General features: G+C 41.6%; 2 protein-coding genes across 2 annotated transcripts; one reads left to right on the top strand and one right to left on the bottom strand.

The window, feature by feature from the left end:
- Window positions 1-84,854: 84,854 nt before the first annotated feature.
- Window positions 84,855-85,768, bottom strand: LOC115472484 (the record flags this gene model as incomplete). The annotated part of the gene is made up of 2 exons (XM_030206775.1): window positions 84,855-85,444; window positions 85,639-85,768. Coding segments are annotated over 2 exons (720 nt in total), but the record flags the coding sequence as incomplete, so codon positions are not given.
- Window positions 85,769-95,798: 10,030 nt separating this feature from the next.
- On the top strand, window positions 95,799-138,399 carry LOC115472483 (extracellular matrix protein 2-like). Its single transcript, XM_030206773.1, has 10 exons — window positions 95,799-95,829; window positions 98,086-98,310; window positions 117,679-117,864; window positions 120,311-121,021; window positions 127,763-127,878; window positions 131,392-131,527; window positions 134,027-134,184; window positions 135,028-135,167; window positions 137,151-137,477; window positions 137,892-138,399. The coding sequence occupies exons 1-10, from the start codon at window positions 95,799-95,801 to the stop codon at window positions 138,055-138,057; spliced, it is 2,196 nt and encodes a 731-aa protein (XP_030062633.1). The 3' UTR covers window positions 138,058-138,399.
- The last annotated feature ends 5,780 nt before the right edge of the window (window positions 138,400-144,179 follow it).

The raw sequence follows: 144,179 nt of genomic DNA, 5'->3' as shown, positions 1-144,179 counted from the left end.
CACGTGGACAGAGGTTCTATCATCTCTTTTTAAGGAGATTCATATCGCTTCTTCCTTTCCCCAAGTCCCTGTCATTTCAGTTGCTGCGATATCATTTCTCACATACAGAGCTACTCCTCCACCTTTAAGACCATCTCTATCCTTCCTAAATAGATTATTGCCTGGTATGTTTGCATCCCATTCATGGGAACCATTGAGCCATGTCTCCATGATTGCAACAACGTCTAAGTCTGCTGCTTATCCCAGGAATAAGTGGTGGATTTTCCCAAGTCCATCTTAATATTAGCATATAGACTTTCTTTTAGGAACTTCCCCAAAACATTTTTTAAAACCCTGCTAAGCCAACTGCTTTTAATATTTTCGCTGGCAATGAATTCCAGAGCTTAATTTTATGAATTTCACTGTGTGCCCCTTAGTCCTTGTATATTTGGAAACAGTAAACAAGTGATTCACATCTACCTGTTCTACCCCTCGCAGGCAGTGCAGTAGCGAGGGTGGCTGACACCCAGGGCGGGTTGCCGCTGCGCCCCCCCCCGGGTGCAGCACGGCGCCCCCCCTCGGCGCGAACCCTCCCCCCCGGAGCGCATTGTTACTACTAGAAGCGAGGGGCGGAAGGTCCAATCCGCCCACGAGTCCACGTCGCTGGGAGCTGCGTCGGCTCCATTGATTCCTTGCTCTCTCTGCCCCGGAACAGGAAGTAACCTGTTCCGGGGCAGAGGGAGCAAGGAACCAATGGAGACGACACCCCCCCAGCGGCGTGCACCCGGGGCGGACCGCCCCACCGCCCCCCCTTCCTACGTCACTGCTCGCAGGATTTTATAGACATCTATCATATCTCCCCTTAACTGTCTCTTCTCTAAGCTGAAGAGCTCACAAGCCTCCATCCCCTTTATCATTTTTGTTGCCCTTTTCTGTATTTTTGTTGCCCTTTCTAATTCTGCTATATCTTTTTTGAGATGCAGTGGCCAGAATTGAATACAATATTTGAGGTGTATAATTATTTGGCAGCCCAGGCCTGAGACTTTGGTTCAGGATCTAAAGTGATATAATAATAAGCTTTGGGTAAGTAAGAATAAACTAATAATCTTTAGAACTATATCTCTCCTTCTCTTTATTAATATCTGTTAATAATCCCTTGGTTTGGTTAAAGAATAAGTGCACTATTCTATCCAGTGATGGAGTCAGTTTTGGGATGCAATCAGCCTTCTTGAGGTTCTCTCTGGTACTAGACAGCTGAACTACAGTACCAGGCAGAAACTAGGGAACAATTAAACCCCAAATTAATTCAGAAGGTGAGGTCACACCATGAAGTGATATGAAGGCACTATTATCTCAGTTTTGTTCTAATAATTCCTAATATCCAATTTGCTTTCTTAGCCGCTGTTGTACACTGAGCAGAGGGCTTCAACGTATCAACAATGACATCTAAATTTTTTTCGTAGGTGATGACTAATGTGGAAACCTGAATCATGTATAAGTTGGGTTTCTGAGAAGCTCCGAGAGAAGAGGATATTTCTCTGGCAGTTATTTTCTGTACCTTGGCTGCTGGAGAGGTAGCACATCCAGCGACCTCAATTAAGTGTTAATTAAGGTGTGGGGAAGTAGAACACTTGCATAGGTTGCTGAGTCAGCTTTAAAGAGCCTGTTAAAAAAAGGCCCCTTAGATTCAAAACTATATAAAGAGGAAAGGTCCCACTGAACTTTCTTTCTGAGAAGCTCCGAGAGAAGAGGACATTTCTCCGGTAAGTGAACACTATTTTGCTTTGTGCTTTGGGAACTTAGGGTTTAAAGGAGGAATTGTAGGCTAGTGATAGGCAAAATAAAAATATAAAAAGCAAATTTTTTTTGTTACATTTGTACCCCGCGCTTTCCCACTCATGGCAGGCTCAATGCGGCTTACATATACAGGTACTTATTTGTACCTGGGGCAATGGAGGGTTAAGTGACTTGCCCAGAGTCACAAGGAGCTGCCTGTGCCTGAAGTGGGAATCAAACTCAGTTCCCCAGTTCCAGAGTCCACCACCCTAACCACTAGGCCACTCCTCCACCTCAAATAATCTCATTAGTCTTTTCCACTGAGTTTTAAAAACTCTGTGCCACAGCATTAACAGATAGAATCTAGCAGGCACTGCAGGATCTGGTTTAGTCTTCCTGCCCACCCCTAGGACAACTCTTCATTTATGGAGGAGGAGTGGCCTAGTGGTTAGGGTAGCGGACTTTGGTCCTGGGGAACTGAGGAACTGAGTTCAATTCCCACTTGAGGCACAGGCAGCTCCTTGTGACTCTGGGCAAGTCACTTAACCCTCCATTGCCCCATGTAAGCCGCATTGAGCCTGCCATGAGTGGGAAAGTGCGGGGTACAAATGTAATAAAAAAAAAATATATATCAGTTATTGTAATTAGGGTAACAAGCAAGGAGTGCTATTACAGAGTTATAAATACATTTCATTACCATCTAAGAAGGAAACACTAAATAAATCATACAATATACTATATAAACTAAAAGACACTTTTATATTAGGCTAATATCCTTAATACTGTAGCAAGCTTTAAATTACTGAAAAACTCAAAAACACTAAGATGGAGTCAGCAGTCCAGTAGTGAGACGGGTGCTATTCAATCTTTTGCATTGAATGTCAGATGTATGATTATCTCCCAGTTCGTGAGATGTCATATGTGTATGCCCGATGCAAAGAGCTCCAAGCTCTCCGAGAATGTGTCCGTTCTCTTGAGGCTAGAGTAGCAGACTTGGTGGAGCTGAGGGAGATAGAGAGGTACATAGAGGAGACTTACAGGGATGTTGTAGAGAAGTCCCACCTCCAGTCTGGTAGCCCCTGTACTACCTTGGAGGAGGGAGGTCTCCTAGAAGGAGAGCATCACCCTGGTGAAGTAGGAAGTACTCCTGTAGCCAGGACCTGCCCACCAGGGGATGTACTAGCCTCTCGCACCGAGGATATGTCTCCAAGTGCTGCCCGGGAGGGAAGGGTTAGGACAGCTGTTGTAGTTGGTGATTCGATCATTAGGCATATAGATAGCTGGGTGGCTGGTGGACGTGAGGATCGCCTGGTGACTTGCCTGCCTGGTGCGAAGGTGGCAGACCTCACGTGTCACCTAGAGTCGGCTGTCTTGGTACATGTGGATACCAATGGAAAATGTGGGAGAGAGGTTCTGAAAGCCAAATTAGCCTAAATTTGGCTCTTAGGTAGAAAGCTCAAATCCAGATCCTCTACGGTAGCATTTTCTGAAATGCTACGTTCCAAGCGCAGGGTCCAAGAAACAGGCAGAGTTCTGGAGTTTCAATGCATGGATGAGACGATGGTGCAGGGAGGAGGGTTTTAGATATGTTAGGAACTGGGGAACATTCTGGGGAAGGGGGAGCCTATTCTGAAAGGATGGGCTCCACCTTAATAAGGGTGGGACCAGGCTGCTGGCATCGGCATTTAAAAAAGAGATAGAGAAGCTTTTGAACTACAAACTGAGGGAAGGCCGACAGTCGCTCAAAAGCGCATGGTTCTGGATAAGGTATCCTTCAAAGATAACACCAAAACAGGGAAGATAGGGTATAGTGATAGTGAGGTTGCAAAAGAGACCGTAGTAGAGCAGGTGTCCTTAAACAAAAAGACAAAAGATTGCAAATTAATACTGTCAAGTACTAAGCATGATGTAAATAGGAACAACAAACATAGTTTGAAATGTCTATATGCGAATGCAAGGAGCTTAAGAAATAAGATGGGAGAGTTAGAATATATTGCACTAAATGAAAAATTAGATATAATAGGCATCTCTGAGACCTGGTGGAAGGAGGATAATCAGTGGGACACTGTCATACCGGGGTACAAATTATATCGTAGTGATAGGGTGGATCGAATTGGTGGAGGGGTAGCATTGTATATTAACGAGAGCCTTGAATCAAATAGATTGATAATTCTGCAGGTAACAAAACACTGCTTGGAATCACTGTGGATTGAAATTCCATGTGTAAAGGGGAAAAGGATAGTGACAGGAGTGTACTACCATTCGCCTGGCCAGGATGAACAGACGGATGTAGAAATGTTAAAGGAAATTAGGGACGCAAACAAACTGGGCAACACAATAATAATGGGTGATTTCAATTGCCCTGATATTGACTGGGTAAATGTAACATCGGGGCTCATAAGGAGGTAAAATTCCTTGATGAAATCAAGGACAGCTTTATGGAGCAGCTGGTACAGGAACCGACGAGAGAAGGAAAAATTCTAGACCTAGTCCTTAGTGGAGCGCATGATCTGGTGCGGGAGGTAATGGAGCTGGGGCCGCTTGATAACAGTGATCATAATATGATTGGATTTGATATTAGCTTTGAAGTATACATAGGAAATCAAATATGTTAGCATTTAACTTTAAAAAAGGAGACTATGATAAAATGAGAAGAACGGTGAAAAACAAACTTAGAGGAGCGGCTGCGAGGTCAAAAATTTACATCAGGCATGGATGCTGTTCAAAAACACCATCCTGGAAGCCCAGGCCAAATATATTCCGCGTATTAAAAAAGGAGGACGGAAGACCAAATGACGGCCGGCGTGGTTAAAAAGTGAGGTGAAGGAAGCTATAGAGCTATAAGAAAATTCTTCAGAAAATGGAAGAAGGAATTGACTGAAAATAGTAAGAAACAACATAAGGGATGTCAAGTCAAATGCAAAGCGCTGATACGGGAGGCTAAGAGGGACTTTGAAAAATGGATTGCATTGGAGGCAAAAACACATACTAAATTTTTTTTAGGTATATTAAAAGCAGGAAGCCAGCAAAAGAATTGGTTGGACCGCTAGATGACCGAGGAATAAAAGGGGCGATAAGGGAAGACAAAGCCATAGCGGAGAGATTAAATGAATTCTTTGCTTTGGACTTCATCGAGGAAGATTTGGGTGGGAAACCGGTGCCAGAAATGGTATTCGAAGCTGACGAGTCGGAGAAACTTAATGAATTCTCTGTAAACCTGGAGGATGTAATGGGGCAGTTCTACAAACTGAAGAGTAGCAAATCTCTTGGACCGGATGGTATTCATTCCAAAGTACTGATAGAACTGAAAAATGAGCTTGCGGAGCTATTGTTAGTAACAAGTAATTTAGCCTTAAAATCGAGCATGGTACCGGAAGATTGGAGGGTGGCCAATGTAATGCCGATTTTTTAAAAAGGTTCCAGAGGAGATCCGGGAAATTATAGACCGGTGAGTCTGACGTCGGTGCCGGGCAAAATGGTAGAGACTATTATTAAGAACAAAATTACAGAGCATATTCAAAAGCATGGATTAATGAGACAAAGCCAACATGGATTTAGTGAAGGGAAATCTTGCCTGACCAATCTACTACATTTTTTGAAGGGGTGAACAAACATGTGGATAAAGGTGAGCCGGTTGATATTGTGTATCTGGAATTTCAGAAGGCGTTTCACAAAGTACCTCATGAAGGACTACAGAGGAAATTGGAGAGTCATGAGATAGGAGGTAGTGTTCTATTGTGGATTAAAAACTGGCTAAAAGATAGAAAACAGAGAGTAGGGATAAATGGTCAGTATTCTCAATGGAGAAGGGTAGTTAGTGGGGTTCCCCAGAGCTCTGTGCTGGGACTGCTGCTTTTTAACATATTTATAAATGACCTAGAGATGGGAGTAACTAGTGAGGTAATTAAATTTGCTGATGACACAGTTATTCAAAGTCGTTATATTGTGGGAGGATTGTGAAAAATTACAAGAGGACCTTATGAGACTGGGCGTCTAAATGGTACATGACATTTAATGTGAGCAAGTGCAAAGTGATGCATGTGGAAAAGAGGAACCCGAATTATAGCTACGTCTTACAAGGTTCCACATTAGGAGTCACAGACCAAGAAAGGGATCTAGGTGTCGTCGTTGATGATACGTTGTAACCTTCTGCTCAGTGTGCTGCTGCGGCTAAGAAAGCAAATAGAATGTTAGGTATTATTAGGAAAGAAATGGAAAACAAAAATGAGGATGTTATAATGCCTTTGTATCGCTCCATGGTGTGACCGCACCTCGGATATTGTGTTCAATTCTGGTCGTCGTATCTTAAAAAAAGATATAGTGGAATTAGAAAAGGGCAACGAAAATGATAAAGGGGATGGGACGACTTCCCTATGAGGAAAGGCTAAAGCGGCTAGGGCTCTTCAGCTTGGAGAAAAGGCGGCTGAGTGGAGTTGAATGGGTAGATGTGAAGCGTCTGTTTACGTTTTCCAAAAATACTAGGACAAGTGGGCACACGATGAAGCTACAATGTAATAAATTTAAAACGAATTGGAGAAAATATTTCTTCACTCAACGTGTAATTAAAATCTGGAATTCGTTGTCAAAGAATGTAGTAAAGGCGGTTAGCTTAGCGGAGTTTAAAAACGGTTTGGACGGCTTCCTAAAGGAAAAGTCCATAGACCGTTTTTAAATGGACTTGGGGAAAATCCACTATTTCTGGGATAAGCAGTATAAAATGTTTTGTACTTTTCTGGGATCTTGACAGGTATTTGTGACCTGGATTGGCCACTGTTGGAAACAGGATCCTGGGCTTGATGGACCTTTGGTCTTTCCCAGTATGGCAATTCTTATGTATTTATGGGTTCTTCTTCCCTAAATGTATCACTTTGCACTTGCTCATCTTAAATGTCATCTGCCATTTGGATGCTTTGTCTGTCAGTCTGTCAGTCCTCTTGTGATTTAATAACTTTGAACAACTTTGTGTCATCACCTCACTTGTTATTCCTGTTTCCAGATCATTTTTAAATTTATTTTGCCAGCCTCAAATGTCATACCCAGCTCCATGACAGCAGGTCCCTGGAGCAGTTTTAGTGGGTGCAGTGCACTTCAGGCAGGCGGACCCAGGCCCATCTCCCCCACCTGTTACACTTGTGTTGGTAAATGTGAGCCCATCAAAACCCACCCGAAACCCACTGTACCCACATGTAGGTGCCCCCCTTCACCCCTTAGGGCTATGGTAGTGGTGTACAGTTGTGGGGAGTGGGTTTTGGTGGGGGGTTGGGGGCTCAGCACCGAAGGTAAGGGAGCTATGCACCTGGAAGCAATTTGTGAAGTCTACTGCAGTGCCCCCTAGAGTGCTCGGTTGGTGTCCTGGCATGTGAAGGGGACCAGTGCACTACGAATGCTGGCTCCTCCCACAACCAAATGCCTTGGATTTGGTCCATTATCGCCGAAAACTGGGGACAACCATCTCTAAGGTCGACCATCTCAACATTTAGGTCGACCATCTCTAAGGTCGACCTAAATGTTGAGATTTGGGCGTCCCCGACCGTATTATTGAAATGAAAGATGGACGCCCATCTTGTTTCGATAATACGGGTTTCCCCGCCCCTTTGCCGGGATATCCTTAGAGAAGGGCGTCCTTAGAGATGGTCGTCCCCGTTCAATTATGCCCCTCTATGTCTCCTAGAACCTTTTGGATGTCTATAAAATAAACTATAATTGGTTGACAAAACAAGTCTTGAGGGACTTGGCTACATGGAAAGACCTGACTGACTTGGTGAGGCTGAGTAGCCACACTCCAGATGATGATCAGACCAAGAATTCTGCTTTTATTTTCTCACCTACTTACTGCTAGTCCTCTGAAACAATTTTGGAAGTGGGATGGAATGGCAGAAGGCCTAAAGTTCTGCTGCTTAAAAGATGACTAATAAAGAACAAGAGGGAACTGGCTTGCCTAATCTTTGAAATTACTACACAGCAGTAGTGCTGAGAAGACTTAAAGAACAATATGGAGAAAGGGTGGAGACCCGTTGGGTTTGGGTGGAAAAAGCGGTACTGTTCCCATACTCTGTATTTGAGAGGAAGGAAGTGCTATAAGGGGGATACAGAGTGTAATCAGGGGTTTTAGAAAGAGAATATCTTTCTAACTCCACTATTTAAAGTACAGGAGTAGACAAACCAGGTTCTCAGAATAGAAGGGCACTTATTCCCTATGACTCGGACCAGAGATCACACAGCAAGATCCACGCCATCTTTTAAAGAGCTCAGAGAAAAATTAAGTAAGATTGGCCTGGGGTGTTGCAGAAATCTGTTTCATCAAGGGATATTTCTATCACAAGCTTCTTTGAAGAAAATTATTAATTTAAAGATACCTTTTTATCAATACTTCAAATATGATATCTTTTGTCAGGAATGGATAAGTCCCAACATTTTAGGGATTGTCATTCAGTAGAAGTGGTGCTTTGTAAGTTGGTTACCTAATAGAAAACTGATGACCCGTTTTTATAAGGGATAAGGAACGTAGGGCTACAAGTTTGGGGAGCATACATTGGGAAATGCAAAGAGTGGATAGGGCAGGAACTAGGAAAAGAGAGGTGGCTATGTATTTATAATTACATCTATTCATGCTCCTCAGTAACAAATTATAACCAGCTTCAATTTAACTTGGTATTACAGGTATACTGGACTCCTATAAAGGGGGAATGGGCAAGATAAGACGTGTTGGAGATTTTGTGGGGGTAGATGCACCTTAGAACATACTGTATGTGGTGGGAATGCCCAGTAGTACAGAGATTTTGGAACTACGCTGGGCGATTGGGGGGAAGTATGGGTTTGGACTGGTGGGAAATCCAGTTTCCTGGGACACTTCTAGGGGAGGGAAAATGAAAAATCTGGCTGTCCTATTAGTTTTGGCAGTTAAAATGACCATTGCTTAACAGCAGGACAATCAGAGCCCAGCAGTACAGAATTTGTTGAGAATACGTTAGGGACTTCAGAGATACAGTATGTTAAGATTTCTCTAAAGTGGCAAGGTCTGGGAAAGGACTATCAGAAAATGTGGGATAAGATAACATTTGCTAATTTAAGGGGGTGGGGCATCAAAGAGATTCTGAATGATATAAGTGTATTTTTCCAATACCACATTAAGTAGAGGAACTAAAACCAGGTCTGGTAGTTAGTTTCTAGTTAGTTAGGAGTGGCCTAGTGGTTAGAGTGGTGGACTTTGGTCTTGGGGAACTGAGGAACTGAGTTCAATTCCCACTTCAGGCACAGGTAGCTCCTTGTGACTCTGGGCAAGTCACTTAACCCTCCATTGCCCCGTGTAAGCTGCACTGAGCCTGCCATGAGTGGGAAAGCGCGGGGTACAAATGTAACAAAAAAAAAAATGGGTGCCTTCAGAATTTGAATTTGGTGGTTGGGGGGGGGGGGGGGGGGGAGTAGAAGCAACAGCACATAGGAGGAGATCCTAGGGGCAAAAAGGGCCATGGGTAGTGAAGAAAGGCTACCTCAGTCGGTTAAGCTAGAAATAATGTATAGATGGGCCAAGAGGCTGAAGTTCTGGGGATGACTGATGTACTTAACATAAGAATAGCCATACTGGGTCAGACCAAAGGTCCATCTAGCACAGTATCCTGCTTCCAACAGTGGCTAATCCAGGCCACAAGTACCAGGCTACCAATTCATGCTACCAATTCCGGGGTAAGCAGTGGCTTCCCCCATGTCCATCTTAATAATAGATTATGGACATTTCCTCCAGGAATTTGTCCAAACCTTTTTAAAACCCAGATACGCTAACCGTTGTTACTATATCCTCTGGCAACGAGTTCCAGAGCTTAACTATTTTTTGAGTGAAAAAATATTTCCTCTTATTTGTTATAAAAGTATTTTCATGTAATTTCATTGAGTATCCCCTGGTCTTTGTACTTTTTTGAAAGAGTGAAAAATCAATTCATTTTTACCCGTTCTACACCACTCAGGAATTTGAAGACCTTAATCATAACCCCCCCACCCCCAAAGCTGTCTCTTTTCCAAGCTGAACAGCCCTAACCTCTTTAGCATTTCTTCATATGAGAGGAGTTCCATCCTTTTGAGTTTCTGAGGTTGTCAGGGATTACTGTTTTGTCTTGTCTTGACTGTGGCTGCTTTTTGTTGCCTCCATGAAACTGTCGCCCTAGGCAAGCACCTGGTATACTGAAAGGTTAAGCCAGTCCTGCTTAAAGCACAAAGGAGCAAGAGGAAATATCCTCTTATTTTCTTTCCTATGTTTTGTTTTATTTCTCTTTATTATCAAATAGAAAAAAAATCCCAAAAGGAAAAACAAGGACATCTATTGATCATTCTATATCAGAAATGGTCTTTTCTGACTTGTGTAACTCATTGATAACTGGTTTGTTAGAAGGCAGATTTTGTCACAACTGGATTTAACTGAGGGGAGGACTTTTGAAGTCTTTAAAACTAACATTTTTAAACATTTGTTAGCTTCGGAGAGGCTGTAGAATTTTTTTGTAACATTATTTTGGGCATGATAACGTGCTACATCCTTGACATCTGTGTTGACAGATCTAGTTTGAATGTTGACAAGGAAAAAAGGCTGGTGACAATCTCCTACAAATAAAAGTACTGAACTGCAGTACAAAATCAAAGCCAGTTTAACACGACCAAAATAGTGTACACTACCCTTGCCCTGGGCCACCAGACACACAGCTGGGATTTAAAGAGCAAGTGTGGTTTACCCCTGCTTTCTCCCAGCAGTTAGCTTGTGTTTTAGAGGACACATATGAATAGATCATCTCCTTGTATTCTGGAACAATTTTCTTTGTACAAAAAGATTTATAAACAAATTAAAGGCAGAAGAAGGGGATTCATGCTGGTTTTAAAAAAGATTTTAAAAAAATCTTAGTTCTCTGATCTATGGGACATCTCTTCTGCCTCTTCTTTCACAAAACAAACCAAAGAGAAAGGATTTATAGACTATTATCTGAAAGTAGTAATTTATCAGACGATTTACCACAGCAAAAAAACACAAAATTTTCAAAAATTATTTTGTAAGATAGATGCTATTTGCAAAGCTGTTATAAAACACATCAAGAGAGTGATTTTATAAAGGTATTTAAATGCATAAATTACAATGCGCATAAAAGTGGGTGGAGCACAGGTGGAACTGCAATTTATGCAGATAATTTACATACAAATGTTTATACCTGGCTCCAAGCAATATAAATATCTGTGGCTTTATTTTATCTGTGATTTCTGCACAATTTGTGATGCCATTTATTTATTTAGATTTGGCTCCCATCTTTTCAAAAGTAGCTCAAGGTGAGTTACATTCAGGTACAACAGGTATTTCCCTGTTCCCAGAGGGCTTACAATCTAATTTTAGATGTGAGGTAATGGAGGGTTAAGGGCCCCTTATACCAAGCTGCGTCAAAAGGGGGCCGGTGCTGGCGTTGGCTCGTGTTTTAAACGTGCACCGAGGCCCCCTTTTCCCACAGCTGGTAAAAAGGAAGTCTCGCTTTCCGACAGGAAATGGCCGGGCGGCAAGTAAAGCACTTGTCATGCAGCTATTTCAGGGGGAGCCCTTACCACCACCCATTGAGGTGGTGGTAAGGGCTCCAGCATTAACCCAGCAGTAACCTTACAGCGCACGGCACTGCCTGATTACTGTCGGGTACACTCCGGTGCTACAAAAATAAAATTTTGTAGCGCCAGAAATGATGGTGTGCTAGGGGAGGGAAGTATCGCTGGACTGCTGTGGTAGCCCGGTGGTACATCCTGTATAGCGAGTGGTAAGCCTGCATTGGGCTTTCCGCTACTTAGTAAAAGGAGCCCTAAGGGGGTCTTTACTAAAACTTAGCTTGAGTTATCTACAGCAGGGCCCATAGGAATAAAGTGGGCCCTGCTGCAGTTAACTCGAACTAAGCTTTAGTAAAAGATCACCTAATTGACTTGCCCAAGAGAACAAGGAGCAGCAGCAGGATTGAATCTGGCTTTGCTGGTTGTCAGTCAGTTTCTCTGCTCACTAGGCTACTCCTCTACTCTTTATAAACTACACATCTTGCCCTCTCAATCTTGGCAATATGAAGGTGTTAAAGCAAGGAAGAAAAAGAACTCAGTGAAAAAAAATGGATTGCTCCTCCCACAGCTCACCAATGGACCAGCAGGGGGGCCTACAGCAGGTCCCGGAGGGGGAGTGTTCTCTTTACAGTAGAGCAAGTGAGCGAGTGGGAGTTTCCAGTTTTGGGGAGGGGGGATGGAGGCAGAGCCAGCTGTGACAGAACACCTCGGCCAAGGGAATGCCGGATGCCATGGGGGAGACAGGGAAGGAAGGAGAGAGGGGATTACTGGTACTTGAATATAAACAACCAGTTTACATTCAAGTTAACATTCCTCTCCCCCCCCCTTTTTTTAGGGGAGAATGTTATCTTGGTTTATATTTGGATGGGATAATATTCGAGCATATAAGTGTCAAAGTAAAGTAAGCATGTGCGCACTAGCTTAGCTGATTATTCAGTGCTGCAAGGCAAAGCAATCCTTTATGTTTTCGAGCATGGCAGCCGTAAGTGAAAATGTCAAATTATCCTGCCAAAATACGAAAAAATGAAAGCATAAAATGATAGCAACTGGAAACGAAATGTAACACAAATTAAACATGCACAGGGAGAGGAATTTGTGAACAGAAAAGGACAGACAATACCACAGCACTCTACTGGCCTTGACTGTGGTTGCAAGCTCTGCCGTACGGATGGTTTAAATGACCTAAATTAGCAAAAAATCTTTTCAGTTTTCAACAAAAAGTGAGTGGCCTTAACAGGTTCTTGCATAAATGAGTTGTGTCAAATACTACTTTGCAATGTGCAAAAACAGGACACAGATGTACAATTTTTAATATTCTTATACCGTGTGGTGTTTCACTCTTGAAGAAAGGTAAACAACCCTTGAACTCAACCACTCCTGCGTATTCTGGACCCATTCCACTAAAGGTGGCAAAGGTGAAACGTGCATTTATAGAGACGTCTACCATCAGATTGTAGCTAAAGACAGTTCAACATTTATTTATTTATTTATTTACGCATTCTTATATGCCACTATTATCCAAAAACAAGTTTTGGTTCAAAGTGGCTAACAATTTATATTTTGGTGGAGTTACAATAATTTAATTTATTCAGAACATTTATATCCCGCTTTATACCACTTAAAGCAGCCTCAAAGCGGCTTACAATGAACTGAGGAAACAATTACAATGACAGTAGAGAGGGTAGAAGGATCAGAGGAAGAAGGGAAGGGAAGGGAAGGGAAGGGAAGGGAAAATGCGCTGAAAGGCTTTGGCCAGATCAGAGGAGATACAAGTACAATGAAATTAGAAACTGATTAGATAGAAACAAAGAAACAGAGAAAAATAGACAATAAGGAAAGGTGAAAAAAAATGTTGTGCAATGTGGAGAGAGCATCTATAGAACAGAATAGGATTGTGAATACATTTAGGAAATAAACTGTGCTTCTTTTATTAGCAACTTTTGCATTATTAATTGGATATTAATAATTAGACAGAAGTTTTAACATTATTTTTGTTATTCTGAAATTGCTTTGATGACATGTAACAAAGTTAAACATAATATAACCTGTGAATGATGGCTTTCACAGGAAAAAAAAACTACTTTTGTCAAAAAATTGATTTTTGAGACATCAGGCTTTTATGCAATGCCATTCAATTTGCATCACAGCACTTCATTAATGGAAAATTTAAATATCCATCGGAAGTGAACTTTATATGAAAGTATTACTGCAAAGTGAACTATTGTTAAGTAATTTCAAGCAATGCAAAACACATCCAGCGACTGGGTGACTGCATCAATTTTTGCATAGAGACGGTTGAATTTAGTGACAAGGGCACTCACAACCACACCTGTCACCTCCTTTACCATTGCACCTCGAAATTACTACTACTACTACTTATCACTTCTATAGCGCTACAAGGCATACGCAGCACTGTACACCATACATGAAAAGACAGTCCCTGCTCAAAGAGCTCACAATCTAAATAGGACAGACAAACAGACAGAACAACTAAGAGGTAAGGGAATTAAAGAGGTGGGGATAAAAGGGTACAGGGCAAGTGAGTAGTGGTTAGGAGTGAAAAGCAGCGTTAAAGAGGTGGGCTTTTAGCCTGGATTTGAAAACGGCCAAAGACGGGGCTAGACATACAAGCTTGGGAAGTCTATTCCAGGCGTGAGGTGCAGCGAGATAAAAGGAACGGAGTCTGGAATTAGGAACATTAGGAGGGCTGCTGTTTAATTATCTTAGGCTATGAAGGTTTGGTCCTGTCCCTCTCCTTTTTCAGGATTTTTTGCTGCCATCTACACTGCAAATCTCATAATTCCTCTCTGCAGTGAACCACAATCATATTTCTTAAATAACTGAGAAGTCCCAACTTATCACGCTCACCACATCAGGTGATCTCTTTACTAACTGGTATTTAAACCTATTAGACAGGTTTATAATTTTAAAAAAAGCCACTTAAAAAGGTAGAATTCTAGGTCTCAGAATTAAGAATGTTTTCTTTTTTTGTGCTGCCTTTACTACATTTGGAGAAGCAGGTATTTTACAGTTTAGAAGTACACCAAAAATGCATACAGTGGATCACACTACAAATGTGAAATATATTATATATAATGGTCATATAACCACACAGTTCTTATAATGTTTATTAAGTGTCCTTTTATTTAATTTCTTTGTTTTTTTTATTTTTTCTTTTGTATTTCTTAAAAAAGGAGGGAAAAAGACCTCAGTTGGCTGTGACTCTCTGACATAACCAAAAACGTTTTGGCATAGGAATTAGAAGTGCCTGTATTTCTTGAAAACTTAATTACAAGTCCTGTGGGGGTTATTCATGAACTAAAATCAAAATATTAATAAATGCTGGGTCTGTTGCATACAAGTATTTTATTTTAATAAAATACATTCAGGTGAAGACCAGACATGTAACATAGTAAGTGACGGAAGATAAAGACCTGAACGGTCCATACAGTCTACCCAAAAGTCACACTCATTAACAATTCATAATTAAATCAACAATGAATGTGATATTATATACTTTATCATGAGTCTTTCTTTAGCGTTTCTGGGACATTAACTGTAAAAGTCAACCCAGTTCTACCCTTATGTTCTACCTGCTGGAGTTGCCAACAAAGCCCACTCCAGCCAATCCAAATCTGTCTTGTCATTTGTGGGAACCAGACCATAAAAGTCTGCCCAGCATTGTCCTCGGTTGCAGCTACTGAAGCCCTTTTCAGCTTACCATAAACCGAATTGCCATATACAGACAGACCTACAAAGCTAGACTGGCACCGGACTTAGTTCTTTACAGCTGGAGTAGCCGTCCAAGCGTCACAAACACATCCACCCCCTGCAGCCATTTAAGGTTTTTTTTTAACTTACTTTTGTTTACACCATCTATTTTCTAAATAGATTTCCTCTGTGTTCAGTCCACGTCTTTTTGAATTCCGTCACTGTTTTTGTCTCTACCACCTCCCTTGGGAGGGAATTCCAGGCATCGACCACCCTCTCCGTGAAAAAAAATTTCCTGACATTATCCTAAGTCTACCACCCCGCAACCCCAGCTCATGTCCTCTAGTTTTATCAGTTCCTCTTCTCTGGAAGAGATTTGTTTCTATATTAATAAGTTTCAAGTATTTAAACGTCTGCACCATATCTGCCCATCCCTTCTTTCCTCTTGGCTATTCATATTCAGGTCTTCCAGTCTCTATTCATATGTCTCATGGCGCAAGCCTTCCTCTGGACCGCTTCTAATCTTTTTACATCCTTAGCAAGATACTGCCTCCAAAACTGAACACAATATTCCAGGTGGGGCCTCACCAGTGACTTGTACAGGGGCATTAACACCTCCTTTCTTCTGCTGGTTACTCCTCTCTCGATGCAGCCTAGCATCCTTCTGGCTATGGCCACTGCTTTGTCACACTGTTTTTTCACTTTTAAGATCCTCAGACACTATCACCTCAAGTTCCCTCTATCCGTCTATGCATATCTGCCTCTCACCTCCTAGGACATACAGCTCCCTTGGGTTTCTACTCCCAAAATGCATCACGTTGCACTTTTTTGCATTAAATTTAAATTGCCAAATATTAGACCATTCTTCTAACTTTTGCAGATCCATTTTCATGTTTTCCACTCCCTCCGGGGTGTCCACTCTGTTACAAATCTTGGTATCATCCACAAAAAGGCATACCTTACCTTTTAGTCTTTCGGCACTGAACAGAATTGGACCCAGTACCGATCTCTGCGGCACTTGCACTCCTCTCCTTTCCTTCCTCCGAGTGAATTCCATAGACCACCACCCTCTGGCGTCTGTCTGTCAGCCAGTTTCTAATCCAATTCACCACTTTTGGTCCTAACTCCAGCCTTTCAAGTTTATTCAAGAACCTTCTATAAGGGACCGTGTCATAAGCCTTGTTGAAATCCAAGTAGATAACATCTAGCGCACGTCCTCGATCCAATTCTCTGGTTGCCCTGTCAATGAATTCAATGAAATTCTTTGGCAACCATGTTGCCTCGGATCTTGTAACTCATTGGATTCCAGGAAATTCACTATCTTTCCTTTAGCAACGCTTCCCTTACTTATCTAATAACCAAAGTGAGGCTTATCGGCCTGTAGTTTCCCACTTCTTCTCTGTCGCCATTTTTGTGAAGAGGGACCACACCCGCTCTTCTCCAATCCCGCGGAACCTCTCACGTCTCCAAGGATTTATTAAACAAATCTTTAAGAGGACCCGCCAGAATCTTTCGAAGCTCCCTCAATATCATGGGATGGATCCCATCTGGTCCCATGGCTTTGTCCACTTTCAATTTTTCAAGTTGTTGATAAACACTTTCTTCTGTGAGATAGACTTGTTAAAAGAATTCTTGCTAGGACAGGGCAGGGTTGGGCCAATCATTAGCTAAGACTAAGCGGTTGTCTAGGGCAGCAACTTTTTGAGTGAGCAACAAGCAGCTGCAAAGCAAAACAATAGGTCCTGACAGCTACACACACTCAAAGAACCATCAGCACATGTTTAACCTGCATTTTTATAGGATGTTTGTATGCTGATCATGATTTTTTTAGTTTAATATCAAATCTTAAAGGGGTTGCATAGTAAAGGCCTGAAAGTTGATTGAAAGCAGTGTAAAGTTCAGGGTTCACCCAGGGCACCCACAATCTCTGCACTGGCTTTGGGCCTGGGAAGCAAGAAAAAGAACCTCTCCATATAAAAATGTGAATTACAACATAAATGCAGATAAACACCTGGGAATGTTTTAAAACAACATCACTGTTGCTATGCTGAACCTCAGAGAACATGTTGAGATTTATCCACATTCCATGAAGAGATCAGAAACCCTGGCAGAGTAAATGTTCAAGTATTTCAAAACCTGAAAAGTATCAGGCATAATTGTATATACTACAAATGTCAGACGTTTCTTGAGGGATATATGTTTTGAGAGGCAAACCACATATAACAAGAACTCTATGCATTTCAGTATACACTGATCCTTCTATGCTATTTTTTTAATTGAAATTTTAACAAAATTCACAAGCAATAATCACACTTGCTACAGAAAAGAGAACATTGGTGAAGAAAAAATACAGAAAAATATCTTTAGTTGTGGCTCCAGCAGTAGATACAACCCCAAACTGGGTTTCAGTTAGCTTAGCAGCAACAAATGCAGATAGCTGTTGAGGTTCAAAAAACACATAACGTGCATCCAGATGCTTAATAAAGCATTTACATGGATAACGTAAAAAGAAAAGAGCTCCCAACTTCAACACCGCAGGTTTCAAAAGAAGAACTGTCTCCTCCTCCGCTGAGTGTCTTTAGACACATCTGGGAAGAGCTGGACTTTTGCATTTGTAAAAGTAGTATCTTTAGACTGGAAAAACATCTGGAGTAGCCAGTCCCTATCTGGATCGAACACACAAGTCACTAAGAACGTGGCAACTACAGGGTCAGAGTCTGATCTTTGTACAAAATCTGTTAAATACAAACAATTCAATTCTAAGGAGGGAATTTTCCCAGTTCTCTTCTTCCTCTTCGCCTGTGGGAGATAACAATTCTGAAAACTGGTGGAACGGATTCTACAGACACTTTCAAAACTGTTTGTAACAAATTTTTATACCTCTCAAGAGCAGATACAGAAGAGACTTGGAGAAAGTTTATAAATCTTAGGTTCCGCCTTCTGCTTGCATTATCCAATGCCTCCAACTTATGATGTATAACAGAATATCTTTAATTATTACTATTTCTTTTTGCTGAATCTGCTGGAGATTTTTTTTGTTTTCAGTAACACACTGATTTAATCCATTTAATAACTGCTATAGCAATGCTCTGTTGTGAAACCAAAGTATCAAATGTTTCCACCTGTCCCACAAAGGTCTTTTTAAATTTCAAGATGCTTTCCCATAACGTCTCCAAAGTAAATATCTTAGGTCTTACCGGTGTGATAGTGGACAGTTCAATAGTACCTAGTGCCATTTTGACCAAAGGTAAGTCTGCACCATGATATCCCTTCTCTACTGAAACCCCAGGCTGCTGCTCTACTTGCTGCACATCCCCACCCGCCGGCATGTTCTCAATCTCCACAGCATCTACTCCAGCTGTGGATTGCTTCAGGGCCCCTCTGCCATCAATAAATCTCGATCGGCTGCTTGGGACTTCCCTGTGGCAAAGGTGGGAGGAGCCGCAATTCTGGGGATGGAAAAACTTCAAGCTCAGGGGAAGTCAATGGCATACCTTCCACCACTAACAATCCCAGCAAGCCACCTGGAATTACTCCTGCTGTCTCAGGTCGATGCACAAAACTGTCCATCAGCCCGGATGGTGCTAAGGCTGAGACTACCGGCAAAAGATGCTGCACACCATTACGCTTCTTCCCCATCTAGAAGGAAGAATAAGGAAAAGAGTTCTCTAGAAGAAAAGAACACTGTGGCAGAGCTCAGCACCAGATGTCAGCCATCTTGGAATGCCCTAAATCACATGGACCTTCTATGCTATTTCTCGTACTGATATTTCATGTTAAAAAGTAGAAATTGTCAAATAATAACTCTATATTACTCTACACACTTTCTTCCTTGAGGCTTACAAGCTTGCCCATGTCACCTGTCCTACACGGGGGAAACTAAGGGGCTCCATATGAACATCTCAAAATGGCAAAAAACCCCAAACAAACCCCATCCATCTGCCCCAAACTTCCAAATTGCGAGTTTGGAACAGAAGAATTTGGACATCCTACACTGTATTCATCCAAATAGCAAGGGGGCATTTTGTGGGCAGCACTAGGGAGGGCCCAAACTTAGGACATCCAACAGCGATAATTAAATGGGAAGAAGAATCCAAGTCTAAAAAGAAGGATGTTTTTATTTAGACCTGTTTCAGTCATGTCCAGGTTACAGACATAACATACAAAGTAGATGACAGCAGATAAAGACCTACACAGTCCATCCAGACTGTCCAACAAGATAAACTCATTGTATGTGATACTTTATATATATATATATACCTGTCCTTGCCATTTTCAGGGCACAGACCATAGAAGTTTGCCCAGCACTGGCTTTGCTTCCCAATTACCAGTGTTGCCACCCAATCTCCGTTAAGCTTCTGTGGATCCATTCCTTCTAAAATGGATTCTTTTGTCTTTATCCTACACATTTTTTAATTCTGTTACCGGTTTCATCTCTACCACCTCCCGTGGGAGAGTATTCCAAGTATCCACCACCTTCTCTGTGAAAAAATACTTCCTGACATTATTCCCGAGTCTGCCCCCTTCAACCACATCCTCTAGTTCTACCGCCTTCCCGTCTACGGAAAAGGTTTGCTTGCAGATTAATACCTTTCAAATATTTAAACATCTGTATCATATCACTCCTGTTTCTCCTTTCCTCCAGGGTATACATGTACAGGTCAGTAAGTATCTCCTTATACATCTTGTAATGCAAATCTCATACCATTTTTGTAGCTTTTCTTTGCACCGCTTCAAGTCTTCTTACATCCTTAGCAAAATACGTCCTCCAAAACTGAACATAATACTCAAAGCAGGGCCTCACTAATGACATGTAGAAGGGTATCAACATCTCCTTTCTTCTACTGGTTATAAGAACATAAGAATACAAGAGTAGCAATACTGGGTCAGACCAGTGGTCCATCTAGCCCAGTATCCTGTTTTCCAAACATTGGCCAAGCCAGGTCACAAGTACCTGATAGAAGCAGTTGCTTCCCATGTCTGTCTGAATAGCAAACTATGGACTTTTCCTCCAGGAATTTGTCCAAACCTTTTTAAAACCCAGATATGCTAACTGCTGTTACCACATCCTATGGCAAAGAATTCCAGAGCTTAACTATTCGCTGAGTGAAAAAATATTTCCTCCTATTTTTAAAAAATATATATTTCCATGTAACTTCCTTGAATGTCCCCTAGTCTTTGTACTTTTGGAACGAGTAAAAAAATCAATTTACTTCACTCGTTCTACACCACTCAGGATTTTGTAGACCTCAATCATAACTCTCCTCATCCGTCTCTTTTCCAAGTTGAAGAGCCCTAACCTCTTTAGCCTTTCCTCATACCCCTATGCAGCCTAGCATCCTTCTGGCCACGGCCACCGCCTTTACTAATCTCTCCCCTCCTATCCGGTACTGTATATCTCCTTTGGGTTTCTGCTTCCCAAGTGCATCACTCTGCACTTCTTGGTATTAAATTTTAACTGCCAGACCCTTGACCAGTCTTCTAACACTAGGAAATCCCTTCTCATGGTTCCCTCTCCTTCCAGGGTATCCACTCGATTGGCTATCTTCGTGTCAACCGCATAAAGGCAAACCTTTCCTTCTAACCATTCAGCAATATCTCTCACAAATATAATATAAAGAATTGGCACCAGCATCGACCTCTGAAGCATTCCACTACTCACCTTCCTTTCCACTGAGCGGATTCCGTTTACCACCACCCTCTGTCGCTTGTTGGCCAACCAGTTTCCTATCCAGGTCACCACTTTGGGTCCTAAGTTCAGCCCTCACAGCTTATTCACGAGTCTTCTGTGAGGGACAGCATCAAAAGCTTTGCTGAAATTCAAGTAGCTTACATCTAGAACACGTCCTTCAACCAGTTCTTTGGTCACCCAGTCAAAAAAGTCAATAAGATTCGTTTGGCAGGATTTTCCTTATTGCCTTGGATCCTGTAACCCGTTGGCTTCTAGAAAGTTAACAATCCTTCCTTTCAGCAGCAACTCCATTATTTTTCCTTCCACCAATGTAAGACTTATCGGACTGTAGTTTCCCACTTCTTCCCTGTCTCCGCTTTTGTGAAGAGGGACCACATCCGCTGATCTCCAATCCCAAGGAGCTTCTCCCATCTCTAAATATCTATTAAATAAATCTTTAAGAGGTACCAGGTACTAGGACTAGGGAGCACAGTAAATACAAAATGAATTGGAGAAAAGTTTTCTTCACTCAACGTGTAATTAAACTCTGGAATTCGTTGCCAGAGAATGTGGTAAAGGCGGTTAGCTTAGTGGGGGTTTAAAAAAGGTTTGGATGGCTTCCTAAAGGAAAAGTCCATAGATCATTATTAAAATGGACTTGGGAAAATCCACTGCTTATTTCTGGAATAAATAGCATAAAAAATGTATTGTACTTTTTTGGGATCTTGCCAGGTATTTGTGACCTGGATTGGCCACTGTTGGGAACAAGATGCTGGGCTTGATGGACCATTGGTCTGTCCCAGTATGGCAATACTTATGTACTAATTACAAACCCGCTCCAGTCTATTGTTACAAATATCTTTATTGAAAAAATGTGCTCCAAAACTAAGCACATATATTTAAAAACAGTAATAACAATAATACTCACTCATTCACTCATTGCACATTCATTCATAATACCTGTCTAGTAGCATTTCATTTTATGTACTAATAATATTTATATATACAAATGCTCATATTATTCTCACTTATAATTATCTGAGTTTTTACGTTCTACTACAGTATCAGACTATTAATGTCTTCTTAGATATCTTGTCCCAACTTTTCACATGGGTACTTGCTACTTCAAATTCCAGAACTATCTCCGTAAAGTTGTTATAATAGTCTCTGACACAGCTCTCGATGTGAGTAAAACAACTTTCGGCAGTTGGCTCCCGAGCTGAGAAGTCTCATTCAGGCATGCAGCCGATTTGAATCGATTAAAATGATGCGGTGGTTCCTCCTGACGAAGTGAGCGAAATGCGGTCCTGCATAGGGGAACCGACGTTTGTATAAGGAACAAGCTGACATCAAATGTGGGAGTGATAAACTCATTCCGTTCATCAAGTACCTGGGGATGATCGAAAGTTGTTTTACTCACATCGAGAGCTGTGTCAGAGACTATTATAACAACTTTACGGAGATAATTTTGGAATTGTGAAGTAGCAAGTACCCATGTGAAAAGTTGGGACAAGATATCTAAGAAGACATTAATAGTCTGATACTGTAGTAGAATGTAAAAACTCAGATAATTATAAGTGAGAATAATATGAGCATTTGTATATATAAATATTATTAGTACATAAAATGAAATGCTACTAGACAGGTATTATGAATGAATGTGCAATGAGTGAATGAGTGAGTATTATTGTTATTACTGTTTTTAAATATGATATGTGCTTAGTTTTGGAGCACATTTTTTCAATAAAGATATTTGTAACAATAGACTGGAGCGGGTTTGTAATTAATATTCAGGTTAGCTCCAGTAGTTCTACTGTGTCCCTATTTGAGTAGTATTGTTAAATACTTATGTACACCAAGGATTCTCTGAGCTCCCTCAGTTTCCTGGGATGTATCCCATCTGGCCCCATAGATTTGTCCATTTTCAGATTCTCAAGCTGTTTATAAAGGCATTCCTCCATGAACAGCGCAATATCCACTCCATTCCCAGATATACTCTTTCCGATCCTGATGATGGGACATTCCAATCCACATCAGCCAAGTTGAAATCTCCCCAAAGTAGCACCTCCCCTATCATTCCAAGCTTCTGAATATCTTCTATTAGATCCTTGTCCAGCTTCTCCATTTGTACCGGAGGTATGTAAATAACACCTGTGTGGATACAGATTCCATCTTCTCTTTCCAGGCTGATCCATAAAGCTTCTTCCTTTCCCCAGGTTCCCTGCATCTCAGCCGCCGTGATATTGTTTTGCACATACAGCACCACTCCTCCACCTCTTTGGCCCTCCCTATCATTCCTAAAAAGATTATAACCTGGTATGTTCACATCCCATTTATGGGAATCTTTGAACCATGTCTCTTTAATAGCAACAATATCCAAGTTTTCCTCAAACATCAGGGCTTGCAGATCTTGAACCTTTTTACTTCACATTTGTGCTCATTGCTTTCTATGTGCTAAGTGAGTTTGGATGGTTTTCTATATTTAGATGATCTTTCCATCTGCCATCATGTTTATTCTGAGGGTGATTTTCTGAATTCCCTTGTTTCCTCTACCTCCCTGCAACCTCCATTCAACTCCTTTAGTTCTACCGCCCCTAAATCTCTGGAAAAGGTTTGTTTGTATTTCAATACCTTTCAAGTACTTAAATGTTCATACCACATCTCTCTCTCCTTTTCTCTAGTGTATACATATTCAAGACCTTCAATCTCTTCGCACACCTCTTATGGCACAAACCCTGTACCATTTTTGTCATTTCTCTCGAAACCTCCTCAAGTTTTTTTACGTACTTGAAGAGATACAGCCTCCATAACTGGACACAATACTCCAAAACGGGGCCTGATCAATGTCTTGCAGAGGAGCATCAACACCTCCTTCTGCTGGTTATGCCTCTCTCTATGAAACCTAGCATTCGTTGGGCAACAGCCACCACCGTGTCACATTATTTTGCTGCCTTGAGATCCTCAGAAACATCACCCCAAGGTCTCTCTCCAGATCCATGTGTGTCAGTCTCTCACCCCCAGGCACATACTGCTCTTTTGGATTTCTACACCCCAAGTATATCACTTTATACTTCTTCTCATTAAATTTTAACTGCCAAACAGTCGACCATTCTTCTAATTTTTGTAGATCCCTTCTCATGTCATCTACTCCCTTTGGAGAGTCCACTCTTGCAAATTTTGCTGTCATCTGCAAAAAGGCAAACTTTTTCTTCTAACCCTACAGCAATTTCACTCACAAATATATTGAATAAGGCAGCCCCTGTACCGATCCCTGAGGCACTCCACTACTTACATTTCTATTCTCTGAGTAGACTCCATTTACCACCACCCTCTGCCATCTGTCAGTCAACCAGTTCCCAATCCAGTTATGTCCTAACTTTAGCTCACTGAGTTTATTTATGAGCCTCCTATGAGAGAGCGTGTCATACTGAAATCCAAGTAGACCTCATTCAGTGCATGTCCACTATCCAATTTTCTGGTCACCCAGTCAAACAAATCAATCAGATTTGTTTGGCAAGATTTTCCTTTGGTGTAATCATGTTGCCTTGGATGTTGTAACCCATTGGATTCCAGGAAACTCATTATCCTTTCCTTGAGCAATGCCTCCATTGTATTTCCAACCAACAAAATAAGGCTTTCCGGCCTATAGTTTCCCACTCCTCATTTGTCTCCACTTTTATGAAGAGGGACCACATCTGCTCTTCTCCAATCCCATGGAACCTCCCCCACCTCCAAGGATTTATTTAACAAAATAAATCCTCTCTGAGCATCCTCAGGATTCTGGGATGGATTCCATCTGGATGTCGCGTCCCTCTCCTTGTTGACAACGCTCCCGCGAGGATCGAGCTCCGGAGAAGGGGCCCTGGGGCGTTGATCGCCATTCCGCACGGCCCCTGGCCGGCTATCTCTGTTTCAGTCCCCATTCGCCGGCCATCTTGTAGAGCTGCGCCCGATCGCCGACAAAATCGGGGAAGATGGCGCTGGCGTTTGTTAGCCGGCCTCTCTTCCGGGTGCGGATCCCGGGAACCAAGGTCACGCCTCGCGATTCCTGGTTGGTTGGGTGCAGCTGAGTTCCTCCTCTAGCCACCAGCGAGCCTATCCCGCAAGCGTGACTCTGATGTCTCCGGTAGTCCCCGCACTCTCCAGCTGACTGTCAGTTCCCTGATGGAGAGCGCTACTTAAGGAGGAACACTCCTCGGTGTCTTTGCTTCGGCTTCTCATCTCTGAGAACTTAGCTTCCGTGTGTTGTATCCTGATAATACTTCGGTTTGACTTGATCTGATTTGACCTCTGCTAGTTCCTGACGACTCCTCGCTTGCTGCCTGACCTGACCTCTGCTAGTTCCTGACAACTCCTCGCTTGCTGCCTGACCTGACCTCTGCTAGTTCCTGTTCCCTCTCCGCGTGGCCAGTCCACCAACCCCTGCGGTTCCAGAAACCCTGTTGGCCGCCCGCACCTGGGGGCTCAACTCTCGGGGAACGGCGGTCACCGCAGGTGAAGACTTGGGATTGTTCGGCTGTCCTTTGGAGGGTTGGGGTCCTCCTTCACTTCCATCCTCCAGCTGGATCCAAGGGCTCACAGGATTGCCAAACGAGACACCGGCCTCATGGCTTTGTCCACTTTCAGTTTTTCTAGTTGTTCATAAATGCTTTGTTTCTTAAATGGTGTAATATCAACTTCATTTTCATATGTACCTTTCTCAGCCAACCGAGGTCCTACTCCAGGATTTTCTTTGTGTAAAGCACAACAGAAGCATTTATTAAGCACATTTGCTTTTTCCTCATAACTCTCTACATAGTGGGGTTCATAGCATCTTTCAGTCTCATAATTCCATTTCTAACATTCCTCCTCTCACTTATATACCTGAAAAAAGTCACCCTTATGTTTTTAGCTGTTTGTTTTTCCTCCAGAACCTTTGCCAGCCATATTTCTTTCTTCACTTTTTTCAGTTTTATCCAGTAATCTCTTGTGTTCCTCTTGCGTTCTTTTGTATTTCACGAACACCACCTCTTCTGCCTTTATTTTGTCAGCAACTTGTTTGGTGAACCGTGTCGGTTTCCATTTTCTCTTGTTCTTGCTTACCTTCCTTATAATGTTGCTAATTTTATGCCTGTGGATGGAAGACAGTATCACACTAGGATGTTAATGCTGAAATTTTACAGTACCATTTAATAAGATATCATTCTTGATTCAGGCTTACACTTTGATAAACAAATTAATGCCCTGAGTAAAATATTTTTCTATAAGCTTAGGCAATTGAGGGTGATTAGATCATATCTGCGACAAGAGTATTTTTAGATTCTGGTCCAGGTGGTATTATTGCCTCAATTAGATTACTGCAATTCATTATATTTTCAGATTATGAGTAAACTACATAGTTGTCTGCAATTGTTGCAGAATACTGCTTTATGCTGATTTGTGGATTGGGCTGTACTGATAGTGTTTCATCTGCTACGCATGATCTTTGTTGGTTGTCAGTACATCAGTGCATAAATTTCAAGGCTATTTGTTTAATTTTTAAATCAGTCTTTGGACTAAACTCTGAGGGGATATGAGCATGGTTGCTTGTTCCATCCTCCAGTAGAAATTTGGGTTTTGTAAGAACTCTGAAATTAGGGTTTTCCTCTTTGAAGAATATCCATTTTAAAAACATTATTGAGAAATCCTTTCCTTTTTCTGGGGCGAGACTTTTGGAATAAGTTACCAGTAGATTTAAGACATACAGCCTCTTATTTTTCCTTTAGGAAGGTTTTGAAGACTTATCTCTTCATAAATAGTTAAATTTGGTTGGTTACTGTTTTTGATTTTCATTGTTAAGTTTTTACGAGGCTATTTCTCTGTATTGTAGAGTTTCCTTCTTTAATATGTGAACCACTGTGAATCCTTTTTTGGAAAATAAGCGGTATATAGACTCCAATAGAATACAAGAGCAAGCATGAGTGATCCAGAAGGGTCTGTGAAGCCTCTGATGGTGGATCATCCAGTTCGGGCAACAGAAACTGAGGTAAAGGCCTGGAAGACAATGTATGATAATGACAGAGGAAACCCTCTTAATGAAATTTAGGAGAACTTTGTTTTTGCTTCTGTTCAACAGAGCAAAAACAAAAACAAAAAAAAGCCTGAAAAGCTATGGAGGCTGCTGCATGCCAGAAGGGCTGTACATGCATCACTTTACACTAAGTTCTGAGTTCTGGGAGAGCTGTTCTATCTGGTCACATGTGATGATGCCACCCATGTGTTTAGTTTATTAGTTTGGTGACAAGCAATGATGTCATCCACAAGTTTAGTTTTTATTGTATTTGATATATCTTATCTCAGTAATCCATCAAAGTAGTTTACATAGGCTCAAACAAATAGTAAAAACAGAAATTACAAAGTTACATGTTAAAATAATCAAATATGAAACACTTGACACATACACAAAAGAAAGAAAGAGATAGCAATTCAAAAAATATAGAAAAGTGGTCCAGAAGAACCTAGAGCTTTAGAAAAAGCCCTTTGGAAAGGCGAGGTCTGAAGTTCCTCTCAAAAGAGGAATGAGTCTGGCCTATCCTAAGACTTAAGGGTAAAAGGTTCCAAAGAAATAGAGCAATGTAAAAAAAGGCAACCCAAAGAGTATTGTCCAAAAATATCTTGGCAGGTATAGGAATGGTAAAAGCTTGTAAGGAGGATGTCAGGGAAGGGGGTGGGGAAAGAGGGAAGGTTGAGAAACAGTGCTATAAGGGATAAGCATATCTGATAACTATTGAGAGCATCCAGTAATTACGACACAAAATGAAAGGAGTAGAAATTTCCGTTTGATTTGGTAAGATATGGTAAGCCAATGATACTTTGCTAAAAGAGAAAAGTAGCTCAATTCTGCTTCTCAACAAAATCAATAAACAAACAACTGCTACTTTATTGTTAAGTTTCAGCAATTCTGACAGAGCCCATGGTATTTTTAGTTGCTTGGTTAAATACATGTTTCATCTTCTAACACATGGTAATGATTCTCAGTTCTACCACCCCAGGCCAGAGTGGAACTGGTATCCCAAACATGAAACTCTCAGCATTCCTGTCTAAAAACCAGTACCAATAAAATTTGTTTAAAAGTACATTGATCACAAAATGCTCATGTTTATATTTTTTTCAACATATTCATATAATATTTTCTTTCAAGCACTAGGTTAACAGAAGCAGCCCAAACAAAATAATCTGATCTTGACATTAATAACACTATTATTAAAACAGCAGCCGAAGACACAATTTGCAATGGAGAAAAAAATGAAGTCATGGACAAAACACCATCTTTGGTTAATAACAAAACCACAGTCAAAGCTTATTATTTCCAAAAGCAGTTTGGTCAACTTAAGTTGCCAACTAATTTTTTTTTTTCATTTCTTCAGACATTGCCTCAGTAAAAAAGAATTCCACCCTTTGAAGATGGAGTTATAGCTACTTGTGCAAAAGCTTTCACAAACCCATATAGCATAAAATATAACAAAACAAAATAGTTATAAACTTCTCATCTTCTTTTATTTGAAAATATGTAATGCGTTTGGGGATAAAAAAAAATATCACAAGCATTTTAACATTACAACCTGATAAACCGTATCTGGGTGGAGTAGTGTGCTTTAAGGATCTGAGATTTTCAGTTTTTGCTGAATCAGTAAACACATGACTAGGACCCAAGCTTGAAAATTAAAGTATATAAATTCACATATAGCTACATGTTAAGATGAACCAGTGATGTCTGAATTAAAATAAACAGCATGTCACATTTATTTAAAGAGAAAAGTAGGTTTATTTAGGTCTAACTTAGTTCAAGCTGTTATACATCAGTGTAGCTTAAAGAAACAAACTGCTGCATAGCTGAAGCTTGTTTTTTGCACTACTTCTCATATTTATATTTTCTATATGTTCTTGTATACCAAGAACTTCAGTTACACTAGAAATGCAATGCCCAAGGAAAGGATCTTATTACTCTTGTTAAGCGTTCAATGCGAAATTTTGTTAGCCTTGAGATCCAAGATCAAGAAAACTTGGTTAGTTTTCTAATATTTTTAAGGTTATCAATAGAAATCAAACAAAATAAAACATGGAAAAGAAAATAAGATGATACCTTTTTTATTGGACATAACTTAATACATTTCTTGATTAGCTTTCGAAGGTTGCCCTTCTTCGTCAGGCAACCTTCGAAAGCTAATCAAGAAATGTATTAAGTTATGTCCAATAAAAAAGGTATCATCTTATTTTCTTTTCCATGTTTTATTTTGTTTGATTTCTATTGATAACCTTAAGAGTGGACTAACACGGCTACCACACTCCTCTAATATTTTTAAGAAATCTCAGAAACTACTTGAAAATAAGTAAAAGAAACAGTACTTAAAACTCTTTAAATGTGATAATCACTTACTCTTGAACTTGTGCAATTCATATATTATTCCCCATATTACAGATGTAGCAGGCTGCAAAATGTGCTTTCCTGTGCAGCTGCAGATCATCATTCTGGGCCCCTGCATTGGAAAGGTACCAATCAAATTTGAATTAGGGGGTGGTTTGTTTTGAGAAAGTGGCCCAATAGGATTAATACTTTGTTTTGGAGGAAAGTATAAAACTCTGAGTTAAGGGAGGAACCATTAGAATATATTGCATTAAATGAAAAGATTGATAATATAATAGGCATCTCTGAGACCTGGTGGAACGATGATAACCAATGGACACTATCATACCAGGGTAGAAATTATATCACAGTGATAAGGTGGATCGAATTGGTGAAGGGGTAGACTAAAAATTCTGCAGGACACAAAACACATCTTGGAATCTCTATGGATAGAAATTCATGTGTAAAGGGGAAAAGGATAGTGATAGGAGTGTACTACCATCCACTTAACCAGGATGATCAGAAAGATGCAGAAATGTAATCAGAAATTAGGGAGGCTAACAAACTGGGAAAAAAACCAACAATAATGGGTGATTTCAAATACCCTGATATTGGCTGGTAAATATAACATCATAAAGCAGATTTAGTATTTCTGTCCATTTTGGAAAACAAACAATTTAAGAAGTGGTGGGTGTGGGTGGGTTCCCTGGTGGAAGCTCCGTCTGTTCACGGTAAAGCAGGCGTCTTAATCCTCTTTCAGAAGCTATTAGATATAGTGATACATGAGAGTTCGAAAGTGCCTTCTGGGCAATTTGCCCGGGTGACCTTGAATAAGCAACAGCTCCTTCTTTGTAATGTTTATGCCCCAAATGTTTATGACCAACAATTTTTTTCCTCACTGGCCCATGCTCTTCTGCACTGCCCCGACATCCTGATTATCATGGGAGGCAATTTTAACTTGGTTCACGACCCTGCTTTGATAAATCCCCAAGCTCGGATGGGAATCATCTGAGTTCAACTAGGGGTCTTCCTTATCTTTGTTCTACCTTGGAGCTTTTAGATATTTTGTGCACCTTGCACCCGTGGAACAGGAACTACACCCATTTATCGAGAACTCATGGATCTCAGTCCAGGACTGATTACTGGTGGTTGTCCCAGAGCCTTTTCTCTATGGTGCAAGATGCTGGAATAGTGTGTCTGATCATGCCTTGATTTGATGTTCTTTGCAGCAGGGGGGACTGGGAGACAGACCCTGGCAATGGCAGTTTCCTCTTCGACTATACTGGGATGTGGTTTATCGGGAATACCTTTTGCATCATTGGGGAGAATATCAGCAGCACAACGCTGTTATCAAGATGACTCTGTACTTTACTGGGAAGCGGCAAAAGCAGAGTTGAGAGGTGCTATCACAGTGTATACCAGTTTTAAAAAGAACGCCCGTGATAGGATAATTTTACGGTTGGAGTGTCAGGTCACTGCAGTGCATATCCGATATGGTCGACACCCGACCCCACAGCAGTGTTCCTTACTGGTGACTCTGACAGGTCTCAATGAACTTCTTCATGCTTGTACCATTAAGACCCTGCAATATTATAACTACCAGCATTACCTCCATGGGAATAAACTTCTGGTCAACCTTATCTGACAGACCGGGGGCCCACGTCATATTCCACAAGTGGATAGGGGAGGAGGCCATCTGTTCGTACTGACTGTGAAATCATGGCTAGTTTTCGTGCCTATTACTAACATCTTTATTCTCGTCCAACAGGAGACGGCTTGGAAAGTGCATTTATTTAAATGGTCGGACTCTGCAAGTGGTGCCCACTAGTTCTCTGGTGAAACTCAATGCTCCAATTACAGAGAACAAAGTGGCCCTTGCATTTCAGCAAGGTGCCCTGTATAAAGCTCCAGGTCCCGATGGCTTTCACCTGGAATTTTACAAGCTCCTGAGTTCATCAATTGTGCCAACATTGCAATCTTTGCTTATCTGCTTTGTACTGAATGGTGAACTAGCCAATTCTTTACATCTTGCTCAGATTGTAGTGCTTTTGAAGTCTGGGAAGGATCCAACTCAGCCCACCTCTTATAGGCTGATTTCTCTTTTGAATGTTGAAGCCAAGTTATTTGCAAAAATTCTGGCCACTCAGTTGGAGCAGGTTTTGCCATCTATAGTGGCTGACTCACAGGTGGGTTTTGTATAGGGCCACACAATAGCCAAACACAAATGGATTTTACTTACCTTTATGGAACGAGTAGAGCGATTGAAGCTGCCTTCATTATTGGTAAGTTTTGATGTAGAGAAGACATTTGATAGGGTGAGCTGGGAATTTTTGCTTGCTACTCTGCATCAGTATGGTATAGATGACATTTTTTTGGATACGGTTTGCGCCTTGTATACATCGCCCATGACAGTCCTGTGGGTTGAATGGGGTCTTTTCTGAGCCTTTTACTATAGAGCGGGGCACACGTCTCTCTGTCTCCTCTGTTGTTTGTTCTATCTCTAGATCCACTTATTAGGGAGATCTTAGATAACCCATACATCCAGGGGGTGAGGATTAGTACTTAAGAATTCAAGTTCTCTGCATCTGCAGATGACCTTCTGGTTCCATCTGGTAGAACCACATAGATCTCTGGCTGATCTCGTGGACAGCTTTGTCAACTTTTCTGGCTTCAAATTGAATTTGGACAAATTATTGGCAAAATACAAACAATGGCTTCATTAAAGACTCATTAGAAACACAGAAACATGATGGCAGATAAAGGCCAAATGGCCCATTCAGTCTGCCCATCCTCTATAACCCCTAACTCTTCCTTTTCCTAAGTGATCCCACATGCGTATCCCATGCCTTTTTAAACTCTGACACAGTCCTCATCTCCATAGTCTCCACCGGGAGGCCATTCCACGCTTCCACCACCCTTTCTGTGAAATAATACTTTCTTAGATTACTCCTAAGCCTATTCCCTCTTAACTTCATCGTATGCCCCCTTGTTCCAGAGCTTTCCTTCAGTTGAAAAAGGCTCACTTCCTGTACATTAATGTCCTTGAGATATTTAAACATCTCTATCACATCTCCTCTCTTCCAGCATATACATGTTGAGATTCATAAGCCTATCCCTATATTTTTTGTGTTCGACCGCTTACTAATTTTGTAGTCACCCTCTGGACGGACTCCATCCTGTTTATATCTTTTCATAGGTGTGGTCTCCAGAACTGCACACAGATCATTGGGAAGGCCCTTTCCCTCTAAGGTGGGAGCTACACTCTTTTCACTATTTGGGAATCCATTTACCTCCGAAGACCTCTAAGCTTCACAACATTAATGTTCCCCATCTGCTAGATTATACAAAGGGTTGTTAGCATCGTTGGCAATCTTTGCCCCTCACTGTTCATGGTAGGATCCAACTTTTTCATATTGTTTGCTACGTGGCTTTATACCTTAGAACTATTTCCGCTTAAGCTGCTGAAACGGGATTTGATCTCCCTACAAAGGTTAGTCTCCAAATTTTGTTGGAGTGGTAAGAAACCAAAAACTCTGTACAAATTCTGCAGGGTTCTTGAAGGTATGGGGGTCTTGGCCTTCCTGATTTGCGGTACTATAATTTGGCTTGTATGCTCTGTCATTTGGGGAACTTAGCTGTTGGAAGAGCAAACTTATATACCTGGACACTATGAACAGGCTCATTATTATCCTTTTCATCTTTATTCCTTACTACATAGATCCTCACGAATCTTGCCTTCATATCTACATGTGAGTGTAGTGTTGCAATTTCTTCAGGAGGCATGGTGGACTTTGGTTTTACTGTTAGGAGGTAATCCATGGGTCTCTGATCAGTTACCTCTCTTGGGTAATTTACAATTTTCTCCGGGATATGATAATGCTAGTTTTTGTCACTGGCAGTGAAAGGGGTTTTGTATTTACAACAGGTTTTAGAAGCTGGAGGTAGATTAATCTGCTGGGAGGACTTGATTGCTACAGGAGTAATTGAACCATAGGACTTATTTGCTTATAGACAACTGTCCCACTATGTTTCTACATTAGAACCTGGGGGATTAACATTCCCTTTACAGGTCCGTTTAATGAGTTCCTTTGAACCGTTCCAGGATGGTAAATTCTTTGTCTCCTCTCTTCATAAAGCTTTGAGGGGGCTTTCTGCAATCCCCAGTTGTGTGGACCTTCAAAATCGCTGGAGTTGAGATTTGGGTTTACCTACTGAATCTTTAGATCTTGGTGTGTTGATTCGTCATATAACTTCGCTTTCCATTAGCGACAAATTACGTGAATGTGAATTCCGTGTCCTACATTGGACCTACTTTACCCAAGACTGACCATTTAAGGCCGGAGGCCTTGATACTCCTATTTGTAGAAAATGTAACCAGGATGTTAATTTTTTTTTCATGCTCTTTGGAGCTGTGTGAAGGTTCAACATTTTTGGAACTCAATACTAAGTTACTTAGAATGGCTGTTTTTTTTTAATTTTTAAGAAATTTACAATTTTAATACAAGAACACATCTTGATACAGAAAAGATAATTATTACTATCCCAATACACCTTTTATAAATCTTTATTCCACAATAAGGGAGGCATCACAATATCTGTGGATATATAAAGAAAAAATATTACTATAAAGAAATATGAGGCTAGAAAGGAGATTCCAGGATTATTTAATTATTAGATTAAGGAGTCGATGTAATTACTACTCTTGGTTGTGTTTAAGGGGTCACAGCTAACTTGGAATCCAAAAAAAAATCACTCAATTGTTTAGGAACAAATAAAAACCATATTTGACTGAGTTAAGTTTCAACATGCATTTAAAGGGGAAATTCAACCAGAAAAGACCGCTCAATTGTATTACTCTTGGGCAAAGTTTAAGAAACTCTTGACGCCTCTTTTGGGTTGCTTTAGAGACATCCGGAAACATTCTGACTTTACAATTCAGAAAAGACTGACCTCTATGAAGAAAAAATTGTTTCAATATCCAATCTCTATCCGGTTGCAATATGAATGTCACTAAAAATGTTGCTGGGGATACACCCAAGTTGTCATCTTCTAATATCTGTGCTAAATTCAGGTTCAACATCTCAAAGGATACTTCAGTTCCTTCAGCTAATTGGTCAATTTCCCTTTTTTTTTTATAAGGTAACAAGTAATAAATTTTTGATACTGGGGAAAATGCTTGTTCAGGTATCTTTCTGCACAGCGGTGGTCATCAGTGCACTCTCCAAGCTGGATCCTATGCCTGGAAGCTCCAGCACCTCTTGGGAGCTAAGGGGTCTCCTGGCCCCTGCTCGGCACATCTGCTGGCATAGGAGGAGCTACCTGCATCTCGGGACTCAACGATGTTTCCGTTTCTGCCTGGGAGTGCGGCAAACCTCTCCCCGTGCCCACAAGCAACAAAGAAACAGATCCCGACAAAATGCCTGGAGAAAAGAAGCGGTCCAAAGAACCCACCATCGCACTGTCTGCTCCTCCTCTTAGGCATAAAGCTGAGGAAATTTCAGCATTTCAAAGATGTTAAGGTAGGAAGGTTTAGGAGCCACTTCTCAGTACTCCCTTCAAGCCGCCATCTTTCCTCAATACTAAATTACTTAGATTGTCTGTTCCAGCACTGCCAGTAGGTCTGCTCCTAGACAGTTATGAGGCTTTTCACGTCCCAAATCGTTTTTACACCCTCCAGAAGGCAGTGGTGTTGGGTAAGTGAATATTTTTAGGAGAGTGGATCAGTTAGGCAGGGACACCAGGGGGGCAGAATTACCCCAGAGCCCGGCCTCCAAGGAGGACCTAGCGCCCATCCAGCGCTAGTATGACTTTCCTGCTCCTGTGTGCCGCAGAGTTATCGAATTAATTCTGCTCTGCCAGCCACAGGTTCTTCTTCCTACCGCGTCCTGCCTCCTATGTAAAGTACTTCCTGTTTGGCTACAGCAGGAAGAAGGTCATGTGCAGCAGAGTGGAGCTATCGGGAGAGAAGACAAGCAAGCAAGCGGGGGGGGGGGGGGGGGGGGGGGGGGGAGGGGAGGGAGCGGCATGCAGGTCTAGGGGGTATTTGCCCCGGGCCCGGCTTTCTCTCTTGGTGACCTTGCAGTGAGGATGCCCAATCTTTGTGGAGCGGGAGAAACCGTTTTCATACTTTGATGTTGCTTGAACAGAGATACGCTGGATATACCCCTAAATGGAAGAAACTCTTTCTGCACATTTGGAAATGCTTATCTACAGACCTTACCTCACAAAGCCAGGTGTCTAGTTCTTAACACATTATAGTCTTTTCATGATTCCTTCCTTGGAGGAATCGTTTCCTATTCCTTCTAATTGAGTGAGGGGGATTTCCATTCAAGATGCAGAAGTCAGATACATCAGGCCTTTAATATCCATTTAGTGTTTTTGTTGTTTGTTTGTTTTTTAAACTTTGGGGGGGTGCATGATGGGATCTGGGTTTGCCTTTTTCCTCCACGGTATTCTGGAGTGTTATAAGAGTACAGACACTTTGTAATTATTGCTCTCTTTCCTGGATGACCCTGGAGGATGACTTTCAACTCTTTGATTTTGGTCCAGTTAAACATTGCAACTTGGGGGAAGAGGGAGAGGGTAATTATACTATATGTAAATGGTTTGGTGATGCTTTTCTTCTTGAGGTTACTGTATTGGTATCAGTTGTTTCTACGTTTTGTCATTCTCTGTTACCGTTATGTATGCCTTGTATTGTTACTATCACCAATAAAGTGTTTCACATAAAAAAGAGGAAGGAAGGCCAAATAACAGTAGGCATGGTTAAAAAGTGAGGTGAAGGAATCTATTAGAGATTTTTTAAAAAAATCCTTCAGAAAATAGAAGAAGGAGCAGACAGAAATTACTAGGAAACTGCATAAGAAATGCCAAGTCAAATGCAAAGTGCTAATAAGGATGGCAAGGAGAGACATTGAAAAGAAGAGTGCATTGGAGACAAAAAGCACATAGTAAAATCTTTATTTTAGGTATATTAGAAGCAAGAAGCTGGTAAAAGAATCAGTTGGACCGCCTCTCTGATGTAACTTCCTGTTTTGTCAGGCAGCTGCAATAAAGGGAAGAGATGGTCGGGTGCCGGCAGTAGCAGTAAAGGGAAGAGGCAGGTGCTAGTGGCAGGGCAACACCATGAACGGGCTGGAGGTAGGAAGGGGGGCAGCATCTTGGCTGGGGGGGGGGGGGGGGGGGTGTGGCATCCTAGCTCCGTCTCAGGCGGCATCTTGACTTGGACTGGCCCTGCGGCTACCTACCTGGAAGTTATGTGTTTGCCGACTAATATTCAGTGCCAGCACTGAATAGTTTTGTAGGCAAGGATAGGACTGCCTCTGTGAAGTCTTTTTTGCCTAGTTAGCTATGCAGGCACTGGCAATGGATATGGTTGGTGCCTGCATAGCTGTTGGTTTTCCATAACTCTGCCCATGGATTTCGCCAGCACTAACTGCACAGTGCAGCGGAGGTCAGAGGGTATATTCAGCAGTACTGTGCAATTAAGTGCCGCCAAGTATCCGGTGACAGGCCACTGAGTAGGTTTTAAGTGAGCAGAAACCTCTCCTGCTTGCTTAAACTCACCGAATATCTACCCCTACAATTTTATCAAAAATCAAAAGCCCAAAACATCCACAGTTTGACAGCTGAATATAGCTTTTCAAACAGAACGAATTTTAAGTATGTCCAAAAATATTTATGACTACGTCAATGTCAATACATTTCTTATATATGTTAAAAATAAATTCTTTCCACTGGATAGTTTAAGCCATCTTACTATTTAAGGCTGAAGGAACTTAGTAGATTGTGATATTTTTATTGGACTACGTGTAGAACATGAGTTTGAGACAACAAAGGTTCCTTTTTCAAATGTGAAGGAAACTATGTAGTCTTGAAAACTCATGCACTACATCTGTTTCGTTAATTTATTTTTAAAAAATCAGAACCCAAGATTCCAGTTTTCTACAGGACCATTATGGTGAGTAGAATTTTGCACCACCGTAAAGTACTGTGCTATGAAAAGGTTCATGTCCGTATTCTATATATATTTCACTTTTGTTTTTACATTTGAACAGTCCATTTTCTCAGCTCATTATTTTCTATTCTTTACCATTTTGCTAACTTTTTCTTTCTGATGCTTGGTTTGTTCCCTTGAAATGAATCTGTTGCACCCAAGACAGGTTCTACTGCTAGGGTGTCAGCTAGAAATTGCCTTAGAGAGGAGGCAGTACAACATTCTGAGGCCTTAGACATGTTTAAGTAATCAACTATATTCAGGTTATAACACTGGCATTCTTTTTAATAAATTCCCAAATTTAAAAAATACCCATTGTTTCCCAGTTAATTATTTTAGTTCAGCTACTAGAATTCACAAGTTGTTACATTGAAATGTGCTCTATTGCTCTGTCTACTGCCAAGTTAATGAACTGATTATACATAGTGGTCCTTGTTTTACATTATATAAGGCCTGAGCCAAAGGAATATTTTATTGCATTTTCCATATCATAGACCACTAAAAATGGTGGATATCTAATAGACTGTGGACTTATAAAATAAATGGAATTACCATGAGTAAGCCACAGGAACTCTGGGTTGGATTGGACAGCTACATTTTGTATAAGTGTGGATAAACACAGAGAAAACGCATATACAAGGGAAAGTAGATATACTTCTCTTTATAAAAGGCTAATTCAACCCCTTTCAGTGTCTGTATTATTGAATGTATTTTGGATTGAGATCTGCTTGTGGGTGGAAGCAGCAAGTTAAGCATAAGAGTTCTAAGAACAAAACAAAAGTTTCAGGCAACAGGCAAAAAAGATCCCCTTGTGGGAATATTCCACAGCATCTTGCCTGTACATCCTGGAACAATAAAGTACAAGCAGGCAAAATTCATCTAGAAAGAAAGGTCTCATCCAAGAAGTACCTTTGCCATTCAGAACTTATGCTTTTATGAGACTATAACCAAAGTATCCAATGACAGACAGTAAGAAACAATGCTGCACAGTTAGATCTAATAGTGGCCTGGTGGTTAGAGTGGTGGACTTTGGTCCTGGGGAACTGGGTTCGATTCCCACTGCAGGCACAGGCAGCTCCTTGTGACTCTGGGCAAGTCACTTAACCCTTCATTGCCCCAGGTACATATAAGTACCTGTATATAATATGTAAGCCGCATTGAACCTGCTATGAGTGGGAAAGCGCGGGGTACAAATGTAAGAAAAATAAATAAATATGAATTGCTGAAGTACAAAAATATCAAAAGTAGGACCAGGAGAGATGTAATTCTATATTACAACAAAGAAAATAAACAGAAATGGCAAAACATGTTATCAAATGTGCATTTGAGAGTTTGAAACTACTCTTTTACCTTTCATCATAGTAGATGATGCCAGATAAAGACCTGCACGGTCCATCCAGTCTTCCCAACAAGATAAATTCATGGCATAAGATATGATTCTCTTGTGATATAACATATGTGTACTTGATCTTTGATCTGTCCTTGCCATTTTCAGTCACAAAAAAGAGGGAAAACAGCATACAAAAAAGCAACCAAACAAACAAAGCAAACACTGGGTCTTCAGGATTGAGAAAAATGTAGTCCTTTATTTATAATGAAGACCCGACATGGGTGCAGGCGTTTGTATGCCGAAACACGGCCCGTGTCTTGCCATTTTCACAGCACAGACCATAGAAGTCTGCCCAGCACTGGTCTTGTTCCCCCAACTATTTAAGTTGTCATTGAAGCCCCACTCCAGTCCATCCAGATCTTTCTAGTCATAACTGGGGCACAGACTGTAGAGGTCTGGCCTGGAGTAGTCATTTAAGTACCATTAAGTCTGTTTTGCTTAATTTCTCTTTCCATGTAGGAATACTTTGTGTTTATCACATAACTCGGATGACACAAATATAGCCAACAGAGTGGATACCCCAGAGGGAGTAGAAACCATGAGAAGAGATCTCCAAAAATGAAAAAAAAAAATGTTCAAAGGTCTGGGCAGTTAAAATGTAATGCTTTGAAGTGCAGAGTGATGCAGTTGGAGTGCAGAAATCCAAAGGAGATGTTTAAGATAGGAGGAAAGAGATTGATAATCAGCGCTCAGGAGAGGGGCTTTGGGGTGATGGTGTCTGAAGATCTCAAGGTGATGAATCAATGCAACTAGGCAGTGGCCATGGACAAAAGGATGCTAGACTTCATAGAAAGGGGTATAATCAGCAAAAGAAAGGAGGTGTTGATGTTCCTGTACAAGTCATTGGTAAGGCCCCACTTGGAATATTGTTTCAGTTTTGGAGGCCGCATCTTGCTAAGGACGTAAAAAGACTTGAAGCGGTTCAGAAAAAAGTTACAAAAATGGAATGGGGTTTGCGTCACAAGACCTATTAGGAGAGACCTGAGGACCTGAACATGTATACCCTGGAGGAAAGGAGAGACAGGGGTGATATGATATAGGAATTGCAATATTTGAATGGTATTAATCTACAAATTAGCCCTGGTAGAACCAGAGGACATGAATTCTGGTTGCAGGGGCACTGACTCAGGAATAATGTCAGGAAGTACTTCTTCACAGAGAGGGTGGTAGATACCTGGAATGGAGGAGATGAAAATGATAACAGAATTCAAAAATATGTGGGATAAATACAGAGGAATCCTATATACAAGGCATGGAACCAAACAAGCTTAGCAGTGATTACATAGCAACACCAGCCACTGGGAAGCAAAGCCAGTGCTGGGCAGATTTCTACGGCCTATGCCCCAATCATCACTGGACAGATTCAGCTTCAGTAGCTGGAGAACAAGGCCAGAGCAAGGCAGACTTCTACAGTTTGTGTCCTGATTGTGGCTGGGTAGATTTGGATGGACTAGAGTGGGGCTTCGATGAGATGCTGAAGAACAAAGCCAATGTTAGGTATACATCTACAGTCTGTGCCCTGAAAATGGCAAGGAGAAATCAAGATCAAGTATACATATGCAGTATCATATCATACCCTATGCTATGGTTTATCTTACATAGTAACATAGTAGATGACGGCAGAAAAAGACCTGCATGGTCCATCCAGTCTGCCCAAGATAAACACATATGTGTATACCTTACCTTGAATTTGTACCTTACCTTGAATTTGTACCTGTCGTTTTCAGGGCACAGACCGTATAAGTCTGCCCAGCAGTATTTCCCGCCTCCCAACCACCAGTCCCGCCTTCCATCACCGGCTCTGGTACAGACCGTATAAGTCTGCCCTCCCCTATCCTAGCCTCCCAACCACCAACCCCTCTTCCCCCCACCTGCTCCGCCACCCAATTTCAGCTAAGCTTCTGAGGATCCATTCCTTCTGCACAGGATTCCTTTATGCATATCCCACGCATGTTTGAATTCCGTTACCGTTTTCATCTCCACCACCTCCCGCGGGAGGGCATTCCAAGCGTCCACCACCCTCTCTGAAAAAATACTTCCTGACATCTTTCCTGAGTCTGCCCCCCCCTTCAATCTCATTTCATGTCCTCTCGTTCTACCGCCTTCCCATCTCCGGAAAAGATTCGTTTGCGGATTAATACCTTTCAAATATTTGAACGTTTGTATCATATCACCCCTGTTCCTCCTTTCCTCCAAGGTATACATGTTCAGGTCAGCAAGTCTCTCTTCATACATCTTGGAACGCAAATCCCATACCATCCTCATAGCTTTTCTTTGCACCGCTTCCATTTTTTTAACATCCTTCGCAAGGTACGGCCTCCAAAACTGAACACAATACTCCAGGTGGGGCCTCACCAACGTCTTATACAGGGGCATTAAAACCTCCTTTCTTCTGCTGGTCACTCCTCTCTCTATACAGTCTAGCAATCTTCTAGCTTGTTGGGCAGACTGGGAAGACCGTCTGTCGTCATCTACTATGCTACTATGTTACATGCAGTTTGAATTCTGCTCCAGTTTTCATCGCCACCACTTCCTGCAGGACAGCATTCCAGGTATTTACCACCCTCTTCATGAAAAAGTACTTCCTGACATTACTCCTAAGTTCCCCCCCCCCGCAACCTCAATTCACGTGCTCTAGCTCTAATGCTTTTCAGTCTCTGGAAAAGGTGTGTGTATTAATACCTTTCAAATATTTGAACATCTGTATCACATTACTCCTATTCCTTTCTTCTACGGTATGTATATTCAGGTTGCCAAATCCTCTCTCATGTGACAGAAATCACATACAATTTTTGTCACTTTTCTTTGAACTGCTTCAAGTCTTTATCCATTTGTGAGTAGGCTGAATATGCTATGAAGGGGGGGGGGGGGGGGGGAGAGCTCCTAGCCTTTCCTGACTTCTTGTCTTGTACAGTTAACTTCAAATGTTAGTCATAAAGAAAGATTCTGTGATTCTTCTGTCTCTTCACTGGTTTAAATTTAACCAGTCAATAACATACAGTGGTCAGGATGAAATGAGAGAAGAAAAAGTTAATCTTGTTCCTCTGCCCCCACACAAACTAATGTTTTCATGATTCCACTGCAGATATTTTCTCACAAGTAAGAGGAAGTCGCCATTAAGTGAAGAGAGCTAAAACATGTGTACTTGTTTACCCTTTCCAAAAATACTAGGACTAGGGGGCACGCAGTGAAGCTACTTAGTAGTAAATTTAAAACAAACACGAAAAAATATTTCTTCACTCAACGTGTAATTAAACTCTGGAATTCATTGCCAAAGAATGTGGTAAAAATAGTTAGCTTAGTAGAGTTTAAAAAAAGTTTGGATGGGGTGGGTCTTTTTTTTCTGCAGCAGGCCATAGAAAACGCATCAGTAGACAGCATAGATACTTATTGTGCAGTAAATGTTTGCCCTTTGCAGGGCAGATGCTGACCATGTCTTAACAGCTATTGCACAGGCTTTGCACTATCCTGCAGCCATCCAGTCCTCAAGGACATAGGGCTCTTGCAGGCACAGTCAGAGCCACATGGCTTGCTACGAGTTGTTTGGAAAAGGACCTGGAAGAGGTCACATGGTCATGGTCATACTAGGCATAGGTCCACATGGCCTACCACCATGAGATGAAGCAGCAGCATAAATCCATGGCCTGGTCATCTCATCTTAACTGAGGTGAAATTGCCAGGCATGGAGGGAAGGGTGCAAGAGGACAAACGATTGGCTGCCCTGTTACGGCCTACAATTACAGATCACGTGGAGAGGCATAGTGCAGAACTATCAAGGGGGTTCTTTGAGGGTTGAAAACTTCATTGTTTATCAATGTTTTTGTGACATAGATACTATTGTTGGGTACCTTTTCTAGCTGGATCAAATACCGCTGTGCGCATAAGTTTAGGCACCCCTAAAGGGGAAAGGAGATGGGACTTGATATACTGCTTTTCTGTGGTTTTTGCAGCGACACAGCCCATTGAAACTGAATGGGTGCAGCTTTGTAAACAGGGGCCTAGGTGAATAGACACACTGCTTGGTAAAAAGGAAATCTTTCTGCAAATTTTAATGCATAGCTACTATTGGTTTTCTTACAGATTGAAAATAGTGAATATGATAGGTGAAAAAGTTTAGACATCCTTTCAGTCTGTACTTTGTGACATTCTTGTCAGTAATAACAGCTTCCCAACATTACACAGAGCCAGCTAAAAGTCTTTCTATTTTGCTTTTGGAATTTTTTCCCTATTCTTCCTTGCAAAACTCATCTAGCTCACAAATATTCTTAGTTCATCTTGTATGCATTACATGTTCGACATCAACCCACAGATTTTCAATAACATTAAAGTTTGTAACTGCGAAGGCCATTCCAAAACCCTCATCTTTCTTTCCTGTAAATATTCCATGGTTGATTTTGAGGTATGTTTTGGATCACTTGCTAACAGAAATATCCAGCTTCTTTTCTGCTTCAATTTCTTCACTAACTGTGGGGTATTAACTTTTACAATACACTGATCTTTAGAAAAATCCTCTCTTTCTTTCAACCATATGTTTCCTGTGCCACTGGCTGCCACACAAACCCATAGCATAATAGATCCATCCCCATGGTTAATGGTTGGCAAGGTAATTCTTTTCTTCAAACGCTTTACCCCTTTTTCTCCAAATATATGTTCTGAGGTTATGGCCAAACAGTTCAATTTTCATTTTATGAGCCCAAACCACTTTGTTCCAAAAAGTTTCAGGTTTATCAAGGTTTTTATTTGGTATACTTTAAATGATGATTTTCATGATGAGGCCAAAGAAAATTCTCTAACCTGCGCTATGGACAACTATTCTAGTATCAGCTAAAATTTTCAACAGGCTGTTGCAATGATCTGTGACTTCTGTTTTGCAGATGTGACAAATTTTTGAGCAGATCTATCAGAGAATTTTATTTAAAAAAAAAATCAAGGAGGAATGGATGATCAAAACACACAGACATTTATATTTCCACTTGTGGAAAGTTTCTTAGGAGGAAAAAGCCTCAAAGTTTATATCAGCACCAGTCATTACAGCGCTATTCATAAAAAGCCTCCTGTTAGGAACTTATTTTCACTTGTTCTATTTTAAAATGAGCTATCATAACTTCATCAATCTGCAAGAGTTATTTGTCACATTTATACGCATCTATGCAATCCATCTTCTAATGCTAAAAAAAGGAACTTACTACTATTACTACTACTAAACATTTCTAGAGCGCTACTAGGGTTACGCAGCGCTGTACAGTTTAACAAAGAGGGACAGTCCCTGCTCAAAGGAGCTTACGATCTAAAGGACGAAATGTGAAGTTGGGCAGTCTAGATTTCCTGAATAGAGGTATAGTGGTTAGGTGCTGAAGGCGACATTGAAGAGGTGGGCTTTGAGCAAGGATTTGAAGATGGGCAGGGAGGGGGCCTGGCGTATGGGCTCAGGGAGTTTATTCCAGGCATGGGGTGAGGCGAGGCAGAATGGGCGGAGCCTGGAGTTGGCGGTGGTGGAGAAGGGTACTGAAAGGAGGGATTTGTCTTGAGAGCGGAGGTTATGGGTAGGAACATAGCTGCAGATGTTTCCTCTAAGATAACTCAGTTCTCAAAGATAACCCCAATTTAACTACTTTTCAAATTTCATAGCAAGTTCCATTCATATCATGCATTTTTGGGAGTATTGCTGAAATTAGCACAAATATCTTAATGTTATTCACACGACTTAAATCAATAGGACCTCAGTGGTGACTTGTTTCACATGAGGATGTTCCCTCATGACTCACCTTCCTCGTCATCGGTCCACTAATTGATCTGTCTTTTGGTTTATTTAAAGAGTATTTTAATGTTAAGCATTTTTAATATTTTCCACTATTTTCGTCAGAATTCTCAAACAATTTTTCCAATCTTCATATAGACTAATTCATATAAATCACTTAGCTTTAATCATCGGGACCTGGCACTGGGTATGATCCTTCAGAAACAATGCAAAGAAATACACAATCCTCCAAATTCTATAAATGGCGCCTTAAGTTGTGTGTGCTAATTTGGCCACAAGGCCAAATTGTGCGCATAACAATTAACGAGCCAATCAGCACAGACAATTGGTATTTAACAACCAATTAGCAGAACTAATTGGCTTAAATTAGAATTTATGAGCACATTCTAGGTGTATTCTACAACACAGTGTGCATAAATTCTAATGCGCACAGCCTAAAAGGGGTGTGGCTATGGGTGTTTCAAAAAATTATGCACACTATTATAGAATACAGTCAATTTGTGCCTCAGCTGCAGGTATCTAGGCTTGGTTTTTGCCAGCCTAAATGGGTGCACCTACATTTTAGGCGCAAGCACTGCGTGTGAGCGTATTCTGTAAAGAAAGCCTAACTTTAGGCATACTTTATAGAATTACGCTAACCACCTGGTTTTACGGCACCAATTTTTAATTATTTTATTTATTCATTTTATATTACATTTATGTCCAATACATAAATGGGAAAGAAAAGAGAAAATATCAATTAAAACAAACATTAAGGAAAAATATCATCTTTGTTAGTCCACATTATTGTCCACAATTGGGGGATCAAAGATCAGGAAAACAATCTCAAAGAAAATAAGAAAAACACGAAAAGGTTAATCTTACAATTCATATTTTCTGAGGAAGGAAGGTTAATCGGTAATTGCAGCCGGTACAGTGGTAACTTAAAAGAAGTTGCTGCAGAGGGTTCTTTTAACTCCACAAACTCTTATAATTTCCTGGGTTCAACAAATAAGTAATCAGGAAATAAAACACTTACAAGGGAACTCTGTGCAGCGAGGCATTCATGCTTATGTTATAGGCGAATACCGGGCGTCTGAAGCCTTTTCCTCCCATTTAACAATTTGTTTGAGAGGTATTTGCTTGCTTTATGTAAAAGTGGATTTATATTCTTTAGCAAGTACCAGGTGTAGTTTGTACATATTTCTATGCATTTTTGTGGATGGAGATTTTCTCTTTTGCCTAACATATTTTTGTTGTTTCAGAAGGATCATACCCTGAGGCAGCTGACGCGAAACATGGCTCATGTTGGTGCCAGGTCCTAATGATTAAAGCTATGAGATTTTTATGAATCAAGTTCATATGAAGTAGTCTATATGAAGACTGAAAAACTGTCTGAGAATTCTGATGAAAATAGTAGAAAATATTTAAAATTAAAATACTATAAATAAACAAAAAGACAAATCAATTAGTGGATCGATGACAAGGAAGGTGAGTCATAAGGGAACACCCTCATGTGAAACACGTCACTATTGAGGTCCTATTGATTTAAGTCATGTGAATAGAATTAAGGTATTTGTGCTAGTTTCAACTATATTCCCAAAAATACATAATATGAATGGAACTTGCTATGAGAGTTTGAAAAGTGGTTAAACTGGTGTTATCTTTGGGAACTGAGTTATCTTTGACTCCCCTTTTTTGTAAATTTTTTGACCATATTAAGTGGATGTTTCTTCAAAGATCATTTATTATTCAGCTGCAAGTTTTTAATCAGAGGTCCATCTATCTGACAATGGTCAGTGTTTCACAGTTTAATTCCCCCTGCCTCAAGGGATTTTTCACAGGACCAGTGCTGCAGATTTATTTATTTGTAGCATTTGTATCCCACATTTTCCCACCAATTTGCAGGCTCAATGTGGCTTACATTTGCCGTAATGGCAGTTGCCATTTCCGGGTAACAGAATTACAAAGGTATTGCGTTAAGGTGCATACATACATGGTAACATACATGGAACATAACATATATGGGACAGATCATGGTATATATATATACACCATGTGCATACATACATGGTAAAGAAGAATACATTATGGTATTGCATGAAGGTTCCAGAGTAATAAATTGGATTGTAACATACATTAGGTCATCGACTATAGAGAGACCCTATTTGACATAAGGTTTAAGGTGGTAGTGCTTGATCATTAATAGCAAAGAGGTTAATCAGTCATGTGATAAGATTTAGGTTTTGTATAGATCGTGTATAGTGTTATTATTTAGTATTTAAGATGGATGTTTATGGTATGCCTTCTTGAAAAGATCTGTTTTTAGTAGCCTTCGGAAGATGGTTAGGTTTTGCGTTGTTTTTATGGCCTTCGGTAGTGCGTTCCATAGCTGTGTGCAGATGTATGAGAAACTGATCGCGTATGTGGATTTATATTTTAGCCCTTTACAGTTAGGATAGTGGAGATTGAGGAATGTGCGTGATGATCTTTTTACGTTTCCTTATAGGCAAGTCTATAAGGTCTGACATATAGGTCGGGGCTTCCCCGTAAATGATTTTGTGGACCAGGGTGCAAACTTTGAACGCAATTCGTTCTTTTAATGGGAGCCAGGGTAGTTTTTCTCTTAGGGTTTGGCGCTTTCCCAAATATGAGTCTGGCTGCTGTGTTTTGAGCGGTTTGAAGCTTCTTAATGATTTGTTCTTTGCATCCGGCATAAATGGCATTGCAGTAGTCTAGATGACTTAGCAACATTGATTGTACTAGGCTGCGGAATACTTCCCTTGGTAAGAAAGGTTTGATTCTTTTAAGTTTGCACATTGAGTAGAACATTTTCTTTGCTGTATTTTTCGCATAGTCTTCGAGTGTGAGATTTCGGTTAATTGTGACTCCCAGAATTTTCAGGCTGTCTGAGACTAGAAGGGTGTAGTTTGGGGTGTTTATGGTATTGGGTTTGTTTCTGTTGTATTGTGAGGACAGGATGAGACATTGTGTTTTTTCTACGTTTAGCTTTAGTTGGAATGCGTCTGCCCATGAGTTCATTGTTTGGAGGCTGTGTATGATTTCATTTGTGATTTTGGTTTTGTCTTGTTTGAACGGGATGTATATCGTGACATCGTCTGCATAGATGTACGGGTTGAGTCCTGGGTTGGATAGCGATTTGGCTAAAGGTGTCATCATTAAGTTAAAAAGGGTTGGTGAGGGCGGTGATCCTTGTGGTTTCCATTCAGGTTTCCATGGTGTTGACGTTTTTGAGTTAGAAATCACTTGATAAGTTCTTGCTGTTAAGAAGCCTTTAAACCATCTTAGTATGTTTCCTCCAATCCCGAAGTAGTCTAGGATGTTCGAGAGTATTTGGTGGCTGAGCATGTCGAACACGCTGGACATATCGAATTGTATGAGTAGCACAAATTTTTTCCAGTTGCAATTAGTTGTTTAAATTTGGTTATGAGAGTGGTTAGCACTGTTTCAGTGCTATGGTTGGATCGAAATCCTGACTGTGATTCATGTAGTATTGTGAATTTGTTTAGGTAATTGGTGAGTTGTTTGGTTACCATACTTTCCATTAGTTTTACTATCAGTGGGATGGATGCTACTGGTCGATAGTTGGTTGTGTCATTTAATTTTTTCTTTAAGTCTCTATTTACTGAGGACTGATGAAGTCAAGAAATGGAAGTTTTATTATAACAACTGTCATCTGTTTTCTAAGAGTGAATTATTTTCATTCTCAAATGTTCAGATAGCTGCTTCGAGGATCCCATAGTTGTTGAAAATAGACAGAACAATTACAAGTGGAGAGGATAGAAGGTTCAGAGTATTTGCTTTACTATGGAACTGTCTCCACCTCACTAGCTGAAGGCTTAATGAATCCCTAAATCTTTTGGCAGTATTGAATTTACCAGAGAGGTGTCTAACCTTTAGTCCATGCCATATTCAATTTTTATTATATTCAATCTGTTAAAATCAGGAAATAAATAGTAATTCTGTATTAAAATTTTCCAAAAGATGCCTTGTACCATGTAGAGATTGTCTCAGGTTCTGTTTACTTAGGGATTCAGTAAAACATACAGTTTGACTACAGATGCCTAAACATTTGCATACAACTGCACATTCATTTCTGCAGTCAATAAATGATTGAAGTAATCAAGGATTGGCTAGATGTTGCTCAACCTGGATTGGTGTTTTCAACAGAAACGTGGCTTAGAGTGGAGAATAATCTATTAGTTTTGGACTAATGTCCCTTAGGGTATAAATTAGTTCATAGTCCTCATTTAGATAAGACAGGAGGTGGTTTAGAACTTCTGTATAAATCCTTTTTTGTAGTATCCTTTCAGACACGTGGGTTAGAAATAAAGTTTGGTGAAATATTGGATACTTCTCTACAACAGAAATTGAGCATTATCTTAATTTATCTGGTCCCAGGTGCCTGATCTACCATCAGAGACACTCTTTATGAATTTTTGTCCTCCATTATAATAAGGTATGACTTTTTGTATAGTATAGTATAGTATAGTATAGTATAGTATAGTATAGTATTAATGTACCTTTAGAATCTCTACAGGATTATGGATTTTTTTTTTTTTTTTTTAGAAATCTGGGGTTTGATGGTTTATAATGCATTACAAACAGATTCTAAGGGCCACCAGCTTGACGTCCTGGCTTTTATGGGGAATAATTTCAGTATAATTTCCATAAGTGTTCCATGTTGGTCACCAAAGATTTGAGCTGATAATTTTTATTAGAATTTTCATTGAACTGGAAAAGAGATAATTATCTGAAATACACTGTTACAGCTAGAAACATTTTATGACTAGGGGGAAGATAGACTCCAATCATTTTTGGAGTTTAATTATTCCAAGATTGGAAGAAGGGTCAGAAGGATTTTCAGTATTTGATAATTGGAATAATTTAGTAAAGACAGATCAAATTGTTCCAATAACTGAGAAATCATATCTTCCATGAGTTAATATCCCTTGGTTTAATTCAGATTTATTAGATTTGAAACAATCCTGTTGACATTTAGAATGAAAATGGGTAAAAACAAGAATTAATGGTCAGGATTGAGTGGAGGAGACTAGTAGGTAACTATAAAGTTAAGATTAGGCAAGCTAGATCCTATGGTTCTTTAATACTTTCAGCAAACTCCAACACTAACCTTTTACAAAGGTGCAGTAGCGTTTTTAGTGCGCGCTAAACACTAGAGACACCCATAGGAATATATGGGCATGTCTAGCATATAGCGCACATTTATTTTTGCGAGCTCTAAAACACTAGCGTGCCTTTGTAAAAGGGCCCCTAAACAATCATTTCAAACAGTTAATCCTTTAAGTAAGCAGAACTATCTACAGTGTTGCAATCTACTCCTACATTGATTCTTACAGCACAGGATTTTGCAAATTACTTTCAAGATAAAGTTGTAATCTTACTGAAATCAGTTAGCTACTGTCCCCTAGTATTTACCTATTTTTGATTCGGTAAATTCGAGGAAATTGGCTGTTCCAGTTGATCGCTTTTGGACAGAACTTGCAATACCAAATATGGAGTATTTTACATTGTTATATAATAAGTTTTCTAAATCCTTTTGTCAGTTGGATATTTGTCCAAGAGCTGTATTGGCAACTGCTCCTCCAACATTTAAGGTAAGGCTTTATACTGCAATTATAGATTATCTAAAAACTGAACTGTTCCTTCAAAATTTGGGAGATATTTTGCTTAAACCTATTCTTAAAATTCCTCGTTAGATCCTACAGTAACAAGCAATTATAGGCCTATTGCCAATATACCAATGTTTACCAAGATCATGGAAGGTCTGATGGCTAGCAGTTGCAGGATTACTTAAGTGGACAACTTTCTTTTGCAAACACAATCAGGTTTCAGACCGGGATTTAGTACAGAAACGCTTTTAAATTAATTGTTAGCACAAGCTAAGGTTCTATTGTCTCAAGGTTACCAAGTCATTTTATTACAACTTGATTTGTCATCTACATTTGACTTTGTAGACCGTGCTATTATTTTGGGAAATTTAGGAACAGTAGGAGAAGTAATACAACGGTTTAAGGGAAGTTTTGTTTTAGGGAAAAGGGTTTATAGGATTTTAAAGAACAGTTAAAGTCTCGGCCTTGGAGTTCTGCAGTGGAGGTTTCACTGGGCTCCATTCTGTCTCTAATTTTATTTAATGTTTTAATGACAGCTTTGGGAGAATTTTTTGATTTCTCAAAAAATTGTGTCTATCTGTATGCAGATAACAATTCTTGAAGAACTATTGTTAGTAATGCGTACTTTATCTTTAAAATCAAGCTTGGTACCGGAGGATTGGAGTGCGGCCAATGTAACGGCGATTTTTTAAAAAAGGTTACAGAGGTGATCCAGGAAATTATAGACCGGTGAGCCTAACGTTGATGACGGGTAAAATGATAGAGACTACTATAATAAACAAAATTACTGAGCATATTCAAAAGCATGGATTAATGAGACAAAGCCAACATGGATTTAGTGAAGGGAAATCTTGCCTCACCAACCTATTACATTTCTTTGAAGGGGTGAACAAACATGTAGATAAAGGTGAGCGGTTGATATTGTGTATCTGGATTTTCAAAAGGCATTTGACAAAGTACCTCATGAAAGACTACAGAGGAAATTGGAGAGTCATAGGATAGGAGGCAGTGTTCTATTGTAGATTAAAAACTGGTAAAATATAGAAAACAGAGAGTAGGGTTAAATGGTCAGTATTCTCAATGGAGAAGGGTAGATAGTGGGGTTCCCCAGGGGTCTGTGCTGGGACCGCTGCTTTTTAACATATTTATAAATGATATAGAGATTTGAGTAACTAGTGAGGTAATTAAATTTGCTGATGACACAACGTTATTCAGAGTTTTTAAATCACAAGAGGACTGTGAAAAATTACAAGAGGACCTTACGAGACTGGGAGACTGGGCATCCAAATGGCAGATGATGTTTAATGTGAGCAAGTGCAAAATGATGCATGTGAGAAAGAGGAACCTGAACTATAGCTACGTAATGCAAGGTTCCACATTAGGAGCCAATAACCAGGATCTAGGTACATCGTTGATGATATGTTGAAACCCTCTGTTCCGTGTGCAGCGGCGGCTATGAAAGTAAATAGAATGTTAGGTATTATTAGGAAAGGAATAGAAAACAAAATGAGGACATTATAATACCTTTGTATCGCTCCATGGTGTGACTGCACCTCGAATACTGTGTGCAATTCTGGTCACCACATCTTTAAAAAGATAGTGGACTTAGAAAAGGTACAGAGAAGGGCGACGAAAATGATAAAGGGGATGGGACGACTTTCCTATGATGAAAGGCTAAAGCAGCCAGGGCTCTTCAGCTTGGAGAAAAGACGGCTGATAGAGGTCTATAAAATAATGAATGGAGTGGAATGGGTAGACGTGAATCACTTGGTTACTCTTTCCAAAAATACTAGAGAGGTCTATAAAATAATGAGTGGAGTGGAATGGGTTGACGTGAATCGCTTGTTTACTGTTTCCAAAAATACTAGGACTAGGGGGCACGCAATGAAGCTATAAAGTAGTAAATTTTAAATGAATTGTAGAAACTATTTATTTACTCAGTGTTCAATTAAACTCTGGAGTCTGTTGCCAGAGAATGTAGTAAAAGTAGTTAGCTTAGCAGGGTTTAAGAAAAGGTTTGGATAGCTTCCTAAAAGAAAAATTCATAATGGACTTGGGGAAAATCCACTGCTTACTTCTAGGATAAGAAGTATAAAATGTATTGCACTGTTTTGGGATCTTGCCAGATACTTGTAACCTGGATTGGCCACTGTTGGAAACAGAATGATGGGCTTGATGGACCTTCAATCTGTCCCAGTATGGCAATACTTATGTCCTTAGCTAGAACAGTTGAAGACAGTAATAGTCTAGAGATTATAGAACAATGGGCTTCACGATGTAAGTGTAAACTAAACACTAATAAAACAAAGATTTTGTGTTTATCTCCTCTTACTTGAGTCCCCACTAGTTCAGTTCTGAAAACTTGAGACTCTTATTTTTCCTTAGAGTCTTCGTTGAAGGTACTGGACTCTCAATTAGCTACTATGGGCCAAATTTTGCCCTTAACCAGGAAAGTATTTCTCAAGTTGAGACAGCTCCAGTGTATTAAATATCTGATGAGTCAACCCCATTTTCAAACTAGTTTGGGTGCTGGTGCTGTCTCAGCTTATTATAATTCACTCTATACTGGATATTCTCAGTCGTCTTTAAAACATTTGTAAATTTTGTAGAACATGGCAGCAAAATTGATTTGTGGAAGACATAAGTTTGATCATGTCATTTCTTTGTTACGATCACTTCATTGACTTCTATTGAAGCACGATGCAAATTTAAGCTCTGCATTCTTGTCCACAAATTATTTTAGGGTTTTGTCCCTGATTATTTGGTGGAGTTATTTACTGTGGGAACAACAGTTTATTCTCTGAGATCTAGGGACCGTTGTTTGCTGCAGTTTCTATCTGTAATGCATGTGAAGTATAAGTCCTATCATAGTTCTGGTTTTGTTTACTGCTCTGTGCAATGTTGGAATTCCCTTTCTTTGGAGCTGAGATTGGTTGAATCCTATCTGAGATTTTGTAAGCTATTAAAAACTTACATTTTCTATTTACCTTATGTAATGTTTTGAGTTTGTTTGATGTACTAATATAGCTTGGATGGTTTATATATGATTTTGTATTTTTGCATGTTTTTCTCAAGTGATGACCTAGTCTTCATTTGAATTGTAGTTCGCATTTATCCTTAGCTGGTATATAGCAGAAAAGAAATTTTGTTGTACTGTATTGTATTATTGTAGGAACCCCCACCCCCAAATAGAGTAGAGGATCCTAGGTAGGAAAAGCAGAATTGAGAATGTACTAAAGGAAGTAGAATTTTTCAAATTTTTATCCATTAGGGGTATTCTATCAGTGTTTATTTGTTAAAATCTAAAATCAGAAGCAGTAGCTATAATAATCTATTTAAAATTGAATTGAAACTGATTAAAAATAGGGTTGCATTTCAATTAAACATTTTTTTATGAATGTACAAAGCATTCACCAGTGAACAATACTGCGTGGAAATCTTATTCAGACAATTAAAGCTAATACAATAATGAACCAAGAACATTAAACTCGCAAGTGTGGCAGGATCGAAGATCTCAGCAGTACCTCAAGCAAAGAGAGATAAGAAGACAGGGCAAAAATGTGGTATGTATATCGAGCCCAATGAAGAATACTGGGGACCCCCCCCCCCCAATAAACATGCTCATTTTAATCACGCAATTAAAAAACAAGGAAGCTGGGGAAACTTCAAACAACAATATTGTATTTATTAATAAAATAACCATAAGAACAGTCTGGGGAGGGGGGAAGACATATGCAGTCACTCACAGCCCGTGTGACTGCATCTCTCTTCCCCCTTGCCCTCTCCAGACTACCTGCCTGCCTGATAGGGCCAGCGAGAGCAGCAGCAGCATTTGGCAGGCAGGCAGGCGGGAGCAGCAGCATTCGGGTGGGAGCAGGATAATGGATGGAGTCTATTTCTCTGCTAAATGTAGAGACAATGAAGAGCAAACTAATCATGACTATGGAGCCTGCATTTCTACTGCATGTAGAGGAGGAGTGGACTGCTACAATCCCAGGAGCCTTCATCCCCAATTCCATGCAATGGAAATGAAGAGCAGGTCAAAAGGGACCCCAAAGATTGCACCTTTGCTCTATGTGGGAGAAATGAAGAGCAACCTACAACCCGCCTGCTCAGAAGAGTGGGGCATGGTGAGCAACAAAAAAGTAAGTCAGGCAAGTGAGGTCTGAAAGAGTGCTGGGGCAGGCTAGAGAGAGGCACGACAGACAGATTGAGAAGAGCTAAGGAGAGGGGGTAAAGAGAGATTGACTGGTAGGAATTTACTGATGCTCAGAATGTTGGTGGGTTGGAGGCGGATGGGAAACAATGAGAGTGATGTGAAAGAAGATGGATTATGGTATCCTCCTTCTACATATCTCCTAACCCACTATCTTTCTCCCATTTTTTTCTTTAAAAATAAAGAAACCATCATCCGTGCAATTGCCAAATAACAAAATTTCCTATTCCCATTTGCCTTCCGTATGCCGTAAAGATTTTGTGTGAATTAACACCAGTTGTTATATACTTACGAAACAGAGTCTGATTTATAAAGGCAAAAAGTGGGAGAAAACTGTTGATAAATCTTTACTATGTTGATGTATGAAGTAGGAAACAGCAGAATTTATTTTCATCAATTTTATTTTGTAATGAATTGCTCAGATGGCTCCTAACATCCTAAGAAATTTCAACTACATAAAAAATGATACATTTCTGGAAAAGGACTTAGGTTTTGTCCTCATTAGCCAAAAATTGCAGGGCCAGCTTCATGAAATTACCATGTGCTCTCCCCTTCTAGTCAAGCTTTCTCAGTTAGTGGTTTGGATGGATTTGTTTCCATCATTTCAGGGATGCCTTCAGAGATGATGATGGACTTCAGTTTGCTTATAGTGAATCTCAGAGAAAGAAAATATATGCTATACTAGTAAAAAAGGCCCGTTTCTGACACAAATGAAACGGGCGCTAGCAAGGTTTTCCTTGGAGTGTGTATGTTTGGGAGAGTGTATGTGAGAGTGACTGTTTGAGAGTCAGAGTGAAAGTGTGAGTGTCTGAGAGAGAGAGTGAGTCTGGGTGTGAGTGTGTTTGTGAGAGAGTGTGTGTGTGAGAATGAGTGTGTGCAAGTGTGTATGTGAGACACAGTGTGAGAGAGAGTGTGTGTGTGTGGGCGAGAGAGAGAGTGTGTGTGAGACACAGATTCTCTGTGAGAGTGAGTGTATGAGACCAAGCGAGTGTGTGAGTGACTGTGTGGCACATAGAGAGTGAATGTGATACAGTGTGAGACAGAGTGTGTGAGAGTGAGAGTCAGAAAGACATTGTATATGAGAGAGAGAGTGTGAGCCGTGCCCTCCCAATCCATGGCCATCTGTCCCCTGCCCCCTCCATTCATCCTTTTCCAGCAATTCCCCTATCTCCCTGAGCCCTGCCCTCCCAATCCATGGCCATCCATGTTTCTCTGTCACCTGCCCCCTCCATTCATCCCTATCCAGCATTTCCCCTCTGCCTGAGGCCTGCCCTGCAATCCATATCCATCCATGCCCATCTGTACCCTCCATTCATCCCTATCCAGCAATTCCCCTCTCCCTGAGTCCTGCCCTTCCAATCCATGTCCATCCATGCTCCTCTGTCACCTGGCCCCTCCATTTTTCCCTATCCAGCATTTCCCCTCTCTGCCTGAGGCCTGCCCTGCAATCCATATCCATCCATGCCCATCTGTCCCCTCCATTCATCCCTATCCAGCAATTTCCCTCTCCCTGAGTCCTGCCCTTCCAATCCATGCCCATCCATGCTCCTCTGTCACCTGGCCCCTCCATTTTTCCCTATCCAGCAATTCCCCTCTCTCCCTGAGCCTTGCCCTCCCAATCCATGCCCATCCATGCTCCTCTGTCCCCTGCCCCCTCCATTCATCCCTTTCCAGCAATTTCCCTCTCTCCCTGAGGGATGCCCTCCCAATCCATGCCCATCCATGCTCCTCTGTCCCCTGCCCCCTCCATTCATCCCTTTCCAGCAATTTCCCTCTCTCCCTGAGGGATGCCCTCCCAATCCATGCTCCTCTGTCCCCTGCCCCCTCCATTCTTCCTTTTCCTGTAATTCCCCTCTCTTCCTTCCATGACCCCCCCCCTCGCATCCATGCTCCTCTCTGTCCCATGTCCCAGCTTGGCCCGCCCTCTTCTTCCCCTCCCCCTCTTCGCATCCATGCTGTCGTTTTCCCCCTGCCCTCCTGCTCCCAGTGTTCAACTTTGCTGCCGACCCTCTTCTATCCCCCTAACATCCCTTTTCTTTTGTTTTTTTTTTAAATTTACCTCCGTGGTGGCGGTTCCGGCAGCACAACGTCAGGGAAGGAGGCGGCGTTTCCGACGTCTAGCCTTCCCTTCGCTGTGTTCCGCCTTCTTCTGACGTCATCATTGACGTCAGAAGAGGGCGGAACATAGCGAAGGGAAGGCTAGAGACGTCGGGAGCGCCGCCTCCTTCCCTGACGCTGCCGGAACCGCCACCACAGAGGTAAATCTAATATACTAAAACGCACCGTGCGTGGGTGCGATCAGTTTGTTTTTTTTTCTGTCCCCGCGATCCGTGTGTTTTCCCCGCCCTCGACGTCATGACGTTTGACGCGAGGGCGGGGCAGAGACGGCTGGGTGGCTTCACACCACGAACGCCACAAACCCTTCAGGGAGTGTTTTAGTGACTTCAGAACGTTGTCCTCATTAGAACGTTCACGGTGTGTTTTATTATATTAGATATATATATATATATAATACAAAGGGAAGGAAAAATCTAGAAGTACTAGTATAGTGCTTCTCATTGATTTTGGAGGTAAACCTTTTACCCCACAGATGTCAAAAATCTGTACATACACAAAAACAGGTTGGAATGAAACCTAAATAAAATGAATCTGTTGTTCATGATACTGAATTTCCTTCAGTAGCACTAACAGCAGGAATATAGAGTGAAATTCACCATATGAAGCTCTCATTCTTTCCACCTTCCCCCACCCTGATCCCAGCAGTCAAATTCACTCTATCTACCCCTACCTACCAGTCACTCCCCACCCCTCCTCTCTCTTTATCCCCTCATCGTGGCAACAAGCAGGCACTCTCACTTTTCTGTCCTCCCCCAGCCCCAGCAGTCACTTCTCTTCTGAGGCCAATGCACCAAACAACTGTCTATCTCCCTCAGTTGACTTCCTTCATTCATATTCCCTGTGGTTCAGCTAGAGGAAAAGAGGGCCTCCTTCCTCTAAGTGTTAGGTTTTCAAGGCAGAAACTAGGTTCGTGAGCCCTTGGACCACTGCCGAGGAGCGGCAGTGGCAGGCAAAACCACCCTACACCAGAGACAAGGCAGAACTCTGACAGAAACAACTAAACGTCACCTGCACTTGACCGCCCTTCCCCAGGAGTTGAGCCCCTGGGTGCAGGCGGCCGGCAGGACTTACCGGACAGGGCAGGAACTGGATACCAACTAGGCTGAACAGGGACTGAGGGTCAGAGGGGAAAGGAATATACATGGGCAGCAAGGCAAGAAACTGGACTAGGACTCACAGACAGACAATACTACACAAGGCAGGCAATGGACAAGCTATAGGACAGGAACTGAAAGCTGCCAAGCAGCCACTAAAACAGGGTACAAACACTGACAGACAAGAGTCAGGACTAAAAGCTGCAGAGCAGCCACTAAGCAAGAACACAGCAGACAAGAGTCAGGACTGAAAGGTGCCACGCAGCCACTAAGAGAGAGAGACAGACAAACAAACAAACAAACAGAAACTAGACCAGGAAGACAGACCAGAAACAAGACTGGGAAATAAGCAATAAACCTAAGCTAAACTACACTCAGACTAACTAGAACCGGACAAGAAACTCAAACAAGAAACCAGACTAGGCAGAAGTGCAACAAAGCATCAACAAACCAGGGACCTTAGACGATGCAAAGGCCAATACAGAAGTTTCCACATGATTAATAAAGCCCATCAGCTGCTGAAGTTCAGCTGCAGGAATCACAAGGCAGCTACGGGTGCTGTTCAGGCACAAACAAGAGAAGCAAGTCTGGCAGCCCGGAAGATCCTGGACCAATCATGACCCATCTGTCCAGGTCATGACAGGGGCCTTGTCTTATCAGTAGTACTCTCGCAGTACCAAACTCCACTCCATGGTTCACAAATATTCCCTGAGACACTGTCTCTGTGAAGAACGCTCCTACTCACCTTCCCAGGAGATAAATTGGAAGGCTAGTGCAAGTAAACATCATCTCCTTGAATTAAGTCACTGGCACAGCTGTGCCAAGAAGTAGTTTTCTTTGCAAAAGAGCTGATTCATGTTGTATTGAGGCCTCAGGCTGCAGAATCCCTATTATTCAGAAAATATGGTTCAGGCATAACCAGGCCTCAGACCAGCAAAGGTGAGATAGAAGGAAAAACCCCTACAAGCCTATTTTATAAAGGCACATAGCCACCCATCTAATATAATAATTTGCTACTTGAATGTTCAAATGTGACTCACTGGGATCGTAACCACCTGCTGACGTCACTGGCCAGCACTAGAACCCTGCTTGCCTGACGTCAGGACTCATGAGGTGGTTACGATCCCAGTGAGAGAGCACGAAGCGTGCGACCGGCAAAAAGAACAGAGGACAGTTCAAGAACAGCGGGAGCGGGCAGAGACGCCCCTATGTGCACGTCGCCCCCCCTCCAAAATCTCCAACCCCCCTCTGCTACCCTCCCCCTCCCCCCTCTTACCGGGGTCCCGGTGGCAGCAGTGAAGAGCAAGCAGGCTCGGCAAATCTGCTGCCTTCCCTTCTCTTTGCTCTGACTCTGGTCCCGCCCTCATTTCCTGTTTCCGCAAGGGCGGGACCAGAGTCAGAACTCAGAGAAGGGAAGGCAGCAGAAAAGGAAAGGCAGCAGACTTGCCAAGCCTGCTCGTTCTTCACTGCTGCCGTCGGAACCCCAGCAAGGGGGGGGAGGTGAGGGTAGCAGAGGGGGGTTGGCGATTTTGGAGGGGGAGCGATGTGCACGTAGGGGGATGGGTGGGGCCAGTGTAGGGAAGGGCCGCGGGTGGAGGCATCGCAAGGACGTGTCTGTGAGACAGAGGGGGGTGGCGATTTTGGAGGTGGGGCAGGGGGTCTGGAACTCGGAGGACGGACAGAGAGAGAGAGAGAGAGATAGAGAGGGAAAGAGGGGGACTGGAACTCAGAGGAGAGGGGAGGGGGGCCTGGAACTTGGAGGGGGTGGGGAATGCACCACCTGTAAAAAACAAAAAAACAACAAAAAAGTAAACAGCACCCCCAATCAGGCCTCTAGAGAACACCTGGAAACTTATGGACAAAGTGGTGAGTTGCAGGGGAGTGGGAGAGGGGAGGGAGGATGGCCTAGAAAGAAAATCGGAGGGGAGGAAAGGGGGCCGTGGGACTTGGAGGGGACAGAGGGAGAGAGCGAGGGAGGGGGCAGGATAACCTTGCTAGCGCCCATTTCATTTCATACAGATACGGGCCTTTTTTACTAGTTTGACTATAAAATACATATTTTTTGTACATTTCAAATAGACACCCTTTTATAAAACTATCCCGTACAAGTGGATTCTAGCATTTGTTAGTTTGCAAAGGTTAATGGAAAAAGGGTAATGGAATTTGATATATCGCCTTTCTGTGGGACAATCAAATGATTGAAACGTATAATTCTGCGCATAAAATTTGCAAATTCAGCAAGATTGTTATAATTTAACTAATATTACAGCCCCTGTACACAGATACCATCCATACTTTTCCCAGCCCCCTCCCAGCACCCATAGCATTCATATTTTTTCCAGCGCCCACACATATCATCCCCCCCCTTTTTTTTACAGCCTCGTCCCTCCCTCAAACACATTCACTTTTTTTACAGCCCCCTCCTTCCACCCACACATATATAATCCACTTTTTTTAACAGTTCCCTCCCTCCCACCTTGCACTCACATGCCATCAATATTTTTTTTCAGCCCAGTCCTGAACTCACCCGTGAGGTAGGAGCAGGAAGAGCTGCATGGGAGTACATCTTTGAGGCAGGAGAGAATCCCACTCTTTCCTGCCTACTGCTGTGGGCTGGTGCTGCCACAACTTCCTATGACAGTCTCAAGAGATTAGTGCTTGAAGTCTCGGTGGCCATTTTGAAAAAGAGATGGCATGAGCCAGAGAGTGGCAGCAGCAGGCAGGAAAGAGTGGGGCTCTTTCCTGCTTTCGAAGAGACCATTAGACCATCAGGGTGTACTCAGGCAGGCCCAGGAGAGCGGCGAGGGAACCAACCAGTCTTTGCTGCGGGCTGGGGAATGCCCACTGATGCTCGAGGGTGGGGTGGTAGGGATGCCAACCAGCCTTGGAGTGCAAATTCTACATAAAAATACAGAATTCTGTGCAAATTCTGTGCTCCACAGTCGCAAAGAATTCCAGCAGGAGTATTATATGCAGGAACTTTCTCTGTCCCTAGTGGGCTTATAATCTAAGTTTTTGTACCTGGGACAATGGAGGGTTAAGTGACTTGCTCAGAGTCACAAAGAATTAACGATACCTCTTTTATAAAGGTATAGTTAATGTTTTGCATTAGCCTTGAGGTGGGGGTGGGGGAAGGTTGTAAGAAATGGGAATTTGGGCATCCACTGACACTTGCATTAGCCTCTAGAGCTTAACTGGAAGTTACTTTGGAGACAATTCTGTAAGTGGGCAAATCCATTTAGACACCTCAATGCCATACGGTAACAGCCAATTCTATAAAGGCATCTTGGTACCCAGACTCCATTATAGAATATTAGTGTAAACCGGTATTGACGTGTCTTACATTTACACACCCGCAATTACACCAGACAGAGACCTGGCATGACCATGGTCAAGTAAATGCAGCAGGGATGTGCCTGACAATATTCTGTAAGATATGTGCTTAAGTGTGAGCCTCACCTTTGTATATTCTCCCCTTGCATTTATGCACTATGTCGCTTACATGTGCTGCTATGGCGCAGCATTTAGGCATCCTGCTGTTACTTTCACGGTTAAGTGTATACTTGTATAACTGATAGTATTCTGTACATTTAAATGCACAACAGATGCATAAATGCAGATGGCCTTTTAATGTGGTTTATGCTAACCACATATTTATTATTTTATTTATTATTTATTTATTTTGATTTTGCTGACACCTTTTTCAGTAGTAGCTCAAGGTGAGTTACACTCTGGATATTTCTCTGTCCCAGGAGAGCTCACAATCTAAGTCTGTATCTGAGGCAATGGAGGGTTAAGTGACTTGCCCAAGATCACAAGGAGCAGCAGTGGGATTTGAACTGGCCACCTCTGGATTGAAAGACCAGTGCTCTAACCACTAGGCCACTCCTCTACTCCACATATTAATATTAATGAAGCTCAGTTTTATTTTATGCAATAGTTTGCATTAGATTATGGTACATCCAAGTCGATGGTAACTGTGTGCTAAACAACACAAGTGTTAACTTCCTTTAGTAAACAGCACCTTGTGTATTGCTGTAAAATTGTTTTTGGATCTGTGTTTGTAAAAGAAAAGTATATTAAAAATAAATCAAGAAACAATGAAGGCAAAAAATTTTTGGACCCATATACTTTTCCAAAACACACTTAAGAGATCATTATAAAGATAAAACCAGGTTTGTCTCAAGTTTTAAACAGCAACAGCTGCTACCCATATACCTCTATCACATGAAATGCCAAACCTTGGCTTTACATCATGAACTAGGAAGACTGAACAACAGAATAACAAAATCTGTTAAAAATATTAGGATATGTTCAGCAGGCAAGGAAACTTGAAAACTGCAGTATTAGTAAATTAGATGAACATAAGAATAGCCATACTGGGTCAGACCAATGTTCCAAGCAGTCCAGTATCCTGTTTCCAATAGTGTCCAATCCAGGTCACAAGTACGTGGCAGAAACCCAAACAGTAGCAACACTCCATGCTATCAATCCAAGGGCAATCAGTGGCTTCCCCATGTCTGTCTCAACACTCCATGCTATCAATCCAAAGGCAATCAGTGGCTTCCCCATGTCTGTCTCAATAGCAGACTATGGACTTTTCCTCCAGAAACTTGTCCAAACCTTTCTTAAACCCTGATACACTTACCGCTGTTACCACATCCTCCAACAGTGAGTTCCAGAGCTTAACTATTCGTTGAGTGAAAAGATATTTCCTCCTATTTGTTTTAAAAGTATTTCGATATCATTTCATTAAGTGTCTCTAGTCTTTGCACTTTTTGAAAAAGTAAAATATCGACTCACTTCTACTCATTCTGCACCACTCAGAATTTTCTAGACTTCAATCATATCCCTCCTCAACCATCTCTTTTCCAAGCTGAAGAGCCCTAACCTATTTAGCCTTTCCTCATGAGAGAAGTTCCACCCCCTTTATGAACAGTACCATTTAGGAGTACCACTGGCTGAACTATGCCCCACAGGATTCACTATCCTGCACCAACCAAGACAAGGGAAGAGGGGTGGAGGAGTAGCAGTCCTGATCCGACAGACAATCAAACTGTGCAGAGTCTCCACCCCCCCCCCCCCCCCCCCACCTGTCTGAGTCAGAATGCCTGCTAATCAAGCTGGAACCAATGTGGCTGCTCAAGGTCTACAGAGCATCTTGCAACACCACATCATCTGTACAAGAACTGCTGAATCTGGTGACTGAGATAACCCTGAGCAACCCTAGGTTACTGATCTTGGGAGACTTTAATCTACATGTTGAAACTCAGACACCACTACTGCTGTCTTCCTTGATACGATGGCAGCTCTAGGATTCATTCAAGTGATCAAATCTCTAATACATGAAAAGGGCCATATGCTAGACCTGGTGTTCTGCAAAGGGGTCGGACAGCAGTCGAATCAACGACTGGCTAACTGAAAGTAATTGGCTAGACCCATGTCATTCTGGGTTCAGACCTGGGTATAGAACCGTTCTTGTGTCCCTTCTTGATGATCTGCATGGAAACATAGTAGATGATGGCAGAAAAAGACCTGCACGGTCCATCCAGTCTGCCCAACAAGATAAATTCATATGTGCTACTTTTTGTGTATACCTTACCTTGATTTGTATCTGCCATTTTCAGGGCACAGACCGTAGAAAGTCTTGCCCAGCACTAGCCCTGCCTCCCAACCACCAGCTCTGCCTCCCACCACCGGCTCTGCCACCCAATCTTGGCTAAGCTTCTGAGGATCCATTCCTTCTGAACAGGATTCCTTTATGTTTATCCCACGCATGCTTGAATTCCGCTACCGTTTTCATCTCCACCACCTCCCGAGGGAGGGCATTCCAAGTATCTACCACTCTCTCCTGGCATTTTTCTTGAGTCTGCCCCCCCTTCAATCTCATATCATGTCCTCTAGTTCTACCGCCTTCCCATCTACGGAAAAGGTTCATTTGCGGATTAATACCTTTCAAATATTTTAACGTCTGTATCATATCACCCCTGTTTCTCCTTTCCTCCAGGGTATACATGTTCAGGTCAGCAAGTCTCTCCTCATATGTCTTGTAACGCAAATCCCATACCATTCTCGTAGCTTTTCTTTGCACCGCTTCAATTCTTTTTACATTCTTAGCAAGGTATGGCCTCCAAAACGGAACACAATACTCCAAGTGGGGCCTCATGAACGACTTATACAGGGGCATTAAAATCTCTTTTCTTCTCTGCTGGTCACACCTCTCTCTATACAGCCTAGCAACCATCTAGCTATGGCCACCGCCTTGTCACATTGTTTCGTCGCCTTCAGATCCTCAGATACTATCACCTCAAGATCCCTCTCTCCGTCCGTACCTATCAGACTCTCCCCGCCTAACACATATGTCTCCCGTGGATTTCTACTCCCTAAGTGCATCACTTTGCATTTCTTCGCATTGAATTTTAATTGCCAAACCTTAGACCATTCTTCTAGCTTCCTCAGATCCTTTTTCATGTTTTCCACTCCCTCCCTGGTGTCCACTCTGTTGCAAATCTTAGTATCATACACAAAAAGCCAAACTTTACCTTCTAACCCTTCGGCAATGTCACTCACAAATATATTGAACAGAATCGGCCCCAGCAACGATCCCTGAGGCACTCCACTACTCACCTTTCCTTCCTCCCAGCGAATTCCATTAACCACCACCCTCTGGCTTCTGTCCGTCAACCAGTTCCTAATCCAGGTAATCACTTCAGGTCCTATCTTCAGCCCGTCCAGTTTATTCAAGAGCCTCCTGTGGGGAACCATGTCAAAAGCTTTGCTGAAATCTAAGTAGATTACGTCTATAGCACGTCATTGATTCAATTCTCCGGTCACCCAGTCAAAGAAGTCAATGAGATTCGTTTGACACGATTTCCCTTTGGTAAAACCATGTTGTTTCGGATCTTGCAACTTATTGGCTTCCAGGAAATTCACTATCCTTTCCTTCAGCATCGCTTTCATTACTTTTCCAATAACCGAAGTGAGGCTTACCGGCCTGTAGTTTCCAGTTTCTTCCCTATCACCACTTTTGTGAAGAGGGACCACCTCCGCCATTCTCCAATCACACGGAACTTCTCCCGTCTCCAAGGATTTATTAAACAAATCTTTAAGAGGACCCACCAGAACCTCTCTGAGCTCCCTCAATATCCTGGGGTGGATCCCGTCCGGTCCCATGGCTTTGTCCACCTTTAGATTTCCTAGTTGTTCATACACACTCTCTTCCGTGAACGATGCTATATCCACTCCACTCTCATATGTACTTTTGCCAGTCAATTGTGGTCCTTAGTGTTGCTCGATTTCTCGGTAGCCTTCAACAACATGGATCATAATACTATGCTTACAAGACTGGCAGAAATAGGTATCAGCTTCTCATTTTTCCCCCCAAACCCCCCCCCCCCCCCCCCCCCCCCCCCCATTTTCTATTTCTGTTGATGGCTCTCTCATTCTCCCTGTCTCCTCAGCTCGAAACCTTGGGGTCATCTTTGACTCTTCTCTCTCCTTCTCTGCTCATATCCAGCAGATCGCCAAGACCTGTCGTTTCTTTCTTTACAACATCCGTAAAATCCGCCCCTTTCTTTCTGAGCACTCTACCAAAACCCTCATCCACACCCTTGTCACCTCTCGTTTAGACTACTGCAATCTGCTTCTTGCTGGCCTCCCACTTAGTCACCTCTCCTCTCTCCAATTGGTTCAAAACTCTGCTGCCCGTCTCGTCTTCTGCCAGGGTCGCTTTACTCATACTACCCCTCTCCTTAAGTTGCTTCACTGGCTCCCTATCCGTTTTCGCATCCTGTTCAAACTTCTTCTACTAACCTATAAATGTACTCACTCTGCTGCTCCCCAGTATCTCTCCACACTCGTCCTTCCCTACACCCCTTCCCGTGCACTCCGCTCCATGGATAAATCCTTCTTATCTGTTCCCTTCTCCACTACTGCCAACTCCAGACTTCACGCCTTCTGTCTCGCTGCACCCTATGCCTGGAATAAACTTCCTGAGCCCCTACGTCTTGCCCCATCCTTGGCCACCTTTAAATCTAGACTGAAAGCCCACCTCTTTAACATTGCTTTTGACTCGTAACCAATTGTAACCACTCGCCTCCACCTACCCTCCTCTCCTCCTTCCTGTACACATTAATTGATTTGATTACTTTATTTTTGTCTAATAGATTGTAAGCTCTTTGAGCAGGCACTGTCTTTCTTCTATGTTTGTGCACTGCTGCGTACGCCTTGTAACGCTATAGAAATGCTAAAAAGTAGTAGTAGTAATCAGTGGCACAGTATTTACTTGGTTCAAATCCTGTCTGTCAGATACTACTACTACAACAATCAGTTATGTTTAGCAGTAACATATCATTACCTTGGGCACTGGACTGTGGGGTGCCACAGGGATCCATACTGTCTCCTATTTTATTTAATACCTACCTCAAACTTCTGGCTGAGCTGCTTCGGTCAATGGACACAAAATTCTGCGTCTATTCTGATGATGTGCAATTACTCCTACCCATTGTACCAGATCTACCCACAGCCCTGAGTAAACTGAGATTTGTCGGCCTAACCGCAACTAAGAAACGGGCAAACAACAACAAACTTTGTCTGAACCGAAATGAAACAGAGATTCTTTGGGTACCAAACACAAATGGACAAATACCAGACTTCAAAATGGTAGATAGTGGGGTTCCCCAAGGGTCTGTGCTAGAACCACTGCTTTTTAACATATTTATAAATGATCTAGAGATGGGAGTAACTAGTGAGGTAATTAAATTTGCTGATGAGACAAAGTTATTCAAAGTTGTTATATCGCAAGAGGATTGTGAAAAATTACAAGAGGACCTTACAAGACTGGGAGACTGGGCATCTAAATGGTAGATGATGTTTAATGTGAGCAAGTGCATGTGGGAAAAAGGAACCCAAATTATAGCTATGTAATATAAGGTTACAAGTTAGGAGTCACCAACCAAGAAAGGGATCTAGGCATCGTCGTTGATGATACGTTGAAACCTTCTGCTCAGTGTGCTGCGGTGGCTAAGAAAGCAAATAGAATGTTAGGTATTATTAGGAAAGGAATGAAAAACAAAAACGAGGACGTTATAATGCCTTTGTATCGTTCCATGGTGCGACCGTACCTCGAATATTGTTTTCAACTCTGGTCACTGCATCTCAAAAAAGATATAGTGGAATTAGAAAAGGTACAGAGAAGGGTGACAAAAATGATAAAGGGGATGGGACGACTTCCCTATGAGGAACAGTTGAAGCGGCTAAGGCTCTTCAGCTTGGAGAAAAGGCCGCTGAGGGGAGATATGATAGAGGTCTATAAAATAATGAGTGGAGTGGAACCAGTAGACGTGAATCGTTTGTTTACTCTTTCCAAAAATACTAGGACTAGGGGGCATGTGATGAAGCTACAAAGTAGTAAATTTAAAACGAATCGGAGAAAACTTTCTTCACTCAATGTGTAATTAAACTCTGGAATTCGTTGCCAGACAATGTGGTAAAGGCGGTTAGCTTAGCAGGGTTTAAAAAAAAGGTTTGGACGGCTTCCTAAACGAAAAGTCCATACACCATTATTAAAATGACTTGGGGAAAATCCACTGCTTATTTCTGGGATAAGCAGGAGAAAACATATTGAACTTTTTTTGGGATCTTGCCAAGTATTTGTGACCTGGATTGGCCACTGCTGGAAATAGGATGCTGGGCTTGATGGACTTTTGGTCTTTCCCAGTGTGGCAATACTTATGTACTTAAATACCTTTTCGGAAGTATGAGCTCCACCTAGGTATCTTGGGATACTGCTAAACTCATCACTCACTCTGATCCCACAAATTCAAAAAACCTTCAAAAATCATTTGTATCACCTATAGTAGCAACTAAATCTCTCTCAATATACTGAAAAGACGAGTCTGACCACAATGGTCCATGCCATGATAACATCACTAGACTACTGTAATGCCCTATATACTGGCCAAACAAAAAAGAGTTTGTATCAGCTCCAACTAATTCAAAATGCTGCAGCACGACTGATAGAAGGCTGCAAGTGGCATGACCACATCAAGCCCTTCCTGAAAAAGCTACACTGGCTACCAGTACCTTAACAGGGCTAAATTTGATTTTCAAGATCCTCACACAAAATGGGCCAGAGTACTTAAAGAATAAGTTAGCCCTTTACTACACCTGTAAGACCTCTAAGGTCCTCTCAAGGATCATCACTATCTGTACCCTCATCAAAAGAAATTGTACGATGTGATACCCACCAGCGAGCCTTCTCAGGAGTAGCCCCCACGCTCTGGAATTTACTCCCAGAAGAGCTACATATAACTTGAGACTACCACTACTTCAGGAAGCAGAAGAAAGCCTGGATCTTCTCCCAAGCCTTTAATAAATAGGGTGACTGACTATACACCCATTCTAGCTTGCTACACATACTGTAACTTAGATTAGTAGACAAAGAACTTACCTTGATTTTAGCTAATCATCAAATTATCCCAACTGACTGTACCACACATCTTGTTCCTATCATATTGCTCTTGGACCCTCAGCTACAGTGGGGGAAATAAGTATTTGATCCCTTGCTGATTTTGTAAGTTTGCCCACTGACAAAGACATGAGCAGCCCATAATTGAAGGGTAGGTTATTGGTAACAGTGAGAGATAGCACATCACAAATTAAATCCGGAAAATCACATTGTGGAAAGTATATGAATTTATTTGCATTCTGCAGAGGGAAATAAGTATTTGATCCCCCACCAACCAGTAAGAGATCTGGCCCCTACAGACCAGGTAGATGCTCCAAATCAACTCGTTACCTGCATGACAGACAGCTGTCGGCAATGGTCACCTGTATGAAAGACACCTGTCCACAGACTCAGTGAATCAGTCAGACTCTAACCTCTACAAAATGGCCAAGAGCAAGGAGCTGTCTAAGGATGTCAGGGACAAGATCATACACCTGCACAAGGCTGGAATGGGCTACAAAACCATCAGTAAGACGCTGGGCGAGAAGGAGACAACTGTTGGTGCCATAGTAAGAAAATGGAAGAAGTACAAAATGACTGTCAATCGACAAAGATCTGGGGCTCCACGCAAAATCTCACCTCGTGGGGTATCCTTGATCATGAGGAAGGTTAGAAATCAGCCTACAACTACAAGGGGGGAACTTGTCAATGATCTCAAGGCAGCTGGGACCACTGTCACCACGAAAACCATTGGTAACACATTACGACATAACGGATTGCAATCCTGCAGTGCCCGCAAGGTCCCCCTGCTCCGGAAGGCACATGTGACGGCCCGTCTGAAGTTTGCCAGTGAACACCTGGATGATGCCGAGAGTGATTGGGAGAAGGTGCTGTGGTCAGATGAGACAAAAATTGAGCTCTTTGGCATGAACTCAACTCGCCGTGTTTGGAGGAAGAGAAATGCTGCCTATGACCCAAAGAACACCGTCCCCACTGTCAAGCATGGAGGTGGAAATGTTATGTTTTGGGGGTGTTTCTCTGCTAAGGGCACAGGACTACTTCACCGCATCAATGGGAGAATGGATGGGGCCATGTACCGTACAATTCTGAGTGACAACCTCCTTCCCTCCGCCAGGGCCTTAAAAATGGGTCGTGGCTGGGTCTTCCAGCACGACAATGACCCAAAACATACAGCCAAGGCAACAAAGGAGTGGCTCAGGAAGAAGCACATTAGGGTCATGGAGTGGCCTAGCCAGTCACCAGACCTTAATCCCATTGAAAACTTATGGAGGGAGCTGAAGATGCGAGTTGCCAAGCGACAGCCCAGAACTCTTAATGATTTAGAGATGATCTGCAAAGAGGAGTGGACCAAAATTCCTCCTGACATGTGTGCAAACCTCATCATCAACTACAGAAGACGTCTGACCGCTGTGCTTGCCAACAAGGGTTTTGCCACCAAGTATTAGGTCTTGTTTGCCAGAGGGATTAAATACTTATTTCCCTCTGCAGAATGCAAATAAATTCATATACTTTCCACAATGTGATTTTCCGGATTTAATTTGTGATGTGCTATCTCTCACTGTTACCAATAACCTACCCTTCAATTATGGGCTGCTCATGTCTTTGTCAGTGGGCAAACTTACAAAATCAGCAAGGGATCAAATACTTATTTCCCCACTGTATATGGTAAGCCATATTGTAGAAAATCTTTAGCACCACACCTATGTTAGTTGAATGTTCTAATGCACGCTTATTAGGTGTATCATTAGTATTATGCTAACATTGTATCATATTTCTGGTATTTGAATTTTAGTGCTGTTAAATGTGTATATTTTTGATACTGTTTCACGGTAGCTCTATTATTAGGTTTCAATTTACTGTTTTCAAGTTTACCTCATTTATTGTATTTATGTTTATTCTTGGTTATTTTACTATTGTTATGCTGTTAACAAAATTGTAAGTTTTATTTTAAACTATACCTGCTGTACATCGTCTTGGGTGAATCTCTTCATAAAGGTGGTTAATAAATCCCAATAAATCATAAAGTAGTACATTAGAGTTGTTATTAACAATGGGCCTGGACAATGCAGGGTGCTTTTTAACTACAGAGATAGCTGAATTAGGACTAGCTGGCTTGCATCACAAAAACACATTAACTTCAAACTGAATTTTGACTTTTGGACTAGCAGCTCGACCTGAAAAGCATGTAGCAGCATTCATATACATGAGCAGGTTTCAGAGGTTCCTTTCAATAGTGAAGAAATACATATTTCAATGCCCTAATGATATAAATGCTACAGTTCAAATCTCTACTTCTAAATCAAGGTAGTATAAAACACTGGTTTTTTCAATGGAGTCGATATTCAACAGCCAGACAAAGCTCCTGAACATTTAAATTGCCTGTTTGGGGCTGCTAAATTTTAGCAACACTTAACTGGTTAGTGCCAAACTGTAAACTGGCTATTTTGGGGGTGTTTCCGGAGGGCAGAGTCAGCACTATGCTGGGAGTTATTAGTATAAAAATGGTACTAAAAATCATGGGAGAAGATCAGACTCATAAAAACAGTCCTCCCTGGGTGTCGTTTCCTATTCCTGCCTTGGCCTACTGAGATGTTGGTCAGGCCTTGGGAGGGAGCGCTGAGAAGTGGGTGGTTATCTGTGGAAGCTTCCTCCCCTAAGGTACTGGAGAGCAACACCATCTCAACATACAATGGCTCAGACACCCTACGAGGCAATGCATGGGTCTCCAGAATGGATTGCAGCTCCACCAGGTTTGATGTCAATGGCTTTGATGCCTCCGCATCACAAAAGGCTAAGAGGCATCCCATCTCCTCCTGGAGAGCCATCAGTAAAATCTGGGGCTCATCTAGTATAGTCACATCCTTTGAAGATATTGGAGCCAAATCGATAGCCTGGCCCAGGCTTGATAGAGGCTGGCACCTCTGCTCCGAGTCTCAGGGGGGTGAGTGGCCCACAAGGCATGGGTGCTTCTCAGGTATTGATGATCTTGATGCCCCTGTGCATTGAAGGGGACAAATGTTGATGCTTATTGTCCTCCATCCAACATCGGGGTTCCTTAGCATTGACAAAAAAAAGTCTAACCCTTACTTGTCTTCAGGGATAGGATCAGCGGTTATCTGATTCTGGTGGCCGCAACCGACGTTTTATGTCAAGACAGGTGGAGACCTCCTCAATGCCGATGCACCTCCAGGAGCCGTTGGGACTAATGCTTCTGATGCAGAAGTCGATGGACCAGACTTCTCTGCATCAAAAATTTGTGCGCACCATTTCTCATCACTAAAAATCTGTGTGCACTATTTCTCATCACCATCAATATTTCTTCTTGACATCTTGGCAAGCGGGACTCCCAAAATCCATGTTCAGTCCTTTGCTTCTGGAGACTGGGAGGGTTTGGAAGCAAAATCCTCTCGTCAGCGCTGCTATACAACAAAGCAGCCTGCGTGCAACATATAACAGCCACGGTAGAAGCCATCACATTTCAACAGAATAAGCAAATTTCAATAAAATTACATCTTCTACACTCTTAAATATCTCAAACGTGTGTTGGGCAAGGTGAAGTGCCCTAATACAGTGTCCACAGAAACGGTAAGTTAATTATTCTTTTACAAATATAATTAGGTTCTTTGGTTTCTTGTGATTCTACAGCCATGACAACTAAGGCAAAATCTGCTATTCTCCCAAAAATTTGAGAAACCAGAAGCCCTGATAGTTGTCTTCCAGAGGAACTGCCACACTGTCTATTCCCTTCCTCCTTCAACTGCAACAATTTTCCTTTTCTTGCTTCCCATTATTGCCAGTCTTCCTCCTCTATCTCTCACTGTAATCTTTTCCTGGTCCTCCTCATTCCAGATACCACAATCTTCTATTTTCACCTCTGCATGCCCTAAGCCCAGCCATTAGAACTTTCTTCCTTCTCTTGTCTACCCCAAGCCATTGCAGCTTTCCATTTTCTTCTTATCTATGCTATCCACCACAAATTTCCTTTGTCTACCCCACCTTACACTGGTCACTGGAATGATGAAATAAAAAAGATGAGAGATGAATTGGAAATGAACGACTTGAAGGGATGTTAGATGAAAGGGGAAAGATAGAAGTATGAGAAGAGCAAGATGAAAAATGAGGGACCAAGACTGGAAGAGGAGACATTTAAAAGGAAAATAAATACTTCTTTGGAAGTTACAGTGAGACAGAGTAAGGTAAAGAACAGTAAAACAAACATGAAAACTAAAGTAGAAAACAAACTGCAGAGTGGAAAATATTTTATTTGTAAAGAATACTCCTAGTACAATTCTTTTCAATAAAATTGTGCTTTTCTGCATATATAATTATCATATAATATATATATATATATAATTATATGCATAGCATATTGAAAAATGGTTCCACTGAATTTTCTGTTAGAATGCTAGTAACAGAATACACTCACAATTCCTTACTCTCCAGCCGTTCTCCTTTGTTCTCTTAATAATCACCGACTTGTATTACCAGGCAACAAGTTCGCTCAATTAGAGTTCACCAGAAATCGTGCTTTCTTTTTTTTGCTGTACCCTCTTTTTGGAACTCGCTTCCACTCCATATCCATGCTGAGACCTCATCTAAGGCGTTTAAATCTGCATTAAAGGCTTGGCTTTTTGCACAAGCCTTTGAATCTTTCTAAATATGTTCCCCTTTCAGAATCTGACACTGTGGTAGTATGTTATAGATTTTAGCTCTCCGTTGTTTCTGCATGTCTGTTTTTATTTCTTCCTTTTCTATACTTACTGAGTTGGTTTCTGCTAGGACCTGTTATCTTTCCTATTCAAACTGTAGTTCTTTGCTATTTTCATTCTTTTACATTTTATTTATTGTAAGCCGCTGAGACCTGTGAGTTAGCTTTGGCAGTATAGCAAATTTTAATAAACCATAACCCTATGGACCCCTTTTACTAAAGCTTAGCGCACACTAATTGCTGTGTCTCCTATTTTATACCTATGGGCCATGTAGCACTTAGTGCATATTAATGTCTGTTAGAGCATGCTAAGCTATAGTAAAAGAGTCCCATAAGTAAATAATAGCAGAAAGTGTGCAGCAGCAGTTGAGTGGAAGGGTAAAAGGACACGTTGAGAGAAAGCTTTGTTGGATCTACTTTTTTAAAGACTTTGACAAAAGTATAAAACTACTTATGTTAGAATTGTATTTGTAGTATAAAGGAAAATGCCATCCAGTAGGTAGACCTCCATTTTGTACCTGTATTAATCACCACAGAACAGGGGTACTTAAAGAGGTCTACAGACCAGTCGGGTTTTCAGAATATCCTTAATGCTTATGTTTATTAAAATACTTGCTATCTTATTAATACGCACATGGCCTAGTGGCAGGGGTGTGCTGGTAAATTGTTAACAGGGGGCTCTCTCTCGCCAGCAAAGTAAAAGAGAATTCAGGAGGGGCCCAAGCCCACATTTTGGGATCCATTTGTTAAAGTAGCCATGGAGAACCGGCTCCCAAAGTTCTTAAAAACTTAACAAATGGCTCTCGAGAGCCTGTGAGAGCCTGCTCCAGCACACCACTGCCTGGTGGTTTACAATAAAAAATTAAAATTAGAAAAGAACACCAAATATCATATAGAAAAGGAGTAGACCATTCAAACCAGAAAATAGATAAAAGCAAACACTACATACTGCATTACCGTGATCCTCGTGACATCACAGAACCTCAGGAAGATCTTAGGCCAGTACCAAAAGCTTGTTCGAAAAAGTGGGTTTTCAGAAGGACCTTAAATCTGGAGAAGCGTATGAACGAGTAGTCTTATAATGAGTTAATTTAGGGGAGGGGAGAACTATTTAGTTGGAGTCAAGTGAATGTCATGAACAAGCTGGGGTATAAGGAATTGTAGCAAATGATGTGCTTTATGAGTAAGGCAGAAAACTTTGAACCAGTGTCTATAGGGGATAGGTAACCATTACAATTTGATGAAAAGTGGAGTGACATGATCATAACGTTTTGCTTTACAAAGAAATCTAGCAGCAGAATTATGAAGCGTTTGTAAATGGTGGAGAAGAAAAGAAAAAATTCCACAATAAATTGTTTTGCAGTAATATGACTGGGATATGACAAAAGCATGAATTAATATATGAAGTGAATTAAAATCCAAATACTAACTAACGGAGAAAATACAACGGAACCAGTAGAAGCCTTTTTTTTATCACTTGAGATACTTGTAAATAAAAAGGTTTAGAATCAATAATAACTCCAAGATAACGAAAAGAATTAACTAGGGAGAACTGAATATCAAAAAAGTGAAATTGGTGAGGAAGGGGTAAATCCAACAGGATATAGTTTTGGAAGGGTTGAGCACCATTCAGTGAAGGGTAAGTCAATTAGAAAAAGAATAGGCCAGGTATAACTGGTGAAACTGGGAACATCAGTAGGATGTTGTTGGCATAGAAAAAAACCTTTATATTACAATTCTGTACATGTAGGGCCAAAGGACTAAGAAAAATATTGAATAATAGTGGAGTCAGCATAGAACCTTGGGGTACACCGCAGTTAAGAGGCACCACAGATGAGGTTGATAAGGTAGCAGAGACTGAAAAATATCTATCAGAGAGATAGGATGAAAACCAGTTAAGAACTGAACCCTGAATTCCAACACAGCAAAGCTGTGCAAGGAGAAGAGAGTGATCAACCAAGTCAAATACAGCAGAGAGGTCAACAGAGACAAGAAGAACATTTTTACTTGCATCAAGAAAGAAGTGTAATTCACTGATTATTTATTTATCACATTTGTACCCCACATTTTCCCACCTATTTGCAGGCTCAATGTAGCTTATATCAAACCGTAGAGGCAATCGCCAATCCAGTAAATATACAAATACAATATAGTGTAGTGATCAGGGAGCATCAAAAGAACAGGGTATAAAGGGGAAAAAGGAGGGAAGGTTAAGAGTGTCCAAAATGGTCCATTAATTTGCTGTGTTGCAGGATATAGGGACATATGATGAATCCTTGGGATAGGCCTTTCCGAATAAGCTGGTCTTGAGTGATTTCATGAAATTAAGATGATTGTGAATAGTTTTTACAGCTTTTGGCAGTGCATTCCATAGTTGAGTACTAATAAAGGAGAAGGTGGAAGCAATAAGTGGATTTATATTTGAAGCCGTTGCAGCTAGGGTAATGAAGGTTTAAGTATGAACGGGATGATCTGGAAGGTAGGTTAATTAAGTTGGTCATGTATTAGAGCAGTTAAAGTAGTTTCCGTACCATGTGAAGAACAGAAGCCAGTTTGGCGGGGATGTAGAATATGGTGGCTGCTGGGTAAAATTAAGCAATTGATCAAAAATGATCCATTCCATGATTTTTGATAGAAGGCTCAAATTAGAAATAGGTCAATAATATTCAGGAAAAACAGAATCAAACTGAGCATTTTTGAGAATGGGCCTAATCATTGCTTTCTTCCAAAATGGGGGAACTCGACCGAGATAAGGCTAAGATTAACCAAGTGCAACGTCATGGGAAGAAGTCCTTGAATATGCATGAGAGAGATTTACATTTAATGGAGGTGACAGGCATGCAAGTCTCTCTCATGTATCTTCATTATTTTTATTTTTTAATTTTTTTTCTCCTCAAACAACTATCATAATAACAAAATACTTTATTCAAATATATAAACACTTCGGATATACTAATGTGCATGTGTCAGCATTTCTGAAGGCCCGGCAGAATGTGGGCGAGTGTATGTTGGAGTTCCTCACCACCGTGTGGCCATGAATCAGTTAAGAATCATGTTTGAATCCGATCTCCTGATGACGCTACAATAGCGAAACACGGACCGTGTAGGGTTCGGGTGTGGAGCAATATAGATTTTCCATGATGGAATTTATCTTCGCTGTGGTGTAAGATTCAAACGGTGAGTCCTGCAATACATAAATAAACCCTACAGACAACCCATCCACAACTCACCAGACCAAAAAAACAACAACCAACTGAATGGAAAAACAAATACATACGGAAACAACCAACAGAAAGGGAAGAAAGGAAACAACAAAACTAAACACCAAGAAAACAGGCAACTAATAACGATCAACACATCCACGGCCCGGACCGAACCAAATTGGGATACACAAACGCTAGATCAGTAGTAAAAAAATCAGGTGATATAACAGACTGGATCACCACAGACAATCTCGACCTCCTATTCATCACTGAAACCTGGATCCATGACCTCAAAGATCCCATAATCCTAGACTTGTGCCCACCAGGATACAAAATTGCTCATTGGACAAGGAATGGAAAAAGGGGAGGCGGCATAGCCATAATATATAAATCCGAGTTCATTATCACAACCACAGCTGAAACAATCCTACCCCAGCTCGAAATTGCATCGGTTAGAATCAATCACCCAAACCTGCAGGAACACGTTAACGCAATCCTACTCTACAGACCGCCAGGTAAATGGCAAGAAGCCCAAACACACCTCATGGACTTCATCTCGAACTCATGCATCTCTACCTCAAACTTCATCATATTAGGTGACATCAACCTGCACCTAGAAGAACTCACCTCAACAAGCACCCAAGAATTCAAAGAATTCCTTCAACTATGGGACCTTTACATACCAAAGGCACAACCAACACACACCAAAGCACATACACTAGACATTATTGCATATAGATTCGACCCAGACCTAAACATTATACCAGCAGATTCAAAATGGACACCCACACTGTGGTCAGATCACTACAAAGCATACATCTCCCTCCAATGGCGAACAAAAACCACAATCAAAAAACAAGAACGAAAAACCTACACCACGAGAGGAAAAATAGACCCGGTAATATTCTGGCAACAGATCTACCATAACGAATGGACAACAGAGGCAGACACAACAAAATTTCTCCTAGAATGGGACGATAGATGCAAAACAATATTAGACAAAATCGCCCCAATCCAAACCAGAACCACACGTAGAAAGAACTCATTACCGTGGTTCAACGAAGAACTGAAAAACTCAAAGCACAAGTTAGGAAATTAGAATGCGCATGGACTAAAAGGAAAGATGATCCCTCACTAAACCAATGGAAACAACTCCGGAGAAAATATAAATACACCATTAGACAGACCAAAAGACTATATTACAAAAATGAAATTGGACCAAATTACAAGGACACACACAAACTTTTCCAACTCGTGAATAAACTGCTAAATACCACTCCAGTCACGAACAACAGCACAGACACCCCAGAGGCAGAAACCTCGCGAAATACTTCAAAGAGAAAATAATACAACTCCGACTCAAAATACCTACCAGCTCCATCGAATACGCTACTTTATTAGACTGCCTAGGCCCGAACCCTGGAGAATACCCAGCAGATAGGATCTGGAATGAATTTGAAACAATATCAGAAGATCTTATCTCCCAAACGCTTAAAAGATACGCCAAATCTCATTGCAAACTAGACATATGCCCAAATAACCTTATGAAATCAGCCCCCCAACACTTCATCACAGAGCTAACGAAACACGTGAACTTTATGCTACAAAATGGACTCTTCCCAAAGGAGAAAGGAAACATTCTACTCACCCCCATACCCAAAGACACAAAGCAAAATGCGAGCGAACTAACCAACTATAGACCAGTCGCAGCCATTCCCTTAATAACCAAAGTAACAGAAGGAATGGTAACCAAACAACTCACAGAATATCTAAACAAATTCTCTATACTGCACGACTCCCAATCAGGATTTAGTTCTAATCACAGTATTAGTTACGCTCATGACGAAATTCAAACAAACGATTGCAACCGGCAAGAACATATTACTTCTACAATTCGACATGTCCAGCGCCTTCGATATGGTCGACCATGGAATCCTACTACACATCCTGCAATACTTCGGCATCGGAGGCAATGTTCTTAACTGGTTTAAAGGACTCTTAACCACACGCTCATATCAAGTCACATCAAAATCGACTACAACAACCACATGGACACCTGAATGTGGAGTTCCACAAGGATCTCCCCTTTCACCGACTATATTCAACCTAATGATGACACCTCTGGCCAAACAACTATCCAACCAGAACCTCAACCCATACATTTACGCCGATGATGTAACGATCTACATCCCATTCAATCAAGACCTAAAAGAAATTTCCAACGACATCAACCAAAGCCTGCAAATCATGCACTCCTGGGCAGATGCCTTTCAACTAAAACTCAATGCAGAAAAAACCCAATGCCTAATACTTACCTCTCAATACAACACGAGCAAATTCACCACCATCAACACACCAAAGATAAACCTACCTATCTCAGACACCTTGAAAATCCTTGGTGTCACCATTAATCGACACCTAACACTTGAGAATCACGTGAAAAACACAACCAAAAAGATATTCCAATCAATGTGGAAATTAAAAAGAGTAAGACCATTTTTCCAGAGGACCGTCTTCCGTAATCTGGTTCAATCTTTAGTCCTCAGTCATCTAGACTACTGCAACTCACTCTACGTTGGCTGCAAGGAGCAAATACTCAAAAAACTCCAAACAGCCCAGAACACGGCAGCCAGACTCATATTTGCCAAACCAAAATATGAGAGTGCTAAACCCCTACGAGAGAAGTTACACTGGCTCCCACTCAAAGAGCGCATCACGTTCAAAGTATGTACCCTAGTACACAAAATCATCCATGGCGATGCTCCAGCATACATGTCAGACTTGATAGACCTACCATCCAGGAATGCTAAAAAATCTTCTCGCACATTCCTCAATCTTCATTTCCCCAACTGCAAACGTTTAAAGTACAAACTAATGCACGCATCAACCTTCTCTTACATGAGCGCACAGCTCTGGAACGCATTACCACGTAACCTGAAAGCGGTCCATGAACTAACCAACTTCCGGAAGCTACTAAAGACCCATCTCTTCGACAAGACCTATCACAAAGACCAAGTCATGTGAAACTCACACTTATACCATGAATGTAAATCAAGGCCTCCTGTCTCTTACTTTTATGCTTTCCATTATCATCCAACACAAACCCTGCTGTAACTCCAAATGCCTAACCTCTTCTCATTTCCACTATCCATGATGTATTGTAAGCCACATTGAGCTTGCAAAGAGGTGGGATAATGTGGGATACAAATGCAATAAAATAAATAAATAAATAAATCACTGGGCATCTGTAGGAGCAATCAGCGTTCGTCTTATCCTGGATTTGCACAGGCTGTTTTGCAACCGGAGAGATGAGAGTGACTGTGATATTCCAACTGTACATTTAAGTGAAGATTGTTATACTTTAAGGCTTTTTCACAGTTGCATTCAAGGACATTAAATTGTGTTCTGAATGAGAGTGGATAAGAGGCTGTGTGATGAACATTAACAACTGTATATTTATAGTATATTCACCCTGGTGATTATATTGTATTAGACTTGTGGGAATATATGGGTTTTAGGTATTGGGATGGTGTAACTAATGTTATAAATGTATGAGTACATCCTAAGTGTTTTTATATTTGAATAAAATATTTTGTTATGATAGTTGTTTGAGGATAAATATTAATATTTTCTGCAGCTATAGTGCAATTGATTTACCCAATTTATATATTGAATGTATATTCATTAGGGATACTCTGAAAACTCGACTGGCCTGTGGACCCCCAGGACAGGTTTCAGACTCGGGGGAAAGATGTCAGCCTGGGGGGGGGGGGGGAATGAAAGGAAAGATAGATGCCGGGGGGGGGGGGGGAGGGGAGAAGAAGTGCAACAGAGATAGCTAACTAGCAGGTAAACTAGCTGGTGGCATGATGTCGCTCTCTATAGAGTGCCGCCTAAGGCCGCCACCTCAGTTGGCCTTATTATAGGGCCGCCCCTGCCTTTCCCTTACAACAATAGTCAGTATTTCTAACAAAGAACAGAGCTCCTAACACAAACCTTCATTAAACAGATACTCTTGGTGGGATGAGGGAAAAAAATTTCAAAACTTGTGTTGTTTTCCTTCAATGACAGTACAGAGACAGATTCAACCCCAAACTGCACAAAGTAGTTGTTTAGTAGTCTAGTAGTTGGGTATTATGTATATCATGACCAGGAATTACAACAAACTAAATTACTATACATACCACAACTTATTTAATTTGTATAGCTTCAAAACACAAAAAAACATACCCCCCCCCCAAAAAAAAAAAAAAAAACTGTCAAGGCTAAGGCTGTGGAATGCACAGACATATCCATTCTCTTTAAATATTTGTCATATCCAAGGCAAAGCAGACAGTCTGACAAGCCCTCTGCAGTCTACAGAAACCCAAGCTAAGCGTGAAAGAACTGACCTCACTTGCAGACTTAAATCTTGTGGTAAAGTACCCTGTGTCCTTTCTATTCTTTTCATACTTGGGTTTCATTTCCTTACTGTAGTTTGGCTTTTGGATGGCTGTATGTTTTGGTGTCATGTTTCAGAGTACGATTACAGTTGCAAAATAAAATCTCAAGAAAAAAAAAATAAAGGGATATGAAACTGTTTCAGCTATCCTTCTGTACAAGGTCAAATCAGACTTTGCTACATTGCATTTTTATTCCATGTGGATCACTGGATACCATTTTCTGGTTTATTGTGTGTGTGTGGTGAAGAGGAGGAGGAAGGGGAGAGGAGTGGTAAACAAAACATACCGAATTTAGGGAAAATCTGGTTCATTTAAGTACAGCAATTAGAGACTACATATAAACCGTAAAGTCTGGATATCTATGCAATCCTAATGGTATTTATAAATCTAAAGTGAAATCATGCCACTTGGAAAGTACATTAAATGTTTATGACAAAATCAGAAATGATTAGCTGCAAATGTTTTCCAAGTCCCTTGAAAATAAAGCCTTTTTTCTTCTACCTTATATAAGCATATTATGTGGAAAAAGATTTCCCAGCTGTGCCTTGTCATCCTAAGGACCAACATGCATTGTACTACTTTCTGTTCGCCCCTCATGACAGTTTTACTTTTCCTCACTAAATAGCAGTCTGTTTCCTTCAACCCAGTACAGAGCGATCAAACCCTCAGGGGAAGAAGCTACTTCCAGTCCTTCCTAAGAAGCCAGCTAACATGTCTGAACGTCCCCTATTCTCTGTCTCATTTTTATAAAAAAAATAGACTGATTTTGTTCCATTTTTAAACTGGATCCTAAATGATACCAAGCAGAATCTGCAGTTAGGTTAGATTTCCAGGTAAACATCCTTTTAAATTTTAAATTACTGCTTTAGCATGGTACTTAAAGCACAATGGTTAAAACTGAAATGTGTTGTATTTTGGTATTTTGCATGTTTAGCACTTAACTAAATTCTAGGAATGTGGTAACTGTTAGGTTAATTATATTGTTCTAAATTTAAAACTATACTATGCTAACGGACTAAAATGACTGTGCAACATAAACCCTTGCCATGCGTTGTTTGAAATGGTTAATTATGATTTCTCTGAAGTTGATTTTCAGTTAGATTATATTTAAGGAGGGATTTTAGTAGTAGTGTAAATTAAAAGCAGTTAAGGATGATTACAGATCCATTTCTTAATGCATAGCGGTGCAACATAATGCCCACTAAAAAGTAATCATGAGGAAAGGAAAGCAATGCAGTTGACAGACCTTTAGATGATAATTTTAAAATGATTAGTTAATTAGAAAAGTAATCAAAATGTTTCCCTGATACAAAAAAAGGAACAGAAAATATTAAGCTTATTAAATGATCAAACAGAAAACAGAATTCTACATATAACAGATAAAGACTCAAGAAACAATTTCTTTTCTGTAGGAAACAAGCCAATAGTAATGACTGTTTATCTCACAGTAATTGGAAAAAAGTACAACATATTTTAGTTCATATTTTAAGAGAATCTGTAGTTTTACTGCACCTACGCAAAATGTTACTTCCTGTTTGAAATAGTTATCGCTGGAATTATGGACAGGCATTTTCAAAGAACATCCTGCTCATAACATCCAAAAAAATGTCTCTTATAGCCCTTTTCAAACAGGAAAAACATTGGGGTTTCCTGTTCGAAAGTACATGAGAACATCCAAAATGAACAGGTCAATAAAATAAAATGTTCAAATTATGAATGCAACAACAAAAAAAAACAAAACAGAGACAAGACACCTGTCTGGCAGCCTTTGTACAAAAATGACCACATAAATATCCCTGCAGAGTAAAGGGGCAGCCTAGTGGTCAGCGTAGTGGACTTTAATCCGAGGCATCTAGGCTCATATTCCACTGAAACTCTTATTGGAGTCCTCCAGAGACAGGGACCTACTGCTGTATCTGACTGTACACCTCAATAGTCCTCAGGCTTGCAGGTGTCTATAATATTTAGGTACAGTAGGTATTTCTCTGTTTCTGAAGAGCTCACAATTTAAAAGTTAAAAAAAAAAAGAGAGAGAGAGAGAGAGTGTACGGTGGATTTAAACTCGGTCCCCTGGTTTACAGTCCACTGCACTGACCACTGCTGTATTCAGAATGCCCAAAATACCTGATGTCAGCTGGACCTCCAGCCTCCCCCAACACAAAAAAAAAAAAGATCACTGGTCGCCCAGTGGGCTACAAACCCAACATCCACCTGCCCCCTCTCACCCGTACCTCCATGTGATGGACGAGGGAGTAGAAATAGTGGCCCCTTCTTCCCCTCCGTGTGATGGGGAGGGAGTAGCACTCCATCCTCTTCCAGCGCCACCCTGCCAAGTGCATCCTGAGATGTTCTGGAAGGGGCTTCCTTACCATATCAGGGAGAAACTCCCCACCCTCAGCAATTGGGGGGTTCTAGGCTGCCTAGCATGTAAGGCAGGGGGAGGAAAAGCCCAGAGCTGGCATATGGTTAAGGCGCTATTCGGCCCCTACGATTATGGGCGGAATACTGCAGAGCACAGAGCTCTGTATTCGCACCAGACGCCCTATGATCATGGGTGCTGTGTAAATGTGGGTGCTAGTCCAGAACCCGCATTTATTTTTGATCTTCGGGGCCCTAGTACCTGAACAACGTAAGAACATAAGAGTAGCTATACTGGGTCAGACCAATGGTCCATCTAGCCCAGTATCCTGTTTCCAACAGTGGCCAAGCCAGGTCACAAGTACCTGGCAGAAACCCAAATCGTGGCAACATTCCATGTTACAAATCTCAGGGCAAGCAGCTGCTTCCCCATGTCTGTCTCAATAGCAGACTATGGACTTTTTGTCCAGGAACTTGTCAATCTTTTTTAAACCCAGATATGCTCAACACTGTTACCCATCCTCCGGCAAAGAGTTCCAGAGCTTAACTATTCGTTAAGTGAAAAACATATTTCCTCCTATTTGTTTTAAATGTAATTTCGTGTAACTTCCTTGAATGTCCCTAGTCTTTGTACTTTTGGAACGAGTAAAAAAAAAAAAAAAAAAAAAAATCGATTTACTTCTACTCATTCTACACCACTCAGGATTTTGTAGACCTCAACTGTATCTCCCTTCATCTTTTCCAAGATGAAGAGACCTAACCTCTTTAGCCTTTCCTCATATGAGAGGAATTCCATCCTCTATCATTTTGGTCACTCTTTTTTGAACCTTTTCTAATTCTACTTTTTTGTTTTTTGAGATACAACTACCAGAACGGAACGCAATCAAGGTGCAGTTGCACCATGGAGCAATACAGAAGCATTATAGTATTTTTTTTTGCTTTATTCACCATCCCTTTCCTAATAATCCCTAGCATTCTGTTTGCTATTTTGGCCGCTGCCACACATATATGGTCCATGACTGAAGAGTTCCAGGAGGAGCCCTGGTGCGTGGCTCCAAGTTGAGCACTCTTGCTGCACTAAGGCCCCGATAATCAAAAGTAAATGCAGGAGCTAGAAGCCACTAGTGCTGGACTAGTTCCCACATTTACACAGAGCCCATGATCAGACAGCATCAGGCATGAGCGCTCAAGGAATACCGCAGAGCTCATTTAAATTATATTTGTACTATATATTATTATGTATGCTCTTGGTATTCCGCCTGTATAATCAGAGCACTGTGCTCTGATCATAGGGTCCGAATAGCACCTTAACCCTTAGGGTTAAGGCTCTTCCTCTCTCCGTCCATGCAAGCCAGCTCAGGCTGTCACTCTCAGCCCGGGCTGCCACTGTTGGTCCTGGGAGTCCATTGGACCCCAATTTCTGAGGCCCTGATGGCCTAGTGCTCCCCCAAGCCCTCATACCCCCAAACAGTGACATGGGGGGCTGGAGGTCCGGCGGACTTCAAGGACCCCCCTGAACACCCCCTGATACAAGGGCACGGGGGACTGGAGATCTCCAACTCCCCTAACACAAAAAAAAATATCCCTGGTGGCCCAGTGAAACTGAATATAGCCCACCTCTCCTTCTTCTCCCATTCTCTATTTCTCAGGGTAACACTCATCCTGCCTCTTTCCTTAGTTTGTAATCTTTGGACTCCTCTTTCTATTTCTCTCCACATATTCAACAGACTACTAAACCTGTTTCTTCTCTGTAAAATCACTACAATTCATCCCTTCCTTTCTAAAAACACTACAAAAAAACCTTATCCAGTGTCTCATCACCTCCCACTTAGAGTACTCCAACTTGCTTCTCATAGGTCTCCCACTAAACCATCTATTTCCCCTTCAATATGTTCAAATTCTGCTGTACAACTTATCTTCTGCCAGTATTGCTACACTCACATAACCCACTTTCCAGAAGTCACTTCATTGGCTCTCTCTTTCCGTATACTGTTCAAAATACTCTTACTGACTTACAAGCTGCAGAATGAATGCACTTCCTACTACTACTACTACTATTTAGCATTTTTATAGCGCTACAAAGCATACGCAGCGCTGCACTAACATAGAAAAAGAAAGACAGTCCCTGCTCAAAGAGCTTACAATCTAATAGACAAAAAATAAAGCAAGCAAATCAATTAATGTGTAGAGGAAAGAGGAGAGGAGGGTAGGTGGAGGCGAGTGGTTACAAGTCAAAAGCAATGTTAAAGAGGTGGGCTTTCAATCTAGATTTAAAGATGGTAAAGGATGGGGCAAGACGTAGGGGCTCAGGAAGTTTATTCCAGGCGTAGGGTGCAGCGAGACAGAAGGAGCGAAGTCTGGAGTTGGCAGTAGTGGAGAAGGGAACAGATAAGAAGGATTTATCCATGGAACGGAGTGCACAGGAATGGGTGTAGGGAAGGATGAGTGTGGAGAGATACTGGGGAGCAGCAGAGTGAGTACATTTATAGGTTAGTAGAAGAAGTTTGAACAGGATGGGAAAACAGATAGGGAGCCAGTGAAGCGACCTGAGGAGAGGGGCGGTATGAGTAAAGCGACCCTGGTGGAAGACGAGACGGGCAGCAGAGTTTTGAACTGACTGGAGAGGGAAGAGGTGACTAAGTGGGAGGCCAGCAAGAAGCAGATTGCAGTAGTCTAAACGAGAGGTGACAAGGGTGTGGATGAGGGTTCTGGTAGAGTGCTCGGAAAAAAAGGGGTGGATTTTTCGGATGTTGTAAAGAAAGAAACGACAGGTCTTGGCGATCTGCTGGATATGAGTAGAGAAGGAGAGAGAGGAGTCAAAGATGACCCCAAGGTTACGAGCTGAAGAGACAGGGAGAATGAGAGAGCCATCAACAGAAATAGAAAACGGGGGGAGTGGGGAGGTGGGTATGGGGGAAAAAATGAGAAGCTCGGTTTTGGTCATGTTTAATTTCAGGTGGCGTTGCGACATCCAGACAGCAATGTCAGATAAGCACGCTGAAACTTTGGTTTGGATGCAAGGTGAGATATCAGGGGTAGAAAGGTAGATTTGGGAGTCATCAGCATAGAGATGATAGGAAAAGCCAAGGGATTAGATTAATGAACCAAGGGAAGAAGTGTAGAAAAGAGGAGGGGACCAAGAACAGAACACTGCGGTACGCCGACAGGCAGAGGGATAGAAGTAGAAGAGGATCCACCAGAGTGAACACTAAAGGTGCGGAGGGAGAGGTAGGAAGAGAACCAGGAAAGGACAGAGCCCTGGAATCCAAGTGAGGACAGGGTATCGAGGAGTATGATGTGATCAATCAGTGTCAAAAAGCGGCGGAAAGATCAAGAAGAATGAGGATGGAATAGAGACCTCTGGATTTAGCCAGTAATAGGTCATTGGAGACTTTAGTAAGCGCAGTTTCGGTAGATAGAGTGGAGAGGGCGAAAACCAGATTGTAGTGGGTCAGAATAGCATGCGAGTAGAGAAAATCAAGGCGCAGCGGTGGTGAACAGCATCGTTCAAGTAATTTGGAGAGAAAAGGGAGGAGGGAGATGGGTCGTAATTAAGAGGGACAAGTAGGGTCGAGTGAAGGCTTCTTAAGGAGAGGGTGTGACCACAGCATGTTTAAAGGCAGCAGGGACAGTCGCAGTGAAATTGAAGAGGTTGAGAATGTGACAGATGAAGGAATAAGAGCAGGAGAGATGGCATTAAGAAGGTGGGTGGGAATGGGATCAGAGGAACAGGTGGTACATTTTGAGGAAGAAAGGAGAAGTGTAGTTTCCTCTATAGTAACTTCAGGAAAGGAGGAAAAGGAATGAGGGGAAGGAGAGAGAGGGGAATGGACTAGTGGAGGGAGAGATGGCGAGGTAGAGAATTCAAGGTTTATCTTTTGAACCTTGGCGTGAAAGAATTCAGCAAGGGTCTGAGCAGATAATGAAGGGGGAGTTGGGGGAGGGGGGCACCTTGAGGAGAGAGTTCAATGTGGTGAAGAGATGTCGAGGGTTAGAGCCAAGAGAGTTAGTCAGTTGGATATAATAATCCGCGTGAAAGGCGCGTAAAAGAGCAGATTGGAAGGAGGTCAGCATGAACTTAAAGTGTAAGAAATCAGCAAGGGCCCGAGATTTCCGCCAGAGGCGTTCGACGGAGTGGGTACAGGAACGTAGGTAGCGGATATTAGAAGTCAGCCAAGGTTGTGGTTTTGTACGCCTTATAGGGTGGGTCATCAAAGGTGCAAGAGTGTCTAAGGCAGAGGATAGAATATTGTTGTAAGAAGAAACAGCCTCGTTGACAGACGTAGATGGTGCCACAGTAGAGAGGAGGTTTGAAACATGGGAGGATAGAGATGAAGGGTCAATATCGTGAAGATTCCTAGATAAATTAGATAAGATAGGACGGGACTGGGAGGGAGGAGATTTAAGTGTGAAAGTTATGAGATGGTGATCAGAGGAGGGAAGATCAGAGGCAAGGAAACTAGAGGGTGAACAGTTGGAGGAGAAGATGAGATCAAGACAGTGACCATTTTGATGAGTGGGGGAGGTGGAGCATAGTTGGAGATTAAAGGAGGACGTTAAAGCGAGTAACTTGGAAATACAAGAGTTAGAAGGATCATTAGCAGGAATATTAAAGTCACCAAGGATGAGAGAGGGAGAGGAAGGATCATGGAAGAAGGCAAGCCAGGCATCAAAGTCACTGAGAAAGGATGAAAGGGACTTATCAGGGGGACGATAAATGACCGCTATTCGAAGAGGCAGAGGAGAGAAAAGGCGGAGAGGGTGGACTTCAAAGGAGGAAAAACAGTGAGATTGAGGTGGAAGAAGGGGTTGAAATCTGGAGGAGGGAGAGAGAAGTAAACCAACACCGCCCCCCGCGACCCAGCAGGGCGAGGAGTATGTGAAAAAAGATAACCGCCATGGCAGAGGGCTGCGACTGAAGCAGAGTCATCAGGGCAGAGCCAGGTTTCTGTTATAGCGAGCAGATGGAGGTGACGCGAGATAAAGAGGTGATGGATATAGGGGAGTTTGTTGCAGATAGAGTGGGCATTCCATGGGGCGCAAGAGAAGGGCAGAGAAGAGGAGGGGAGTAGAGGAATAGGGATGAGGTTAGAGAGTTCGCGGTGAGATCTGTAGTGTTGGGACAACAGTTGGTGAGGAGGGCCAGGATTGGGATTGATGTCACCGGCTGAGAGTAAGAGAAGGAGTAAAAGAGAGTGGAGGAGAGTAGAAGAGGTGTGGCCATGAAGGCATCGAAGGCGAGAGGTATTTAGGTGGAACGGGGAAGGCAAAATGGAGGGAAGAAAGAGATGAAGATTAAAAGCTAAGAGGGAGGAAGAGGGTAGGAGAGAAGGTGAGGTGATGAAGTCGATGGATGGGCAGTGAGTTCCTGTAGCGGAGAGAGGTAGGGGGTGAGGGAAAAGATTAGGAAGGGACAGAGCTAGGAAGAGAATGTGTATAGGGGCCATAAATGACTGAGGTACTTTAGCAGTATGGTTATATTCAAGAAATTGGAACAGTATGGCTAGAGTCAACAATGCAGAGGTACAAGATGGAACAGATGAGAGCGGAGCAGGAGGACTGGAGCAAGCTGGAACAGAACAGACGGATTGGAATAAGCTGGAACAGACGGACTGGAACAAGCTGGAGCAGAAGAGAGCGGAGCAGCAGGACTGGAACAAGCTGGAGCAGACGGACTGGAAGAAGCTGGAGCAGAAGAGAGCGGAGCAGCAGGACTGGAACAAGCTGGGACAGACGGACCGGTGGAACAGGCTGGAGCAGATGAGAGCGGACTGGAACAAGCTGGAACAGACGGACTGGAACAGGCTGGAACAGATGAGAGCGGAGCAGCAGGACTGGAAGCTGGAACAGACGGATTGGAATAAGCTGGAACAGATGAAGAGCGGAGCAGCAGGAAAGGACCGAAGACCGGAACTCGAAGGCCGGGCAGATGACAGCAAGGCAGCAGGATTGGAACAGCCTGAATCAGACTGACTGGAGCAAGCTGGAGCAGATGGACTGGAACAAGCCGGAGCCGAAGGACAGGAACAAGCAGTGGCACCAAGCTTTTGCCCTTGTCTGAATTCACAGGTCACTCTTTTTCCCCGATTAGCTTGCTTCCAAGTTGGTCTTTCTTGTGCTGTCTCTGGGTAAGTGTGCTCTCAGTTGGTCTTTCCTGTGACGGGGCCCTTGCCTGCGGATTTCTTATTGGGATGATCTCCCTGCTCTGGCAGCTGCTCTCTGTATGTCAAGAGCAGTTTAGTTCCTGTTGTCCAGCACAGCCCTCCCTGCCCCAGCAGAAAGTCACTTCCTTTCCATCTTAATTCTCCTTGCTTGGGCCATTTCCTCTGTAGGTGTCTGGTTTACTTGGTGCCGAGGATCAAGGTAAATTAATTTCTAAATCCATCAAGTTGGGACACAGGCACAGCCACACGGACCCACAATGTCCTCCCTAGCTGTCAGCTGCCTCAGGGGAGCCCCTTTGATGTCGGGTTCCTGCACCTTGAAAGTTCTATTTATTTGGATTTTGCTCACACCTTTTTCAGTTGTAGCTCAAGGTGAGTATATTCAGGTACACTGGGTATATTGTAAGTATCTCTTCTCTACACCCCTTCCAGAGAACTCTGTTCATCAGTCAAGTCACTCTTATCAATATCCTTTCTCCCCAGCTGCCAAATCCAGACTCCGTTTCATCTTGCTGTGCTGTATACCTGGAATAGACGTCCTGAGTTGGAATGTTACGCTCTGTCTTTGACCCTATTCAAAGCCAAGTTAAAACACACCTTTTTAAGGCTGCTTTTAACTCGCAGCCCCTTATTCACCTGCTTGGTACCTATGTTTTAATCATTCCCATAATAAATTTAACTCCCTAATTCCTTATCTGCACTGTTTGTCTGTCTTGAATAGACTGAAAGCTCTGTCATTGTTTGTGTACAATGCTACATACACCTAATAGCACTATAGAAATACGTACGTAGTAGTAGATAGGATAGAGACATTTAAATACCTCCGTGGCATAATGCGCAGGAGTTGGGCCTCTTTTAGTTGAAAGGAAGCTCTCAAATGAGGGATCATAGGATGGAGAAAGGTGGTACTGTAGACCCAGGAGTAGTCTAAGGAAATATTTCTTTATAGAAAGAGCGGGGTAGATAATAGAACTGCCTCCCAGTGGAGGTGATGGAGACAAGAACTGTATCTGAATTCAGAAGGCAGTGGAGAAGCACAGAAAATCTCTGGAGGGAGAGGAAGAGACTGAGGAGTTTAGTAGTTGGTAAGAAAGTGCAGCGTTGAATATGCTTTATGGTTTTTGCTGTCATTTTCTGTTTTTATGCATCGATATCTATGTACATTGGCTATACTTCTATATGCCAATATTTGTCCTGCTTCTAATAACTCAAGGTCTATTCTTGTATGTTATTTTATCATGTGGATCCTTCCATCGTACATTCATAATGTGCTATTTCATCATTTGCTACGTTTTGTCACTGTTTCCGACTTTACTGTTTTTTTGCTTGCAGATTCTTCAACCTTTCTTTATTTGTGTTCAATGCTAATAGATGTCTACCATTCTCATGGCCTTACTTAACGGCACTGAATGTGAGCTTTGGGGGTAGGGGAGGAAACTCTTTATTGGTCCTTCTCAACCTAGTGGCCAAATTCAATACACTTCTTAATAGCATTTTGTGAGGTGACGTAGGAACTGTAGGTAGGCTATGAAATTGGTTCTACACATTTTTAGAGCATCAAGCCCAATTCATTTTATGTTTCAAATAAAACCAATCTCATACACTCTTGTGTATGACACAGGTGTTGAAAAAAAATGGTGACATCAATTTACAATGTCTTGTAGACATTATTAATGGCTTCAATATTGAATATTTTCTATAGGAAAATGACATTCAGTTGTGATATTTGGAAGAACCTGATTGCAGTCGGTAGTAATTTGAATGTGTGTCATTTAGTTGGGTAATGAATAAGCCTAAAATGAAGTGATAAATCTGAACTTCTCTTGGAGAGCTTGGAGGTAACAGGGATTATTGACTTTGCCTCAGATGAGGGAGGTGAATTTGATCCCTAAAGATATCCTGATAGGAATAAGGATTTGGCTGGATTCTGGGCTTAACACAGAGTATCGTATTACTGTGATAGTCCAGGCCTCTTTTGTGAATTTATGCATGATTGGGAGACTGTGCTCTTTATCAGGCAGATAGATTTGGCTACCGTTATTTATATTATAGTTACTACAAAGCTGGCTTATTCTAATGCATTAGACTCTGGAATTCGTTGCCGGAGAACGTGGTACGGGCGGTTAGCTTGACGGAGTTTAAAAAGGGGTTAGATAGATTCCTAAAGGACAAGTCCATAGACCGCTATTAAATGGACTTGGAAAATTCCGCATTTTTAGGTATAACTTGTCTGGAATGTTTTTACGTTTGGGGAGCGTGCCAGGTGCCCTTGACCTGGATTGGCCACTGTCGGTGACAGGATGCTGGGCTAGATGGACCTTTGGTCTTTCCCAGTATGGCACTACTTATGTACTTATGTACCACAGTGTTCTTTCCAGCACTGGCAGCTGGGCAAGAATACTGTGATGAAAATCTTGACTGGTAAAAGGTGGGATCATATGCTGCCAATTCTGGAGGAGCTACATTAGTTACCTATTCAATGATGACCGAGATTTAATATCTTGGGTTTGGTGTAGAAATCCTTTCTATCAGTATCAGCCAATGTAGGCTTTTGAGATTGTCCCAGTAGTCTCTTTTCATCATACTGACATGAAGTCACACTAAGCTGGCATCTATGTACCAGCAGGCTTTTAGTTTCTGTACTCCAGTTTTATGGAATACTGTTCTGTGGCAAATTACTTTGGATGAAGGAAGTCTTTTACAAGGCATTTTTTCTCAAGGAAATTACAAGGTATTTGTTCATATGGGGGATGGGGTTTGGGGAGGAAGGCAGGGTGACTGTCACTTGGGGGGAGACAAAAGGTAGGGTTTGGCATATTAGCATATTCATTTGCAAACATACATCTCCTACATACTATCATTTACTCAAAAAATAAAAAAGGACTAAAAACAGACTGAATAGAAGAAGCTAGTATATCAAAACAGTGATGATCTCTCTCTCCCCATAGATAGATAGATAGATAGATAGATAGATAGATATTGTTTTAGACTGAAATTAGCCAACAATGGGAAATTTCTCTCATTATGCCCCTCTCACATTCACATGAATTAGCAAGGGGAGAATACACTTTCCTCATATTGGTTCTGGAGAAACAAATACCAGGGGCGGCTCAAGGCAATCTGATGCCTGAGGTGAGGGATCAACTGCCATCTACCCCCGGCATCCAAAACAGGGGTAGGGTAGGGCCAGGGCCACCTCAAACCATTAGGCAAGATTGGCCATTGCTTAGGCCAATCAGCTTCCTAGGGGGTACCAACAGCAAAACAATAGATCCTGTCAGACAAAATTCAAAAGAACCACATTTCTTAGTCTCTACCAGCACATACTTTAACCTGCTTTCCTTGCAAGACATAAAGGAGATTGCAAGATGCTCAAATACAAGGAGCAAAAGAAAAAGAAAAAAGCAAGCAAAAGAAAAGTTCAGTTTAAAATACCATAATAAAATTAGCTATACTGGGGCTAATATTCAGTTAGCAAGTGCTGCTAATCAGATAAGCACTGATGACAGGGATATTCAGGGGGACTAAGTGGATAATGCTGCTGAATATTTCCTCTGACCATCTTGGCACTATCCAGCTTTTCATCTCTTTCTCTCACCCCAGTCCCCTATCACTCCACCTCATTACCTATCCTTATCCTTTCACTCATACCTCTTTTATCCCACTTACTCCTTGTTCATTGTCTTATCACATACAGTGGGGGAAATAAGTATTTGATCCCTTGCTGATTTTGTAAGTTTGCCCACTGACAAAGACATGAGCAGCCCATAATTGAAGGGTAGGTTATTGGTAACAGTGAGAGATAGCACATCACAATTAAATCCGGAAAAATCACATTGTGGGAAAGTATATGAATTATTTGCATTCTGCAGAGGGAAATAAGTATTTAATCCCTCTGGCAAACAAGACCTAATACTTTGGTGCAAAACCCTTGTTGGCAAGCACAGCGGTCAGACGTCTTCTGTAGTTGATGATGAGGTTTGCACACATGTCAGGAGGAATTTTGGTCCACTCCTCTTTGCAGATCATCTCTAAATCATTAAGAGTTCTGGGCTGTCGCTTGGCAACTCGCAATCTTCAGCTCCCTCCATAAGTTTTCAATGGGATTAAGGTCTGGTGACTGGCTAGGCCACTCCATGACCCTAATGTGCTTCTTCCTGAGCCACTCCTTTGTGCCTTGGCTGTATGTTTTGGGGTCATTGTCGTGCTGGAAGACCCAGCCACGACCCATTTTTAAGGCCCTGGCGGAGGGAAGGAGGTTGTCACTCAGAATTGTACGGTACATGGCCCCATCCATTCTCCCATTGATGCGGTGAAGTAGTCCTGTGCCCTTAGCAGAGAAACACCCCCAAAACATAACATTTCCACCTCCATGCTTGACAGTGGGGACGGTGTTCTTTGGGTCATAGGCAGCATTTCTCTTCCTCCAAACACGGCGAGTTGAGTTCATGCCAAAGAGCTCAATTTTGTCTCATCTGACCACAGCACCTTCTCCCAATCACTCTAGGCATCATCCAGGTGTTCACTGGCAACTTCAGACGGGCCGTCACATGTGCCTTCCGGAGCAGGGGGACCTTGCGGGCACTGCAGGATTGCAATCCGTTATGTCGTAATGTGTTACCAATGGTTTTCGTGGTGACAGTGGTCCCAGCTGCCTTGAGATCATTGACAAGTTCCCCCCTTGTAGTTGTAGGCTGATTTCTAACCTTCCTCATGATCAAGGATACCCCCCAGGTGAGATTTTGCGTGGAGCCCCAGATCTTTGTCGATTGACAGTCATTTTGTACTTCTTCCATTTTCTTACTATGGCACCAACAGTTGTCTCCTTCTCGCCCAGCGTCTTACTGATGGTTTTGTAGCCCATTCCAGCCTTGTGCAGGTGTATGATCTGTCCCTGACATCCTTAGACAGCTCCTTGCTCTGGCCATTTTGTAGAGGTTAGAGTCTGACTGATTCACTGAGTCTGTGGACAGGTGTCTTTCATACAGGTGACCATTGCCGACAGCTGTCTGTCATGCAGGGTAACGAGTTGATTTGGAGCATCTACCTGGTCTGTAGGGGCCAGATCTCTTACTGGTTGGTGGGGGATCAAATACTTATTTCCCTCTGCAGAATGCAAATTAAATTCATATACTTTCCACAATGTGATTTTCCGGATTTAATTTGTGATGTGCTATCTCTCACTGTTACCAATAACCTACCCTTCAATTATGGGCTGCTCATGTCTTTGTCAGTGGGCAAACTTACAAAATCGCAAGGGATCAAATACTTATTTCCCCCCCTGTACATCCTTGGTGATTTTGATACTACAGATTTATTCTCTTGTTACTATGTAAGCCGCATTAAGCCTGCGATGAGCGGGAAAGTGCGGGGTACAAATGTAATAAATAAATAAATCTCTCCTTCCACAGCCTCTCACTCTCCAGTCTTTCACTAACTCTTCCCCTTTCTCTCTTCCTTATATCCAGCATTTCTCTCCTCCCATCCAATGTCTCACCCCTCACGCTCATTCTATCATCCCCTCACCCACCCCAGCTCCTTTCCTGTTATTCATCCCCTCCCCACCTCATGTCTTACCCCTTTATTTAGATTCACATTCCCCCTTTCTATGATCTAGCATCTCTCTTGCTCTTCTTCCTTGTTGTCCTCTCCCAAAGTCCAGCCTCTCTCCCTCTTTCTTTCCTCCTGCCCACTGTCCAGCATCTATAATTCCCTCTCCCCTCCACCCCCAATCCAAGATCTGTCTCGCTCTCTTCCCTTTTACTCCTGTTGTCCCACATTCTCTCCCTCCTTACATACATCTCTTCCTCTGGCTTCTCTTTCTGCCTCCTGTTGTCCAGATCTCTCCTCACCTCCTACCCCCACCAACATCTTCCATCTGGCTTCCCTTCCGCTCCTGTTCTCCGCATTTCTACCACCACCACACCCCCCTTCAAACATCTCTCATTCTTGCTTCCCTTTCTGCCTCTCGTTGCCAGCACCTCTACCTCACTCCTTCTCCTCCATGCTACCTTCAAAACATCCTTTCCTTCTCACTTTCCATCCCTGCTTCCTGTTGTCCAGAATGTCCTCCCTCCTTCTCCTCCAACTCCTTATTGCAAACTCTTTCTCCCCCACTTCCTGTTGTCCATCATCTCTCCCCTCCTTCTCTTCTGCTCCTGTGGACAACATGTTTCCCTCTCTCTTCTTGTACCTCCCTGCATTTTAACTTCTCACCTTCCATTCCTTCCCCTACATCTGAGATCCAGCATCTTTCTTTTTGCTTCCCTCTCCCTCCTCCCGGGATCTGGTACTTTCCCTCCCTCTCCTCCCCTTGCAATCAGTTTGGCATCTTTATTTCCACTCACTCCCCCCATGCAGGTGGTTGGAGAAGTGAAATGAAAACAGATATGGTGATAATGTTAACACTGGTTATGGTGATGGTAACTGCAACAGAATTTAGATTGGGTTTTGAATTGTACAAAAATTCATTGTAATGTTGGTTTGCAATGCCACCAATAAAAAGGTGTCATAAAAAAAAAGGAAAACAGGAAGGAAAGAATTACAATATAATTTAGGAAACAAAATTAACAACCTAGAATATTCCAACCTAGAGTGCACTTCACTATCCAAGGGCCCCCTCCTCCCCAAAGGTTTTACAGTACACAAAGTTTTTGAGCCCCTGTTTAAACTTGTGCTCTGATGATTCAACACATAGACAAAAGGAAAGAAAGTTCCAGCGAACTATGCCCAAGAAAACAAAAGCAGAGTACCAAAGAGCCTCATCTCATATGTGCATATGTGGGGGGAAGGCAGGGCAAAATTTTTTCATGTTGCGGCTCTGGGAGCCTGCCTGGTGGTTAGATAAAAAACAGTGATAAACCAGTTTTTAAAAAAAGGTAAGGAGAAGAATTTTAAAAGGGGATGCAGTAAATAACTAGGAGCTAGGGTCACAAGATCAATTTTCCTAGCATGAAGAAGCATTTTCACAGAAGTATTTTGAATAATTTGGACTCTTCTAAGTGATTTTTGAGAAATTCCACACAGAACAACATTACCATAGTCTAACCATGAGAGAATGAGGAAGTGATGCTGAACACAGAAAGCATTACAAAGTCCAAAAAGAGGCAGAGACTGCACAGATGATAGAGGATACAGAAGCAGAACTATGACACTGACCCAATCTGGGAGTCAAAAGAAAGTGAGGGATCAAAATGACAGCCTACGATCTTAAGGTAATCAGTGGTAAAATTGCAGCCCACTTTAATAGATGGAGATAGAATCTGAAGTTGTGAGGGCCATGGGTTAGTGACCCACAAACGCTGACATTTCCCAGGACTGAGGTTTAGTCTATTATCCTCCTGGAAACTAAAATGGCATAATAAGCAGGACTACAGAGACGGACAAATATATAAAATGATAAATTTATCATATATTATAATGCTGCAAGTTTTTATTTTGAAGCGGGAATCAGTACATTTTTACAGACTCTTATGTCTTTGAAGGCGTGAATAAACAAGTCGGTAAAGGTGAATCGGTTGATGAGTGTATCTAGATTTTCAGAAAGCTTTTGACAAAGTACCTCATGAGAGACTCCTGAGAAAATTAAGGAGTCATGGGATAGGAGGCAATATCCTGCTATGGCATAAGAATTCGTTATTCGACAGAGGGTATTGCTAAATGGCCATTTTTCTTAATGGAAGAGGGTGAATAGTGGAGTGCATCAGGGAAATGTATTGGGACCGGTGCTATTTAACATATTTATAAATGATCTGGAAACCAGAACGATGAGTGAGGTGATTAAATTTGCAGATGACACAAAACTATTCAAAGTTGTCAAATCGCATGCAGATTGTGAAAAATTGCAGAAAGACTAGGAAACTAGAAGACTGGGCATCCAAATGGGAGATGAAATTTAATGTAGGTAAATGCAAAGTGATGCACATTGGGAAGAATAATCCAAATCATAATTATCTGATGCTAAGGTCCACTTTAGGAGTCAGCACTCAAGAAAAAGACTTAGGTGACGTTGTTGACAATAGGACGCCTGAAATCTCTGCCCAGTTTGTGGTGGCGGCCTAAAAAACAAACAGGATGCTAGAAATTATTAGGAGGGGGTTACAAAATAAAATCAAAAATATTAGAATGTCTCTATCGCTCCATGGTGCAACCTCACCTTGAGTATTATGTTCAATTCTGATCGATGTATTTCAAAAAAGATATAGCGGAATTAGAAAAGGCTCAAAGAAGAGCAACCAAAATGATAGAGGGGATGGAACACCTCCCATATGAGGAAAGGCTAAAGAGGTTAGGGCTGTTCAGCTTGGAAAAGAGACAGCTGAGAGGGAATATGATAGAGTTCTACAAAATCCTGAGTAGTGTGGAGTGGGTGGAGGATTTTTCATTCATTCAAAAAGTACAAAAGACCAGGGGACACTCAATGAAATTACATGGAAATACCTTTAAAACAAATAGGAGAAAATATTTTTTCACTCAAAGAATAGAGTTAAGCTCTGGAACTCATTGCTGGTGTATCTGGCTTTGAAAGAGGTTTGGACAAGTTTCTGGAGGAAAAATCCATAATCTGATATTGAGATGGACATGGGTGAAGCCACTGCTTGCCATGGGATTGGTAGCATGGAATGGTACTACTGATTGGGTTTCTGTCAGGTACTTGTGACCTGGATTGGACACTGCTGGAAGCAGAATACTGGGCTAGATGGACCATTGGTCTGACCCAATATGGCTATTCTTATGACTCTACCCAAATTTGCTTCCAACTCCACAGTCCTGATAGGAGCTGGATATACTCTAACATTTCTAATGCCTTCTTAATAGCTGTTACTTTCCATGATCAGAGATGGAATGTTGGATTCTATAAACTGTAGTCTTGTTTATAAAAGACCAGTAAAGAATGATCATAATAGGTCTTAATAAATGTCATAATATTCTTCTTGCTGACTAAAAGAACTAATCCACAAGTCCATATAAGCATGAAGTTATGTAGGATCCTATAATGCTAAGCAAAGGTTACTTGCCAAATATAACTGAACACTAACCTTTGAACTTCTGTAAGGTTTTATAGTAATCACAACACTGTCAATATTATGGATCAATTTAAAAACTGTTTGTACAAGTGTTGAATCTGGATGTTATGCAACATGACCATAAAGATCTATTACATTGAACAACTCATTGACAGTCCAAAATATTTTTTTCATGAATATATTTTTTCTATATTAGAACTTCTCACATATTTTAGCAGTTTAACAAATTTAGGCAAAGTGTCAACAAATGCTTATCAGTACCTAAAACTGTTACCCTTGTTTGACTTAGTACAACAGGCATTATCGAGTGTGAAGTTATATTTATCTAAACATAGCATTACTCTTTCTCTTCCTTTACAGCAATCAGCTTGTGAGAGAAAAAAACTGAAGACTATTACTCTGATCTGCCTTTTCTTATTGTCACCTGTACACTGGTTTTACACAAACTGAAAAGAACTACAACTCGCTAGAAACCAAAGGAGCAAGACTAGGAATAGAGGTGGAAGAAATACCTCTTCATTGAACCACAGCCAAGGCAAGAAACTCTACTTAATAAGCCATCAGTTTCTCCCGGGTACCCGTAGCAAGCATCTTATTACTCCAGATAACACCTTTGTCAATGCTTATGATTCTGTTACAGGCTTACGTGAACAAGAAATCAGTTACAACATCTTACCAGGTAGAGGAAAGGAATGCATTCTAACATGCATATCTTCTTTTTCTGATTTTCTACTCCAATTTTGTTTTTGAAAGGCATCATGTATATCTTTGTAATACACAATGACAAGGGTAATGATCAGATGCCTTTATTGCTACTGAAATTCTGATTTATTATATAAGACTGAAATTCCAACCAATGTTTAGCATACTGAAAGATAAGCTAGGAGTTTTAAAAATGTTGTATACACTGGTGTGCTATTATTCTGACAACAGTTATCATCTATGCCCTTAAAATGAGTAACCACTCTACTGTGCTTCACCATCCTATATAATAAAAAGCACCTCCAACGTTCTGAAGCTGAGAAAGTGAAGCCTTGAAGCATTCGTGCTCTCTGTAAGGCCATATCCATCTCCTGAATTGATGTCAGCGTGCTTCCGGGTTCGTCACAAACAGCAATGACCAACCAGGTGGGAGGGCGGGCGAACGGTAGCGATTGGATCTATCGTTCAGTGGGCGTGCACGCTGAGCTGTGCACGGAAGCGGAGGTTGGCTGGTTGGCGGAGGAGCAGAGATAAAAAACCATTGCCACAATTCAGCAGACGAGAACAGGCGGAGGGAGGATGGGTGTTTCAATACTGCATCAGCCTGAATAGCGGTTTGGGCGGGGGGAGGGGAGCAGGCGTTGCCACAATTCAGTAGACGAGAACAGGCCAAAGAAGAGAGCATGGGTTGTTCAATACTGTAGTTTTGGGGGGGGGGGGCGGGAAGAAAGACTGCAAGATGCCGCCTACAATCCTTAAACCTCCAACAGCCTGGAAATTGGGAGCTAAGTAGTAACCATACAGCAGACTGACGCGTCAGCTGTTTTTGTGTAGGGATGTGGTGGCTCTTAAAAGAGCCTTTTGGTAGATGGAGTATAATGTTTTCTAAGCCCTCTCAACACGAATACGATGGGCTAGCTGGATATCTTTGAGCATGATGGTGACTCTCTTGGCGTGGATAGGGCACAGATTGGTATCCTCGAAGAGCCCCACCAGGCTAAGCCTTGCTAGCCTCCTGCAGGGCCATGACAGCCGAGCTTTGGCAGCGCAAGTCGGTCTTCCTGGAACTGGGAAGGCTAGTGAGGGAGGGGGCCGAATCCTGGAACTGGGGGGAGGGGGATGGGGAAGACGAGGAGGGGGGCCCCTCCTGGCACACACTCTCAATCTCACACACACACACACACTCTCTCTCACACAGACACACTCGCACCCAGTCTCACTCTCTCTCTGTCACACACACACTCGCATATTCACACTCTCTCTCACACAGTCACTCTCACACACACTCTCTCAAACATTACACACTCAAGGAAAACCTTGCTACGCGCCCATTTCATTTCGTTCAGAAACGGGCCTTTTTACTAGTTCTTACATTACAACAAAGGATCCACTGAATGCAGTAATGTAGTCAAATATGTTTACTCCATTTAAATATGTGTCAATGAAGATCAACAAAGAAGGGTACAGGTAAAAGTTTTCACTGCATTAACTCAATACATTTGGAAACTAAGTCTGAAGAGAATTTTGTTTCTTTTATAATAGTACAAAATGAGCTGAAAGCAATATAAGCTTTTATCTCATAAATATAAACAGAAATGAAGGTAACTAATGACCATATGGCCTATCCATACTGTTTACTATCCCTTCCTTCGCATTAGAAATCTTAAGTGTTTGTCCATTGCATTACTGAATTCAAAACAGTCTTTCTCCACCACCTCTTCCAAGAGGCCTTTCCACACATCTACCTTTTCAGTAAAGACGTATTTCCTAAGATTAATCTTAGTTTTTCTCCTCTCACCTTCATCCTACGCCTTCTCATTTTTAGAGCTTCCTTTCAGTAGAAACTTAGTTTCCTCCTGTAAATTTAAACCACGGAGGTATTTAAGGGGCCCTTTTAATAAGCTAAATTAGGCACTAACATGTAGCTTAAAATGGCGTTCTGTGGTAAATGCCATTATAGTATGCCCTTATCCATGCACTAAAAATGTTTTGGAAAAAATGGGAAATCAGTTTTTTTACAGCTACGGCAAAAAATGCCATTAGCGCATGGGAAAAACCCGTACAAGGGTGTAGTAAGGCCACTTTTTGCCGCAGCTTAGTAAAAGGGCCCCTAAATGTCTCTCGCATATACTACTACTATTTAGCATTCTATAGCGCTACAAGGCATACGCAGCGCTTGCACAAAATATCTCCCCCTTTCCCTCCTTTCTTCCTAAGTATACATATGGAGATTATGTATAAACACCACTGAATAATTTAATAAGGAGTATAACAATGGAAAACTCGTCACAATGGACCTAGATTCTATAAATGGTGCCCTATAAAATCAGCACAAAAAAAATAGTGCCTAGCACTATTCTATAAACCATGTCTACACTTAGGCACGATTTACTAGAATACACGCTTAGCGCTGGAAACTGCATTACATTTAGGTGCAACATCTTTACAGCAATGAAAACCTGGTGTAAATCCCATGTGTAAATAAGGCACAGGATCGCACTAATTCTATAAGAACATGTATAATTATTGGAAATGTCCCCAGCCTGTCCATGCCCTTCCCATGGCCATCATCCCAATTTCAGATCAGCAAACCTCTTTATAGAATATGTCTAAAAAGATGTGTGTATCAATTCTAATTATTGTCAAATAGTGCTAATTGCTTGTTATTTATTGCCCATTATCGGCACTGACTGACCTGTTAATCAAGTTGCATGCGCAACTTAAAGCACCATAAATAGAATCCGAGGGATTATAATTAAAGCAGTTCATATGAAAGACATAACATGCAAATAGTTCAGTTAAATGATCTATAGTTTTACATAAATAATGAATTTGAAATTGGAATTATTAGCATGTCATGTCCGTGTGAGTCAATTTAAAATATGCAAAAATAAAAAAAAAATATGTGAGAAAGCTATCCAATCCTCATAAAAAAACTTGTGTTTAAGACAATCAGAAGATAGAAGGAACATTATAGTCATTCAACCTTAGCTCCAAAATATCTTTCAATTGTAATCATGGTCCTCAATTTGCACCTACTTCATGTTCTTCACTCATACAAAACATTTCAAATATCTTTCAAATTATTTGTTAAAAAATTATTAAAAGTAACAACCTTCTACTAAGCTGCATTAGGTGCAAACACACACCTAATGAAGCCAAATGACCAAACATAGGATGCATTAAACCGTTCCACAGGTTTTCCATCTGCGAGTGCTAAGTTGTGGTATTTTAATTTTTTTAAATTCTTTGGATGGGGTGTGTCAGGGGCCGAGAATGGTGTGTGCATGTGCTAAACGTGCGGCAAAATGAAAATTGGCACACGTCTATTTTGGGCCTGAGACCTTACTGCCACCCAATCACTTAGCGGTAAAGTCTCACGTGTTAACTGGGTGGTAATCGTCAGTGCATGTACAATGCCGATTACCACCCACTTAGCACCGCGTGCTGGAAAATAAAATATATTTTCTGGCGTGGATAAAAAATGAAATTACCACCTGGGCAGGCGTGGTAGACGGGCAATAGTTCTGAATTGGTGCACGTTGGGCACACATAGGCGCCTACACGGCTTAGTAAACGGGCCCCAAGAGGCATTTAGCTGTGTGGCCCCCATTTATCTGCAATATTTTGCCTGTGAATCTACTGGACAGAACCATCACTCAGGAAATTTAAATATGGTTTTAATCTCTTATTTCTAGAGCATTGTTATGGAACTTAATTGGTTTTTTCCCCCTGTTTTTCATATTCCAGTTAAAATTGATTGGTATACTTATCCCCTCTCTTATGTTTACCATGATATTATACCAGTTACTTTGGAATATTTTGTTGTGCTATGTATCTCCACCCTTTAATGTCTCGACTTTATATTCTAATTTTAATGTTCTATTTTCAATTTAATATTTTATACAATGGGGATCTTTTACTAAAGATTAGCTTGAGTTATCGGCAGCAGGGCCTGTTTTATTCCTATGGGCCCTGACTCAAGCTAAGCTTTAGTAAAAGACCCCCTATATTATAGATTGCAAATCACCGTGTGTCGTCTAACAAATGGTGGTAAAAGAAATGCTCAATAAAATAAAATAAAAATGCAATGGCTTGAAAGATGCATGTGATGAAATTGCAAGTAAATGCAAATCAAAGACCAATGTGAACTGTGGCTGAATGACAATGTTCCTGATCTCTTCTGCTGGTCCTAAAATATTTTAGTACTATGTTATTGAATGTGTGAGTTTTTGATCAGGAATAATATATGTGTAGCAGGGCACCAACTTGTCCCTCTCTATTTTGTTTGTTTATTTGCTAACAGGAATAATTTAGAGCATGCTACTAATTTGCAAATTTAAGAAGACGGAATGAAGGATGCGCCTGGGCATCCATCACTGTTTACTATGGCGAACTAACATTTTTAGCGCATGCTAATGCTAGAGACATCCATATATTCCTATGGGTGTCTCAAGCATTAGTTCGCGCTAATTTTTAGCATGTGCTAAAAATGCTAGCGCACCTATAGCATGGCTTAGTAAACAGGGCCCTATATGATACCTATAGTTAATGTACAATCTAAATGCTTGCAGCTTTTAATCCACAGTCAATTTGGAATTCAAGTGTATATTATTTTTTTTTTCATTCTTATACTCTTTAAACTAAAATTAGCAGTAAAGGACAAATGGTGGTTTCATTAATGAAATCCCTCCAACCGTAATAAATTTCTACTCATAAGAGAATGTTCATTTCAAACCTTTCATCTGAGAATTTTTCTCTGTTATGCAGATAAATACAACAGCCGGGAAAACTCACATACTTACAACAACATTTGAGCATTCTTCTTCCATAAGTCATCCAATAATACTAAATTGTGTGTGCTTGGGGATTTTTTGTTTTCTTTTTCCATTTTTATTTAAACTTAGTTTTTCAAACCTATGATTCTATGTCCAATGCTGATCAGCCAGGATGTTCAGTTATATAAAAATGTTTCAATCTATCATTTTCAGCCTGAAATGAATAAACATTTAAACTAGGATCAGAAAATCTATAGTTGTTAAATTACAAGCCTGTGATTCCACAACATATATTACAACTCTGAAACAAGGGTAAGCTATGGTTTTGGTAAATATGCCTAATGATTGTCTTTTGGTATATATCTGTGATTATGTTCCTAAGCATCAAATTAGAAAGCCTGTAATACACTATTCCTTTATCTATGCAGTTTTCAGATTGGAGGACCAAAGTTTCAGCTCACATGACATATATAGAACACCAAAAGAAAATACTTTCTCTGTTGTTCATCTCACCTTCTCAAACTATATAATTAGGCAGATTAAGCAGCCCTTGCTAGCTCAAGAGGGGAGAGAACCTCACCTGAAATGCATCTCAGCGCCACTCACTGGCCAGCAGGGGTTACCATACTAGTAGCAGCCATTTCTAGGAAGTTCGCAGGCAAAACAATTTGGTTCATTTTTTTCCTGATTTTTGCAGTACCCATATACATTTACATTTAAGTATGCAAATATATCACAACTCTGTCCCAGAACACACCTACCGTATTTTTCGGACTATAAGACACACTTTTTCCCCCCAAATTTGGGAGGAAAATGGGGGGTACGTCTTATAGTCCGAAGGTAGAGATTTGGCTGGCTGGCTGGATGGCTGGCAGGCCGCCTGCCCTCCCTCCCTCCGAGTTCGGGATCGCCCTCCCCCAGGCCCTGTCACCACTTCTCCCCTTAACTCACGCGATCTTCCCTGGTGGTCTAGTGACGTCGAGGCAGGAAAGAGCCCCCTCTTTCCTGCCCCAGCGCGCTGCTCTCCATGCTCCTGTATGCAGCCCGACGGTCTCGGCGAGATTCAAAATGGCCACCGAGACGTCAATTCTCAGCGGCCATTTTGAATCTCGCCGAGACCGTCAGGCAGCAATGCATACAGGAGGATGGAGAGCAGCGCGCTGGGCAGGAAAGAGGGGGCTCTTTCCTGCCCCGACGTCACTAGACCACCAGGGAAGATCACGTGAGTAAGGGGAGAGGTGGTGACAGGGCCGGGGAGGGGGGAGGAGGTAACCCTGAGGGCGATCCCGAACTTGGAGGGAGGGATTCGGACAAGACGCACCAGAGCACCTAGGTTTTAGAGGAGGGAAAAAGCAAATTTTTTTTTTCCTATTTCCCTCCTCTAAAACCTATGTGCGTCTTATGGTCCGGGTGCGTCTTACAGTCCGAAAAATACAGTATACCAAAAGTATATATTGTGCATACTTTCATGTGAGGGGTGTTTTCATAAGAGGCATATGCATGAAAATGACTATAAGATGACCCCTTTAAAGCAGAAATTAAGTGGGCCTTTTACAAAGGCCCGCTAGAGTTTTTAGTGCATGCTAAAAATAAGCGTGTGCTAAACGCTAGAGACGACCATATATTCCTAATCATTAGTGCACACTAAAAACGCTACCACACCTTTGTAAAAGACCCCCTAACTGATTTACTTATAAGTGCTATACTGCAGATATATAGAACCAACAGCTACTATTATACACTTCTGGGAACTAGTGCGGGAACATTTAACTTGTCAATTATTCTCACATCAGTTCCACTTGGACAAAAAAAATACATTCAGCGAATCGAAAATACAGGGAACTGAAGGTGTACATAGGCTTGTTTTTCTGAAGTAGGCTGTGAAAACTAACCCCCCCCTCCCCCCCCCTCGTTTACAAAGCCGCACTAGCGGCAGCTTCATGGCAATGCCGACACAGCCCATTCAAAGTGAAGGGCTGTGTCAGCATTACTGTAGCTTTGTAAACAGGGGGTAAGGCTGTTAGTACCAATTCTGCATGCTGTTTTAGATGATTTAATTTGTAATTTTTCAGTTTGTATTTTGTACTTCTTATCTTATTACTTTATCTTTATTTTTTTTCCGGGGGGGGGGGGGCTGCATTTCAATTAAAATTTTAATCGCAATTAATTGCACGTTAAAGGTATGTTTTATTCATTTTTCCACTGCAGCTCCCTGTGTTTCTAAGCAATGGAGGGTTAAGTGACGTACCCATAGTCACAAGAAGCTGCAGTGGGAAAAAGAATAAACAACATACCTTTAATCGTGCAATTAAAATTTTAATTGAGAGGCAGCCCTAGTACATATTAATAGTAAATAAACATCAAATAGCCCCCCCAAAACACCAACAGATCTGGTGCCAATGATTTACAGTCCACAGTGGAGACCACCACTCTTCGTTCCCTCAATTATACTTAGAGGGGCATTTTCGACCGGGGATGCCCTTCTCTAAGGGCGCCCATCTCCGAGGACGGCGCCGACCGTTTTATTGAACGAGATGGTCGTCCATCTTTCGTTCTGATAATACGGTTAGGGGCGCCTAAATCTCAACATTTAGGTCAACATTAAAGATGGTCGACCTAAATGCTGAGATCGCCGGATTTATAGATGGGCGCCCTTGGTTTTCGCCGATAATGGAAACCGATGGCCCCCATCTCAAAAACAAACAAATCCAAGGCATTTGGTCATGGGAGGGGCCAGGATTCGTAGTGCACTGGTCCCCCTCACATGCTAGGGCACCAACTGGGCACCCTAGGGGGGGACTACAGTGGACTTCGCAAATTGGTCCCAGGTGCATAGCTCCCTTACCTTGGGTGCTGAGCCCGCCCAACCCCCCCAACTATACACCACCATAGCCCTAAGGGGTGAAGGGGGGGCACCTACATATGGGTATAGTGGGTTTCGGGTGGATTTTGAAGGGCTCCCATTTTCCACCACAAGTGTAACAGGTAGGGGGGCCATGGGCCTGGGTCCGCCTCCCTGAAGTCCACTGCACCCACTAAAACTGCTCCAGGGACCTGTATACTACTGCGATGGACCTGAGTATGACATTTGAGGCTGGCATAGAGGCTGGCAAAAAAAGTTTTTAAAGTTGTTTTTTTGAGGGTGGGAGGGGGTTAGTGACCATTGGGGGAGTCAGGGGAAATGATCCCTGATTCCCTCCGGTGGTCATCTTGTCAGTTTGGGCACTTTTATGGGACTTGGACCTCAAAAAAAAAGGGACCAAATAAAGTGGACCAAATTCTCGCCAGGGGATGCCCTTCTTTTTTCCATTATCAGCCGAGGGCGCCCATCTCTTAAGCATGCCCTGGCACGCCTCTGTCCCGCCTTCGCTACCCTTCCGACACGCCCCCGGGAATTTTGGCCGTTGGGGACGCCCAAAATCGGCTTTCGATTATGCCGATTTGGGCGCCCCTGAGAGAAGGACGCCCATCTCCCGATTTGTGTCGAAAGATAGACGCCCTTCTCTTTCGAAAATGAGCTGGTTAGGGACCCTCTTACTAAAGTTCAGTGAAATCTGGGCTTAATGCATTTAAATGCAGGACTTTGCCATGCTCTAATCCCAGATCTAACATGGCACTTAAAGGGAATTTTTAAAAATGCTTCAATGTGGTTGCATACTGTTAACATGAGAGCCCTTACTGTTTCCTATTAAGAGGCTCAAGGTGCTCTCGCATTAATTCTGTGCTATCCAGTAAAAATGCGCTAATACCGTGCTAGTTGGATAATGTAGGGATACCCACTCGTAATCCATGACACATCCCTTCCTAAAACTATTTTTACATGTTCAAAACATTTTACTATAATTTTCAAAGGTAAATACAAAGACATAAAGCCAAACCGAATAAAATAACAACCAAACACAAAAATAAAAGATACAAATTCCAAAAAATCTTCTCAAGAATCATTTAACACAAAACGATCCAATAATTCCTACTTGCTTTCCCCTTTAGAGACCATAAGGCCCCTGTCTTCAAGTATTTTCTCATATCTCCTAAGTAGGCAGACCCAATGCCACCATAAATTGACATGCACGTCACAATTGTTTTTCCAGTGATTTACAATAACCTTTAGAGCTACTGAGACTAAATAATCAAAAAAGATTTTATAGCTTTTGGAGTAGCAGCAGAAAGAATCACAGACTTCCAAATAATTGTCATAAGAGACAATGGAACATCAACACACAAGATGTCTGATTCTCCGCCACACATCCTTCCAGTAAACTTGTAAATTAGGGCATTCATACACCATGTGTAATAAAGTCCCTACCGACCCCTTTACAAGACCAGCAGGCTTCCTATTCCTTTTACCCCTCAAGTACTGCAACAAAACCCTTCCTGCACTCCATAAAAAGCCAACTGATCCTAACAATATTTTTTTAAGTAGGTAACATGCAGATTACTGCCCCTTAGATTGTAAGTCCTCTTTGGAAGGGATTTTACCAACTGTACCTGAACATTTTTAAAATTTATTTTTATTAATTTAACAATTTACTTACAAGCATCCACTTGAAATGGTAATACAATCTGCTCAAGAAAGAGGAAACTAGCTATTATGGATCTCTTCCCATCTACCAAGTCCACAGTGGGAGGTCAGCCATCTTTTATACCTCAAGCTATTCAATGTATCCCGCTCTGGGATACGTTGCTGCACGACTAATATTCCGCCAGTGTCGTTTCCATCTCACAGATAGGCTGCAGAGAATACCTTCTCCTGCTTTAGACTTAATCCTACCCACCCTACCCCTCTACCCACCCACCCCTAGAGTGACATGTCTTATATAACCTCCCTATCAACCCACTCATTACTTTACCTCACCCATTTCTATTCTTCTATCACCTTCTCGCACTACTCCAACCAGAGTTACACCTAATCACACTGACCACCCTTCAACATCTTCTGTCCTTCTGTGACTGTTCTCTTGTACAGCGCTGCGTACACTTTGTAGCGCTCTAGAAATGTTAAATAGTAGTAGTAGTAGTAGTTATGCTCATATCAGCCCTCTCCTCAAGTCACTTCACTGACTTCCTATCCGTTTCCGCATACAGTTCAAACTCATTGACCTATAAGTACATTCACTCTGCAGCTCCTCAGTACCCCTCCACTCTCATCTCTCCCTACATTCCTCCCTGGGAACTCCGTTCACTGAGTAAATCTCTCTTATCTGCACCCTTCTCCTCCACTGCTAACTCCAGACTCCGTTCCTTTTATCTTGCTGCACCATATGCCTGAAATAGACTTCCTGAGCCGGTACGTCAAGCTCCATCTCTGGCTGTCTTCAAATCTAAGCTAAAAGCCCACCTTTTTGATGCTGCTTTTAACTCCTAACCCTTAGTCACTTGTTCAGAACCCTTATTTTATCATCCTCACTTTAATATTCCCTTATCTCGTTTGTCCTGTTTGTCTGTCCTAATTAGATTGTAAACTCTGTCGAGCAGGGACTGTCTCTTCATGTTCAAGTGTACAGCGCTGCGTACGTCTAGTAGCGCTATAGAAATGATAAGTAGTAGTAGTAGTCTGGTATGTTGGCTGTCATTAATGAATCCCCCATCTTGCCCTGCTCTTTTTACTTTTAAATACAAAAAAAAAAAAAAAGTTTAAAGCAGTGTTTCCGAACCATGTCTTGGAGGCATACCTAGCCACAGTGAATATGCATGAGACAGATGTGCACACACTCAGCCTCCAATGCATAAAAGGATCTCTTAAGTACATTTATTTAAAATATGCTGAAAACTAGACTAGTTAGGTGATTTGGAAACACTGGTGTATGATAAGAAGAAATTAGTTGACTTTCCTCAGATGATGGTATGAGGAACAAATAACCTAGGGGTCCTTTTACCAAGCTACGGGGAAAAAGGGCCCTGAGGTAGCGGCGGGAGCCGTTTTTCCCACACGCCAGGGCCCTTTTTACTGCAGCGGGAAAAAAGCCCCAAAAACAAAATGTTCATGTGGTAAGAAAATTCTAACCACATGGCCATGCGGTAGGGAGCCCTTACCGCCACCCATTGGTGAACAGTAAGGGCTCCCATGGTAACTGGGCAGCGAGCGGAGATGCCTGATTACCGCCAGATTACTGCCATGCGAACCATTTCTGGAGGTTCTTTCCTCCTTTAAAATGGCGCATGCTCAACCCGCAACTATCGCCGGTGGCCGCGTTGGGCTGGCAGTAGTCCCAGAATAGCGAGCGGTAAACCTGCATTGGGCTTACTGCCGCTCTACGTGCAGCTATTGATCTATTTTTCTTATCAACAGCACAATTTATTTGTTCTTTTTTTTTTTTAGAAAGAAAAAATTGAGGGTCATTTTACTAAGTTGCGCTCGTGTAGGTGCGTGTTTTGGGTGCGCGCAATTCAATTTTCAGCGCGTTTTAAAAAGGCCTTTTAAAAAAATTTTGCCGAAAATGGAGGTGTGGCAAAATCAAAATTGGCGCATGTAGCACCTGTGTTAGCTTTGTGTTTAGTTCCCTGCTCTGTTAGTTTAGGGCTTAGGAAGTCCCTTTCTTGAGCAGGGCTTAGGAGCTCCTGTTTAGTATAGGGCTTAGGAAGTCCTTTTGTAAGTTTACTGTTAGGAACACTCCTGCTGGTTTAGGGATTGGGAGCACGTAGATCAGTTTAGGTTTAGGAGCACTTCTGTTTCCATTCCTGGTCCCTATGTCATCCGGTATCCAGTAAGTCCTGTCGGCTACTCGAACCTAGGAGCTCAACTCCTGGGGGGCTTAGTAGCTAAGTGCAGGTGAAGCTGTGTGGACCAGTCCGGTGTGCTCCAGTCCGGTGTTCCAGTCCTGGGTCCTCCAGTCCGGGGGATTCCAATCGAGTGTTCCAGTCTGGGGGATTGCAGTCCAGTGTTCCAGTTCTGTGTCCTCCAGTCCGGGGGATTCCAGTCCATGTGTTCCGGTTCGCTGGGCAGTGCCTGCAGTCCCTGCCGGTGTGCTTACCCAGTGTTGGTTGGTGGGTTTTGCCTGCTGCTGTCGCTCCTCGTCAGCAGCCCAAGGGCTCACGTTTGCTCCAGAGCCCGGCCCCGCGGGCTCTGAACCTGAGGACCTGACATATTGGACATAACTTAATACATTTCTTGATTAGCTTTCGAAGGTTGCCCTTCTTCCTCAGATCGGAAATAAGCAAATGTGCTAGCTGACAATGTGGTATATATCATTCAGTGTAAAAAATGTAACGAAGGATGCTATATTGGAGAAACAGGCCAGATGCTTAAGACAAGATTCAATTTACATAGACATCACATGAACAATACTGGTGCCAGCAGGGTTCCCACGCCTGTTGGTCAACATTTTACAGGACCAGGACACTGTACCAGTGACTTCACAGTGAGAATCCTGAAAGGTAACTTTAAAACCATACAAGAACGTAAGACCTTTGAAGTCAGAATGATTGAATATTTTAACACCCAACAGAAAGGACTTAACAAGGATCTGGGGTTCCTAGCCCATTATAAACTGTATGTCTCTGTTGATCACCCTCCCCTCACCTATCCACACCCATCCTGTTAGAATATCAATGATATGCTTTGATGTCCCCATGCATATTTCCTACCCATCCCCCTCCTCCCACCCTGTCAGGCTGTCATAGTAATGCTTGAATGTTTTCACTTATATACACTGTCAGCTAGCACATTTGCTTAGTTCCGATCTGAGGAAGAAGGGCAACCTTCGAAAGCTAATCAAGAAATGTATTAAGTTATGTCCAATAAAAAAGGTATCATTTGTTTTTCCCTGAAATAACATCAAAGAATGAAGGTACTCCATCATTTATGCCCAATTAAGTAAAATATATTTTTTCAGACTACACAGGTTCCTTTTTTGTACTGAAATAGGGGCCTGTCTTGAAAATTCATTTACTGCATCATCTTTTCTGTAGGATTTTAACAAGGTACCACAACCTATAAATCACTCCAGTTTCCCTCATAAAATTTATTCCAAGAAGATACCAATAGTCTGACAATTGTAAAATAATAGTAACTTCTAAAGAATAAAATGCAGTACAGGAAGGTGAGTCAGTAACTTAAGTCTTTAATTTGATTAACAGAAATATTCTTATTTCTCATAAATATTCAGGGATTTCCTGTAGACAATAATTGAGCTATTGAAGAGTACCAGGCTGATCAAACAGACACTGCTTTCTTTTGTTTTCTGCCATCAATATTCTCACAGAGATGCCTCTGCTCTTCTACCTAATGGGTTGTTGAAGCCAAAGAATTTACTGAGAAAGGGTACAGAGAAGGGTGATAAAAATGATAAAGGGGGTGGGACGACTTCCCTATGATGAAAGGCTAAAGCGGCTAGGGCTCTTCAGCTTGGAGAGAAGATGACTGAGGGGAGATATGATAGAGGTCTATAAAATAATGAGTGGAATGGAATGGGTAGATGTGAATCGCTTGTTTACTCTTTCCAAAAATACTAAGACTAGGAGGCATGCAATAGAGCTACAAAAGAGTAAATTCAAAACAAATAAGAGAAAATATTTCTTCACTCAATGTGTAATTAAACTCTGGAATTTGTTGCCAGAGAATGTAGTAAAAGCAGTTAGCTTAGTGAGGTTTAAAAAAAGGTTTGCATAGATTCCTAAAAGAAAAATCCATAAGCCATTATTAAAATGGACTTGGGGAAAATCCACTGCTTTGATTGATGGACCTTCGGTCTTTCCCAGTATGGCAATACTTATGTACTAAAAATCCACCTCAGGAAGACACCAACCTCGAAACCTTTAGAGACGAAATAGATCATCCGCCTGAGGAAACACCAGCGGACAGGAAAGATTCCAAAAAAGTACAAAACATTTTATAGATCAGCAACTATAAATGTAATACATCTCCACCTTAACTATTATCAGCACTGTTTGCTTATATCTGCTTGTTTAAACTTCAATCACGCTAGTCTTGATGTAATACTGTTTTCTCCCAATCTATTATCTACCAATAACGATAGATTGCTTATATCTGCTTGTTTAAATTTCGATTATGCTATTCTTTATGTAACACTAAACTGTTTTCTCCCAATCTATTATCTACCAATAACGATACATTGTAAGCCACATTGAGCCTGCAAAGAGGTGGGAAAATGTGGGATACAAATGCAATAAATAAATAAATATGGCTTATCCCAGAAATAGTGGATTTTCCCCAAGTCCATTTAATAATGGTCTATGGACTTTTCCTTTAGGAAGACGTCCAAACCTTTTTAAAACTCTGCTAAGCTAACTGCCTTTACCACATTCTCTGACAACGAACTCCAGAGTTTAATTATACATTGAGTGAAGAAAAAGTTTCTCCGATTCGTTTTAAATTTACTACATTGTAGCTTCATCGCATGCCCCCTAGTCCTAGTATTTTTGGAAAGTGTGAACAGACGCTTCACATCTACCCGTTCAACTCCACTCATTATTTTATAGACCTCTATCATATCTCCCTTCAGCTGCCTTTTCTCCAAGCTGAAGAGCCCTTGCCGCTTTAACCTTTCCTCAAAAGGAAGTTGTCCCATCCCCTTTATCATTTTCGTCGCCCTTCTCTTGCACCTTTTCTAATTCCACTATATCTTTTTTGAGATGCGGCGACCAGAATTGAACACAATATTCGAGGTGCGGTCACACCATGGTGCGATACAAAGGCATTATAACATCCTCATTTCTGTGTGTCTGCTAATATTCTTCTGAGCTAGGATATAGAGCAAAACTTCGTAGAGAGGAATGCATAAAATCAAACACTTAACTCTGCCAGATACTTCCAAAATGTTTGCAGAACTCTATTAATAAAATTGGCAATATATTTTTATTGTGAATTTGTAAGTTTCAGGCTGTGATGTATTAGCTCAGTAAATTCTTTGGCTTCAACAGCCCATTAGGTAGAAGAGCAGAGGCATCTCTGTGAGAATATTGACGGCAGAAAACAAAAGAAAGCAGTGTCTGTTTGATCAGCCTGGTACTCTTCAATAGCTCCATTATTGTCTACAGGAAATCCCTGAATATTTATGAGAAATAAGAATATTTCTGTTAATCAAATTAAAGACTTAAGTTACTGACTCACCTTCCTGTACTGCATTTTATTCTTTAGAAGTTACCAATAGTCTGACAATTGTAAAATAATAGTATTATTATTATTTTTAGCATTTGTATCCCACATTTTCCCACCTATTTGCAGGCTCAATGTGGCTTATATTTGCCATAGTGGCGATTGCCATTTCCGGTCTACAGAGTTGCACATGGTTTTACAGTCAGTGCGTACATACATGGTATAAGAATACATTGCGATCTTGCTTAGGTGTCAACATTAAGTTGTTGCTTAATTAATTAAATTAATTCTTCTTGGAATAAATTTTATGAGGGAAACTGGAGTGTTTTCCATTCCTTTCCTAATAATACCTAACATTCTATTTGCTTTCTTAGCCGCAGCAGCACACTGAGCAGAAGGTTTCAACGTATCATCAACAATGACACCTAGATCCCTTTTTTGGTCCGTGACTCCTAACATGGAACCTTGCATGACATAGCTATAATTCAGGTTCCTCTTTCCCACATGCATCACTTTGCACTTGCTCACACTAAATGTCATCTGCCATTTGGACGCCCAGTCTCCCAGTCTTGTAAGGTCCTCTTGTAATTTTTCACAATCCTCCCGCAATTTAATGACTTTGAATAACTTTGTGTCATCAGCAATTTAATTACCTCACTAGTTACTCCCATCTCTAGATCATTTATAAATATGTTAAAAAGCAGTGGTCCCAGCACAGACCCCTGGGGAACCCCACTAACTACCCTTCTCCATTGAGAATACTGACCATTTAACCCTGCGCTCTGTTTTCTATCTTTTAACCAGTTTTAAATCCACAATAAAATACTACCTCCTATTCCATGACTCTCCAATTTCCTCTGGAATCTTTCATGAGGTACTTCGTCAAATGCCTTCTGAAAATCCAGATACACAATATCAACCAGCTCACCTTTATCCACATGTTTGTTCACCCCTTCAAAGAAATGTAGTAGATTGCTTTTGAATATGCTCTGTAATTTTGTTCTTAATAATTGTCTCTACCAATTTGCCCGGCACTGACGTCGCCCAGCTTTCTTTTGAGACAGTAGCTCAAACATTCTGAAAGTTCTCTTCCGCTCACTGCTTACTACATACATGCCCCAACTACATTATGGAAGTACCCCCTAACCATTTCATTGAAGAACTCACAGCCCACCTAAACTCTATGTTCCATGTAGGACAATTCCTGCTGGATAAGGGAAACATTCTGCTCACACCTATCCCAAAAGATAAGAAAAACACCAACAATATTTCAAACTATAAGCCAGTTGCATCCATACCACTATTGATCAAGATGATGGAAGGTATAGCGACCAAACAACAGAATACATCAACAAATTCTCCATATTACATGAATCCCAATCAGGATTCAGAACCCACCACAGCACTGTAACAATGCTGATCACACTTCTGGCTAAATTCAAACATGAAATCTCAATAGGCAAAAACATCCTCCTACTCCAGTTTGACATGTCATGTGCATTTGACATGACGGACCACCAAATCCTACAAAGAATTCTCAATAAGTTAGGAGTTGAAGGAAGATACTTACATGGTTCAAGGGTTTCTTGACCACCAGGTCTTACCAAGTAAAATCAAATTGCTTAATCTCTCTACCTTGGAAAGTGGAATGTGGAGTCCTATATGGCTCACCACTCTCACCTATACTGTTCAACCTAATGATGGCCCCACTAGCCAGGTCCCTATCCAAACAAGGCTTCAATCCCTTCATCTACACTGATGACGTAACAATCTTATATCCCCTTCAAAAATAACCCATCAGAAATCACCTCCAAAATCACGAACTGCATAAAAAAAACAGAGAATCCTGGGCATCAGCCTTCAAGCTGAAACTGAACAGGGGAAAAACACATTGCCTCATACTCTCATCTCCACACAATACTGAACACTTCACAACCATCAACGCTTTGGGATCATCTCTCCCAATCTCAGACAATCTGAACATCCTAGGAATCACCATAGATCGTGACTTATCATTATAAAACAAGACTAAGGCCAGTACAAAGAAAATGTTCCACACAATGTGGAAACAAACGGATAAAGAAATACTTTCGAAGAGATGTGTTCTGCGACATGATCCAAACCATGGTTCTAGTCCATGTGGATTACTGCAATGGAATCTATGCAGGGTGCAAAGACCAAATCTTGAAGAAGCTAAAGACAACACAAAATACAGCAGCTAAACTCATTTTCAGAAAAAAACCAGTTAGAAAGCGCTAGACCTTTTCTCCAAAAATTACACTGGCTACCAATCAAGGCATGCATATCCTTCAAGATTTGTTCTCTGGCCTACAGAATAATTTTTGGCCTCTCACTGGGCTACATGACCACTAATAGGAGCTACCATCCTGAAATGCAACTAAATCAGTGAGAACTTACCTTACCCGCCACTTCCCTAATTGTAAAGGCATTAAATACTAATCCAAACACAATAATCTACACTGGAAGATATCCAATGAATAATTGTAGCTATGTTGTTATTATAAATGAGGAAAAGCCTCAATCGATGATAGGGTCCTCCTTTGCTGAATTAATTCAACGTTAGGGAGTTCTATCCATTCATCATTGGCTAAAAAACCTCCTTGATAAGTTCCCTCTATCACACTCTAAACTGCTGTGTGTTGATATTGAAAGGGTTCACTTATCTCTCCAGCTCTTCAGTCTTTCACTGTCCACGGCCTGGTGGTCCAATAGCTCTATATTGAGGTTTACATTAAATACTAATCAACATACGATTCCAGCTTCTCATATGTTTGTACCAACCTCTGGAACACACTATTGAAAGAACTAAAACTCAAGGGCAATTATTTAATCTTCCAAAAACACCTGAAAGTCCATTTTTTCCGAAAGTTCCTCCCCGCTGAACCAACCTAAGCAAGCAAACTACCGAATCAGCACTACATGAATACGACAATAGACAGAGCTTTGCCACCCAATTCACCCCAAACACTTCACGCGTACCTGGGGCAACTATAAATACAAAGTCTGTCAAACTCAAGACAACTGTTAATTTTGTTCTTCTATATAAATTGTAACCTAGTTCTATACAAACTGTTAACCAATTTACATTGTTTTATACAAACTGCAACCAACTTACTCCAGACTCTTGTAAGCCACATTGAACCTACCAATAAGAAAATGTGGGATACATATGCAGAAATAAATAACATAAATATGCTATTTGTCTTGATTCCACTTGAATATGAATTATTCTGTTTATTGTATGCTCTTTATCACCTGGACCAGCAGCATAGTGTGGAGCTGCCTAATAGAGAAATGGATAGTGAACAAGGGGAGCCTGGTTCAAATCCCACTGAAGCTTGTTGTGATTCTGGGCAAGTCACTTAACCCTCCATTGCCTCGGTTACAAACTCAGATTGGGAGCCCTCTATTTTGATAGCTTTAGTGTATATAAGAAATTAAATAAACATTAAAATTAATTTCTTTCTCAGCCAATTCCTGCTTCAAAGGTTAGTGGGTGGCAAATCAGGTGAGATTGGTTATCAATGTATGCAGGAACATTTAACATAGTAAGAAGGAAGAGAATCCTGGGATGCTGTAGTCACTTTCATAGTTTCCAAAATACGGAAGATCAAAAAGGGATACGGAAGGTTAAACAATGACAGGGAGCTACCCATGAGGATTTGGTGGAGAACTGGAGATCAGTAGAAATAGTCAAATTTATTGATGATGAAAGTAATAGCAAATGTGGATTATAAGGAAACAACCTCCTTGGCAAAAGAGGATGCTAGTTCTTGGGCTGATGGAGATGGGTTGGAATTGAGTGTGTGGGGGAGAGGCTGGATTGAAAGATGGGTAAGGAAGGGAGATGCTGGATGGATGTGGAGAAAAGGAGAGAGTTAGTGAAAGACTGGGGAATATGAGAAAGGGGAACAGGAGAGCTGAGGTAATGGAAAGAGATGGAAAGTTTTAGGTAGGTGCAGTAAAAAGAGGGTAATTGAAGCCTGAATAGTAAAGAATAAATTAAATCTGGACTGAGAGGCAGAAAAATAAATGGAAGAAAACAGAAAGAAAAAGCAAGAGAAAATGGTAAGAGTTGATAGAACATTGAGGAAAGCATAAATCAGACTTGGACCAAAACAATTAGAAAAATAAAATAACCAGAAAACAAAGGTAGAAAAAGTAATTTCATTTTCTATTTCATGACTAGATTATATCTGTTTTTGGAACGTCCATTTCAAAATCTCTGCTGATTGGAGCTTGAGGGTACTTGATTTGGAGTTGAGAAATGCTGCTCTAAATTCTGAAGTTTCTCCTAAGTTTTTATCGTATCACATCTCTATTTCAATCTAGATATTCATTCACCAGTTAAAATTCAACAGGGATAAGACCAAGCAAATGTTTTTCTGAATGTATACGCTCACCGGAGGAACAGTATTTATATTAGTTACAATACATTATAAGCACAAATTACATGAATTAACTTCTATTATTTGTTTTCTGTTTTCATTAGTAAAGAAAGGGCACTGTTCGGTCAATGGAATGATAATGTATGACAAAGCAGTGTGGTCCCCAAAGCCCTGTCTTACTTGCCTATGCACAAATGGAAAGGTGATTTGTGATGAAATGATGTGCCCTCCACTGAAATGCCTCAGCACCATGATCCCTGAAGAATGCTGTCCAGTCTGCGCTGATATTGGTATATTCTTTTCATTAGTGAAATAAATGAGTATGAACAGCTCTAGCAGGTTAAGATTCTTCTAATACTTGTTTGTCTTACATTAAAGCTGTATTTTATAGGCATCTTTCATGGTCAAGTGTGTCAAAATATCTTATAACTATAAAAGTATACAAAACAATGATATGGTAAATTACAGGACATCAATAAGTTGGCAGAGAAGTGTACAGTTAGCAGTCATAGTTAAAGGAGAAGAGAAGAATATTAAGAGACTGAAGTGAGGCATAGAGATGAAGAGTAAATGAGACAAAAGTCTTTTGGATAAAGGGTACAGTTAAAAAAAAACCCTGCCAACAATTGTTTATTTATTTGACAAATTTTATTTAACAAACATTTATAGCCTGCACATCCAAACAGGTTACAATAAAACAATCAAAATCACACATACAAATAGAATAACAATACAAAAAAATGATTAAAACTCACAACCAAACTTAAAATCCCAAAGATTCCAAACTCCCATCTAACATCAGGAAACTTCCTACCAAATAAAAAAGTCTTCAATTGTTTCCAAAATAAAGATAAAGAAGAAATTTGACGCAATGTCAACAGCAGAGCATTTCACAATCTTATGTGCCAAGAAAGAGAAACCCACAAATTAGAAGACTGTTATAGAGAAAAATGCTAGATATAAACTGAAATAGGCAGCAGCAAATTCATGAAGGCATTAACAACAAGTTCAGTTTCATATACTGCTTTTCAAATGCCATATGATTTATAATTCAACAATCTGAAAAGAACCAGTGGAGTTATCTAGAATAGGGCAGTCAGAGCTGCACTCTGTGCCCATAGGCCTGTTTGAAAAGCTTTCAGGCCTGCTTTAAAAAGAAGAAATAATAAAAGATACTAAACGCCTTGGAATATCTCTACAAGTATTTCCATACAGTACAGAAACAGTTCACCATTTAGCTTACAAAAATAATTGCCAAGAGCTTGATCTAATTTTGCACATGACCCACATCTGAGTTCCAGAGGAAGGTACAGTTTATAGTCCCTGGTTCTTGGCTAAAGAGTTGGGAGGGGGATATAAAACCAGGAGAAAAAAAAAATCTCTGTATAGTGGAAATGAAAGCTCATGGTGCCATACTCCATTAGCCCAAATGATCCAAAGTCAAAAAGGAGAAGAAAACCACCAAGCCAAAAACAAAAATTTTAAAAAACAAAGGGTATATGATAAGTAAAAAGGAAAATTAGTTCTTACCAGATAATTTTCTTTCCTTTAGTGCAACAGATCAATCCAGGACCAGTGGGTTATGCCTGTCTACCAGCAGGTGGAGATAGAGGACACAGAGTTGAACTATGCCTTATGCCCTGATGCTCGGTGCCATTTCTCAGTATACCGGTAAGAAAGCAATGGAAAGGGAGCAAAGCCAAACAGTACCTGCAGAAGGCCAGCCTTGTGCATAGGCAGCACAAACCTGGGGGGAAAAGGAACAGCCTGTGGCTGTTCCATCGCCAGACCCCTGTGCTCCGCAGGCAGAGAAACCCCAAAGGCCACATGCTGCCATACAACCCACTGAGAAGGAGAATGAACAATTGGCATGCGGGAAACCAAATTGGCTGTGTTTCCCGTGCTAGCAGCATCAGAGGGAGAAACTGTGGTGCTCACTGCAGGAGCCGACATACCTGCTGGGGAGCCCAGAGAAGAAAGCAGAGCCGTAGTCGAAATGCTCTCCCCCGACTACTCCTGCCACTGAACTGGCAAGGCAGAACAAGACAACAAACCCTGGACACGAACTTATGAGCCCTCCACTGGGGAGGGGCACTTAGCTGTCTCTTAAGGGGCTGCCATTGGGAACAGCACTTACTGCCCAGGAATAGTGCCCCCCCCCCCCCCCCCCGAGTCCACCCGGAGCTACTCTGCACAGATGCAGTATCCGGTACTGCTCTCTCCTTCACAGCACTGCCTAACCACTAAAATTGGTTTATGATTTTTTATTTCTTTTTTTAAACACAGAGGAGACTTGAGGCAGGCAAAGTGAGAGCAAATGGGAAGGGGGAGGGAGGGATCTAGCTCCATTAGGTAGTCGCCAAGCAGCCGTGGCCAGCCGCTACACCCCAGGTTCCACTGAAAGAAACCAGGAACAGGAGACAGACCCCAAAATCCACGAGAAGTTGGTAGACACGTCCACCACCTGCTGGAAATAGAGGCATACTGGGAAATGGCACCAAGCATCAGGGCTTAAGGCACAGTGCAACTCTGTCATCTATCACCACTTGTCTTGGATTGATCTGTTGCCACACTAAGGAATAGGAACTTATAAACTTTATGTCCAAATATAATGAATATGTTGTTCTATAGTTCTAATATGTTTCTTGCTCGTAGGGAATAATGTTTATTGCCATTAACTTTCCTTTTACCTTATGCTATCATTCTTTCCCCCCCAATTTACATTCTCATATTCAGCATTACAAAATATTTCATTGGATGACAAACCTGAAATTTCTGGTGATTCTTCAGAACCAAATGACCCCAGGGATCCAGTTATTGTGCAGCCTTTACTTACTCATGAGATGACCAAGATACTTACAATGGAAGAGGAAAGAATTCAAGCAGAAAAAAAGAACATTCAAATTAAGGATGAAAAACAGAGGAGAAGAAAAGAAAAGAAACTTCAGAAAGAGGAGCGAAAAAGACAAGAACTTGAAGAGCGTCGTAAGGAAAATAAAGAAACACAGAGGAACACAGAAGAAGAAAGAAGAAAAGCATATGAGGAAGAAGAAAGAATATTGGAAGAAGAAAACAGAAAAAGAGAGGAAAATGAGAGGGGAAAGGAAATGAGAAGACAGGAAGAGGAAGAAAAAAGACAAGTAGAGGCCAAACGTCTAGAAAATGAAAGAAACCAAAGAGAGAGGGAAGAGGAAGAGGATGGAGAAGACGACGAAGATGATGATGGAGAAGACAACGAAGATGAAGAAGAAATTTTACGAGGTGATGTTTTCCGTAACCCATCTAGTCGCTTTCCCAGTCCTGCGCCACCTGAAGAGATTCCTTTCATGCAACAACCATTACCACAGGGCTGTTTTATCGCTGGCATTAGTGTCAGTTGCACAAATGCCAAACTCAGTCAGATACCACCAATTTCAGATCTAGATATAAAGCGTTTGGACCTTCAAGGTATGTCAAGCATTGATGCTTTATTTTATAAAAAAATTTAATTTAATATTTAATAATGATTACTTGGGTTATTGTCCAGTCAAATAGAAATACCTTACACCCGCACAACAAGATTTTGACCCAAGTGTTTCTCTATAAATTACTTGGATGCAAGAATCACACTGGAAATATTGAATTTGTGACTACTATCTCATTGTTGATGTAAACTTGTCCCGCCCACTCTTGGAAAGGGTGGGATATAACGGCACTGCTAACTGTAGATGCTAGTACAACATAATTCTGCACATACAATAACAGAAGCCTCATTATCATAATAGAAGCTACTTCATTCTATCATTTATGTACAAACTTGGCAAGCCGCCTCCCCCCCCCCTTTTTTAAATTTTGCTATGATAGTTGAGCATTAAGGGGGTCATTTTTATAAAGTTTCTTCAAATTGTAAAGCGAAAATACTTACCTGTAAGCAGGTATTCTCCAAGGACACCAGGCCTTATATTCCCACATGCCAGTAACACGAGATCATGTTTCCAGTCTGGAGCTTGTAACAAGCATAAAACAGGTCTTTAAGCGCGAGATGCTCTCCACTGCACATGCATGAGTGCCTTCCCGCCTGCCACAAGAGTGCAGTACCAGCAGTACAATATAAAGCATAAGAAAAAAAGAGACAACTCCAAGAGGAGGTGGTGGGGTATGTGAGAATATAAGGCCTGCTGTCCTCGGAGAATACCTGCTACAAGTATCTTCACTTTCTCCGCGTACAAGAAGGCCTATAATTCTTACATGTGGGAATCCCCAGATAGGTTAATTGGACCTAGTTATCGTGTTCTCAAGCATGAACACATCAGACATTCCATTTTCTCTGTCCAAGCTCCTCAACTACGGAATGACCTTCCTCCATCTCTGAGACTGGTAACTTCCTTAACAAAATTTAAAACATAATGCATACTAGCCGTTAAGCCCGTTAAAACGGGCGCGTATTGGAATGGTTTTTTTTTTCCAAGGCCCCCCTCCCGTTGCAGCTGCAAGGCCCCCTGCCATCCTCCTTCCCTGCCAGCTCCAAGGCCCCCTCTGTCCCTCCCTCCAAGCTCCAAGGCTCCAGTCCTCCCCCCTTCCCAGCTGCAAGGCCCCCTGCCCGCCCTCCCTCCCTCCCTCCCAGTTCCAAGGCCCCAGGCCCTCCCCCCAGCTCCCAAGGCCCCCTTCCCTCCCTCCCAGTTCCAAGGCCCCCTGCTCTCCCTCACAACTGTAAGGGGCCTCATTCCCTCACAACTGTAAGGGCCCCCCTGCCCTCCCTCCCAGTTCCAAGGCCCCCTGCCCCCCCCCGTGCCTTCTTCCCAGCCAGCTGGAAGGCCCCCTTCAGTCCAGCCCTCCCAGCTCCAAGGCCCCCCTCCTTCTGAGACCTCCCATGTCCCCTCCCCCCTCTTAGTCCTGAGTTCATCCTCCACTTTCAAAGGAATTGGGAAGGCAGCCGACATTTCCTTTACAAAAGATGGGAAGGAAAGACTCCCAGGTAGAGACTTACTCCTTTCCTGTGGAGAGACGGGATCAGATGGGGTGCCATAGGACTCCTCCTCTGAGAAGTACCATGGATCCTCCATTAAGTCCCATGAGCGCTCCTCATCGGTATCAGCCAAGAGCTCCTCAAGGGAGGGCTAAGAATGAATCCGTCTTGGTGAAGAGGTAACCATAACCTCAAGAGCCTTGACTCTGGGTCCAGCCTTGACTCCAGCGAAGCTTCCTCCACCAATATCGAGGGTGTGTCAACATGGGTGGCAGGTGATGCTGAGATCGCAAGCAGCATTGGCGTTGGAGACCTTACTGCAGGTTGGTGGCCACGTGGGACTAAAGCAAGAGGCATGGCTGGAATAAGCACCCCAGATGCCGATGCACTCTGCATGAACCCTGCCAAAAGCTCAGGGAGCAAGGCCCAGAGGTGCTCATTGAGGGAAAGGCTGGGGTACTAGTGTAGAAGCATCCTGCTAAATCTGTGGGACTGAAGCGAATGCCTAGTCCTGGCTGTGTGGAGACCCATGCATCGGCACCTCCTGTATGAAGGGAGAGTGGTCCTTTGAGCACTGATGCTTCTTAGGACTGGGAAAACCCTTGATGGCCCAGAGCTCCTGGCCCCATGCATCAAGGGGGATCGATACCAATGCTTCTTCCAGTGCCTAGCATCAATGCTCCCGGTGCCAAAGAGGATGACGTTGCGTTCTCACATCAGCTTGGGGTCGGGTCCGACGCTGATTAGTCCTGGGGGGCCTGAATAGTGGCTGGCATCGAGGCAGGTGGAGACCCACTTGATGCACAGTCACTCCCAGAGTGCAAGGGTCTTGCAGATATATGGACTGATACACCCGAAGCAATATCCTATGCCGACGCTGAAGACACCAATGCCAACACCAACGTTGAAGCTTTGGACCTGGCTCCAAAAATCTTTTCTCTCTGAGACTCTCTGGCCAACTGTGCTCTCTTCATCATAGGAAGACAGAGAATACAGTTTGCAGGGATATGATCAGGCCCCAAACACTGCAGGCACAAAGAATGTGTGTCTTTGCCACAGATGGTCCTGTTGCAACGAATGCAGCATTTGAAGCCACTGGGAACCTTCAATGATATGAAAGGAAAAATAGCTGTGGAAAACAACTCAATGGTGCTAAAAAGGTCAAAGCACCAAAAAAAACAAGGGAAAAACCCTACTAGAGTTCAGGCCTAAACACAGCCTAGCGAGTATGGTAAAATAAAGAAAACTAAGGGTGGGAAGGCACTCGCACATGAGCATGTCTCATGCTCAAAGACCTGTTTTAAGCTTGTTACAAGCTCTGGACCAGCAATGTGGACCCGTGTTACCCAAATGTAAGAATTACAGGCCTGTTTGTCCTCGGAGAAAATATGTTTTACTTTCAGAAAACTGCATGCAATTGTAAACCTATATAAGTATACATGCCAACAAGAGCACATGTAGTTTTCCACAGTCTGCACATAGTGCTCACACACATTTATTTTTCTTTAAAGCAGGTATATATTTGTGCACTACTGGGGATAGTTCTGACAGCCTACTTCACAAAGGCACAGACATCTGTGCTGCCTTCATAAATTAGCATAATATCCATGCTTTTTTGGACATTTCACATTGGCCTCCTGTTATGAATTTACCTCCTGTTACAGTTATAAAAATCTAATTTATTGAATAAAAATGATAAAAGTATTGCAGACTTAGGGGTTTATTTTCAAAGCACTTAGACTTACAAAGTTTTATAGGTTACTATCAGGCTCATTTTCGAAAGAGATGGACGTCCATCTTCCGACATAAATTGGCACTTAGACGTCCATCTCTCAGAGACATCCAAATCGGTATAATCGAAACCCGATTTTGGGACGTCTCTAGCGAAAGTCCGTCGCAAGGACGTCCAAATCTGAGGGGGGCATATCGGAGGCATGGTGAAGGCAGGACTTGTACATAAGTACATAAGTAATGCCATACTGGGAAAAGACCAAGGGTCCATCGAGCCCAGCATCCTGTCCACGACAGCGGCCAATCCAGGCCAAGGGCACCTGGCAAGCTTCCCAAACGTACAAACATTCTATACATGTTATTCCTGGAATTTTGGAGTTTTCCAAGTCCATTTAGTAGCGGTTTATGGACTTGTCCTTTAGGAAACCGTCCAACCCCTTTTTAAACTCTGCTAAGCTAACTGCCTTCACCACTTTCTCCGGCAACGAATTCCAGAGTTTAATTACACGTTGGGTGAAGAAAAATTTTCTCTGATTTGTTTTAAATTTACTACACTGTAGTTTCATCGCATGTCCCCTAGTCCTAGTATTTTTGGAAAGTGTGAACAGACGCTTCACATCCACCTGTTCCACTCCACTCATTATTTTATATACCTCTATCATGTCTCCCCTCAGCCGTCTCTTCTCCAAGCTGTATAGCCCTAGCCTCCTTAGTCTTTCTTCATAGGGAAGTCGTCCCATCCCCGCTATCATTTTAGTCCCCCTTCGCTGCACCTTTTCCAATTCTACTATATCTTTCTTGAGATGCGGCGACCAGAATTGAACACAATACTCAAGGTGCGGTCGCACCATGGAGCGATACAACGGCATTATAACATCCTCACACCTGTTTTCCATACCTTTCCTGATAATACCCAACATTCTATTCGCTTTCTTAGCCGCAGCAGCACACTGAGCAGAAGGTTTCAGTGTGTTATCGACGACGACACCCAGATCCCTTTCTTGGTCCGTAACTCCTAACGTGGAACCTTGCATGACGTAGCTATAATTCGGGTTCTTTTTTCCCACATGCATCACCTTGCACTTGCTCACATTAAACATCATCTGCCATTTAGCCGCCCAGTCTCCCAGTCTCGTAAGGTCCTCTTGTAATTTTTCACAATCCTGTCGCGATTTAACGACTTTGAATAACTTTGTATCATCAGCAAATTTAATTACCTCGCTAGTTACTACCATCTCTAAATCATTTATAAATATATTAAAAAGCAGCGGTCCTAGCACGGACCCCTGAGGAACCCCACTAACTACCCTTCTCCATTGTGAATACTGCCCATTTAACCCCACTCTGTTTCCTATCCTTCAACCAGTTTTTAATCCACAATAGGACATTTCCTCCTATCCCATGACCCTCCAATTTCCTCTGTAGCCTTTCATGAGGTACCTTGTCAAACACCTTTTGAAAATCCAGATACACAATATCAACCGACTCCCCTTTGTCCACATGTTTGTTCACTCCTTCAAAGAATTGAAGTAAATTGGTCAGGCAAGATTTCCCCACACAAAAGCCATGCTGACTTGGTCTCAGTAATCCATGTCCTCGGATGTGCTCTGTAATTTTGTTTTTGATAATAGCCTCTACCATTTTCCCCGGCACCGACGTCAGACTCACCGGTCTATAATTTCCCGGATCTCCCCTGGAGCCTTTTTTAAAAATGGGCGTTACATTTGCCACCCTCCAATCTTCCGGTACCATGCTCGATTTTAAGGATAAGTTGCATATCACTAGCAGTAGCTCCGCAAGCTCGTTTTTCAATTCTATCAGTACTCTAGGATGAATACCATCCGGTCCAGGAGATTTGCTACTCTTCAGTTTGCCGAACTGCCCCATTACGTCCTCCAGGTTTACCGTGAAGTCAGTAAGTTTCTCCAACTCGTCCGCTTGAAATACCATTTCCGACACCGGTATCCCACCCAAATCTTCCTCGGTGAAGACCGAAGCAAAGAACTCATTCAGTCTCTCCACTACGTCTTTGTCTTCCTTGATCGCCCCTTTTACCCCTCGGTCATCCAGCGGCCCAACCGATTCTTTTGCTGGCTTCCTGCTTTTAATATACCGAAAAAAATTTTTACTATGTTTTTTTGCCTCTAATGCTATCTTTTTTTCATACTCCCTCTTGGCCTTCTTAATCTGCGCCTTGCATTTGCTTTGACACTCCTTATGCTGTTTCTTGTTATTTTCAGACGGTTCCTTCTTCCATTTTCTGAAGGCGTTTCTTTTAGCCCTAATAGCTTCCTTCACCTCACTTTTCAACCAGGCCGGGTGTCTTTTGAAGATCCGTCTTTCTTTTCTAATTCGCGGAATATGTATGGCCTGGGTCTCCAGGATGGTATTTTTAAACAGCGTCCACGCCTGTTGTACAGTTTTTACTCTCTCAGTTGCCACCCTAAGTTTTTTTTTTACCGTTCTTCTCATTTTATCATAGTCTCCTTTTTTAAAGTTAAACGCTAACGTATTTGACTTTCTGTGTACAGTTACTTCAACTTGGGCGTTCCTAAGACTTGGACGTCTTTGAGCCATAAAGGAAAAAAGCAGAGACGTCCAAGACAAACTTGGACATTTTCACCAGGACCTGTTTTTATTGCAAATAAGGCACAAAAAAGGTGCCCAAAATGACCAGATGACCTCCCCTTACTACCCCAGTGGTAACTAACCCCCTCCCACCCTCAAAAAACATCATTAAAAATATTACGTGCCAGCCTCAGATGTCATACACAGGTCCATGGAGCAGTTTTAGTGGGTGCAGTGCACTTCAGACAGGTGGACCCAGGCCCATACCCCCCCTACCTGTTACATTTGTGGAGGAAACAGTGAGCCCTCCAAAACCCACCAGAAACTCTCTGTACCCATATATAGGTGCCCCCCTTCACCCGCAAGGGCTATGGTAGTGGTGTACTGTTGGGTGTTGTGGGGGGCTCAGCACACAAGGTAAGGGAGCTATGTACCTGGGAGCATTTTATGAAGTCCACTGCAGTGCCCTCTAGGGTGTCTGACTGGTGTCCTGGCATGTCAGGGGGACCAATGTACTAGAAATGCTGGTTCCTCCCACACCCAAATGGCTTGCATTTGGATGTTTTAGACTTGGACGTCTTTGGTTTTGAAAATGGGCGAAAATCAAAGACATCCAAATCTAAGGACGTCCAAATCCAAGGACATCCTTGGTATTTTTGAAACGAAACATGGACGTCCATCTTTTTTCGAAAATGACCTTCTTCCCGCCTCCGAATTTGGACATCTTTGTAAAATGTCCAAATTCCGACATAGGCATTTCTTTCGAAAATGCCCCGCTATGTAACTTTGTAAGTCTAAGTGCTTTGAAAATACTAAGTGCACCAAAGAAAGTAAAAATGTACAAATGACAACATTAACATACCAATACTTTTACGTGTATCTATGTTTTTTAAACAATCTGAGTTGAAAAACTGCAGTAAAAAATATTTTCTTCAATATTCCAGGCAATTCGATAAATTCCATTCCTAATGAAGCGTTTAATGGGATGCCAAACTTAGAAATTATTGATCTTAGCAAAAATAACATCACTTCTAATAGCCTTGGTCCACAAGCATTCAAGGTACGAAGCATTTCATATTAAATGTGATTACTAGAAACATCGGTAATCATATAAACTGAATGAGTGAATCCTTGAATTATACGCTTTGACTTCACTTTACATTTTAACTGAATGAGGGAACAATGCTGTAGTAAGCAGGAATGGCATAGTATTATTTTAATCAGATATTCAATTATGCTCAGCTTCACTTTACTAGATTCTCCATTAATATATAGTATATGAAGATCTAATCAGGCAATTTTCGTCAGATCAGCGAGTGTACTTCCGTTTTGGCTAGACTGAGCCATGCAGTTTTCTAGGGGCATCACCGCAATCCTCATTGATCCTCAATTAATCTTTTTTTAATAAAAGTTTTGAAAACTCATATTTTTCTAAGTTTCAATTTCCCAATTTTATAATATCATCAATTGTTTTTCTTTAGAAATACTTAGCTTTCTCAGCTTTACGCTTTACTCAGCTTTAGTATAGTTCATCCTGGAGACCCATTTCCACTGACATAAGTCTATGTTTCGCTGTACGCTGTGTTAAGGTAGTCTCCTTTTTCCTCATTGCGGCCGCGATGAGGAAAAAGGGGACTACCTTGACACAGCGTACAGCGAAAAAACCTATGTCGGTGGAAATGGGTCTCCAGGATGAACTAAAGCTGAGTAAAGCTTAAAGCTGAGTAAAGCTAAGTATTTCTAAAGAAAAACAATTGATGATATTATAAAATTGGGAAATTGAAACTTAGAAAAATATGAGTTAAAAAGTTTTGTAAAAAAAAAAGGTTAATTGAGGATCAATGAGGATTGCGGTGATGCCCCTAGAAAACTGCATGGCTCAGTCTAGCCAAAACGGAAGCACACTCGCTGATCTGACGATCCCATAATAAGAAAATCGCCTGATTAGATCTTCATATACTATATATTAATGGAGAATCTAGTAAAGTGAAGCTGAGCATAATTGAATATCTGATTGATGTACTCCCTTCACTAATTATATTATCATATGCCTGGTGAATATAGTGATAATATTATTTTATACATCACGCAGGGGTTCTTTTTCTAAGCTACGTTCAGTGCTAATGCATGCATAACACAGCAAAAGAAAAAAAAAGGCTAACATGGGACACGCTAAAGTATCCTGATTTAATTTTAGCATGTACGCATACTAACCATGTGTTATTTTTTAGTAACTGCTTTATTGAGGGGGCGTATAAGGGGCGTAAAGTAGGTGTTTCTGTGCTACCCAGTTAGCACATCTAAATTACCACCCGCTGTTTAGTGCACAGTTAATGCAGGAGCCCTTACCGTCTTCTAAATAGGTGGCGGTAAGGGCTCAAGCAGTAATTTTTAAAATTGGTCAATGCTAACGCTAACATTTGCACATGGCTATAAATTAAAGGAAAATATAGGGTATTTATGGTCTTTGTAAAAATGGCCTTAGTGTGCGTGAAGGACCTGCATAAGGGCACACTAAGGCCAACGTCTTACTGCAGCTTTGTAAAAGTACCTCTTAGGGAGGAAATAATCAAGGTGCATAATGGACTTAAGTTGTGCTATGTGTCCTTTAACATGACTTAAAGGGCTCTAACACAGCTGGTCTTGCCCTATTAAGATGATATTTATGTCACCACAGGTTATATAGTGAGATGCAAAACATGCAAATCCATGTAAAGCAGGTCATTACTATGTAAAAACCAAAATGCAACTTGCAGTGTGTACCAAGTGTGTACATTCATGGTAAAATAACCCCAGCCAGTAGGGGAAAATTAGGTTCTTACCTTGGTAATTTTCTTTCATTTAACAGCACCAACATGAACCAACTCTCTCAGAACTCAGAAAGATAAGGAAGGGAGTTCCTATATAGCTGCCACCTCAAAAGTCCCCTTAGTATTTTTCAGAGATTAGGAATCAACTATCTGGGAAGATGGGTGTATAAGTGAGACTATGTCATTGTGGTATCTTTGGAGAAACAACTTTTCTTTGTTTGTTGATAAGCAGGATAAATCAGCCACATAAATGAGGAATCCAATAGCTGAGGATTGCCTTAATTGTGTTTGATGATCGATCTTGTCAAGCAACCCAGTACATAGTCTTTATGGGAAAGTTGATTTAATTAAACAGGCATTGTAGAACTATTATCTGAAAGGACAGGCTCTTCTAGACACCCTGTCTAGAAGACAGTAGTGAGATGTGAAGGTGAGAATGGATGACCCATGTTGCAGCACTACATATTTCCTTGATTGGAATTGAGTACAGATCCACATGCAAAACTAACACAGCACTTTTGTATGCCTTTACTGAATCGTGTATCTGCAATCCTGCAAAGTCAAAGTAGTGAGTAATACAATTAGCTAGCTAGTTCAACAGAATTGAAAAGTTGTGTTAGACTACCAACATGGCTGTGTTCACTTAAAAAGAGAAGTGCCCTCTTATAGTCCAATGTACACAGGACCTGCTTACCTTTATGAGTATGAAGTCTTGGAAAAAGTGAGAAGTACTAAGGATGGGTTGATGCCTTTAGCAAGAACTTTGGTTGGGTTTGAAGAACTACTCTGTTGTGGAAAAATTGTAAAATAAGAGACAAGTACTTGCAATCCATTTACTCTTCTGGTTGAAGTTACTGTTATTTAAAAAAAAAAAAACATTTTACAATAGGTAATTCAGCTCTGCCAACTCTGCAGGCTTAAGCTGAGGCTTTATGAGCTAAACCAGAAACATACTAAGATCCCATGGTCTGATGATTTCCTGAATCATGGCTTTCTACTCTATAAGCTTTTCATAAAATTAGTCATCAATGGGTGGAGTGACATCAAGTTTCTGGGATAGAGAAGACATTTAAAAACTCTCAGCTATAAATGAACAGGAGTCGGGCTTCTTTCAATGGAAAGGAAGTTTTGGAATGAAGGGTAATAGGATAAGAGTGAAAGGGGATAGACTCAGGAGCAAATCTAAGAAAATATTACTTTACATAAAGGGTGGAAGATTGGTGAATAGCCTCTTACTGAATGGCAAACCTAGTGAAGATATTTTGGCAAATCGTTTGCTGTTCTGAGATCTTCCATATTTGAAAGTCCATTAAAGTACTTGTTATTTGAAGAGTTTTTATTTGTTTTTGGAGGAATTTGATTTATATGTAAGTATATGTATTCTCTGTTTTGGGGGGATAAATATGATTCTTTTTCTTTGTGTGCATATTCCGTCATGCAATTTTATAACAGTCATTTTGGGCATTAAAATGTTTTACATGTGGAAAATTCTTTACAAAATTACTATATATTATCTATATTTCTAACCTGTACCAATCTTGCATTTCTTTAGTTTTTGATCATCTATGTGTCTCAAAAACTCATGCAGTACACATTTCTTGACTTTTCTTAGTCCAATAAGCGATACCCATCTACAAAGAAACCACTTAGCTCCAGGACTAATAAGAATGAAACTACAAAGCGAACTCATTCTACATATGACATTAATCTGCAATACACATGTTTATTTAATAAATCACTGCTTTTCTTCTCCTTCCAATGAGACCCTGAAAAATTTGAAACGCTTATACCTGGATGGAAACACCCTGGCACAGTTCCCCCCTGATTTACCATCAACATTAGAAGAAGTCAAAATAAATGAAAACAATCTCCAGGTTATTGATGAACACAACTTAGAAGGTAATTAACATCTATGTATCACAGTGGCCATTCTGTTCAATTGCTCAACCAAGCTTCTAGTCTTCAAACTGGCCTGCAGCTCCAGTAGAAAGGAGTCTCAAACATTCTACAATGGTGACAGCTCATAGTCAAACTTAGGGTCCACACAAACCAGATTCTTGAAAGACTGCCACTTGCTGCCTCCTAATCAAAGAACTGTTACTGCAATGATTAGGCTATCCAGAAGAGCAGTTAAAAATGGGGGAAAGTACTGAAGGAGTTAGTTCTAACTGAACTGGAAGCCCAAAGGAGCAGGAAGAGGCTATTAGATAAAATAATAACACAAATTTTAAAACTGCATTATACAATGATTTGAAAGGAGATGTTATGTTTTAAACTTACAATTGAAGATAAAACATTCTAAAGCAGAAGTTTTCAACCCTGTCCTCGAATATTCACTAGCCTAGCCAGTCACGTTTTCTGGGTATCTGCAATTAATATGCTTGGAATATATCTGAATACAATAGTAATAGTACATGCACAATTACCTCTTGTTTAATCAATGTAGATTATTTAAGAACCCAACCAGTTATGGGATACTCAAGGACAGGATTGAGAGCCCCCATTAAAAAAAAAAAATTCTCCTTTATTTAGGCTCCTCCTATTACCCATGACAAAATAAGTCAGGGAAGGATTAGTAAGCAATTAAAAAGTTTGATCCCAAAACAATGGAAGCCAGTAAGTAGGGGCAGCACGTGTCAGGCAGCATCGGTATGGCAATCAGTGTCCCTAAACAAGACTTAAAGGCCTTTTTAAAAAAGAAAATTAATTAACTTACTTATGACATTTATACCCCACATTTTCCCTGTACAAATTCAAGTTCAATGTGGCTAACGAGCTACATGAAGACAGTACAGCAGAATATGAAATAAAAACCATAATCCCACACATATCAACAAAGTAAAGAATTGTAAATATATATGCACTTGCCTCACGGTTAACACAAAAATTACTGCATGGTAAACGCAAAGGCTGAGTGGGAAATGCATGGGGTGTGGCCACCACTGGCCCTGCATTTACCACACAGGGTAGAACGTTACCACAGAAGCACATGTAACGCAAAGCAGGCCCAGTCTATAAATAAATAGCTATGCACCAAGCCACAGTGGTGTGTCCAACCACTCCCTTCCCGGTCTTCTGTCCCAATTCCCTCAAAATTGCCCCCCCCCCCAATCTGATCCTGACCCCGACCCCCAATCGCACGCCAAGCCCTGACACAAGACCTGGCCCTCTTGAAGGCAGCATCCCAATACAACTCATACCTCCTCAAGATGCCCGGTTCCCCTCAGTCAAAGCCCATCCACCTATATAAAAGGCCCACCCTCTGCCATAGAAACCCTGCCCCTCTCTTCCCTACCCTCTCCCTTATTTTCAGGACCTTTCTGCCCAGGTTGGCACCTCCTCCTCCAAAATGGTGCCTGATATAGTGGCACTTTTGTGCCATTACTGCTAGGGTTCATCCTTCCTTATATGACTGGACGACCCCAGTTGAAGGTGGGATTGGACTGGGGGGGGGGGGGGGGGTCAGGAGCCCTGCTGCAAACCATCTTTACATCTACATTACCAGACTCCCAGTAGTGCAGCTGCACTTATCACTGCCTCTTGAGGTGTCTAAGTTTGGCTGCACTACAGGCAGTTGTGACAGCTAGCTTGCAATACAGATCCTCACACATGCTGTCATAGCTGTCCACACCCCTCTGCCCACCTGGGCCACACCCAGATCTGGCCCACTCCCACATTAGGCAACTATGCAAGACTTTTACCACAGCGGCTGCTTTTTTAGCACAGGAAACAGTAGTGTGGGTCTGCATTACTGCCTACTATGCAGTAAACCCTCAATTAGCAACTTAACATAGCTTAGAAAAAGGTCCCCTTAATGTGGCCAGTATGAAGCTTTGAACAACTGTGCAGCTCAAGACCTTCCACATCCTGCCCCTTCTGAACCAGAAAGTCTGAATGGGGTGGAGCATGGCAGAAAATTAGCATGTGTGGATGCTCAGGACCTCATTCTTCACCACCTGCAGAGAATTGTTTAGAAATGCTGACTACCGTACTGGTGTTGCCCATTAAAAAATGTGCTGTCCTGAGGGGAGGGGGAGGAAAATGGAAGGGGAAATGCTGGTCACTTGGAGGGGGATAAGACAGGGGAAAGGCTGAAAACTTGGGGAGGGGGCGTGGAGAATACTTAGGAGGGGGAGAAAGCAAGGGGTGATGGTGGATTCTTCATGGAGCAAGGAAGGGGTGATGGTAGGACACTTAAGGACACCTGAGTGTAGGGGAAGGGCTTTGAGCTGCCCCTGGGGGATTGTAAGGCTGAGATACCTTGGGCTGACCCTGTTAGTGATTTGATGCTGCAGCAAAGACAGAACATAAACAAAGCCTGGAACCCAAAAGAAACGTATTAAATGAAAAATAAAATTAATGAATTTGAAATTTTAATACCACCTGCTGTATTTTCAGGATTACATAACTTGGTGACTCTGGAACTAGAAGGCAATCTGCTTAGTGAAGGGAATGTTAACCCTTTAGCTTTCAAGCCATTAAAACACCTATCTTATCTACGTCTGGGAAGAAACAAATTTAGAACCATACCACAAGGACTTCCCATATCAATTCAGGTAAAACTTATATTTTATACTACTAGTTTTGTTTTGAATCGTCTGTGGATTTCAAAGCTTTCCCAAGAATTAACTGTTAACATTTCATTTGTTATACTACGCAATTGCACTAACAGAATTCATAAGCAGCAATATGTCTTATAATTATTGTATTTTTAAAAATTATTATATTATTACGATGCTGATATATTTTATTATCGTATTTTGTTTACAGTAAAACATCTAGGGCATCTTTTATCAAGCCACACGGCGATGCAAAGCCCATTCAAAAACGTGTGGGACAAACACAAAAGATTCCTATATGGAAAGATAATGGAATTAAAAAAACAAACAAACAAACTTAGGAGGTCTTTTACTAAAGATTAGTGCATGTTATCTGCTGCACAACCCATAGGAATAAAATGAGTCCTGTGGCAGATTGAATGTGCTAACCTTTAGTAAAAGACCCCCTTAATGGTACTTAGATGGCAACGCCAGTAATTGGGAAAAAAAGGAGGAGGGGGGAACCTGCACAGAGCGGCAGGTACAACCCTAGACATGTATCTGGGAAGAGGATGGGCCACGCTTCTCTTTATTTGCCATAATTTACCATGCCACTATCAGGTCAACAAAATGGATGATCAATCATCTAAATGTTGAAACAACCAGGTTATGCAAAGCCTTAAAAACTGGTTTATGTTGCCACAATTTATATAGTTACTATTTTTCAATTATGTTTTTGTATTCTATTTCTATTTTATTGTAAACTGCTTTGGGTCATTTGTGTAAAATGGAGGAAGTAATATAAAAATGATGAATAGTTTATTCCTTTTATATCCAATGCTCTCTTTCCATTACTTGTAGGAACTATATCTAGATAATAATGAGATTGAAGAAATTTCAGAAACATGTTTCAATCAGACAACAAATATACACACAATTGTACTGAAAAATAATAAATTAGACGAAAGTAGGATAGCACCTTTGGCTTGGATATACCATGAGTAAGTATCTACTATATTAAGTGCGATGGCTTCATGTAAAAGAAATCTTTTGTATTACAAAGATGCCAGATAAACTAGTTACACGCACACTCATACATACAAATATATATATATACACACACATATATGTGTGTGTGTTCATGCTTTTATCTAGTACAAATATCATACACATAATACTTTAAAATTACTGAGATATACAACATTGATTGTTTGTTTGCTGAATTGTTGTACGCCACAATGAGCCTGCCCATGGGTGGGAATATTGTGGGATATAAATGCTATAGAGAAATAAATAAATAAATATCCTCTTAAGAAAATATAGTCAAATCTATTGAATCAACATTCTCAGTTAAAGCATACAACAAATTGTCATCAATTAGCAAAGCTAATAAAATCTCAGTAATAATTTACTCACCATGTCAAAAAAATACTATCCAGCTTATTTTTGAAAGAGAAAAACGCCCAAATTCTGACCTAAATCGGGAGATGGACGTCCTTCTCTCTCGGGCGCCCAAATCGGTATAATCGAAACTCGATTTTTGGCGTTCTCAACTGCAGTCCGCTGTGGAGACGACTAAAGCTCACGGGGGCGTGTCAGAGGTGTGGCGAAGGCGGGACTGGGGCGTGGTTATCGGCCTTGGAGAGATGGGCGTCTTTAGCTGATAATCGAAACAAGAAGGGCGTACCCACATGTAGGTGCCCCCTTCACCCCTAAGAGCTATGGTAGTGTTGTACATTTGTGGGTAGTGGGTTTTGGGGGAGGGGGGTTGGGGGCTCAGCACCCGTGGTAAGGGAGCTATGCATGTGGGAGCGTTGACTGAAGTCTACCGCACTGACCTCTAGGGTGTCCAGTTGGTGTCCTGGCATGTCAGGGGGCCGAGTGTACTACGAATCCTGGCCCCTCCCACGACCAAATGGCTTGGATGGGGACGTTTTTAGTTTCCATTATCGCTAAAAAAAAAACAAACGCCCAGCTCGGAAACGACTAAATCCATGGCATTTTGGTCAGTACAAACCGTATTTTTGAAACAAAAGATGAACGCCCATTTTTTTTTTCTAAAATACGGTCTTCCCACCCGTTCACGTACCCGTTCTCGGACATAGATGCTCATGGAGATGGGCATTCGCGTTCGATTATGCCCCTCCACGTTTTAAAGGAAAATGAGGTTTATTTAAAAATCTACCATACTACTTTACAATATAACAGATTGTTACTTTAGCAAGCTGACCTATGTACTAAAGGCCCTGTTTACTAAGGCATGCTAGCATTTATAGCGCATGCTAAAAATTAGCATGTGCCAACGCTAGAGACACCCATATATTCCTATGGGTGTCTCTAGTGTTAGCACACTAATTTTTACTGTGTGCCTGCTATTACAAATATGGTGTGCCTGCAGAATAACATGCTGTACATAGTACACCAAGCAGAAATAAAGCAGTAGGAAAGTCAGTTGGCTCAACCAAATTTTATGTGGAATAGAGGTATAAAAAAGTGTTCATCCTTGGCAGCGTTGCACATACGCTGCCTGCAGCCTGGTCTGAAGCTTTCCCTCTGCTCCATCCCACCCATATCACAAGTAGTGATGTCAGAGGAGGCAGGACCAGCCAAAAGGAAAGCTTCAGAGCAGGCCGCAGGCAGCATATGTGCAATGCTGCTACAGCTGGGGACCAATAGACCATATTGAAGATAGACCGATTGGAGGGGGGTGGGGAATGAGGGAGAGCAGAGGAGTGATCTGCAGAACTGGAGTGGCCATGGCAGTGGCAGTGAGCTCCAGCAGCCAAGAAAAGAGCTTGATGCTGCTCACCGGATCGCTGTTCAAAAAGGCCGCCAATACATACAAGGGCAGCCTCCAAGACTTCAGCAGAAGTCTTGCGAGTCCACCATTGGACGTCTCGGCAGCCATTTTGAACAGTTATCTGATTTTTGATACTGTACTAACAATTTCTCTTCACCCTCTCCTTTTATTTTCTCACATAAAGGAGCTTGGAGTCAATCGATCTGTCTTACAACAAGTTCTTCCATGTTCCCTCATATCTACCAAAATCATTAGTGCATCTAATATTGATAGGAAATATGATTGAGAGGATTCCCGGATATGTATTTGGTCACATGGAGCCAGGTTTGGAATATCTTTACCTTTCTTTTAATAAACTTGCCAGTGATGGGATAGATCCAGTGTCATTCCATGGGGCTTATCACTCACTCAGAGAACTATTTTTGGATCACAATGAACTAACAACTGTACCCATTGGAATTGAAGACATGAGAGCGCTGCGTATCCTGCGGCTCAACAACAACAAAATTAGGTAACTTTCTACTCTTTTACATTAACAGTATCATAAGAATTATTTTGCTTAATTTCTTCGCAACTATAAAGCAAGTTCTATATTTCTCTATAGCATTGGTCACTCTATAAGATAAGGGCAGACTAGAAAAAATAATAAATCTAATCTAAGATAACTTTCTCCATAAATCTTTCAGTATTTCTTACGTATGTTTACATATATGCTGAGGACATTTCTTCACCTATGAGTCTACTAATTAAAAATGAATTAGAACAACAGGCTGGTTAACAACTGTCTCCAGATGAGAATGTCTTTAAGGATACCCTGCGATATTCCAAACCCTTCTGTATTAAAAAAAATGCATATGCGTAAACTAATAATTTTGCTAGTAATTTATATGATCTTTAAACTTAATGTTTTATTTTATCTTCACAGATCTGTGCCTCCAGACTTTGTCTGTGGTGCTTATGAAGAAGATTCAAATTTGGACTATCTTCATCTTGAAAACAATTTTATCCAAAGACGAGAAATTTCACCGTATGCATTTTCATGTATCAGATCATATTCAAACATTTTTCTGAAGCCACAAAAGATCAAGTAAAACCTACTCTTTTGCCTCAGGAACCTACACAACTTTTCATGAAAACTGCACTATTTATTCAGGAAGAAACTGTTCATCAGAAGTCTTGGTCAAATATTTAGCATGACCAGAATTCAGTCAAAAATAATTGTATGCTCTTACAAACATGGTTAGTGTATATATTTAGCAGTACACATAAGATATGTTCATGTGTATGGTATTGTACATATGGATTATTCTGGCTACTATAAGTCCAAGTTAAAGCATTTTTCATGTTCTAAGTGTTTGAAGCATTTCAAATTTTTTAAAAAAGTACTAAAAGTTGTAAAGAATACAGAATAAAAAAGTCAAAGAATTTTTCAACTTGAGTACACAATTTAAAACTATCTGCAACTTCAATGGTCAACAGTGTGTTCCTTGACACTTGGCCCAAAATATGTAAACACCCAACAACAGAGGAAAAAAAGTAGCAACTTTTAAAACATATAGGGGTCCTTTTACTAAGCTGTGGAAAAATAGGGCCCTGAGGTAGCGGCAGGGCCCTTTTTACCGAAGCCAGTAAAATGCACCCCCCCCCCCAAAAAAAATGGCCATGCTGTAAGATAACTTACCGCATGGCCATGTGGCAGGGAGCACTTACCACCACCCACTGAGGTGTAGGAAATGGCTCCTGCAGTAACCCGGCGATGCCCAATTACCGCTGGGTTAGTGCCGCGCTAGGCGAAAATAATTCCTAGAGCACCGGAAATGGCATGCACTCCAGCCTGAACTACTGCCAGTAGCCACGTTGGGCTGGCAGTAGTTCCATTTTAGCATGTGGTAAAGCCCACAATGGGCTTACTGCCACTTTGTAAAAGACCCCCATAAAGCAGTACCTAGATCAGGGGTTCTCAACCTAGTCCTCAGGACATACCTAGCCAGTCAGGTTTCCAGAGTGAATATGCTTGAAACAGATTTGCATACAGTGGAGGTAGTACACACAAATTTATCTCGTATGCATTCATTCTGGGGATCCTGAAAACCTGACTGGCTAGCAGGGGAATTTTTGAAAGAGAAGGGCGCCCATCTTCCAACACAAATCAGGAGATGGGCATCCTTCTCTCAGGGTCGCCCAAATCGGCATAATCGAAAGCCGATTTGGGCGTCCTCAACTGCTTTCCGTCGCAGGGACAACCAAAGTTCATGCTGGCGTGTTGGCACCGTACCGAAGGCAGGACTGGGGCGTGATTAAGAGATGGGCGTCCTCGGCCGATAATGGAAAAAAGAAGGCCATCCCTGACGAGCATTTGGCCGACTTTACTTGGTCCATTTTTTTTCACGACCAATGCTCAAAAAGGTGCCCGAACTGACCAGATGACCACCAGAGGGAATCAGGGATGACCTCCGTGGTCACCAACCCCCTCCCACCCACTGACTGCTGCCGACTGAATATTAACTCTATGATTTTTATCGAAGTCAGAATTAGATAAATATAAACACACCACCCCACTTACAACCAGTTGCAACAATGAACAAGAGTAACAGCACTGTTTATTCTTTTTTGTTTACTTACTTTCCCTTCCTTTCATTATGTTCCCTTTTCCGAACACCTATCCCTTTGTTTGCTGTTTTCTAAATCTTCTTTTGGTTTGTCATCTTTGCCCCTTATGATATTACAAATGTAGTACTTGAGTCTGTGCCCTATGAAGCAGTACTCTCCATATTGAAAACCCTTTTATATACCTATGTGCTTCACCCACACCACCTTCTCCATGGTCATCATCTGACACAGTTGAATGTGCCACTGTGCCACAGTAAGAGGGCCAGATATTTTCCAATTTAACAAATGCACTTGCATACAAATAGGAAAGTTTTGCATAATAAATGTCTTTCTCCTCTCTGAAGCCTGCAAATAGGTGGGAAAATGCGGGGTACAAATGTAAGAAAAGAAAAGAAAAGAAAGAAAGAAAGAAAGAAAGAAAGAACTGGAAATTGGTCAAAAGAATCGAATAGCATAGCTTGCGCCAACATCAGGAAATCCAGAGTTAATATTCTGTTTATTTTCCCTTCAACAATTCCATGTGGTATGTCTCCTTTTAATCAGTCTTCACAGAAGACATTCTCCTTTCCCATATTGACTATTGCAATGTTGTTCATTCTAGTCTTACTCAGTCTCTTCTTCATCGTATTCAATCAGTTCAAAATATAGCAATAAGGTTTATAGCACTTGTATTTGATGAAACCCAGTAAACAAATACCCTTCACTGGTGCCATCTTGGTGTATTCCAAGTTAGCCCAAGCTGTGTACATGAATATACAAGGAATGGAGACAGAGAAGTTAAAACAGTTAACAATCAAAGAGAAATTAAAAAATACCCTTTCAACATTTTTTTGGAAACTCCTAATCTCCAGAAGCAGCAGAAAGAAAATCTCTTCTTCTCTGTCCCAACATAAATAAATAGAAATTGGTTCTCCAGATCTCATTTGCCTGACCTCCTTCCTCTCCCAGTGAGTTGTGGTAAGCTGAATCAATCAAAGCCAGCAAAGTTTGGAATTTGATCAGAGTCAGGTTGTAGCTTGCCAGGAAAATCTCTAACTGAATCCAAGCTTGAACTGACCTGATCTGAGCCCATAGCATGTCCAGGTTCCACATTCAAATTTCTGTTTCTGGTTTGTACTCTACAGAATAGTAAAGAGTTTATTCACAAGCTGGTTTAAATTTTAAAACAGCATCTGTATGATCACTAAATCTAACTGCTGCTTATAGTCAGATTTGGTTATATACATAAGTACATAAGTATTGCCATACTGGGACAGACCAAAGGGCCATCAATCCCAGCATCCTGTTTCCAACAGTGGCCAATCCAGGTCACAAATACCTGGAAAGATCCCCCAAAAAGTACAAAACATTTTATGCTGCTTATCCCAGAAATAGTGGATTTTCCTCAAGTCCATTTAATAATGGTCTATGGACTTTTCCTTTAGGAAGCAGTCCAAATCTTTTTTAAACTCTGCTAAATTAACCGCCTTTACCACATTTTCCGACAATGAATTCCAGAGTTGAATTACACGTTGAGTGAAGAAAAATTTTCTCTGATTCGTTTTAAATTACCTCTTTGTAGCTTCGTCGTATGCCCCCTAGTCCTAGTATTTTTGGAAAGTGTAAACAGACGCTTCACATCTACCCGTTCCACTGCACTCATTATTTTATAGACCTCTATCATATCTCCCCTCACCAGTCTTTTCTCCAAGCTGAAGCGCCCCAGCCGCTCTAGCCTTTCCTCATAGGGAAGTCGTCCCATCCCCTTTATCATTTTTGTCGCCCTTCTCTGCACCTTTTCCTATTCCACTATATCTTTTTTGAGATGCGGCGACCAGAATTGAACACAATAGTCGAGGTGCGGTCGCACCATGCAGCGATACAAAGGCATTATAAAGTCCTCATTTTTGTTTTCCATTCCTTTCCTAATAATACCTAACATTCTATTTGCTTTCTTAGCCACAGCAGCACACTGAGCAGAAGGTTTCAACATATCATCAACGACGACACCTAGATCCCTTTCTTGGTCCGTGACTCCTAACGTGGAACCTTGCATGACATAGCTATAATTCGGGTTCCTCTTTCCCACATGCATCACTTTGCAATTGCTCACATTAAACGTCATCTGCCATTTGGATGCCCAGTCTCCCAGTCTCGTAAGTTCCTCTTGTAATTTTTCACAATCCTCCCGCGATTTAACGACATTGAATAACTTTGTGTCATCAGCAAATTTAGATACTCCCATCTCTAGGTCATTTATAAATATGTTAAAAAGCAGCAGTCCCAGCACAGACCCCTGAGGAACCCCACTATCTACCCTTCTCCATTGAGAATACTGACCATTTAACCCTACTCTCTGTTTTCTATCTTTTAACCAGTTTTTAATCCACAATAGGACACTACCTCCTATCCCATGACTCTCCAATTTCCTCTGGAGTCTTTCATGAGGTACTTTGTCAAACGCCTTATGAAAATCCAGATACACAATATCAACCGGCTCACCTTTAACCACATGTTTGTTCACCCCTTCAAAGAAATGTAATAGATTGGTGAGGCAAGATTTCCCTTTACTAAATCCATGTTGGCTTTGTCTCATTTAATATGTTCTGTATAATAGTCTCTACCATTTTGCCCGGCACCAACGTAAGACTCACCGGTCTATAATTTCCAGGATCTCCCCTGGAACCTTTTTAAAAAATCGGTGTTACATTGGTCACCCTCCAATCTTACGGTACCACACTCAATTTTAAGGTTGGTTGACATAGCCAAACTTGTGATAGTTTAAAATTTAAATGCTATTAAGTAAATATATATATGAAGTCAGAATGAATATTTTAATCACTGCGTAAAATGTTTTTAAAAAGTTGCTCTTTCAAGCAGGCTATCCTCAGAATGGAGGTTATGCCTTACCGGATAATCTTCTTTTCTTTAGTCAGTGACACCATTCTGCACAAATGGGTGTTATCCCTTCCTCCCAGAAGTGGGAGATGGAGAAAACTTAATTCTGCCAGTCACATCACCAGCATAAATAGAGGTTATCCCTTGAACAATCTAGTATGCATCTGTCAAAGCAGCTGAAGTTCCTTTGTAAAGCACCCATACCCTATGAACCACTGTAGCTGCAATGATAAGATAATCAAGCAAGCAAATCATCACACAGTGGCAATTGCTACCCTACATATACCAGGATATAGCATTATCGCGGGAACCCCATATAGATGCCAATCACAAAATGAATTTATTTTTATTTTCTTATCAAAGCAGTGAAAAGGAAGTACAGAGCACACCCAGAACCCCGGGCTGAGGAATTCCAGGGGTAGGATTGCTTCGTAGCTGCATCTCCACAGTTCTGCACAAATGGGATGTACCTAAGCAGTCTACTGGGCAGGGAAAGACATGCCCCCCACCCGAATGACAGCTCTGCCAAAGTCTGAGTGGACTCTGACCAACATGTCCAACATGTAGTGCTTAGCAGAGGAATGGAGCGATGACTAAGTCACCACCCTGCAAATGTCCTCAAGGGACACTGCCCAAGCTTTTGCTAGTACAGCCATCAGCCCTTGAGGCATCAGATGATTCTTGCCAATGTAGGTGGACTCAATACCTTGCGAAGGAAGCCTAGAGGCCACCTAACCCTTCAAAGGCCATGGAAAACACAAAGAAGTGGATAGAAACAAAACTCACTCATCTCCCTCAGGTATTGGAGTAGTGTCCTCCAAGCACCTAGCTTGTGGAGTTTCCAATCCCCAGGAGCTGAACCTTCCACCAAAAAGGAGGGCAAAGAATCCTCCAGATTAACATTAAACAGAGACACCACTTTTGGCAGAAAGGAAAGGACCGTACACAAGGACCCCAATCAAGCTGAGTGGACACGACCATCAGAGTGGAGAGCTAGGCAGGGACAGGAGCACTGTCGGAAAGACCTACTACCTGCTGAAGGATAAAGAAAAATACTGGATTGTTCCAGAAAGCACTTCTGCTTATGCTGGTGATATCACTGGCAGAATTCAGTTCTTCCTACCTCCACCTACTGAAAGGAAGGGATAACAAACTATTTGTGCAGAACGGTGGCACTGACACTAAGAAATGATTTTTTTTTAAGTTCTTAATTAAGAAGCCTCACAAAAATATGCTCCTGGGATAAATATGTGTTGAATTTGTTTTGTTTCACTCTCAAGAAATGTCAGAAGTATTACACTGTCTGCTATATACATTTTAGTGGAATCTGTAAATCTTGCCCTATTATACAATAATCTAAATTATAAACTGATATTTAGCATTCATAAGAGAATTCAGCTGGCTAAAAGGTATACCTGATCTCTCCTCAGCTGACATATCTGCTCAACACAAATTAATAGTGATTTCCACTGAGACACACAAACAAAGAGGTATATGGGAAGTTCTAAATCTAGATGTTAAATGAATATATAAACTAGCATAAAGAAAAGAACAGGAGAGCTGTGAAGAACGGTGTTTCACCCGACAAAACTACAGAAAAGCACTGTGGAACTAAGGGGGCTCTTCTAATGAGCTAAGCAGTGCTTGAATTAGCACATATAACTGTTACCATGCTGGTACGACCGTCTGCACTAATTTATGAGCCAGCTGCATAGCCTGTTAAGAG

This window comes from Microcaecilia unicolor, chromosome 6 (assembly GCF_901765095.1).
Source record: "Microcaecilia unicolor chromosome 6, aMicUni1.1, whole genome shotgun sequence".
Taxonomy (NCBI): Eukaryota; Metazoa; Chordata; class Amphibia; order Gymnophiona; family Siphonopidae; genus Microcaecilia; species Microcaecilia unicolor.
Note: the sequence above shows the minus strand (reverse complement) of the source record. Positions and strands in the feature narration are given on the sequence as shown.

Bases quoted from the DNA above. Each gene is read 5' to 3' on its own strand.
- LOC115472483 (XM_030206773.1), top strand. From the start codon at position 95,799: ATGACAGCCTACGATCTTAAGGTAATCAGTG. The intron at 95,830-98,085 runs GTAAAATTGCAG...CAAACTGAAAAG, and splicing joins CGATCTTAAGGTAATCAGTG to AACTACAACTCGCTAGAAAC. The intron at 134,185-135,027 runs GTAAAACTTATA...CATTACTTGTAG, and splicing joins GACTTCCCATATCAATTCAG to GAACTATATCTAGATAATAA.